The 122,495-nt window shown below is 35.1% G+C and overlaps 1 protein-coding gene and 1 pseudogene across 7 annotated transcripts; one reads left to right on the top strand and one right to left on the bottom strand.

Moving 5' to 3' along the window:
* Positions 1-12,561: 12,561 nt before the first annotated feature.
* On the top strand, positions 12,562-106,489 carry HACE1 (HECT domain and ankyrin repeat containing E3 ubiquitin protein ligase 1). Of its 7 annotated transcripts, XR_012496697.1 has the most exons (25): positions 12,562-12,903; positions 19,188-19,242; positions 20,072-20,161; positions 20,712-20,816; positions 26,702-26,777; positions 32,019-32,150; positions 43,148-43,230; positions 51,649-51,745; positions 52,585-52,686; positions 53,317-53,423; positions 58,398-58,644; positions 64,310-64,644; positions 65,764-65,832; positions 66,082-66,169; positions 72,770-72,881; positions 72,977-73,074; positions 73,259-73,346; positions 76,821-76,970; positions 77,489-77,685; positions 86,213-86,344; positions 91,789-91,887; positions 92,161-92,231; positions 101,595-101,708; positions 103,263-103,327; positions 104,714-106,489. XR_012496697.1 is itself a non-coding variant. In XM_074333343.1 (24 exons), exons 1-24 carry the CDS (start codon positions 12,828-12,830, stop codon positions 103,270-103,272), a joined length of 2,733 nt encoding a protein of 910 aa, XP_074189444.1. In that variant the 5' UTR covers positions 12,562-12,827; the 3' UTR covers positions 103,273-106,489. The 7 variants fall into 7 exon arrangements, 6 of the variants coding, with proteins under 6 accessions (XP_074189444.1, XP_019590563.1, XP_019590562.1 ...); XM_074333343.1 differs by having other exon boundaries at positions 103,263-106,489; XM_019735004.2 differs by lacking the exons at positions 103,263-103,327; positions 104,714-106,489 and adding an exon at positions 102,247-103,236 and having other exon boundaries at positions 58,398-58,548.
* A 6,823-nt stretch (positions 106,490-113,312) lies between these two features.
* LOC109449064 (piezo-type mechanosensitive ion channel component 1) lies at positions 113,313-114,559 on the bottom strand (annotated as a pseudogene).
* Positions 114,560-122,495: the final 7,936 nt, after the last annotated feature.

The raw sequence follows: 122,495 nt of genomic DNA, 5'->3' as shown, positions 1-122,495 counted from the left end.
ATTGTGTTGAGATTCAGAGAGAGAGAAAAACTAAATATTCTGTATAGATTTTTTAGGAACATGAAAAGGAATCACCCTTCTCCAATTAAGTTAGTGTTCAGCTAAGAAAGTACTGCTATGCATCAAAGATTTGCTACATTCAAATTCTAAACCTAAATGTATCCACATTTTAAGCAATTGTGAAGGAACCATCTTTATTGTTTTTCTGCCTGGATTTCCATATGAAGTCAAGCCCTGCCTTTGTGACTGCTGTAGGTATACTCAGTCATAGATTTAATTTGAAGAAACAGTGCCCAAAGTGTTGAAATGGAGGGGTTAAACTGAAACTGTGGGGTTAGGTAGGAAATAGGTTAGGGCACAGAAGTCAACGGTTAATTAGGTAAAGCTGAAGTTAAATAAGGACTTTGAAACTGTGATATATATCCAGGTACAATAAAGCTGTAAGGAAACTGCTCCTCCCTTGATAACATGAAATCGACTACCTCCAAGGTGGAGAGTGGGAAGGCTGTCCAAGTATTCTTGACCCTGTCTTAAATGCCAGTTTGCATCAAGGGAATGGTGAGGAGGCACAGTGTTCCATGGGAGGGCAGAGGGGACAGCAACTTCTGTTAGATCGGCTCAGTTTACCATTTTCCTAAAAGTAACAAGTGCTAACATACTGAATTCATCGAGAATTCCTAGGAGAGTGGTAGTGCTAAACATGAAGAGTGATTCAGGAGATAAATGCAAATCTGGAAGTACAAAGAAAAGAAGCAAAAAATTTCACAGACCATTTTGGAAGTAAGAAGTAAAGGCTGTGCCAAATAAAGATGTTATGTCCCAGACACAGACTTTTAATGTTGAATAAATAAGTCCACATCCTCTGTATTGGCCAAATTATTTTGCCTCTCTTGGCTCCTACATTTTGGGGGACTGCATCTCACATGCATAGGATTCCTAAGAAAGCAGCCTGTTTAGGTAGATCAACCATACACACTGGTCCAAGAAAGGGCCATCAAGAAAAGCTGCAGATGTGAGACTATGTTTCCCACCATGAAATACAGAATGCAATAATACTGATTTGTTGATACTGCAATTTCCCCTTTTTTGCAAATGATGTAAATGGAGGCTTCCAGAGGTTAAGGAAGTTTTTTTCAAGGTACACGTTTAGTAGGGGTAGACCCAGGAATTCTAATGCTAGTTTGTTTCCCTGTAAGACAAATCCTGTGTCAGTTAGAGCTCAATAAATGCAGGTAATCATTAAAATAAGACTGAAAAGGTTGTTTGAGGACAGACTGTGTCAAGCTTTAAAATAGTATGCTTAAGAGTTTAGACTTTTAATTATGGAGAATGGAGACAGCTGCATAGATTCTGAGGCGAGAAGTGAAATATTTCAAGTTGTTCTTTAGGAAGATAACTCTGACAGAAACCAGCGAGTATTCTCAGGGTGGCTCCTCTTCTCGGGGTCCAGGAACCATCCTATTGTATTAATAAATTCTTTATTTAACATAAGCTAGCTGAAATCCTATTTCTGTCACTTGGCAACTGAAAAAGTCCTGATTAATAAATCTCAGTTTGCAGATGAGGAAACTTGAAACCCGACAGGTTGAGTGACTCAAACTTCTGGCGTCAGTGTTGACAGTAGAATGCCCACGTCTTCAATTCCTAGTCCTAAACCGCTGTACCCTGGGAAATTAGACCTTTGACTTTTTCACTCCACCATTTGTCTTGAAGAAAAGATGAACAAATCAAGTCTTTATGGGTGATTGAAAGTTATTTTATGTAAATTAAACCCACACTGATATGGATGTGGAAAACCATTACTCAGATGACAGATGCATTTATTAAATGTATATAGCATAAGATCAACCCATACTCCAGACTCAGCCTTCATAAGGCTCTGCCAACTCTGAAATCTGATGATTGGAGGTAGAAACACAGCATGTGCACATAAATAGTCAAAAACATGATAACGTGTTCATCAGAAGTCCACTGCACCAAAGTGGAGGAAAGACTGATTTAAACATACGAGTGCCTCAGACTTAGCTTCATGAGAAATGGATGATTTGGATTTAAAATAATTTTCTTCCTCCACGAAAATCTGTTAGAAAGTTTTAAGAACTTTTGAACAAGCTGTTCTCCCTCAAAAGAACTTACTCCTAACACCACTCGCTTTGGAGTCATTTTTAACTCTTACCCATCTAGAACCCAGATTATGCATCCTGTCAATCCACAGCGCTCACATCCATTTTTTCCCTTCACTCCCACCTTAATACAGTGTTTTGTTTCCACTCCCCTGTATAAGTGTAGTGGCCTAGTAACTCATTTAGCTATTGTTACTGTCTTGTACTGCCATCTCATTATGTTGCTTCTCACTGCTTGCAGGATTGGCTTCAAGCTCTTAAGCATGGCACTCAAGGCTAGCTGAAATCTGACTAACACATGTTCGCTTTAATTATCCAATTACTTATAAACCTCAGCTAAATCAGCATTTAATGCTCAACAAGTATGAACTGTTATTATTTGTTGTTAATCAGATTGTCCTGCTGTTTCTATTCCTCGTGTGTTAACTTGACCTCCTTTCGGGCATGAAATCTTCCTTGATGTTACTCCCTCCCTACAATGAAGTGATGCTTCTCTCCCTCACATCCCCATGGTTTTGGGCACAACTTGAAGGACTCTCCACAGTTTTCTATATATTATTGTCATTTTTATACATGTCTTAACACTCTTTCCAAAAGTTGAACACCTGGCAAGTAAAACAAAAAAGTCTTATTCGTTATTGTACTTCTACCTTGCACCTTACAGATACGTATTTGTTTGCATTGATTTTGGGACTAAGTTACTGATGATGGAATGAACTCACCAACATCTTTTATCTAAACCAAACTGAATATTTAAAAAAGGCAGAATTTTATTGAAATGGGGAAACAAAACCCAACAAGCCTCAATACAAATAAAGATTTGTTTAAACCTTTATATTTGTTATAAAGTTTTCAAATATACACAAGTTCAACGATACTAGTTTTCTTGACATTCTTATTTTTTGGTAGGAAACATGATCTTTCATGCTATCTCATGGTCACTAAGGCCATTAAACTTACTACAAAATTCAGAAAACTCTTTCATAGGACTAATCACTGATTTGATTTAATGGTTTTAAAATTCTCCGTTTGAGTCTTGTTTTGGATATTGTCTATCTCTGTATTCTCATGGCTCATTTCAGAAGATGTAGCACTGTTTTTAATGTCAGCATAAGCTATGAAATTTTTGCAACGGGTATAGGAAAGTTTGAAAAATCAAAATTATTTTAGTCATGGCCAAAAGCTCCCACTTTACACAATCACAATTTGTATGATTTATGGAAATCCTGTAATTTACATATCTCCCAAGAGCTAATTCATTTTTAATCCTGAACTTCATGTAGGCTTGAGAAAGTTCTGGTGGCTTGCAATTTATATTCACAAGGACAGATGCAGTTGGCTTGTACTTCCCATGGTTAATATACAAGAGAGATAATTGATATCTATAGTGCTTTGAACTCATACAGTTAGATATGGATTTTTAATGCACATGTCTTCAATATTGGTAGTGTGTTATCCCAGGACTCAAGGAAATAGAAAAAAATATTTTACTGCAGTTAGATTTTTCCAGGACTAATTCTGTCCCATATATTAAACTTAAAATGTTGTCAGGAAAGGAGAACATCTTCCACCCTATCCTCATATTATTTCATCTTAGTCTTAGTGAAGAAGCCTCTTGCTTTGATGGAATAAACGCTTATTAACTTTGTGTGATAAGAGATGTTAGAATGTCTTTCTATTCCAGGGCCATATCATGTTTCCCGAGAGTACTGTAGCACAAACATCTTCCATTTACTGAGTTGTTTGTCTTTTTACGTGGTAGAAGTTTGTCATATACAAATTCTTTATGAGACATGTGCATTGTGAATATTTTTTCCCCATGGAGAATTTGCCTATTCATGTTCATAATGGTATCTTTTGATGAGCATAAGTTTTCATTTTGAAAGCTAACATCAATTTTTTTTTTAAAGATTTTATTGGGGAAGGGGAACAGGACTTTATTGGGGAACAGTGTGTACTCCCAGGCCTTTTTTTCAAGTCAAGTTGTTATCCTTTCAATCCCAGTTGTGGAGGGTGCTGTTCAGCTTCAAGTTGTTGTCCTTTCAATCTTAGTTGTGGAGGGTGCCATTCAGCTTCAAGTTGTTGTCCTTTCAGTCTTAGTTGTGGAGGGCGCAGCTCAGCTCCAGGTCCAGTTGCCGTTTCTAGTTGCAGGGGGCACAGCCCACCATCCCTTGTGGGAGTCGAACCGGCAACCTTGTGGTTGAGAGGACGCACTTCAACCAACTGAGCCATCCGGGAGCTCAGCGACAGCTCAGCTCAAGGGGCCATGTTCAATTTTAGTTGCAGGGGGCGCTGCCCACCATCCCTTGCGGGAGTCGAGGAATTGAACTGGCAACCTTGTGGTTGAGAGCCCACTGGCCCATGTGGGAATCAAACCGGCAGCCTTCGGAGTTAGGAGCATGGAGCTCTAACTGCCTGAGCCACGGGGCCGACCTCTAACATCAATTTTTGTTTTTGTTTTTATGCTTTTTTTTTTTTGCTTTCTGTGTCCTATATAAGAAGTCTTTGCCTTCTCCTAGGTCACAAAAATAGTCTCCTACATTTTCTTCCAGAAGCTTTGTAGTTTTAGCTCTTATGTTCAGATTTATGATTTTTCCCAAATTAATTTGCGTGTGATGTGATGTAGGGGGTGTGGTTCTTTTTTTCTCCAAGTGAATATTAATGATACCAATACTATTTTCACTGATTAAGACATACTATAATGTTGAAGAGAAGTGATGAAAACAAACATTCCTGCCTTATTTCTGATCTTAGCAGGAAAACAATAGATATTTTGCCATAAATATGATATTAGAAAGAGAGGGAGACAGAGAGTGCTTGAGTTCTGGAGGCTTCCGCAGAAGAGTGAGGAAGCTTCTTTCCTGCAGATTCTCAGTAACTTCTCGTTTTTCATTGGTCTAAATTCTGAACTATCAACTATAAATAGTGGCCTGGGATGAGATTACACCTGAGCTACATGCCCCTAGTGTCAGGGGTAGAATCAGTACATGGGCTATGCAGAAGTATGGACACCAGAATGAAATTAGGAGTTATAGTTATAAGTGTTAAGGAAAGAGAAAAAGATGGTAGGGATCCTATAGAATAAGAGAGGCTTTAGAAACATATCAACAAAATGTGATATGTGAGCGTTTTTGGATTCTGATTCAAATAATCTAATTGTTACAATTTTCTAAGACAATTGAGAAAAATTTGAACATTCTCTGGATCTTTGACAATATCAGTGTATTTTTGCAAATCCTTTATGTATCATAATACTATCATAATGATTTTCTGGAGTCCTTATCTTATAGAGATACATAAGTAATGTTTACAAGTAAAATGCTATGATGTTTGAGTTTACATTAGAGTAATCCAGTGTGAGGGTAGGGGAGTAACTGGGAATATTGACAAAACAAGATTGGTTGGATGATGAATATTTTGGGCTTTCATTTGCTATTTTCCGTACTTATGTAGAAAATTTCCTTCATAAAATTAAAAAAAAAAAAATCCTCCACCTGAAAAAAAAGAAATAGGTATTGTTATCAAGCCCACTCTACTAATACTTTTCATATATATCATTGTTTCTGATTGTTTAAAATTACTTATTTTGTTTACTTTCACAGTTTTCAATAAGGAGTGAATTCACAGAGGTGAAAATTAGAAAGATCTAAAAGAGTGTACGGTGCTAAGTCTCCCTCTCATGGCTGGTGCTTGTCACGTAGTTTTCCATCCTCAAAGCTCCCCTCCCGTCTTATACAGGAAACAATGCTTTCCTTTTCTCATATGTATCATTAGTAGTGGCTGCAAAATATTGCTCTATGTAAACATAGCACAATTTATGGGAAAATTTTCTTATTTTTGGACATTTAAGCAGTTCTTATTTATTTATTTACAAAGCTTCCTGTGCGTTAGATCTTACATAATCGATTATTTATTAATATGGACCAAATGTTTGTGTCCCTCCAAAATGCATATGTTGAAATCCTAACTCTCAATGTGATGGTATTAGGAGATGGGGGTCTTTTGGGGGTAATTAAGTCATAAGGGTAGAACCCTCATAAATGGGATTAGTGTCCTTGTAAAAGAGACCCCAGAGAACTCTCTAGCTCTCTTTCTGTCATGTGAGGATACAGCAAGAAGATAGCTGTCTACAACCCGAAAGAGAGTCCTCACCAGAACCCAACCATGCTGGTACCCTGATATTTGACTTCCAGTCTCCAGAACTGTGAGAAATAAGTGTTTGTTATTTAAATCATCTGGTCTATGGTATTTGGGTTATAGCAACCCAAATGGACTAAGCTATTCCTCTTTCTCTAGAATATTAGTTTCAACCAGGGCCTTTAAAACATCCTCCATTATCTGATTACTTAAAAAAACAAAACAAAAAACCTTCTTTGGACCCCACATTCCATTTACCAGGTACCTCTCTCTTACTCTTCTTTCCTGCACGGCCTGATCCAACACATCAATATTCTACCGGGACAGACTACCTTTACCACTCAGATTTATCCAGTTTCCATTGAGCTTTCTAGCTCCCTCTCTGGGAGGTTAACCTGCAGGGACCAATCTTGGGCAAGTTAACTCTCCTTTTCCACTTTATAATCTCAATGTAGACTTTAAACACCATCTATACACTGATATCTCCAAGAATATATCTTTAGCCCAGAATAGCTATATATGTCAAATTATCTACCTGATATCTCCACTTCAGTAACTCAAAGGTACTCCAAACTCTCCATGACATCATCTCCTCCAACCTTGTTCTATTCCAGTGTTTTCTGTTCCTGGGAATGATACCATCATACATGCAATTGCATGAGACACCTTTCTCTTTCTCATTTCCCATATTAATCCATCATCAGGTATTACTGATTTTATCACTAAAACATTTCTCAATCCATCCAGTTCTCTCTACTTAAAGAGTCACCATGCTCGTGCAAAAGAAAATTGCCTCTCACCTTGAATAACTAGTAGCCCACTAATTGAAGTAGGAATATTTTTCTGTGAGTCCCCAAGTGGTGTAAATGATGTTGGATCTGCAGGCAGTTTCTGGGTGTGGGCCGGGATTGTGTCTCATGAGACCAAAGAACCGACATATGGACCAGGGAGAGGCAAAAAGTTTTAAAAAGAGGATAGTTTGTTAGAGACAGGAGAAGAGGTTGCAGCTCCCAAGTGGGAGGGGTTCCTGAATAAGGGTGCCCAGTGACTGAGGCAAAAGCTCTTAGTTCATACCTTCCCTTGCCTGCTTTGCTTGCTTCATCTATTAGGTTTGTCCTGTTTGCTCATCCTGAAGGGATTAACAACTAACCCATTCCTTCTATCAGATCTGCTCCTTTGTCTGGCCAGAAGGGATTTGAGATTATCTATTAACCTCAAGGCATATTCTCATGTCCCTGTTCTGGAGTGAAGGAGACGTTCCAGGACTTGGAGTTTCAGGATTTGGCTGTTTTTCTGTTTATTCCACCAGGGACCTTCCTGTCTACCTAGCAACATGCTAACTATCCTGTCTCATAATAGAGTCTCTCCTTATCGACTCTACCATCAATCTAATTCATTTTTCATACTTTAGGTGGAGAGAAATTTTTCCCTTCCGAAGACATAGCTGATCACATCACTCTCACCAGTTTAACATTCGTTAGTGCTTCTCCACTCTTATGCTGAAGGCACTACCATGGTCTTCAGAGCTCTGCAGGGCTGCTTCCCCTCGTCTCATCTTACAGTGTACTCCGGTTGACTCCTTGACTTTCAGTGACAAAGCTGAAAGACCACTTTCTTTAGATTCCTTTAGCATTCTATGCACCACAGGATCTTTGCAAATTCCATTTTCTCCATTCAGAACATTCCTCACCACTCCCTCTCCTTTACCTAGAGAGCCCTGCTCACCTTTCAGTTCTTAACCTGTCTGTTTCTTGGGAAAGCCTTTCTAGATGTTCTTAGTCTTTCACACAATGTTTTGTTTTTCCTCTTTCTTTCAGAGCACTTATCTCTTTTTGTTATTATATTATTCATGAATAATTATTTGAAAACTATTAAGAAATATCTCTGTCCTTCCATAGACAGTATGCTGGTACATTTTTCTTTTTTTTTTTATAAGATTTTTATTGGGGAAGGGGAACAGGACTTTATTGGGGAACAGTGTGCACTTCCAGGTCTTTTCCCAAGTCAAGTTGTTGTCCTTTCAATCGTAGTTGTGGAGGGCGCAGCTCAGCTCCAGGTCCAGTTGCCATTGTTAGTTGCAGGGGAGAGCAGCCCACCATCCCTTGTGGGAGTCAAGGAATTGAACTGGCAACCTTGTGGTTGAGAGCCAACTGGCCTGTGTGGGAATTGGACCTGCAGCCTTTGGAGTTAGGAGCATAGAGCATAGAGCTCCAACTGCCTGAGCCACTGGGCTGGCCTGGTACTTTTGTTTATTGGTATAATGCCTGGATCATGGAAGGTATTTAATACACACATCTGAAAGAATAAATTAATGTATATTATTTATCAGTCTTTGTCTTTATTTCAGATTATTTCTTTGGGCTATATTCCCAGTGATGAAATGAATGGATCAAAAGGTGCTCAACTAGTTTTAAATAGCTTTCAGTACATAGGCAATTAGATGTATTAATACATGATGAAACATTCTCCCCAAAAGAGTTCATTAATCATTCAAAAATAATCTGGGAAAAGTTTTAAGTGGTAATTTTAATGACTTTTTTATTTGGCCCTCTCTTGTTTCAGCACTTTTATATGTGACTTAAATCTCTAAAGAGGGGGAGTTCATCAAATCTGCATATGATATACATTACAGAAGGATACCAAGAACCTAATTAGTAGATGCAGGATCCAAAAAAGATCTTTGCAGGTTTATAACAATGTCTTCAGTATTAGAAGATGAAATCCAACAGGGCAAATACAGAATCCCACACTTTAATTTTAAAAATTCTGTTGTTTGGGTACTGAAAGAGAGAGTGTGGTTTGGTGAGATCCGTGGCTGTCTCCCTTGGCTCAGCTCCACAGTTCCTTTTACTGCCCCGCTGTGTCCCCTGCCTTTCTTGACCCACAGCCTTCTTTGTTTTTCTTTGGTAGCTGCCTCTATCTGCTGCATTCCTTGAGATTCTCACCCAACTCCAGCCTGGCTTCAGTCATGGTATCCTTAGTTGCCTTCTGACTAACACTGTTCTGAAGACTAGCACTACAACCATTTATGTTTTTGTAAATGTAACCTATGTGCTTTTAAAAGAATGTGTATTCCCTCTTTGTTAGGTGGAGTGAAATATTGGACACATGCACATACCCTTGGTGAGGCTTATAGTTGAAATTTTTGAATTTTCTATCTCCTTACCTATCTTTTTCTGCTAGCTCTGTCAGTGTCAGAGAGAAGGGTATTAAAAATCTACCACTGTTGGTGGTGGAATTTATTCCTGTAATTCTGTCAAGTGTAGATTTATTTTTAGTCTATGTTAGGTATAGATTCAGGACTATTATAAACTTCTTGGTGATTGTCTTTGATTCTAGTAATATTTTTTGCTTTAAAGTTTGCTTTGCTGATATTAATGTTGTTTGTGATGGTTAATTTTGTGTGTCCACTTGGGGGATGTTTTTGGATAAGATTAACATTTAGATCAGTGAAATCTGAATAAAGCAGGTTGCCCTCCATAAGTGGTGGGCTTCATTCAATCATTTGAAGGCCTGGATAGAACAGAAAGACCGGCAAGATGGATTTCTTCGGCAGACTGCCTTCAGACTTCATCTGCACCATTTGGTCTCCTGCGTGTCCAGCCTGCCAGCCCACACTGGACAGCCTCCATAATCACATGAGTTAATTGTTTGTTATAAATCTGTTTCTATATAGGTATACATCCTATTGGTTGTTTCTCTGGAGAACCCTGACTAATACACAACAATACCAAATTTTTTGGTTAATATTTATTAGGTAGATCCTTTTTCCCATTTCCTCTTGGAAATGGTGGTCTCCTGGAAATGGTGGTCTCTTGGAAATAGCAAGTATCTTTTTTGTTTTACGTTTTCATACAACCTAAGACCTCTGTCTTTTAATCGTTGCATTTACTCTGTTTATACTTTCTGTGACTATGACCATGGATATATTTAGACTTATTTCTGCCATCTTATTTTTGTGTTTTGTTTTTACAATGATTGGTCTTTGTTCTTGGCTTTTTATTTTTCCTGCTCTCTTCCTGCCTTTTGTTGAAGTGATTGTTTTCTTCTTTTAAATGGAGAAGCTTAAGCTTGGGTATTTCCAATCAAACCAATTTCCAGGGAAGAAAAAAAATTCCAGAATTAGAAAAAAGAAAATTGAAACTACAGAAAAATCTGGAATCTTATAAGTGAAAAACTTAATGCTTTTGATAGTAGAATTTATTGTACGAAATGACCTTTCAAAGCTTTCATCTGATATTCTTGGTGATGGCTTCCACAAGACAAGTGAGAAAATCTTCAATTCTTTCAGAATTATTTAAGAAATATTTAAGAATTCTTTAGCTAATAACCTATGAGGAACTACGGCTTTTTTGTTGTCCTCCTGGGCAGCTTCCCTCTTGGTGTGATAAGCTGCCCTATCCAATGTGGTAGCCACTAGGTACATGTGGCTATTTGATTTAATTACATCTAAATACGTATTTAAAACCCATTTTCATTGGCCACATTTCAAGTACCCAGTGGCTCCATTTGGTTAGTGACTATTATTTTGGATTTAATAGTCAGATTAATTAATCCAAAATACAGATTATAGATTACAGAACAGATTACAGAACATTTATACCATTGCAAAAAGTCCTATTCGGCAGTCCTTGATAAACCTATAGTAATACTGCAGCTTTGTACACCTTGAAACAGAGCTATTTGAGAGACTGCATCATACTACAGAATTTATCATTGACAATCTACAGCAGCATTCTGTAACATTCTTCCAGCATCTCCTGCTTCTGTGGCAAACAGTGGCAAGCATGGGGAGCAATGCCCACCAGGGAGGCTATCGGGGGCTCTTGCCCCTACACACACGCTCCAGGAGCCCACAGGACATTAGAAGTGATTTATACAGAGCAACAGCTTAAGGAGTGGTGGTGATCACAGGGAATGATGTGCTAACTTTTGTACAGCAGTGAAGATCTTGACTTTGTGAATGGAATGGGGAGGCCAAGAAAGGCTGGAGCATTTCCACTTGAAGCCAGGTTGCAAAGGATTGGGCATGGCCCAGATTGTTTCATAGCATTTGGCATTCCTTTGAAGCTTTAACCTCTCCACCTTGTTGCCAGACTGGTTAGGTCTCATCTGAACCAACTGGTTAGGAGGTCTACCCTGAGCCTGCTGCACCACTGGCACAAGTTACTGATAGCTGCAGGTTGGAACTAATTTAGGACGGCACTGGCAAGGCACACCCATGCCTGCCACTGTCTGCCCCTGCACAGACTGGGTTGGCTGGTGAGACTTGCTTTCTTCCTCTGGGCTAGCTGACGTTATCAACACACCTATGCCCATTCATTCCTGGAGCAACTTTGCCTCTGAGGAAGGAGAAGCTGGGAATGTGCAAGCTCTTTGCTTCTCTCTCACCCTGGCACTGTCTTGGTACTGGTTATAGCCAAGAAGAGAAAACTCCCGCCTTAACTTTTCTTTGTCAGTGGTGTTAGCCAAGCTCATATTTACCTGCATGGATTAATTCTTTCATGTCTCAGCTGCCTCTCAGCTGTTCAAATTTCTGTTTTGACTTTGCCTTGTGCTCAGCTTCTGTGTAGAGCTGGTAAGTATGATTCTGACCCACCCCCCCAACTGAGTTTCTTATAATTAATTTCTTCCATACTTTGTTGGCATTGTCAAGTTTTTTTTGCAACTTACAAGTCAGAGTTTTTGGATTTCCCACTGGGATCTGTCATCACCTTGACACTTCAGCATTGTACCAAATAAACTAAAATATTCATCATCCATAGCTTCCCCAATGTTTAACTTGGTGTCAGGTGCTGTGATAAGTGCACAAGATAGAGTGGTGTTCTTGCCCTCATGACGTCACCCAGCAGGGGAGACAAATGATTAAGCTATGGTTAAATTACTTGCACGGAAGAAAAATGTGTGTTCTGCTTTTGCTTGACTTTATTATTCTTTAAATTTTACATATGAAAATAGTATATTTCAACAGTTTATGTATGTAAAAAACAAATATACCAAAACTGGGATGGTGGATTTATTTTAATAAAACTTGTGCAAATCCCCAATCTGCTGTACAGGGCAGTGAATTAATGGCAGCTGAAGGAAGCGGCTCCCGTACAACTTTGGAGACCAAGAGGAGGGGGCGTGGGGACACCCAGGAAGTTTCTCCAGGAACTTGGGGGTATGCCCAGGCTTGGCATTGCTTCCCGCACGCACCGCGCTTCCCAGTCTTAAGCGTGGCGGGAGCGCCGAGTCCCGGGCGCACCCAGCGTGGCTCCGCCCCGATTGCCCCCATCCGCAGGCTCAGAACTACTGTTCCCAGAAGGCCGTGCGAGTCCAGCAGGGAAGCGGCGGTGGCGGCAGGAAGGGCTCGCGCGGCGGTGGCGACGGGTGTCCCCCTCGGTGGTCGGTCCGGCAGCCCCCGAGACCCGGACGGAGGACCCGGCCCCGAGCTGTCCCCGCAACCCTGGGCGGTGGCCAGGGCGAGCTGGCGCCTCCGCCCGCAAGACGGGCCGGGGCGGGATGTAGGGCGCTGGGCTCAGAGGCCGCCGGCGCGGCTGGGGGAGAACGGAGGGCGCGCCGAGGATGGAGAGAGCGATGGAGCAGCTCAACCGCCTGACGCGCTCGCTGCGCCGCGCTCGTACCGTGGAGCTGCCCGACGGTGAGCAGGATAGCGGGGCAGGGGACGCCGGCGCCCGGAGGCGAGGGGGACCCGGGGCGGGGCTCGGGCCGTGGCGAGGTCGGGTTGGAAAACTGACTGAAAGCTGAGAAAACGCCCGCATTTACTTTCCTGGGATGGAAGGGGTCGGACTGGGACCCCCCACCACTTTCCGCCTGCCGCTCCGGCCCGGGCAGGTGGGAATTTGCGGGAGGGGCCCGGACAGTGCGGCTGCTGCTGGTGGAAGAAGCAGAACAGACAGAAGTTTCTCCCGACTGTCAATTAGGGGTTTTGGCGAAGGGGCAGAAATACCAGCCGGATGACGGAGACCCGGATTCAGGAAACATTACAGTTGTGGGCCATTTTACAGTCGCTGCTTGCTGGGGATAGAGATGCGCCCAGGATAGTACTATTTACTGTAAACTGCAGAGGGGACGGGGGATTAAGCAGTCTTCTTTTTTTAAAAGGTAGCACACTATTGTATTTTGACAATAAACAGATAAATAAGAGTGTCAGATATCAAACTTGTACTCTTAAAATTGTGTGTACATATTTACACTTTTTAAAAATATGCATGCGTGCCTTCATTATTTATTCGTCAGACCTAAGTGGGGGCTCGGGAGCTTCTACAGAGGAAAAAGGCGCGATCCCTGTAGTTCCGGAATTTTTAGTTCAGTGTGCTAGGTAGGGTTCCTTCAGGACAGGTAAAACACTAGTAATAGAAGAGGTGAAGGAAGAAAGCCGTTTTGTTTGCACCCTCATGAATTCAGACGTTTTAGTGGCAGTGGGAGATGGCAGTCTGTCTCCAAGAGGCTTTTGTTTATGTATGCCCAAATGAGAGAAAGGTTAAGGGGTTAAAGCTGGTAATTTTTTAAAATGAATTTATTAGTCTTATTTTTTTCAGAACTTGCCTTGAATTGCTGCTGGAGAGGGGATTTGTAGGTTAGGGAAGAGAGTCATCAAAGAAATGTGGGATTGGGGACTTTAGGGATAACTTTCCTGAAAAAATTTTCCCTGGTCTCTACTTATGATTCAGAACAGGGATGATTTGTGGTGACTGTTTATCAAAAATAATTTTATATTTGATACTTTGCTAGTTTGAAGTAGTTGACTGAAAGTAACCTAAATACTATATATATATAGTATTTATATAAAATTTATATATATATAAATTTTAGTGATTATGTATCCAGCTTCAACTTTTTCTTTCTGTTTTCACCTTCCACCTTTGAGTCCATTTCTTTATTTTATTTTATTTTTTTTATTGGGGAATATTGGGAAACTGTGTTTTTCCAGGGTGTCAAGTTGTTTTTTCAATTTAGTTATGGGGGGTGGGGCAGCTCAGCTCCAAGTCAAGTGGTTGTTTTCACTCTAGTTGTGGAGGGCGCCAGCTTACTGGCACATCTGGTACTTGAACTGGTGACCTTGGTGTTATGAGCCCTGTGCTCTAACCAACTGAGCCAACTGGCCGCCCAACCAGCAGCTGAGCTCCAATCTCTAGCCATTGTGGGAATCAAACTGGCAACCTTGGTGTTATGAACACCGCACTCTAACCACGGTCACCCACTGGTGGCTCAGCTCCAAGCTCAAGCCATTGTTTTCAATCTAGTTGTGGAGGGTGCAGTTCACTGGCCCATGTGGGAATCGAACCAACAACCTTGTTAAGAGCTCTCACTCTAATCAACTGAGCCATCCAGCCGCCCCGAGTCCATTTCTTGAATACTGCGCTCATCTTCCATGGTCAAATTATTGGTATAGGTTGATGTAGAAGACTGCATATGTAGGTTCATTGATAGCAATTTGTATCGCTTAGTTTAATTTCTAATGGTTTTTACATAAATGTGATTTAGAAGACTGATGATTCTTCCTGGTTTTAAAAGTAGTAATATATTTTCACTGTAGAAAATTTTGAAAAGAAAGTAAAAAAAAATCTGTTTTTCCACCACCCAGTAATAAACAATGTTAATATTTTCATTTCCTTCCATTATTTCTTTGTTTACCAAAATAAGATCATATTGTATATCATATTTTATTTTGCTTTTAGAAAACATCACTTTTTTTGTATCTTTAAATATGCTTTATGACTTTGTAGGTTTTTATAGGATATATATAACAGATATTGAATCTTTAATTTTTGTTTTTATAATAGATTTTATGAGGAGCAGCTTAGTAGTTTTTAAAGTCATACTCTGCCTCTATAAATACTTCTTTAGAATTTAATATGTAAAAGAACAAAAAAGATCTAATTATATTAACTTTTTTAAGGTTTTGAGTATCCACCTCTCAACTTACTCTTTGGAAGTTTCTACCAGTAGTCTGAGAGTCCCTGGAAACTAGAGAAGCTGAAATAAAACTATTTCCCATGTTGCTAGGCAAAAGTGACATCTTGCGTACATTTTTTTTCTTTGATTATAATGAGTTTGCTCATCTTGTTCCTTTATCTTTGTCCCTAAGTTCTGATGAATCTTTTTGAATTCTTTGAGATTGGCTCTTTTTCAAGTGTTGTGTGAGTGTGTGTGTGTGTGTGTGTGTGTGTGTCTGTGTCTATGTGTCTGTGTGTGTGTGTGTCTGTGTATGTATGTATGTATGTATACAACATTCTAATTATAAAAATCCAGATTATTGTTCTTGCATTTTAAAGGCTGATCAGAAGTTAGGAGATCTCTCTAAATTTAGGAAATAATCAGATACTTTCTGTGTTAGAATTCAGTGATTAAGCATCTAATTGGAACGAATTATTAAGGTTGGAAAATTTTAATCATCCTTTAAAATTAACTTCGTTGCATAGAATTAAACTGTGGATACTTGATTTACTGAGTTGAATACTGGGGAGGACATGTTTATATTTCCTTGGGATGATGAAAACCTGAGCATTGCCATTAACTTCCAGGGGCCAGGTTGTTGAGTCATCCTAGGCAGGGCTGACATAGGAATCTTCCTTATGAGAGAGGAAGTGAGGGGAAATTACTTTAGGATGTGGATTCTCAGTGGACTTTAAAAGGTTGGCTTACGAGTATACTGTTCACTTATGTGGAAAAAGTCTTAACCTGCATTACAGTGAATATATTTTGTTTAATAAAATAGAACTTGAGCTTATTTTAGTACATATTTGAATAGTGATTAGGATAATTATATATTTTTTAAAAAATTACTCCCATTTGATGGTTTGAGGAGAAATTGTATAAAATATAATAAATGTGAGCTTCCTGTTTTTTTAAGGTTTTCCTTTTAGTTGTTGAGTTCTGAAACTTCATCAATAAAAATTGGCAATATATCTCATAAAGTGAAAGATTAAACTTTTCTTATCACTCTGAAAACTTTAATTATATACCTAGTTCTCAAGGTGTCTTCATGAGAGTAGAGAAGGAAGCACCTGAAAACAAATTTTATTCTGTTCTTAGTATAGTATTTCCTGGACAGTCTCCTTCTAGCACCACAGTTGTGGTGACATTTGTTTCTTCATATGTTTTGGTGTATGTGAGCTCTATTTTCATAAGGTTAGATGTGACTTAAAAAATAAGATCTACATCTAAATTTTATCTAAGTAAACACCCTGTAAATAAAACCCATGTGAACTTTATGATGCTCACGCATGCTCACTTAAAATTACATACCATCTTGATATGTAAGTTTTAACTCACAAATAAAGGTATTTCCTGTTCATGACTTTATTTATTATGGAGTGACTTAATTGAAATTGTCATGGTTTAGAGGTTCAGATTTTATTGGGACATGTATTATATGAGACATAAAGAATGTCGCCATGCCCCGGGGCCTTAGTGTTGTTCAATGCCTGATGGTGATTCACTGGTAGTGAATGAGAACAATTTAGTAGTTGCAGTTACCACTTTTAAAAAACTAAATAGAATAAAAAAATTAGAATGTATTGCATATTTGAAGAATGAGTGTTGTATTTTAGACCTTTGGTTACTATATATAGTGTATACTGGGTGCACTGTAAGATTTTTATTGTGAGGTCTTTGGAATCATCCAGGTTTGGATTCCAGCCACTTAATGCCACCATCACCCAGCTTGTTACTTAATGCTTCAGTTTTCTCATTTGTAAAATGGGGATGGATAATAATAGTGCCTACATCATAAGGTAGTTCTGAGGGTAAAAGAAGTGAGGCATGTATAGTGTTTAGAATAATGCCTTTAAGATAATAGCTTAAAACATTGTGGCAGTTAATTAATAGGATTCTTTGGTATTTTATTTTTATACTGAAAGAGTTATTGGGTCTGCACACTGAACTTGCGAATGTGGATTAGGACTATATTGCTCTTCATGTATATACTCCCAAATAGTAAAATAACAACAACAACAAAAAATGTGAAGAAATAGCAATAACTTTTTTCCTTCTCTCCTCTAAATACTTCAGTATATATTTCTAAATATATAAGTTTTTTCAAACATAAATGCAATACCATTATTAGAGCTAACACAATTAACAATAATGTTTTTATTATCAAATACCCAGTCCATATTGTTTCCCTTCTCAAAAATACTTCTTAATAGTTGATTTGTTTGAGTTAGTATCCAAAGTACATGCATTGTATTTGGTTGATTCATTTCTTAAGACTCCTTTAATGATAACGATTCCCCCTCCTTTTTCTTTTTTTTTTTTTAGCTTTTTAAAGTAATTTTAGACTTAACATACAAACTACATAAATAGTGCAGAGTTCCCATACACCCTTCACCTGTCTTCCCCTAATGTTCACATCTTGTACAACCATAGTACAGTTATCTAAACTAAGGAATTAACATTGGTATAATACTATTAACTACATTACAGACTTTATTAGAATTTCACAAGTTTTCTCATTAATATCATTTTTCTTTTTTAGGATCCAAACCAGGATACCGTGTTGCATTTAGTTGTCAGGTTTCACATCCATAGCCTCCCCCCAAACTGTGATAATTCTTCAGTTATTCCTTGTCTTTAATGGCCTTGAGACTTTAAGAGTACTAATCAGATGTTGTGTGGGATTCCCCTTAATTTGAGTTTGTCTGATGTTTTCTCATGGTTAGATTCAAGTTATGCATTTTTTGGCAAGAGTATTACAAAAGTGATGTGCCCTTCTCAGTGCGTTATATCAGGAGCTGCATGATATCAATACGTATACTGTGTTTCCCCGAAAAGAAGACCTAACCAGAAAATAAGCCCTAGCATGATTTTTCAGGACGACGTCCCCTGAACATAAGCTCCAATGTGTCTTTTGGAGCAAAAATTAATATAAGACCTAGTCTTATTTTTAGGGAAACACAGTGTTAGTTTTGGTGAAGTTACCACTTATCACTTAATTAAGGTGGTATCTGTTAGGTTCTCCACTATAAATTTACTGTTTTTCCTTTGTAATTAATATTTTGGGGAGATACTTGGATATTATACAACTAGTATCTTTCTCTTCAAACTTTAATTTTAGCTTCAGTAATAACATTTTAAGGGATAAATGGGAGTTATCAGAGTTACTTCTCTGTAAATAACTTATTAAAAAACATAACATCTAAAATGCATTGAATTGAGAAATGACCATTAGTAATGAATAAAAATAAATTCAAACACTAGCTGAAATTTATCTAAGTATAATATGGCATCATGGATGTTGTTGACTTTTAACCTTTTCTTTGGGATTATATTTCTGTGACTTTATTCTATAAAAGATATAAATGAAACTGAATAGTTTAAACCAATAAGTAAGACTTTATTGCTGTCAGTAAGACTAAAAGCTTCAAAAATAATTTCTTTTGTTATAATGTTGGCAGAAAGCAAGTACTATGTATGTTTAATGTTTTAAAAATTATTTGGCATATATATCTTTAATATCCTCATATATTTAAAATTCCCCCAAAGTACGTGTATGATAGAATATTAAGTCAATAAACACTTTATTGGAAGTAAAAGAAATTTGTTAAAGCTACAGAAAATATTAGGTCTCTAATATTTTTCCCTTAAATCCAGAAGTCAATAAACACTTCATTGGAAGTAAAAGAAATTTGTTAAAGCTACAGAAAATATTAGGTCTCTAATATTTTTCCCTTAAATCCAGAAGCTAAGCACTTTTGTGGTGATGGAGAGGGGACAAGCATTACACGGGATAAGAAATTCTGCATTATTGCAAGTTTTGCAATACCTCTGGTATTCTGCACTATCCTTAACCTTTTTTCACCTCTTCTTCTCATTTTTTATGTGGAGTTACGACAACTCTAAAATAGTCTTAAGTTTTATCCTTTGGAAAAAGTACGAGATAAATTGTTTTTCTGTTTTTTTTGTTTGTTTTTTACTCAGATAATGAAACTGCTGTTTATACATTAATGCCAATGGTTATGGCTGATCAACACAGGTAAGTGGCTATTTCACGAATTTGTACTTTTTTGAGAAGTATAAATTTACCTAAAATTTTAGGTAAATACACACATGCACACACACAGGCTTTGGACACAGATGTTGTCCTGAGGCAAGTTATTTAACCTCCATTATAATTTTCTGCCTGTGAATTAAGAAACAAGATTTTCTAAGATCTTGTAAAATCTATGTAAAATTCTATGGTACGAGATTTCCTAAATGAATAGGCAGATATTAAGTCAAGTACTTGTTTGCTCATGTAAGATACAGTTATTTGACGGTGGGATGAGGTGTTGACACTAATAGCAGACGGTTCTGCTGTGGTTAGCATTGGGTAGTTTAGTGTAATGAGAAGAAAGTGAAGACAAACTATATTTTGAAACAATAAACTTGTATTTGTATAATGTGTAAATGATTTTTTTGCTTTAAACTTCCTATCTGATACAATTAAAATATGTTTTTGTCTCTGATTTTTCTTATTTTGCCAAAATTCATATAGATGGGCCAAGCTTTCTGCAAGTGGAGAGGCCAGCCGTATTCTCGTTGTTTCTCAAGAATCTAGGGGAAGCTGAAGGCAACTTAGGTGTCCTCAGAGCAGGTGACATAGAGCACAGACAAGGAAACCTTCAGCACTAATTATAGGACAGGGCAGTTGGTTTCTGGATGATACTATGCTGGCTGCCATGCTACACTTCGAGAATAATGCCTGTTTTTTTGGTTTATGTGGGACAGAATCTTTTGAATAATTAGTAAGAGTAATTAAAGAACTGTAGCTATGATGTTTTTTAAAATTTTTTAATTACCAACTTTAATTTTCTTTGGCATAGGTCTGTTTCTGAACTACTATCAAATTCAAAGTTTGATGTTAATTATGCGTTTGGACGTGTGAAAAGAAGCTTGCTTCACATTGCAGCAAAGTAAGACTAAAGATATTTTGGATTAAACTCTGGTCCAGGGTAATGATCAGTAAGCTTTGAATCAGTGTTGGTCTACAGTAGTTATGAAGAGAGATGAGGACAGACAGCTGAGTGGTTCTTTATTCTCTTTAAGGTGTAGTGTGCTATGCTTGCATTCTTTCTCTAAATAAATTGTTAACCCTGGGATTAGACTCAAGTCTCATAACTACTGTCTTAGCTTGTTTTAGATCAGAGGAGAGTAGGTTAGGCAAGGGAATTGTCTTTCCTGGATGTGCTTAAGAGGGTACATTCACTGAAATTTTTCTTTTATCCAACCAATATGAGAATTTATATGCTAACCGCACATGAAGTCATTAGCTTTATATTTTAAAATAGAGGATATATATTATTTGTGACAGGATATGTATTTGTGACAGAGTTAAGTAAAATTTTAGTTTAATGTGGACCTCAAAAATAATGTGTCTAATAGAGCTTTTTGTTTTTTAATTAAGCTGTATCAACTTTTGAATGTTTGTTGAATGTGTCTGAACTGTTTTTAATATTATTTTAGTTGTGGATCAGTGGAATGCTTGGTTCTGCTGTTAAAGAAAGGAGCAAATCCTAACTATCAAGATATTTCAGGCTGTACGCCCCTTCATTTGGCAGCTAGAAATGGGTAAATATTATGTTTTCTTAAGTAGATTAAGTTGTATTATCAATATTCAAGGTACTCTACATAGATGTGATATTTTTTTTTGCCTAGTATTTACCTTGAGAAGAGGGTCTTGGGTCATTATATTCAATTTTTAAATAACTATTATGTTTAATAATTTATTAAATTGTTTACTGATATTTTTCTTTCTGAAAATGTGTTTGTCAAAGTTCATTTTTACTTGTGATATTTTATTTTCTGAAAAGTATAATTTTCACCTTTTTGTTTTAGTGTCCTTTTTCCTGCTAGTCTTTTGCCACATCTAACTCCATGTCTTATTTTCCAAATTGCTTGTTTAGTTAATTTTATTAATGGAATTAAAAACAGAATAAATATACCCAGTTTATTTGTAGTAATTATTTGAGAATGAGCTGTATTAGAGTAAGCTTTCTAGGTAAGGGTAGCTTACTCTTTTCAGTGCCAAAACTAGTTTTCATTTTAATTATGACAGTTTCTCAATAAATAATGTGCTTACTAGCCCTCCTTTTATTTTTTTATTAAATAAAAATTTTCCCATATGAAAGTATTTCTAATGTGTGAATATATTTTTGCCTTTTCCTGGTAACCCTGGTCGTCATCATGAACATCCTTATGTTATTGTATGCTATTTTAAATCCTACTAGATTTTTTTATAGGGGTTTTTTTTTTTGTCCTTTTTTTAAAGAATTTCAGGGGTGACCGGTTATCTCAGTTGCTTAGAGCGTGGTGCTGATAACACCAAGGTTGCCGGTTCGATCCCCACAGGGGCCACTGTGAGCTGCACTCTGCTTAAAAAAAAAAAAAAGAATTTCAGATGTCACATTTCTGTCTGCGTCTACCACTGTTTTTCACTTAACATTCTGTTGGATTGACAGACAAAAATGGTTGGAATATGTTTAAAATGAAAATAAATAGTTTTTGATTCAGGACTTGAGGAACTTATAAACATTTTTCAAATGCTATAAAACTTCCTTATGAAGGTATATCTCTGTGTCTCTTCTTTTGATTACTCTTAAAAATATTTTAGTTTCCTATTTTGAACTGGGATTCTAAGTAGTTGACATAGCTGTCTAAGTGAGATGAGTATGGGACTAAAATTGTCTAAAATTGTCAATCTCAGGCCACATTTTTGCATACAAGGATTACAGTGAAATCAAAAAGACAAGAACCTTAGTGATGTCTTGTTGGACAAGGAAAGGCATAGTGTTGACCTTATCTGCTCTGTCCCATTTCCTGAGTTAGCATGGGAAACAGTTTAATTGCCCATTGTTCTAATAGGTAATAGTGTGCTGATTAAACAGTTGTTTTTAATATTAATAATAATTGGTCACATCAGCTACGTTGTAGGGTATCACACCCAAGGTCATAGAGTAAATCACTCATTAACTTGGTGAATTAATTTCAGACCTAGATACTTCATCCCAAGTGTTGGTAGGATAGTGACAAAGGTCTGAAAAAGTTACATATCGAAAAATATCTGAGTACTCTTCCTTAACAACTGGAAATGAAAGGACAGATTGGTACACAGCAGGAATAAAATGTCTACTGCCTTTGTAGTAGGAAGACTTAGTCATTTAGGAGACTATTGCTTCTTTTTCCTCAGTTTTGTTGAGGTTTAATTGACAAAATAGTAAGATTTTAAAGTGTACATTGTAATGATTTGATATACTATATATTGTGAAAGGATTCCTCCTATTTAGTTAATGAGCCTATCCATCACCATCACCTCATGTTTTTCTTTTTTTTTCTGGTGATAACATTTAAGTTGGAGACTTAACATTTTAAAGATGAAGAAATATGAGAGCTTTTGCATGATTCACATGGCAAGTCAGTGAAGAGAAAAGGAATAAGAGGAGTTCATAACACTAACAACATCAGTTTGGATGCCTTTCAATACTTAACTTTCAATACTTTAGTTTTGATTATTTATTGAACGGGTGCCTTGTATAGCTTAGAGGTACTCAATAAATGTTTGCTTCTCATGTTTTCAGAAATAGCTGTTTACTTCAATTTCTTCATGAGTTCATATTTGTGTAGACTAAAGTATTAAGTCGTAGGGGAATTTTGCCACGTTTGCTGGTCCATCTGTTTTTTGGGGGTTAGGTTTTTGTTTTGTTCCCTCAGCTATCATTGTCAGATGGCCTGTTTTAACATTTCTCTTTACCCATTAGTGCTGGGTGCATTAGTACTAAATTGCCGTCCTTTCCAGTAGAAGATCCATTAAGCTGCCACAGAGCACTTGGATGACTGGTCCCTGTGTCATTTGGGTTACCATAAGCTTCCTAAAATTGTTGAAAAATCAGGGCAGAAAAATAGTTGCTTTCTGTCTAGGAGGATTCTGTATTCACGATTGTATGAGAATGTTAAAGGGAAGACTTCAAAATTATTGTGTATCCTTAGGTTTCATATTGGTCAGATTTGAAACATGATTTTTTCTTAATTTTTTGGACTAGATAGTGAGCTCATAAAGGGCAGAGCTCGTTTGTTAGTTAATATTTTAAGTCCAATTTTTAGCAAAATAGGTGCTCACTTAGTGGGTTGTTTTGACTTACTCAGGTTCTGGAAAAATAGCAATAATGATTGTTAAGAAAAAGAGGATATAGTTCTCTCTTATTGCCTTGTACCTTTTACTGTTCATTTTTGGGAGGGGGAACATTATGGTTGTTGCTTTTCTTTACCAACCCTTACCCTTAACATTTCTTTGGGACTATGTTACTGGCCCATTTCCACCTATGTGCTTGTTTTGGCATCAGACTGATGGTCCACAACAGGCTTCTGAGGAGGTTTTGGAAATCTAGCAATATGGATACAGGCATGCACAGACACACTTCAAACCATATATTTATTTTAATAGGACTAGTCTGTTGTCTCATAATTATTGAAGATTTATTTTCTAAGATTTTCAAAACAGTGTGTTAGATGAAAGAACTTCGTAAATGTTCGAACTTACAAGTTTACTCAGAGCTTTATTTTCTTTCATTACTTTGATTATAATGCTGATTTTAAATGATGTTTAACTTCATTTCAGATACAAAAGTCAAAGCAAGAAAAGTAATTTGTTTTCTTATAAAAGATTTATTCAGTCAATAAAAATTTTAGCTATTGACTTATAGATAATTAATAATTAATAAAGTTTTATTGAAAGTACCTATGCTTAGTATTGAATTTATTAAAGAAATATATAATCCATGACATGAAAAACTTATGGTCTAATTGAGTAAATAGTAATATATGAGTATACACATACGTATTAATACTATATGTACTAAATACTCTATATACCATGTAGTATATATGCAGATACTGTCCTCGTATATTTTATATCAATGCTATATATGCATAATACATATATGTACAGTACTATATTATATTAATAAACATACCGTGTTCTCTGAAAATAAGGCGTAGCCAGACAATCAGCTCTAATGCGTCTTTTGGAGCAAAAATTAATATAAGACCCGGTATTATATTATATTATTATATAAAGTATATTATATAATTTGTATTATTATATTATTATATTATATTATATTATATTATATTATATTATATTATACTTGGTCTTATAGTAAAATGAGACCGGGTCTTTCATTAATTTTTGCTCCAAAAGACACATTAGAGCTGATTGGCTAGGTCTTATTTTTTGGGGGAAACATGGTACTATACATAATAAACTATTACATATACACTCTATGTTATATATATATAACTATTTACTCAACTAGATCACCAACTTTCATGCCATGGATGATATCATAGTTTCTTAATCAAAGCATATATGTGTAAAATGGATATTACGTACATGTATGTATACATACACACATATGTATTGTGCATATCACTTTGTTTCCACATGAATTTTCATTTCATTATTTAATGAAGGGGAAATTGAGATGAATACTGAATAGTGACTAGTAATGGATCAGGCAAAGAGGAAACGTGAGCAGAATGAAATGGATAGGCAATTCAAAAGGGGGTAAAGGACTTGGATAGACATTTCTCCAAAGAAAATATACAAATGGCCACTAAGAACATGAAAAGGTGCTCAATATTACTAATCATTAGAAAAATGCAAATCAAAACTATTAATGAGATACCCACTCATTAAAAAAACAGAAAATAACAAGTGTTGGAGAGGATGTAGAGAAATTAGAACCCCCTGTGCACTGTTGGTGGGAATGTAAAATGGTACAGATGCTCTGCAAAGCAGTTTGGTGGTTCCTCAAAAAATTAAAAATAGGGGCCAGCCTGGTGGCTCAGGCGGTTAGAGCTCCGTGCTCCTAACTCTGAAGGCTGCCGGTTCGATTCCCACATGGGCCAGTGGGCTCTCAACCACAAGGTTGCAGTTCAATCCCTCGAGTCCCGCAAGGGATGGTGGGCAGCGCCCCTTGCAACTAAAATTGAACAAAGCACCTTGAGCTGGGCTGCCGCTGAGCTCCCGGATGGCTCAGTTGGTTGGAGCGTGTCCTCTCAACCACAAGGTTGCCGGTTCAGCTCCCGCAAGGGATGGTGGGCTGTGCCCCCTGCAACTAGCAACGGCAACTGGACCTGGAGCTGAGCTGCGCCCTCCACATCCAAGACTGAAAGAACAACAACTTGAAGCTGAACAGAACCCTCCACAACTAAGATTGAAAGGACAACAACTTGACTTGGAGAAAAGTCCTGGAAGTGCACACTGTTTCCCAATAAAGTCCTGTTCCCCTTCCCCAATAAAAAAATCTTTAAAAAAAAAAAAAAATTGAGCAGAACATTAAAAAAAAAAATTAAAAATAGAATTACCATATGATCCAACTATCCCACTTCTGGGGATGTGCTAAGTAAAATTGAGAGCAGGGTTTCGAAGAAATGTTTGTATACCCATATTCATAGCAGCATTATTCACAGTAACTAAAATGAAAGCTATCTAAGTATCCATTGATGGATGGATGGATAAGGAAAATGTGGTACACACACGCACACACGCACACACACACACACACACACAGTGGAATATTACTCAGCCTTAAAACGGAAGAAAATTCTGACATATGCTACAACATGGATAAACCTTGAGGACATTATGCTAAGTGAAATAAGCCAGTCAAAAAAAGACAAACAACTGTTTGATTCTACCTTTATGAAGTACTTAGATAAGCCCAAATTATAGAAACAGAAAGTAGCATGGTAGTTGCTAGGGGCTATGGGTGCCAGAGAGAATGGGGAATTACTGATCAATGGGCTTCAGTTTTGCAAGATGAAGAGATCTCGAGGTGGATGGTGGTGATGGTTGCACAAGAATATGAATATACTTAATGCCACTGAACTGTGTACTTAAAAAGAGTTAAAATGATAAATTTTGTGTTATGTGTATTTTACCACAGTAAAGATAATTAAAAAAAAGTGAAGTAGGTAGGGGGATGCATATATATATATATATATATGCATTTTATTAATTTTGTGGTTATGTTTTTATAATTTATCTTAGTATTAACTTTTAAATATTTCATAATCAAGAATGTATAATATTACATTCAGACATTCTTTTGCTGTACCTAGTCCCCTTTTGTTAGACTTATATTTTTTGTCTTGTATTTGTAATAAAGATTACTATTCCTAATATTCAGTCAATACTAGATATTTCAGCATATTGAGTGACGAATTTGTCCCAGTGACATGAAAATCTCATTGTGCTTTTTCATTATCTTATCTTTGAGTTATAGAAACAATTTGTATTTTATTTCAGATGTTATAGGGTTTATTTAAATATTGCAGGAATGGACTGATACTTACCATCAACTAGTGTTGAACGTAGTTAATACTTCATTAAAATAATTGTCATTTCTTTATTTTTCTAGCGTCAGTTATTTGTGACTGTCTTTTTCTCTTTTCAGGCAGAAGAAATGCATGAGTAAATTATTAGAATACAGTGCTGATGTCAACATTTGTAATAATGAAGGCCTTACGGCAGTAAGTGCTAAGTATTTTATGTGAGATTTTTAAAATACTTTTTAGAAAATAATATTGAAGGTGATAGTAATGCAAAATGTAGTACAAGTGTTTTTACAGGTTAGTTCTTTGTGGTAATTAAGAAGATGTGGAATGATGTGAGATACAGTCCTTAGGTATGTTTGTTAAGAGAAATTTTGGTTCACCATGTTTCTCCTTTTCCCCTCTTTTTAAGTTTCTGCCCTTTCTTTGTTTTTAAGTCTAATTCCCCTAGCTTTTGTCACTGACTTTCAAGGGAGTTCTTAGGAACATCTCTGCTAATGTGTCATTATAGGAGAGCTGTTTTTCATTCTGTCCTTTTGAATTCTTTTAATATGCACATTGTGGGAAAATTGGATGGGAAAATTGGATGGGTAGGCATAAAAGGAAAAAAAAAGGTAACAAGGGAATGATCAGTTACCTGTATTCCTTGCACTCAGAGTTAATTACTGTCAATATTTTGGCCTATAGCCTTTCAGACTTGTTAGGTCTTACTTAGTATTTTTATTCATTTTGCCGTGTCACTTACTTTTAAAAAACAAATTACTATGTTTTTGATCCACATAGATATTATAGAGAGGTATGTGATATTTCTGAAGAGATTGAAGTCCAAAAATTTTAATCAAGTTGTTATTATTCAATGGTGCATTATTTGTTTTAGAAGTAGAGATAAAATAGAATTATGTGATTATTGGAAATTGTTTTGAAGTCGTGACAGAAGATATTAAGTTTTATTTATTAAAGTTTACTTATCTATATATGAGGTGATGGATGTATTATTAATAATTAACTGGATGGTGGGAATCCTTTCACAGTGTATAATCACATCATCATGTTATATACTTCAAATATTTTATAATTTTATTTGTCAGTTATACTCAGTAAAAAATTTTTTTTTACCTCCCTTTGGTAGTATTTGTAGATTTTAAATCTTTTAATTTATGAATGAAGAAGAACATTGAGTATTTTCATACCATGACAGTTTTCAAGACCTTTCTGGTTAAAAATTTTTGCTTGGGGGGCTGGAGGGTGGAGCATAAAAAAAAAGTTTCCCTAAGATTTTAATTATTCTAAGAATGACTTATTAAAGAAGAAGCTCAATCATGATTATATGGAATCCACAATTCCTGTGATAATCCAGATGTTGTTGCAGATTAACAATATAACACCATCTCTGTAAAGGAAAACTGTATTTTGAATATCTACAGGATGCTTAGTGATATGATAGGTACCACAGAGGTTTATAAAACGATGGAATTGACACAGATCTATCCTTAGGGCACTATCTAGTATAAGCAAGGTAAGATGTCCAAAATTCACATAATCTGTTTAATCACCGAAGTTTTTATCTGCTAATTTCTTCTCCTCACTTCTGAACTTTAATGGAAGTGGAGAGAAATTTTTTTTAAATCAAATTTTTATTTAAAAAATTACTCATGCATATATTTAAAGAGTCATTTGATTCCATAAGGCTTCTTATGGCAAAACAGCGTCTGCTGTCTTTCTGCCTGGAATAGACCTTGGTGTTCTCTCGTGTGGCCCTCATTGGTGTGGTGTACCTCCTCTTGGAAACCATCCTGGCCGCCACGCGTGTTCCTGCCTAGTCCCAGACCACTGTGGTGGAATGAACTCCATAGTACAGCTCATTGACCCCATCAGCTGACAGAAGCTGGGATGGCAAAAATATGCTGCTGCAGAATTGAATAGTTGCCACATACATGGGGGAAGAAAGGCCAAGGGCTCCTGAGGAGGAATAAACCTTCAGCCAGGAGCCAAGAGCCCCAGGATTTTTTGTACAAAAGGAGAGAATTGTTGACGACATGCTTTCCTGGCTGGTTTCCTTCACAAAGGACCCTTCATGTTTCTTCATTTATTCTTTCAACAGGAATTTCGTAAATACCTACTATGTGCTTGATCCTGAAGATTTTCTCCTTTTTTTCAAAAAGTTTTATAATTTGACGCTTGAACAAATGACATATCTATGATCTATTTTGAACTAATATTTATATAAGATGTGACACTTAAATCGAGGTTCATTTTTTTTTTTTTGCCTATGAAGTCCAGTTACTCTAGCATTGTTTGTTGAAAAGGCTATTCATCCTGCATGAAATTGGGTTTGCATCTTTCTCAAAAAATCTGTTGGGCATATTTGTATGGGTTTATTTCAGGGTCCTCAGTTCTGTTCTATTGATCTATGTGTCTGTCCCTTTGCCAGTACCACACTCTCTTGATTATTGTAGCTATATATCAGGCAGAGTAATTTTTCCCACTTTATTTTTCTTTGTAAAGATTGTGTTAGCTATTCTGGTTCCTTTGCCTTTCCATATAAATTTTAGAATAAACTTGTCTATGACAAAAAACCTTGCTGGGTTTTTATTGGAACTGCATTAAACCTATAGGTCAGTTTGGGGAGAATTGACATCTTTACTGTGTTTAGTCTTCCAATCTATTAGCACAATATGTCTCTTCATTTATTTAGGTCTTAGATTTCTTTCATTAGCATTCCGTACTGTTCAGCATACAGACTTTGTGCATATGTTAAGTGTATAAGCTAAGTATTTCATTTTCTTTGGAGCAGTTATAAATGGCATTGTGTTTTTAATTTTGATTTCTGCATGTTCACTGATAGTATGTAGAAATGCAGTTGCTTTTTAGGAATTGATTATGTGTCTTGTGACTTTGCTGAATTCACTGGTTCTAGGAGTGTTTTGTAGATTCCTTGGGATTTTTTGTAATCTGCAAATAGAAGATAGTTTTATCTTTTCCTTTCTAATCTGTATGTCTTTTATTTTTGTTTCTTGCCTTATTGCAGCTTAAAATTTTTTTTTAAGTTTTCTAAGTACTTAATTATTAATCCATACCAAACTTTCCCTGAGCTTGTAAATATCCTCATATTCAGTACCTTTCATCTTGATTCATTTTAAAGGAGTCTCTCATGAAGAAGAGCCTCTGTCTTTCTACGCCAGATTGGTTGATTTTTAGGCCGCTTCACAGTTGTTTGGGATGTCTTTTCACCATCATTCTGGAGATTCCTTTGGCCTTTCACTTGTTTTGGGTTCTTTGTTATATAGGTTCTGTTTTTCACAGCTATTCTGTCAGTTTGGGGGAGCACATTTTCAAGTAGTTAATTGGGAAAGGGTGCACAGGAGGTAAATTTGTTGACACTTTGCATGACTGATTATTACTTGGGTCTTTCAGTCTGTCTGATTATGTAATTGATAATTTAGCTGACAGTAAAATTCTAGGCTAGACGTTGTTTTCCCTTAGGATTTTAAAAGCATTGCTTCTGGCTTTCAGTTTTGAAGTTTGGTGCCATTTTGATTCTGATTCTTTTTAGGAAACTTGTTTTTCTCTTTCTAGAAACGTATAAAATTTGTTTTGTTCTTAGAGTTCTAAATTTCATGATTATATGTCTTGTTTTGTATTAATTTTATCCCTTTGGCTGGGTAATACTGAGGTTCTGTCAACCTGGAAATTCATGCAGTGGGAGCTCATGAGAAATTTTCATAAATTACTTCTTTAGTGATTTCCATTCCTCTGTTTTTGAATTCTGTTATTTGAATGTTGGACCTGTTTGAGCTACTCTTTTGATTTTCTTACCTTTTCTCTTGTTTCTCCATTTCTTTGTCTTTTTTGTGCTTTCTGGGAGACCTCAATATTCTAAATCTTCTTTTGAGTTTACATGTCTCTAAACACAGTATTAATTTCTGAGAGTTTTTTTTTTTCTTGTTTTTTTTTTTGAACTATTTTGTTGTTGTTGTTGTTGTGTTGTTGTTTTAATAGTATCCTGTTCTTGTTTCAAGGTTGCAGTCAGTATATTTTCTCTCTCAGAGTATTAAATACAGTTTTTTTGGGAACTTTTCTTCTTGAATATTCATGGTCCCTTTTTTCCTCTACTTTTTGCTTTATTTATTTATTTATTTATTTATTTATTTTTATTTGGTCTCAAATTAGATGCATTTGTCAAATGTTTGATAGGACAACAGGAAAAAGTTCTTAGAAAGAGTGAGGTTTGTACACTGTTGGCTTCAGTATAGGGGGATCTTCTTGGGTATTTGCCTTTAGGATCCTTCCAGATGTCAGTTTCTTTGGCATTTACTCTTGAGCTGGTTAGATTCCTCAGAGAAAGCTCTTCTACCAGGAGAATGCTGGCGTTCTTGATGCTGGGTAGAGGAGAATGCTTTGGGATTTCAATATTCAGTGTGTAAACTTGCACTTTATCTGTTTTTTCAGTGTGATACTCTTGCATCAGTGTGCCTGGTGTCTCTTATCTAGACATCTCTATTTTCAAGCCTCTTGTGTCCTGTCAGACTGGGGAGGGGCATTTATTCGCCATGCAGAGTTGGGAAGGGATGGGGATCTGTGGGTCTAAATCTTATGAAATAAACTTTCAACTGATGTGGTTTTAGTCCTGTATTTGCCCCTGCTTCAAGAGGTGCAGGGTGCTTACTACTGATTTTGTAGCTTTTTGGGAGTACTGTGATCTGAATCACCTTCCTCTTTGGCTTTTTCTGCTTCTGGTTTAGGATTTAGCTTTTGTTTCTGACAAGTCAAAAGCTTCCAGCTTCCAAAATTCGTTGCTATTGTATTCTTTATCTTAGTGGGTCTGTCCTTTAAGAAAAAGTGCTCTTTACTGTTATTTCAGTGGTGTTTGGGGAAGTTCCATGGCATATTTTTTAATAGAAAAAAGTAAAATGAAAATCCATGGATAGCATAGTCCAAAGTTTTAACATTGACTGTCTTTGAGCAGTAGATTTATACGTGCTTTATATTTTTATCCTTCCTATATATTTTATTGTTTAGATATGATGCCTGTGTTACTTGTAAAATACAGGATACATGCATGATTTGTAAAGATTAAGACATGTACTGTTACTTTTTAACTGATGTTTACTTCTGGGGAAGGAAAAATATCCATTGCCTTTTCTCTAGAGAGAAGCTATGCATAGAGTCCAGAGTCATCTAAGAAGCAGAATATTTGATTATTCTAAGTCTATACTTAACTACTTTTAACCATGAAGTGCTTGATTTTGGTGTAACCTACACCTTGATGCGTATTTTTCCCCATATAAAAATATAGGGAAAAAGTATAAAGGCTAAATATTAATTTTGGTCTTTACTGTGCGTATCATACCCACAGTTGAGAAATAATCACATTATTTATCTGCTGTTTTTATATGAAACACTCTTGCATAAATGCTAAGTAACTGAATGGCTGCACAGATACACTGGCTGGCTGTGAACGGGCGGACGGAATTGCTCCACGACCTTGTGCAGCACGTCAGTGACGTCGATGTGGAGGACGCCATGGGGCAGACGGCGCTGCACGTGGCCTGCCAGAACGGTCACAAGACGGTAAGCTTCGCGGGGAGAGCTCCCAGTTGCATGTCTTTATTGAAAGCTTTGTATCCATGAAACGTTTTTCATTGTGAATAACTGGGAACGTAAAGTGTCATAGCAAATTCTTACAACATGTTCTATATCATACACACTTCTGATTACTGTATTTTATGTGGATAAAAGGAATAGAAAAACAGTGCTTTTAAATCTGTTCAAAATATTTATAATTTGGAATTCAATTTTATTTTTGATTCATAGATTGTAATAGCTGAATGTATTAAAATTTTAAATGTACGTTCTCAGTTTTATCAAATTTTTCATATTTTATTTTTTACTATTAAGCTTCTATTGGGATTAGATAGTAAAAAAAATGAGCACTGACATTGCTAAAATAGTTCAACTTGGGTTATCGTATTTGTCTACTGTCTTGGAATATGATACAAGGACTAGAGTGACAGTTGTTTTCTTTCTGATGTTTGATTTCTAAAATCATGCATCTGTTTTATAGCAATACTTTCCTGTTATTCCTATGTACAAACGTTTGGCTTTTAAAATTGTTAGTAGTTTTCTGTCTCATTAGGAGACTTTGCTGCCTTATATGGTTATTAGCTTAAGATTTTAGATGAATTTGTGCTTTGCAATAATTTGCTATCCTGGTTATTTTTAGGGTGTTTTTTTCCACCCACATTTAATGTTATTGATGATAGAATGTTATTTATTTACTTGCTAACAGTAACAAAATACAGCCAAAAACAAAAAAAATCACCACCAACACTACAAAGATACAAGTCTGTTTATTTTTTATTTTTTTAAAAATTTTATTGGGGAATATTGGGGAACAGTGTGTTTCTCCAGGGCCCATCAGCTCCAAATAGTTGTCCTTCAATCTAGTTGTGCAGGGCGCAGCTCACTGGCCCATGTGGGAATTGAACCACCAACCCTGTTAGGAGCTCACGCTCTAACCAACTGAGCCATCTGGCAGCCCCATGTATTTTTTTATACACTGTTTTACCTTTTTTGTTGGAAGAATTCCCAGTGGAATTCTGAATTTCCATCTCTGCAAACACATTTCTCCCAACTTGGGTTCAGGATGTGGGATCCTACATGTGTAGACACTTTATAATGACCTCAGTTCACAGAATATTTCACTTCTTTAAGATAGTGAGGCCATGGTTGACAGTCTTATATGAGTACTAAGAGCTGGATAAAAGGAGGAATAAAGGATTTTTTTTTTCTCCTGAACTTTCTTCTGAACACCAGTATTCATTTTTATTTTTTTGTCTTTTATCATCTGAAAACTAGCCCAGTATTTTGAATGAGTGTTCTTTCCCATTAGTTTTCACTTTCTCAGAATTAACATTATTAAATTTAAAAAATGTTCCATGTGGAAAAAAATTATCTGAAATGTGCTAATCTTGAATGGCCCAGGTTTTTAAGCAACTCTTACATATTACAGAGTGAATTGTGCTTGTAGCTCTCATAGGACCAGAAAAGCATCTACTTCAATATAAACACTGTCTGCTATTAACAGATAAGTGGAGTGTCATTTACTAAGATTGCAAACCTTACTTGTTGCCCAGGAACTTGTGCAGGAAAAAACTGGAGTTCAGATTAGAAATGAGGTACAAAAGCTAATTTTTAGCTGCCGTGAATCAGTGAAGAAGCAAGAATTACTAAGAAGACCTTGGCTCAAAACATGAGCATTGCAGGCTGCATTAGAAATTTAGAATTGCCTTCTGAAATTATTGAAGAGTAGTTAGTGTAAGTATAATATATTCCATATGGTGTGCAACCCAAAGCAGGTGTGGTAAAGTAAGGGAGAATTCCTCATAGTTAAATGCCTTTGAAGAATTGTATTCTCAGAAGATTTAAAGGGAGCCTGACTTCACTGTGGTGATGAATTTCACAGGGTGAGATTTTGCAGATATAGTAAAAGAGGAAGTGTACAAAAGCCATGTTAACTTGTGGTTTATGGTATTGGTGAATGAATTTCATTTTGTCATAGTTGATCAGTTATAGTTATCTGCAAGGATCATATACAGATAATGTTGAAAACTATTTTATGAATCACTGTTTTCATCTTTAATCCTTTTTCAATTAGGGCAAGAAGGAATCTTGAAAAATTAGTCTATCTCCTAGCCTCCAGGAGGCATTATACGTCTAAAAAAATCTGTGGATAGTTATGCTGATATTACCTATATTTCATAATTACTCGTATATTTTTGGGATGTGCTCAAATCTCAGTAGGCAAACATATCTTTTTGTCTTGAGTTTGATGTGATTTACTGGGCTATGAGATACAGAAAGTTATTACACGATAGGGATTATTGATTTTTTTAAACACTTTGTATATCTTTCCATAAGTTGAATACTGAGTCTAAAATGCATTGTCAGGTTTCATAGTGACTTATTTTAGTGGCAAGTGAAAATAGCCTTTTCATTAATGTCTCAAAGTAGTCAGTTCTTGCATAAATTTATTAAAAGGTATTCAATACTTGTATCCATGTAGACATAGGTTTTGAGATTGTTTTATTTTTAAGCTTAAAAGTTTGCATATTATGTTTTATAAAACGAAATACAAAACTTTAAAGGGGAAAGAAACTCCATGTAAAAACACTTTTAAAGCATATCATTTCTTTGCAAATTGAAGGGGCAGATGTGATAAAAAAATCTTCTGAAATTTACCTTCTAATCTCATTTCAGGAGTACATGAAAAGATTTTGAGTAATTGGCAAAGAGTTCTAAAGCTTTATAGAACTTATAATTGAATACTATATTGCTTTAATGACAAGAAATGCTTTTCAGATTTACGTTACTTTTTTAAAGATAAAAAATTTAGAAGATTCATTCATTTTTGTCATACCGAAGAAATCAAGTAATCTTTGCCATGACTTCATATAGGTGCATCTGTTTCATTAGAGGTAAACCGAGATAAAGGTCTCATCATCCTTTTGTTGGAAGGAAGCAGTGTGGGCAATTGAAGAGTGCATTCTGACCTTTTTTTGTCCTTGCAACATAATAGCATTATGATTTTAAACAACTTCTATTACTATTTATAAATGATCAGATGAAAGAAACAATCGTAACAACTCCTTAATAATGTAATTCTTTATAACTTTCCTTAGGTCAGCAGTTATTAGCTGTACACTACCAGAATTATGGTTAGTCTTTGGATATTGATTTTAACAAATCACTTCAGAGTTTGATTATTCAGCTAGCTTATTATATAGTCTCTGGCAACTTTTCTTTCCCTGCTCTTATCGACCTCCTAAGGTATATTGTGTCTACTGATTACATAATTAAGGAAAGTATTGTGGACTCTTTGGAAGACACTTAAGAGCAACAATAGTATTGGTACTATTACTACCATTATTAACATGATGATGTGATTCTGCAAGAAAAGCATAGAGAGCAGCATCTGGATCCTTAATTCATTTATTCTTGTGCAGTAAGCTAGGTCCCGTGTGTTGTTTGAGTTTTAATCTTGTTTTTAGAAAGAGTAGTAAAACTTAATATTATTGTACGTAGGTATAATTGATTCCAATTTTTTGGCCATAAATTGAACTTACTTTATGGCTAACTTTTTTCTTTGTCATTAGTTAGGATTTATTAATGTGTTGAATTACCACAAATAGTTGCTTACTGTTTTTCTGGAATAACTTGAATTTAGAAACCTTAGAGAGCTGTCAAATGGTTCAATCTCAATTTATGTAAGTTAGAGTACATAGCAGGATTAGTTTATGGACGAATTTCAATTCATTTATAAAATAAATCTATTTTTGTCAGAATAAACTTTATATTGCTAAGTTTATATAGCTGAATATGAAGCTTCACAACCATATAAAATGATGGTTGAGCCCTGCTTAGAGCAAATTTAAGCTCCTGAATCTTAAAAGCAGTTGTTTGATAGAACCAAACTGCATTTTTTACTGAAATTGTAGGCTTATTAAGGAACAGTGCTTCCCTGTGTTCAGCTTCCAAGTATTGATTGTTGGTACCTTTAGCCATTTTCCAACTTTCATCCAGAGATTATAGGACAGCCATGGTTAATGGAAAGCTTTTGCAAAAACATTAATTGGATTCGGCTCTGAGACACACAGGTAGATAGACTAACATTTCATAATGTATTTTTAGATTCAGAGTAGTTTTATGTATTCTAATGTTCAAATTCTCTTTTATCACTCCTGGGAAATATAAGCAAATAGTAGAAAGTTGTCCTGTTCTCTGATTTTTCTAGCACACCTGGACAATACTGATTTTTTGCTAGATACTACCTAAGAGTTTAAAGTTTCTATAGGTTTAGGTGGACAAATTTTTAGAGAAGACCTATAAAACCAGTCACTGAGTAGTGAGTTGGCCATTTTTTTTTTTTTTTTTTTTTAGTGCATAAGCTACTTACGCATTTCTGTTAAGTCATGTCATCAGAATTTTTTTTAATGTTCAGGATTTTTTTAATTTATTGGGATAACATTGGTTAATAACCAGAATTATTTTTAAACAAAAGATAAAACAAATATGCTTGTTTTTTTTGTTGTTTGGTCTTTTAGCAAATAATACCAGTCAGATTTTTACTTGTAGTTTTAATATTGAATATCTATTCCTTTTTACTTTGCTCAGTGCTGTTTAGACTTGACATTGATAAAATAGAGCTGCCTTGGATTTCTTACCTTGTAATTTAGCAGTGTATTGGACACAGGTGGTCTTTGTTAGTCATTGCCTTCAATTAAATGACTTTTGTGATTGACCCAAACATTAGTTTTGCACATTAGTTTTCTACTCAGGATATTGTTTTATCACTTGAAAGGTCACGAAGTCTGTTGAAAATGTGTTGTTTCTTCTTAAGTATTTTTTGAAGGCCATATGAAAATCCCCTTTCAATGCTTTTCCTTCAAGGTTCCTAACCATCAGTTTCTTAGTGTATGTGGTGAAAGACACCCATTGTTGATTATCTAGGAACAGGAGAATAGTTTTCTATTTTTTTTTTTTTTTAAGGGGAGAGGATTGGACAGGGAATTTGAAATTCTGAATTATTTTAAAAGCATATTTTGGTGATCTAAATTAGGCATATAAAATGATTTCAATTCAGTGTAGTTAAAATTGTGTGTTAAACCATAACTTGAAAAATATGGTAGCTAGCAGTCACAAGTATTTATGTTGGTATATTTTTACATGTTTACATTAAATTGTAAACTGCTGAGCTTAATATTTGCAAATGAGACGTCATAACATTTTGAAAACAGAAGAGCTTAGGACCACTGTAAATCACAATTGTGTTTTTTTGGACTTAGTGGCTTGTAGTCTGTTAAGCAGACACAGTGCAGTTTTCACAGAAGTATTTGTACGCAGGGGTTTAGGGGTGAGAAATTTGCTAAAACAAATTGAATTCAAATCTGTCTTAGAGAATGCTATCAATTTTTCTGGGTAGGTTTAATTACCATTTACATAATTTAATTCTTTTGTCTCTTGGTCTTCCTTTTCCATTAGAATGTAAGCTTCATGAGGGCTGATATTTTTTGTCTATTTTGTTTATCGATGTAACTCCAGCATTTAGAGTAGTCCCTAGCACATAATAGACCTTGAAATTTTTGTTGAAAGGTGGAATGGACTAGTGAAATGCAGTATCATTTCGGCCTGTTTTTTCCTGCTATTTTGTTTCCATTTCTGAGTGTCACTTTTTTCTTTTGTACCTTTAATTGTAGTGTATATTGATAGTGCTGATTCTTATAAAAGGTCATATCTGATTTGTTTGTATCTATTGTTGGAAATCTTTGCTTTGGGGATTCCTTAGGGACTTTAGTAGTTGCATCCAGAATGTATTCTCTCAAGTTATGTTGTTGCCTTATACTTCTGTATAGTTTAAAATCTTCAAGCAGTATTGTTTCTTGAAGAGCTTTTACGTATTTATTTCAATTTAATAAATAATTTCATCCACCTGAGTTTTACTGGTTTCAAAGTTACTTTATTGTGTGTGTGTGTGTGTGTGTGTGTGTGTGTGTAATTAGACATAGACTGGAAAATTTTTTTAAATAACTGTGATTAAGGTTCTCTGTGACTTTCTTGTTCTTTCTCCCATTATGCCATTTCATTGATAATTGAATTCTGTATTACACTTTCTCCTCCTGTTTCAGAGCTTTTACAAAAAGAAATCTGCAAAAATTTTTTAATCATCAAGATCGATGATGACTTTTCACTCATTTCAGTGTTGCAAGGCAATTTTTTATTCTTCACAGTCAAATCCCTTTATGTATTTTTTATCTTTACTCTGAGGGAAATGGGTTTTTCCTCCCTGTTTGTCTTCAGGCAACATTGAAAACTTTTTTTTTTTTTAATCTATTTTTTTTTTTTTTTTTTTTTTTTAAGTATTGTATTTTGAGGGCCTTAATTGGGATAATTCTGTTAAAACAGGAAAGTAGAAATCTTTATAATGGAAAAGAAAATGCTGGAATGAGCTATATCCACTTTCTTAAGTGTTTTTCTCTCTTAAGAACAGAAACGTATTTTTTTTAGAGAAAATATGTTTTTTAGTAGCGTATTTTGAGGGCCTTAATTGGGATAATTCTGTTAAAACAGGAAAGCAGAAAGATTTATAATGGAAAAGAAAATGCTGGAATGAGCTATATCCACTTTCTTAAGTGTTTTTCTCTGTTAAGAACAGAAACTATTTCTACTGTCTTTGTAGAATATTTCCTGTAGACAAGGATATGATGACAGTTCATATTGTAAATCATGCTTTCTTGCTGTTATTTGTTCCAAGTTTGTCTCACCACTTTGTTGAAGAGAACAGTAGAGGAATATGTTAGTCTAAGGGCTAAATTGTTTATATACTATAAGCTCTACAGTATAAATAAAAATAGAGAAGTACTGTAAAAAGTATAGAAATGACATTATTTAAAAACTAAACACAAATAGATGTCTAAGTGCTTGAGCTTGACTCTCAAATACTTATTTAATAGGAATTATTAAATCATTTATGATTAATGCAGCTTATGAAGACTATATTCCAAATTAGCCATAATACATTTAGTAAACTAAATTCAGAAAAATTAGAATTCCTACTTTTAGGTAAATATCAGTGCTTATAAATGTGGGCTTAGGTTTTAGTCTCTGCTTCTCTGTTTATTTGTGTTGGAGTGCACATTACTCTTTGAGACTGGGTTTCCTGCTTGTACAAAATGGAGAGAATATCAACTTCCTCATAGGATGTATTAAATAAAATGATAAATGCTTATTAGTACAGTGTCCAGGAATATGTTAAGGTTATTCATATTATTATATCATTATATAGTTTTAACAACTTTTGCTTATAGTTTTATATAGTATTTACATAGTATTTATATAGCATTACAGTTTTAATAATTTTTATGAATGCATAGTATGTTATTTTGTTTCAGCTTCTGTCTCTGGATTGCTGGGTTTTAATTGCATATTAACATATATTTTTGATAATTTGCTTTCATCTCTCCTGAGCCTTTTGAAAGATAGTTTATTGACTATAATTTCTGTAAGGTAGTGAACATTATTGCTGCTGTCCATCTATTTGGTACCATACATAGTTTCTAAATCAAAAATCAAAAAGGGGAAAGTCATGATTAAAAGGCTCAAATAGGCCTTATGTTATAGTGACCTAAATGCTTATTTTTCTTATATTTGAAAGCTGTACTTGACCACTTGTGCTCAGTTTAAATAAATTATATAGCTGATAATAAAATTTTATGTAACAATATATAATTTATGTTATAAATTATATAACGTTACCTATATTACATAGATTTCAGAATTTCTCTTGAGATAGAAGTAAATTCAAATACAAAACATTAATACTATATCTTAAAATTTTCATTTTTATGAAAATGTTTTTAATAAAAAAATGATAGTCCCTTAAACTCTCATTCTTTGTCAAGTGATGATCACCAGGCAGCGGTTTTCAACATTTTTAGCTTTCCTTCTGGTATGTATTTCCAAATAATATGTTTCTACTGCTCTTTCTCAATTCATGACTTTTAGATATCACCAAATCATTGTTCATTATGTTGAGTGAGGATTTAAGTTAAGTCCTCTTCCCAGGCCCTCTCCTTCAATTTCTAAAATTATATCACAAACTTTGGTTAGACAATATCAGTTGTATATGTGTGTATATATATGTGTACATATATATATATATACACACATATATATATAGTTAGGTAAATATTGTTTACTGCTGAGTCAAGTAGTGAACTGTAATAACATTTCCTATCTAGGGTGACTTTTTCTTAAAATTAATAATTGGCTTTGCTCAGTTTTCTTTTTATGAATCAGTAATTCTTATATGTTCTTACAAAATAAGATCTGAGAGATATCTCAGTACTGTTTTCTACAAAGGCAAATTCATTAGATAATGTCAGTTTCATTCTTTTTCTGTAAACCTGGGAATTTCTTAGTCTTTCCTATGTTTGAGCTCCAATATTCTGCATTCCACATCTTCTATTTTATTGTATTCTCTTGTTTTAGAGGAGGATATCCTCCACTAGCTTCTCGAGAAAAGGTACATTGGAGGTAATTATTTTTTGAAATCTCACATAGCTAAGCATTTGTTGTTGTTGTTTAAAACCATGTTTAAATGATAGTATGGCTAGGTATAGAATTCTACATTGGCAGTCATATACCTCACAATTCTAAAGGCATTTTATCTTTTAGATTCCAGTGTTACTGTTGAGAAGTTTAATATCAGTCCTATTTCTGTTTATCTCTGCAATCTTATATCCCCAGTATTGTAAAATTTCACTTTGATGTCCCTTGTTGAAGGTCTTTTAATTTATTAAACTGGGTAGGTGTTAAGCCTTTTCAATCTGGCAGCTCATGCCCTTCAGTACTGGGGAATTTTTTGGTATTTCTTGATTATTTCCCTTGGGTCTCCCACCTTTTTTTTTCTTGATTCTCAACTTCTACAGGATGTCATCATGGATTGATCTATTAATTTTCACATTTTTTTCTATTTTATTTTTGTTTTACTTCCTTTGTAGTTTTTCAACATTGCCTTTCTAAACTTCAATTGAATTTTTATTTCTTTCACATTTAAAATTTTTTCTTTTTTCTCTGAGAGTATCTGTTACTTTTCTAATTTTTGTTATTGTATTTTTTGGTTCCCTTTTTTGTCTTTATTATTCTGACTTCCTTTTTCTATTAGTTTATTTTTTTATTTTTGCTTTTCATGTTACAGGCCTACTTCAAGTTGTCTCTTAAATATTGTCTGTCCATTCGTGCATAGTGGTGAGGCACTACAATGTTAGCTGAAAGCATTGTGTACATGGACAGAGTTTGTTGACTGGCCTTATAGTATGCCAGTGTTTCTCAATCTTGGCACTATTGATATTTTGGGCCTGAAAATTCTTTGTTGTGCAGGCTGTCTGTAGATTGTAGGATGTTTAGACTTATCACTGACCTCTACCCACTAGCTGCCAATTGCACTCCACCTTCCCTGTCACGAAAATCAAAAAAATATTTTAGTATTACCAAATGCCCCTTAGGGGACAATTGCGCAATTTCACTGGTGACTCTGTAACACCAGTAGCTGTAGAATTCTTTGGTGCCAGTCTCGAGAGGAAACTTTTAGTCTCCTGCTTGAGTTTTTAAGTCTGGCTACTGGATTTCTGGGAGTCTGGTGGAATATGGAAGCTGGAGGTTTTCACTTAATTAGTTGTTTTCAGCATGGCTCCTTATCCCTGCTCTTACATGTATTTCTTGTTGCCAGTCCAGAACCTCCCTATTCATTTTATCCAAAGAATAAACCTCTCTACTTCTGAGACAGTATAGGGAGGAATAGTAGCTAACAGTATGGGATGGGGAGGAAGGGTCCTGGGGGACGGTCCAATTGTTTCTTTTATAGGCTTTCAACTACTACTCCTGTTTTTAACTTTATGTAACTATTCCCATCTTCCATGGTAGTTGGTACTTCCAGGTCCTGTATTTTGTGTATGTGTCCTATAGTGAGAATTGGTGGTTTATTGTTGGGATCCCCATTTGCAGGAACTTAAACTTTAGCTTTCTTTGATCTGCTAAGTCAGGTACTGTTCCTCTGCTTGCTTGCCATTTTCCCAAAACTTGACTTATTTAGTATGCTGTTGTATTCTTTTTTGTTCTTCCTTGTGGATTTTTATAGCCTTATTATTTTATTTACATTGCATTAGGTTTTTAGAGCAGCAACAAGGATGAACACGTGTCCAATACAGAAGTAATATTAAACTGTCTAATTCCAAAAGCTTTTAAGTTTTTATGCATTTTCTTCCTTTTTGCAGAAGAAACTCAAATGAGGATCATAGGAATAAAAACAGAAAAGATTCTCTTTTTTAAGGTTTTCGGCGAGCCTTGCTCAATCCCTAATCATCAGATATGTATTTTTAAGATATTAAGATTTATATTAGATTACTTTTTGTTAGTATTAGATGATTGCAGAACTAAAGCTTAGGGGACAGAATATATATGAATGACTATCAGAAAAACAGTCAGGATTGACCACTGTTAATAGCAAAATGACTCTTAGCTTGTTAACATTTTTGTGTTTTAAATATTGTGCTTTTTGACTTTGCGAGAGTTACAGCTTTGGTAGCTATTTTTTAAGAGGCAAAAAATTCTTGTTTATAAATTCAGGCATTTAGAGCAGCACTGTCCAATTTACTAGCCACATGAGGCTGTTTAACTTAAATTAATTATAAAATAAAATTAAAAATTCACTCTCTTAGTTTTACTAGACAAATTTGAAGTCCTTAGTAGCTACATGTGTCAGCTTTCTGGAGTCTTCCCAGGTTAATACAATTTATATTCCATTGATAATACCACATATATTGTGCAGTGTCTGTGAGGCTCAGAGAGCTTACCAAAAGTTGGATTTGTTCAGCCATCATAATTGTCGTGTTCCTACTTGTTCTTCTTTAAAGCTTCAAGGTGTGGCAAGAACTTTCCTTATTTAAATTAAAATGATGATAATTGTGTCTTTGACTTTTCTGGCTTTACATTTAATTGTTTTCTACCCTCAGACAGTGCAGTGCTTGCTGGACAGTGGTGCTGATATTAACAGGCCAAACGTATCAGGAGCCACTCCATTGTACTTTGCTTGCAGGTATGGTACTTTGTATTTCCAGATGCTCTCATTAAAGAATGCTGTATCGTCTGCTGTATTTCCAAACACAAACACTTCTGTGTATTTTCCTACAAATATTATGCTCTATTTTAAGATGAAGTATAACACTATGGTTCTGTTACTTAACTGCATGAGAAAAGTATTTTCGTGTCAGTGTTTTTATATGGTATAAGTGGGAGTTTTTCATTTACTCCATTATTGAATTTTAGACTAATTATTAAGTAATAAGAGAAGACATAATCAGTACTTCCTATATTCTTTATTAAGTACCAGGTCAGTTCCAGTAGGATAAGCTGTTTAAAGTATGTGTTAGTCCAGAGCCATGTCTTTGCTTTCTCTGGATGTAACTTTAAAAAAAAAATTCTTGAATCATTCTTGTTAGATATTAAGTTATGCATTAAATTATTTTTGTACTCTGTCTTGGTTCATTTCCTTGAAGCATATATTTTGTTCATTGATTCATTTATGTAGTAAGCAAACATTTAGTTAGTACTCACTGTGTGCCATGCATTGTTATAGACATTAGTGATACTGGAATGTATATACCCTAGTCCTTAAGGAGGTAGCAATATTATGGTTATACACATATACCCCCTCCTCCCATATACACACTGTATATATGTGTGTGTGTGTGTGTGTATATGTGTGTGTGTGTGTGTGTATATGTGTGTATATGTATATATATATATATACATATATATGTATATATAAAATAAAGTACGTATATATATAATGTAAATGTAGTTTGCAGTTAGGAGTAGTTCATAATACACTAGTGATTATTTTCTTTGGTTTAGAATATATGAATTGTTATGTTTATTTATGATGAAATTTATTGGGTGACAATGGTTAGTAAAATTACATAGGTCTCAAGTGTACATTTCTGTACTACATCATCTGTATATCACATTGTATACTCACCACCCAGAGTCCTTCTATAATCATATGTTTGACCCCCTTTATCCTCTTGTACAATCCCCCTTCCCCACTTCCCCTCTGGTAACCATTAAACTGTTGTCTGTGTCTATGAGTTTTTGTTTATTTGTTTGTCTTGTTCCTTTGTTGCTTTCAGCTTAATATCCCACATATTAGTTAGGTCATATGGTTCTCAACTTTTTCTGTCTGACTTATTTCACATAGCACAATAATCTCAAGATCCGTCCATGTTGTCACAAATGGCACTATTTCTTCTTTTCTTATGGCAGAGTAGTATTCCATTGTGTATATATACCACATCTTCTGTATCCAGTCATGTATTGAAGGACGCTTTGGTTGTTTCCATGTCTTGGCCACTGTAAATAAAGCTTCAATGAACATCGGAGCACATATATCTTTACTGATAAATGTTTTCAGATTTTTTTGGGAGGAGAGGGATTGTTGGGTCATATAGTAATTCTATTCTTAATTTTTTGAGGAACCACCACACTGCCTTCCATAGAGGCTGCACTAATCTACATTTTTACCAACAAGGTATGGGGCTTCCTTTTTCTCCACAGCCTCTCCAATACTTGTTATTATTTGTGTTGTTGATGATAGCCATTCTAACGGGTGTGAGGTGATATCTTATTGTGATTTTGATTTGCATTTCTTCTAATAGCTAGTGAAGTTAAGCATTTTTTTCATACATCTGTTGGCCATTTGTATGTCTCCTTGGGAGAAGTTTCTGTTCATGTCTTCTGCCCATTTTTAAATTGAATTGTTTGTCTTTTTGTTGTTGAGTTGTATTTTGTAATATTTATTTAAGTCCTTAAATTCAAATATAGAGCTCTCCAGAAAGCTGTTCTTTTCTTTTCCTTTTTCCTGTTTTATAACATTTTATTAGAGATTTGTTTTAGACTGAAAGACCTGCTTTTCTTCTTGTTTAGATTCTCTTTAGGGTCTGTGATGTTGCTTTGATAAGACTGATTCAAATCATTATTGAACAACTTTGAGTTAGAATATAAGGACTTAAAACCAATTCCTTCCATCGTATTCTGAATTTATGAATGATATCACTGTTTGATTCTCTGATATCATATCCTATCTTGAGGGGTTATCTCTAGATCAGAGCTTTCTTTGAAGCTTCAAATTTGAATGTCCACCGGACTGATTTACATCATCACTTGCAAGTCTCACAGAATCTCAGATGTTATCATGTCCAAAATAGAGCTGATTTTCCTTTTGAAACCTCCTCTAGTTTTTCTCATTTCAGTCATTGGACTCCTTATATTTCCAGTTGATCAAAGCAGAAAGTACCGTATTGTGCTGTGTATAATGAGCTCCTGTGTATAGTGTGCACCTACGTTTTTGGCCCAGACTTTCAGGGAAAAAAAAATCTTTTAATTTTTTAATGCAAATTTTTATTTGTTTACATTTAGGTACTTAGTTTTTGTGTTATAAGGAATTTTAGCTTTTTTTTTTTAACATATTATGGTACAAGAAATTTTATGTAACAAGTAATTACAGAACACAATGAACAGATACCAGGTACAAGAAATTTTATGTACCGGTAATAAATTTTCAATATTTATGCATCATAGAAGGCCAAGAACTCATCGTAAGTTCAACAAAACTGATTATCGTATTCAAGGGTATTATTTTGCATACAGATATTGTTATTGATTTCTAGAGTTATACTTTTAACTCATAAGCGTAAATAAAAAAATTAAAAACATTTATATAGATACGGAATTAGTACTACCCATGTATAATGCACATCCTTATTTTTCCCTCACAAATTTGGGCAAAAAAGTGCACATTATATACAGCAAAATATGGTAGATTATTGATTTTTATTTCTTTCTCTTTCTCTGACCCTCAATTTGGAATTTATTAGTAAGTTCTATAAATTCCACCTTTAGAATATATTCTGACTCTCTTCTCTGCAGCTCACTGAAACCACCTTGGTTAAAGTTGTTACCCCTTGTCTAGAATACTGCAGTAGTCTCTTAACTAGTCTTCTGATTCCTCTATGTTTCCCTCCCATCTGTTCTTTCCTCAGCAGCCAGAGTAATCTTTTAACTTCTGTCACTTTGTGTTTAAACCCCATATTTAAAACTTTTCAGTGCCTCTTTGTTGCATTTCAAATAAAATATAAACTCTACCTTCATGTGTGAGACCAGCGTGGTCTGACCCCTGCTTGGTTCACTGTGCTTCACCCATGTTGGTTCCCTTTGAGTTCCTAAACGCAGCAACTCTTTCCAGTGGGCTTTCCCTATGTGCTCTTTTTGCCTGAAAGGCTTTTTATGTGATTGACTCCTTCACGTTACTGCTTAACTGTTCCTTTTTAGGAAGGCAGTTCCTGACTAGCCTAGGTAGGCCGCTCCCCAAATTTTCCATCACAGAATTTATGATCATTTCCTTCATAGTACTTTGTATTTTGTAATTGTTTATTTCCTTGTTTACAGCGTGTCTCCACTACTAGACCGAAAGCTCAATGAAAGCAAGAATTTTTGTTTATTTTATTCACCACTTTATAGTCAATGTGTAGTACAGTGCTTAAATACTTACTAAATGTTTTTTTATTGAATCACTGTAATTACATCTTTGAAAAATATGTAAAACAATGCTATATATAATGGTAAAATATAAGTAAGTATATTAGTATTGTACAGAACTGGGATATTTATATAATTAGTCTGAGCATAGGGCTATGGTAGAATAATTTTTTTAGAAGTACTTAACTGCTAGTATTGTATTGCCATCATTAAGTTTTAATCTAACAAACATTGGATCTCTTTGAACAAAGATGGTTAAGCAAATCTGGTTAAAATAGAAACTGGAAAATAAATTCATTATTGTGGCAGGATGATAGATATGGAACATGGTTCATTTGTAGGCAAACTTTTAATTGCACTTGTGTTATCTAGATATAGGTATATGTTAAAAATATAAATTATTCCCTATGTATGGTCTGTGATAAGTGAAAGGGAAAGGAATATGGGAAATAGGACAGATTGAACCTGCAGACAAATTATAGGGCTCTGAGATTAAAAAGCTAAGCTTAATGTAAGTTTTTATTTGTTGAGAGATATTGCTAGATATATTATCATATATCTTAAGTAAAGATCAACTATCAGAACTATTTTTTAAAATTTTGAATTAAACTCAAAAGGTATTGAGATATGTAGGAGAAAGAGCCTAGCAAGATTTTGGAGGCAGAGTTCAAATCCCAGCCCCAAAGCTATACAAGTTGTCAAGTTTCTTGAATTCTGAAGCATTGTTTCCTTCTTTGTGAAATGGAAATGCTGATATCTGCCTTGTGGGACTATAGTGAGAATTAAATGAGATGGCTTGTATAAAACATCCTGCAGAGTATTTTGCCCCTAGTACTTGGTAAGTAGCTCACTAGCACACTTTTCCACTCCCCAGTGAGCTCAAAGTTGTATTGTCCTCATTCAGTTTCATTTCATGTTATACAGAGTTGTCTTTCTAAGAAATACGAATTTTCTCCCACTATGCATACCTTTTTTGTTTTTCTTCGTATTACTTCTGTTCTAATTCTGAGCACTATTTAATAATGTAGTATTTCTGTGAGTCATTTTTAGACTGATTTTGACGTAAAATTACAGGAACTTGTTCTGAGCCACTTTTTTTCCTCTAAGTATTTTGCATAAAATATTATAATTAACTAACTTTCTTTCATGAGTATTATAGGCACACATTGATTCCCCCCTATCTTTAGGCACCTTTGTTTTTAGGACTTCTATATGGTCTCTACAGATGTTTCAAGTCCTTAAATTATTAGATTGGTTTTATACTCAGTCATAATGCTTTCCATTCCCTTAACTGAGTTCTTCAAATAAAGTTTTGGATGTGTAATGATTTTCAAGTATTTTCTGTATCTGTAGATTCTATTAGGAAAAGCAAAGTTTTAGCTGGGATTATGTAGATAGAGTAAATTAATAAGATGTTTATGGAATTTTAGAGATTTGTGATAAAGCGAGAAATAGGTGAGATTCTACACATAGACTTGTAGCTACCACCAAGCAACTCCTTTCAATTAGTGAACTAAAAAAGTAGCCACGTAAAGCAGTCCATAGACTCAAAATTGTAAACTTTTAGGACAGGAAAGAACCATTAGAAAATATGGTCTCTGTTTCATAATCAGTTCGAAGAAATATGGCAATATATGTATTATATGCACTTTAGCCAAGTTTTCAAATCATATTGCTGAAAGAACCTAAAAAGTTAAGAGACTGAAAGAAAGTGCTTAAGAAATCAGTACTATTAAGTGCTTTAGAAGGTTTCTTATTAGTTAAATCTTTGCCAACTTCTTAGTTTCCAGAAAATACATTGGCACTTCCTTGAAGGGAGTATTATCTTAATTAATATTTAAAAGTAAGTTGAATTGTAAAGAAAAATTATTCATTGAGCAAATTTTTGCAGTTATCTGAACTGAAAAATCTTTTATGCAACACTGAGCAGTCTGTTGTAGCGTAGTCTAATCTCTTGCCGTGTTACAGTGTGGTACTTGAGGCCCTAATTGGGTTATGCAGATTCTGTATATTATTAGCTATTGTTTCTTGCTTTTAATATATTTTTGAAATGAAGTGTCACCTGATCATAGATGTTATTTTAATGTAGTTTTAGAAATTACCCCATCTTTCTAAAAATGTCATAGTGGTATTGTTTTTCTTCATGCTAATTATCTCCTTTGCTATATATATGGTACAAAATTATTTTGAGACTTTTTAAAACTGTATTTATTGAATAACATCCCATTTTTACATGGTGATCTTGTCTGGTCATACTGTGTGATCCCCATCATATTGTTCTCATAGTATATATACATCCCCTTGTACATTACATCATATTTTCTTGAGTAATAAATTGTTTACTGTTTGAGAGTAAACTCTGTATATTCATGTTGGTTGGAATAGAATGATACGGATAAAGGATTTTGGAATCAGATTGATCTAGATTTAGATTCTGCTCTACCTTGTAACTGTTGACCTTAAGCTACTCCGTTATACTCTTGAGATATTGGTTTCTCAACTGGAAAATGGAGTGAATGCTTTTTTTAAATAACAATGTAAGGATTAAATCAGACTTTATACAAAGACCTGAACATTATGCTTGTTATCTAATAGATTCTAAATAAATTACGATTCAGATCTCCGTTATTTATTCTGTAGTGCCACACTTTCTTAAATGCTTGTCAAGTGAATGGTATCTAATGCTTGTCAAGTGAATGGTATCTAATGCTAAAACCTGTAATATAATTCAATAATTGTATTGAATACATACTATAAGCCACTACCAGTGCTATGAAATAAGTTCTGTTGTCAAGAAGTTTACGATTTGGGCCGTCCCGGTGGCTCAGGTGGTTAGAGCTCCATACTCCTAACTCCGAAGGCTACCGGTTTGATGCCCACATGGGCCAATGGGCTCTCAACCACAGTTGAGAGCCCACTCACTCCTTGAGTCCCGCAAGGGATGGTGGGCTCCACCCCCTGCAACTAAGATTGAACATGGCACCTTGAGCTGAGCTGCCTCCCGGATGGTTCAGTTGGTTGGAGCACGGGCTCTCAACCACAAGGTTGCCAGTTCAATTCCTCGAGTCCCGCAAGGGATGGTGGGCAGCGACCCCCCACAACTAAGATTGAACACAGCACCTTGAGCTGAGCTGCCGCTGAGCTCCCAGATGGCTCAGTTGGTGGAAGCACGTCCTCTCAACCGCAAGGTTGTCAGTTCAACTCCCACAAGGGATGGTGGGCTGTGCCCCCTGCAACTAGCAACGGCAACTGGACCTGGAGCTGAGCTGTGCCCTCCACAACTAAGACTGAAAGGACAACAACTTGAAGCTGAATGGCACCCTGCACAACTAAGATTGAAAGGACAACAACTTGACTTGGAAAAAAAAGTCCTGGAAGTACACACTGTTCCCCAATAAAGTCCTGTCCCCCTTCCCCAATAAAATCTTTAAAAAAAAAATACGTTTACGATTTAATTGGAAAAATTGGATATGTAGATATTAAATACCTTGTTTCTCCTTTTTCTGGAGTAAATTAGATATTTTTCTTAAGTTAGTTTTGGCCTATTGATATTTGTATTAAGGAAGATAATCAGTATTACAATAAAGTATCAAGAGAGTGAGGTAACTGATTATATGCCACCAGATATATAGTAGGATCCTTTTTTTTTTAAAATTTGTTTTTAACTTTTGTTTATTTTAAGTGTGTTTTTCCAGGACCCATCAGCTCCAAGTCAAGTAGTTGTTTCAATCTAGTTGTGGAGGGTGCAGCTCACAGTGGCCCATGTGGGGATCGAACTGGCAACCTTGTTGTTAAGAGCACCACGCTCTAATCAGCTGAGCTAACCAGCTGCCCCAGGATCCTATATTTTAAGTTTAATTCCAATTGGTTATAAGTTATGCTTTATGCAGTGTCATTTTATAGAAAATAATAGGGTTTTTTTTTGTTTTTTTCGAAGTTTCAGGGAAATCTGTGTAGTCTTTCTCTTTGTGAAATGACATACCTTTTTAGGAAATGGTATTATGGAAAGAGTATTGGTCTACAAGACCAGAGATCTGAGTTCTAGTTTCACGTGTGCTTGAGATAGTAGCTTTTCTCATCTACAAAATAAAATATTTGATCAGATAGTCTTCCAAACTATATGACTTCCTTAGCTGTTTTGTAAAATTAGGTTTAAACTTGAATGCCCTGGATTGTAAATTTATTTTTTATTGCCTGTATCTAGGATCAGATTAGTTCATTGAGTAACAAGACCCAGGGTCTAGTGGTCGCTACCCCCAAAGTAACTTCCTTTAGCTGAAAGAATGGTAGTTAACTAATTTTACTTGTATTAGACAGTAAATTGGAGAGTAAATTGGAGAGAATGGGGCATGTGGATAAAAGAGTTGTCCATTCTAGCTCAGATTGAATAGTTATCAGCAGAAGCCAAACTGAGTGAGTTGATAAAACAAAGATGGGATAACTAGAGAGTATTTTTAGCTAGTTAACTCTCCCCTTCCCCCCATTCTCTCAACTTTGATGTTTCTTTTCTCCTTCCTTTTTATTTTTTCACCAAGTATAAAAATGCCATAAAATGTACCCTTGTGTATTGAGGTTCTTTTAGATGTATGTGATAGGAAGAAGGTCAGGTTAGAGTTGAGAAGAAAGTGATTGGAAGAAAAAAATAAAGCATAAACTTGAGTAGCAGCTACTTATCCCCAAATATTATGATTTATTGTAGATAATGTGTCCTATGTTAAATTCTGATAATTAATAGGACATAGTGAAAGTATGACTTAACATTGGGAAAAGTTTTCCTGATTGTTGAGGATATAGTTCAGATCGTCCTCTCAATTTTTTGAAATTGTTAATTCTCTGTTTACTCATATTAACTGTCCCTAATTCATAGAGAAAGACTAATTTAAAAGGATTATATTTTTAACTTGGTTCTATTTCTATATAGTCATGGTCAGAGAGACACAGCACAGATTCTTCTATTACGAGGAGCCAAATATCTGCCAGATAAAAATGGAGTAACCCCTCTGGATTTATGTGTACAGGTATGTTGTTAATATATATTCTTAGCTCCCTGCTTTATAATAGAAACTGAGACTGGTAAACTCACTTTTTTTCTCAAATTAGAGGGTGGTACAAAATTTTTTTTGTGAAGAATATGATCTTTATAAGGAACTATGATATAAAAAATATATGTTGACTTTATCCCAGTTTCTGACACAAGACCTTCTCAGACTCTTGGAATCTGCAGAGTGATAATATCTTTTTGTGTTGAATGAGATGCCTAGTGGCTGAACGGCCCTAGGTAGCTGCAGCATGGCGGCTGGTTGCCAAAAGAGCCAACCATGTGATTAGAGGGCAGCCTGTTCGACTTCACTCCCAGGTAGCTGGCACTGGAGCATCAGTACAATCACCAGTGACCAATAATTTACTCAATCATGGCTATATAATGGAACTTCCCAAAAATCACTAAACACGGGGGTTCTCGGAGAGATTCTGGGTTGGTGAACACATCAAAGTGCTGAGAGGGCGGCATGCCCAGAAAGTATGGAAGCTCAGTGTCCTTCCCACATACCTTGGCCTATGAATCTGCCATTTGGCTGTTCCCAAGTTGTCGCCTGTATAATGAACAGATAATAGTAAAGTGTTTCTCTGAGTTCTGTGAGCTCTTCTAGCAAATTATCAAACTCAAGGAGAGGTGTGGGAACTCCTTAATTATAGCTGGTTCATCAGAAGTTTGGGTGGCCTGAACTTTGTAATTGGCTTCTGAAGTGGGGGCAGTCTTGTGGGAGTAACCTAACCTGTGGGGTCTACAAGTTTTCCTTTAGGAACTTTGTTTTTAAATCTAGATAATTTTAAATATATATATATATATGTTTTTTAGGGTGGATATGGAGAGACCTGTGAAGTATTAATTCAGTATCATCCTAGGCTTTTCCAGACGATTATTCAAATGACACAGAGTGAAGATCTCCGAGAAAACATGGTAATGTAATTGTGTAAATGTAATCTTGTAAATGAACAAGCTTTATTCATGCTTAGTGTGTATATGGCAGTGTACAAATGTGCTTTGTAATTTTATTATAAACATGTTAATATTTATAATAATATGTGAATTTACTTGTCTGCATTGTAGGATAAGTATGAATTATATAACAATTAATAAACCTTGTGCTAATATTTGGCCCTATGAATCTTCTGTCCTCTGAGTCTTTGCTATCTCCTTAAGATAATTAGAATATTCCCCATAGGTAGAGGAAAAGAATCTAAGGAGGAATATTATATTATGATTGGTAATCACTAGTTTACTGAGCTTTGTATTTAGAATAGGTTTACTCTTTGAAAATTTGCAGAATTTAATTTTCTCTTAAATTGTAGAATTAAATTTCTGTAAACTTGGTGATTTCTGTTCTATTTATATTTTTTATTGCTTTTTTACTGGGTGATTTGAACAAAGATTTTATGTCACCTCTACGTACATGCAATGCAAAATGTAAAGGACTTCATTGCAGCTAATTGGCTTTGGGATACTTGTTAAACTAATAGGTACTTAATTTCTTGATAAAGTTTAATGGATTATTATATAATCACATTTTTTTATTTGTGAAAATTTTAGTTACGGCAAGTTCTAGAACATTTGTCTCAGCAAAGTGAAAGCCAATACCTAAAGATTTTAACAAGCCTTGCTGAAGTTGCCACAACAAATGGTCATAAACTGCTTAGGTAAGTGTTTCAAAATATAAACAGATCAATAGGTAGCAGTATCTGTCAGCTTTGTCTCCTTTTAAGCTTTCTGGGAACAGTTTATTTTGTTGGATGCCTTTTGTCAGTGATAAGATGTTCTCAGAATTTGCTGACACATCGTTTGTTTTTTAAAGGACCAGGCAGTCAATTTTTATCGAGGAGACTTTAGTTTCTAAAGAGACTAAAACTAGAGACTTACTTAAATGGATTTGGGCATGTGTGTCTAGAATTTTATAAAATGATTGTAAGTCATGTAAATAAAATATGCATAAAGAAGAATCAAGAAAGTAGTTTAGGAATCTTGATCATTAATTATAAAACTGGGTATAAGCTACTTTTCAACCCCTCGGTATATCTCATGATTCCTTACAAAGTTTTCTCCCTGAACTGTCCCCCTCATTTCAGTTCTTTATTCTTTCCAAAAGATTCTGTGTTTTTAATGGCTCATCACTAAGCCCATGGAATTAATGCCTTTATAATACTTGCGTTTATATATGTATTACATTTTCCTGCAACTACACTTCTTTGTATGTGATAAGCTACCTCAATTAGGAATAAAGAGCCATTTAGAAATGGTTAATGTGTATTTTGTGGCTTACACATTTGGCCTACTTCTAATTTGGATGCTTTCCCCTTTGTAGTTTTTCTTTTCATCTATATTCTTTTTATTTATTTATTTATTTATTTATTTATTTTTATTAAATTTATTGGGGTGACAATTGTTAGTAAAATTACATAGATTTCAGGTGTACAATTCTGTATTACATCATCTATAAATCCCATTGGGTCATGGAAGAACCTGTATTCTTAATACACTGGCAGTCTTAAGAATAGGTCATGTTCTTCTCTTATCTCTGTTAGTTCCAACTGGACTTTCTTCCTCCGATCTCCATGCTGCTTCTATAAATCAACTACATTATCAAATCCATCATGTTAGCCCTTTATTTCTGTCTTCCTTCAGACTTTTCATATACTTTAGACCAGAATCACGTTTTATACTATTTACTTAGAAGAATCTTTGCTAGACCCCTTATATATCATGCTACCGAGGTCACCTTCTCGTGTTCTTTTAGCCATGAAGTCTTTCTTCAGCAGTTTCACTCAATACCATTTGCTAATTTTTAAAATTATTCTCTTTCTGCCTTTGAAATCCTTTAGACTGTCTCTAAGAGTCATTGAATTCCAGCTTTATGTAATGCCCTTCTTTTATTTAGTCATTTCCATTAATCTAAGATTTAGACACACTACTAAGTAAAAGCATGGTCTCTGGAGTCAGCCAGACTCGTGTAAATCCAGACATCACCATTTACTGGGTGACCTCAGCAAGTAACTTTGTAGAGTTTCCTTTCATCATCCACCCATCATCCATCTAATTCTTATTTCTGAGTGCTTACTATCCACCAGGCCACCTGCTAGGTGATCATGATTAATACAGACAAAAATCTCTCCCTGTGTTTAATTTACAGTCTAGTCAGGATTTTATTTCCTTCTTGGAAAATGGCAGTAAATATCTTAAGAAATTGGTGTAAGAAAGAAATAAAGCTTGGTGCTTTAAAGCATAGTGTCTGGCATGTAGCAAAGGAGATGATGATAATGATATAAATGAAAAACGTTGCAGTAATGATGATTATTATTTTAAATACCGCCTAATACCTTTAACCAGTTTTTCTACATTAGAAGACTTACTTGCTTTTTCTACTTAAACTTTGTAATCTTTTAATTTTTCACAGTTATCAGAAAGCATTTATGTTTTTATGTATGTGCATTTTAATTTTAAGTTCACCTTTAACACTTATTAAGCAGGCACTAGCTAAGGAACATTCAAATACATTATTTCATTTAAGCCTCATAGTAAGTTTGTGATTTAGGTATTATCTCCATTTTACGTATGAGAAAATTAAAGTTCAATGATTTGCCAAGCTAATACATAGAGGAACCGGGATTCATTTCCTCACTTAAAAAAAAAAAAAAAAATGTATGTCCTGGGTTCCAGATTACCTCTTAAAAATTACAGGGAGATTAGTGGAACAGGTGAAACGGTAAGAAAAAGGGATCCATGGCCAGCACAAGTTTTAAAGCTACTTTGCTAACCTAACTGTACTGCCTCACCACTTACAATGTTGCTTCTCAGATGCTTTATAGAAGCTTTTATTATGGTCATTTTGGGCCTGCAAATACCAAATACCTTTTGGGATCAGTAGTGACTATTGGTTATTGTGTTAGAATTTATTGTATTGCTGTTAGGGGAAAACCCGGTCCTCCTCCTGTGTTTCTCCTTTACTTACACTACTACCACACTCACAGCACTTCTGACACCAGATGTGTGGGCTTTTATTCCCTACACCAAGCAATTCTGCGACACCAACTAGGTGTCCTACAATTTTAATCACTTCTTACACTATTGTATCTAGTACCTAGAGATAGCGTCAGATCCTATAGGTTAAGGGTTCAGTCCCACAGGACTGTACCTCCACTTCAGATCGCAAGTAGTACGTTCCCAGGTTACCCACAACTTCTGTGTGACTTGATTGCAGATTGGAAGTTCTGATAACCTTCACCCCCTTGAATTCGATTATTTCCTAGAACAGCTCACAGAACTCAGAGCTACCGAGGTAGATTCTTAAGAGGCTCTCAAATACAAATCATTCTCCTCGCCAATATATGTTTAATAGTATTTTTGTAGATTGTCTTTCTTTTGTTCATTTACTTGTGAATCATTTTGTTTCTTAAACCACAATGTGATCTAATTTGGGCCATTTTAATAGAAATTTTAATTAAGAAAATGATTCAAATATGTATTAATTAGTGACAATTAAGATGTTATTTAGCATACTTTTGGAAAAATGAATAGCCTTTTGTCTGATTCTGGAAATATTTGTTAAATAATATATTTACTGAGGGCCGTTTTGCACATAATATGTTTCATTAAGTGAGTTATCTTGCTTTTTATATATTTATGATTGAAGGTGAAGATAGCTATCAGTGTACAAATGAACAGATCACAGCTATTTGCTAAGTAAGAAACTGAATGAAAGTATACTCTCATATAAAAACCACAGATGGTAGGTACATTGTTAGGGCTTTGAATTATGAACCATCATTTTTAAACTTTTATATTGGGAACCTGATGGCTTGGATGAAATTATTTTATGATCAACTTGGGAAGTATATGATCAAGTTTGGATTTCATAATATTTTTGTATAATACAAAAGAGATATTTCACTGGTTGGAAAGTGAAAAATGACATTTTTAGACCAACCAATGAACTTGGAAGAAGTTTAAACTGCATAAAGTTATATAAAATTATTAGACTATGTTAATAGAGGGATTATTATTAGACAGATTGCATTCTGTAAGACAATACTTCTTAACTTAAGATATCTCTTGATCAGGTACTTAAAACAAATACATATATATGGTACTTTTGCAGAGGAAAATCAAATCACACCTTTCTCATGGGGAAGAATTTGAGCCTCATTGTAGTTAACTTTTCCAAGAGCTGCAACATAATAAAAGAAGGAAACAGAAACCAGACTACCTTTCTATTTTGTTAATCTCAACAATCTTATAATATAAAATTAGAAACATTTTGTAAAGAAAAATATGTAAAAATCAGTGCAAGCCAAACTAATGATTCTGTAAAATTTGACTCAAAGTTACTAAGAGTTTTGTTATTATGTGGTAGCTGTCCCAGTCAATGTCCATTATGTTTTGCTAATACCTGTAACTGATAGTTCGTTTTTATTGACTATTTTTAACAATTTAATCATTCTTAGAATGAGAAAACAACATGAATATTGAAGTGAAAATGTCAGGAAATTTTGGTTCACATGTCATCAGGCACTTATAAAACCGAAATACTTAGAAGTAGGCATTTGCTATTTCCATATTACTAATCCTTATTTTTTCAATGTTAGAAAAGATACTTAAAAATATCTTAATGGAAGATTTTAATGAACTTGATTTTAATACACTTAAGGGAAGATAGGGTAAGTTTTGATAATTAAATTTATGCAAAGACATTCATACCATTCTGCCCAAAAGTTTGTTCAGCCCTTTACTCTGCTTTTATGCAGCCATTGTAATACAGTCTAACTGATGTTAGAGTTTTTGAAATAAAGTTACCCCTTAAACAGCAATTTAAAAAAAAACGATGTAACATTAGATTCAATATAAATTTAGCCTGTCTCCTAGAGTTTCTCTGTCGAAGAGTAATTCATGATGATGAACAATCCCCAGGCACTATGGGATTTTGTAGGGTGTTGTGATTTGTCAAAGGAAGTTTATATTGTATTTAGTATGGTTTAGTGTTAACTGGATTTGAGTCTTCTTTTTTTGTAATGGGGTATTTCCTATATTTATGTAGAGTCATAAGGCAACCCGTTCTATAGAGAACCACCCTGATACAGATAGTAACTTTAAGGTTATTCAATTTGTGAATGTTCTGTATAAGACAATTGGTGGTTATTCTGGGGTGGGGAGGGGAAGTGGGGTTATGGATAGAACAGTACAGAGTTCAACCTCTGCAATTGAGTTGAGGATTGACCTAAAAACATAAGGCCAACATTTCTACCATTGCTTCTCTGTGAAGTGTTCCCAGAGTTCTAAAGAATCAACTTAATTTAGAACTGTACTTTTGGAAGTGAAAATTTGAGATTGCTTTGAAGTTGGTATCTCAAGAAACCAACTATTCTACAGTGGTGCTTTTCTTCATGTTTTATGCTTTGATCATTCATTGTAGTCTGGTGACTTAAAAATTAATCATTTATTCATATGCAATCCAAGTAATATATATTTGGTAACTTCCTATTAAACAAAATATTCCATCCTCTATCATAATAGGAAAGGAATTTTACTCATGAAACAGGTGGTCAGTTGATGAAAATGTTTTAAAGTATTTTAAGATGTAATTTGTTTTATTTCATCTAATCTGTTCATATTTTTATTTTTAGCCTATCTAGTAATTATGATGCTCAAATGAAGAGCCTTTTAAGGATTGTGAGGATATTTTGTCATGTCTTTCGAATTGGTCCATCCTCTCCCAGTAATGGAATCGATATGGGCTACAACGGGAATAAAACTCCAAGAAGCCAGGTGTTCAAGGTCAGAAAAGTATATGACGTTGTTAGGAAGATAGACGTAAAAGAGATGAATTTGACAAAGCATGCATTCATTAATCAGAAACCTCATACACAGAACGTAAGTTTGGTTCATACCTGTAACACTTTTTAAGTTAGGCACACCTTTCTCCTTTCATCTCTGTCTAATCAACAGCAAGTTTTAATTGGTGAGCCTTTATATTTTTCTTACAAGTAAAGTTTTAATTCCATTAGTCTTTTTTTCTAGGGGTAAGGATATTCAGTGTTTAAATCTAATTAAATTTACTTTTTCATTGGATTCTAGATTTTTTAATGTGGCAATATACAGCCATAATGCTTTTCTAAAAAAAAAAAAATTATTTCTGATTTGAAGGAAAGAAAATAATTCAGTTTTTTTTAAATTTAGATTTTGTTATCATGTATGTGTTATGTGTGTGTCCACATATATGTTTTTAAAAATATGATTACTTTCAGTTACTGGTCTTACCATCAGTTAATTTCTGGGATCATTTCAAGGAAGAATCATTGAGATACATATTTTCTTGAAATATTTTGTATTGCTTCAGTTGCATCTCCTATACAAGCATGTTTGTGGATAGCGCCCTTGGAAGAATGATTCCATACAAAACCCAAGGCAGTGTTGCTACCCGTGGTAAATTATAATTTAATGAAGTAAACAAAGTGAACAAGGCTGTAATTGCTATTGTTAATGTTTTTTCATGGCATTATATTTTCAGATAACTCAGATTTTGGACAAATGTGTAATAACTTTTTCCATGCTATTTTTTTAAAAGGTAATTTATCTTAGGAGATTTTCCTAGCATAAAATTTGCTTTGGGGTTCATGAAGACGCATAGTTATTTAAACAGTTTTTTTAGTATAAATATGGATTATCTGTCCAAAAAGAGACAAAACCCCTTTTATGTGCCACTTCCTATAAAACTCGTTAGGTTTGATACCTTTACTGTCTGTAAAAATTTGAAGTTAAATTAATGAACTATGCTAAATGGTTCTTACATGGAAAATTTTTGGCAGACACAAATAAATGGTTTGCAAGCATTTTGACACTAGTAGATTCTTTAATACCTAGAGAGGTTATGATAGCTTTTTAGGAAGGTATGTATAAGTATCTGTGTATCTGTTCTGCTTCACTCTCTTCTTTTTTTAATCAGTGTAGGAAAGAGTTTTCAGCTGTGACTTTTTTCCTTTTTTTCTTTTCTTTTTTCTTCCCCTATTGTGCCACCTCCTGGAAGAAGGAAGTTATGCATCTTCTTGTAATTCAGATTTTGGCTTTTCACATGCTGCTTCCTTGAACACTAGTTAGGAATGATAACTATCTTTGTAAAATTCTAATCTAAATTATTGATCCAGTGTTTTGTCAGCGCTGTTTTAAGTCAGTTTTGCTGCTCAAGCATTCACATTACATGAAGTTGTTCTTAATGTGTTCTGCTGTAGCTCATGCTATTACGTAGTTACTGAATCTACCCGATTTGATTTTCTACTCATTCTTTCTATTCATCTATAATGATGAATAGAAAAATCAAATCAGGTAGAGATATAGTCACCATTATCTATATTCACTATTGTCTGATTTTTTTTTAATTAAAATTTGAATCTGCCACTTTTTGCTGATAGCAAAAAATAAGTATGTGCTAAATAGCCTCTCTATAGGCATTTAATGCTTGATTTAAATGTTAGTTTTCTACCTACCGAGTCAATACAGATATAACTGAGTAAAAAAAAAATCACTCTTTTTTTTTTTTTAAAGCTATGTTATGGAATCCAGATTCTGTTTTGATTGTCATATATCAACTATAAATGTAAAAAATTATTTCTACTTTATTTCATTTATTAGTGTCTTTATTTCTTTTTTTAAGGTATTAGTTTTTGCATCAGTGACAACTGCTTTTGCCTCTGACCATTTACTTTCTCTTAAATTTTGATTTGTCACATTGTTAGAACATTTTATAAAATTCAGCTAAAATTTTTTTTAAGTGACAGTGTTACTCTTTAGGAATTTATTAGTCTCTTTCCATCTAATTTTATGAATTAGGTGGGGATTCTTTGGAGGATGACAAAATTTTCTACCCTTCTACTTAAAAGGATAAAAATAGAAATTACATTGTCATGTATGTATATAAGGTTTTCAGTTCATTATGGGGTGATTCAAGTTGTAAAAACCTTAAACATTTGCTGAGTTGCTATAATGTTAGACTGGAAATACCATTTTAATTTTTACCACATTTTTTTCCAAGGTAGCAATTGATCCCCACTTTCCATTTCGTTAACAAGATACTCTAACATGTCACTTTATTAAGATTAACTAATGAGTTTTCCATTAATATGAGTGGGTTTATAGGTCATGTGTTTTTAGTAGGTGAAATTATTTAGCATCCTGTTAGTTTTCTGATTTATCTTAGAAGTCCTTTAAATTAATCTTAATACTTAGCCATTTTTTCCATGTTAAGAGATTTTTATCTAGTGCCTTTGGAGCATTGGAAAGAGGAGGTAGTTCTGGTTATTGAAGCAGGGTGAGCCTGGGGAAGACAGTTTCAGCTTCCTGAACTTGGATATGCTCTTTTTTGTGAGTAATAAGCTGTGACTGTTAACAGTTTCATAGAGGTATAAATGGGAAAATTTGGAAGCCAAGGAAGATTGAGAAACTTTTAACTTTAAGATCTTATCCTTTTGGTTGTGGCATTTGACATTATCAAGTTGAAAATAGATTAACAGGATTTCAAGATACTACTAATGAATTTAAGTTAGTAATGCTTTCCTGTTAAATTTGTATCTCACTTTGGTCCATGGATGTTGAAAAACTTTTTAACTGTTCGATACATTTTGGATTATGTATTATAGCTTTGAAATACAGCTTGAAATGTTTTGAAAATTATATATGAAGGAGAATGTAATTCTGTGGTGAAGATCACTCAGTAATATGAAATGAAGCAATATTTTCACAGCCAGCAAAGAAGCCAGCTAATATTTTCCATAGTCATCAACTTGTTTTTCAGCAACAATTGATGTATACAGTGTTTTGTATCTTATCTAATGTTGTTATCGTTATTTAAATGTAGGAAGCATCATAGCTATGGTTGGCAATGATTTATTTTTAATTTTAAAAGTGTATTATAATCCTTTATGTCTGTGGCTGCTACCACAGTTAGAAATTAAAGGTATGTTCACAGTATTCTTTTTGCTGTTGAGGAATGAATTTTCTGAACAAATCTTCAAAGGGACAATTTCCTAGGTAAAAAATACCTCCAGGATGAGATTTAGTTTTAGTACATGTGTGAATGAAGAAAAGGTGGGAAAAAGAGAAGGGTCTAAGATAACTTAACCATTTCTCTTTTTTTTCTTCTCTTTTAATTCTTTGCTGTGTTCCTTTATTGAAAACTCTTTCTAGGTTTTCAGTATTTTTATTGTCACTATAATTTTTACACAGATCTGTTTTTAATATTGTTTCTGGATTATTAAAAATTCGCCTTTAATTTTTGCACATTGCCAGTATTTGAAAACAGGATTGCTGTAGGTTCAGGCTCAGTGCTGTCATCTGTAGGAGTAGCAGGTATCATTTTGTGCCTTAGGCTCATCTCTATACAGTGTGTTGATTTTCTAGGTTTTAGCCCTAATTTAGAGGCAATTTACTCTTTTTGTTTCAAGCACTTTTACATCACCACCACCCGTTCTTTCTTCCTTGGAAGTTCATTTTCTATGTAAAACTAAATAGTTTTGGTGACATAAAAAGTTATTTTTCATCTCTGACAGTAGGCTTAATGTATTGCTCATGAAGAGAAACTATAGACTCAGATTTGGATCATGATTAGAATTAAGACATTTTCAGTGAAGGTACCATGTCAGTGTTTATGGCAGCCAGTTCTTTTGACCTTTTGAGCAGCTCATGGACCCTGAATCTTCCAGCTGCTGTCTGTGCCTAATCATGAAAAAGCCCTCCTGTGGGTGAGAGGGGTGCTAAATTCAACCTCAGGAAGGGTATAATTAGTTTCTCCCTTTGCTTACCTGTTTACCTAATACTTACTAACTAAATATTTGTTGAATGAGTGAATTAGATTTTATTGATGGTGGTAGGTTTTTTTTTTTTTTCTTTCCACTTTTGTTTTCTGCTTTTTGGTTTAATGTTTAAGTGAAGACTTAGGGGTGATTTAATTGTTTTCAAATTCAGTTAAGTCAAATATTCTCAAAAAGAATGTTCTGGAAACCTGAAGAAGGCTGAAGATATATCAGAGGGATTTGTTAGATAACAATTGGAAGCAATTTTCTGGCAGAACAGGTTATTTAAACATTTTCTAAGGTTCCAAATATGGTTGTGGAATCTCCATAGTGGTCTTTGAAAGTAAGTTTATTTCTTTGATTTGAAGTATTTTAAGGGTGGGTCTCTCCAAAGTACATGTCCTCGTTTGTAGCATTTTGTGATCATACAAGAATCAAAAAGTAAGATTAACTTTTACATTCATTTATAGGAAATTTTATCATTCTCAATAGGAATATTTAAAGTAGTGTAGGAAGGAAGGACCATTTAACCTTAACCCCCATTATTAACCTTTATTTGGGATTAAAAATGTTCTGACGGTTCTTTCCCCCCCAGCTTAATTGAGATGTAATTGACATGTAATATTGTGTAAATTTAAGGTACACAATGTGATTGTTTGATACACATATATATTGCTAAATGTTTACCACAATAAGGTTAGTTAATGCATCCTTCACCTCACATAATTACCATTTTGTTATTGTTATGGTGAGAACATTAAAGCTTTACTCTCCTAGCAACTTGCAATTATGATACAGTATTGATAACTATAGTAACTATAGTCATGTTGCTGTACATTAGATTCCAGGTAGCAGGTCTTTTAATAGTAGTTATTTTCTGCTTGTATTAAAAACCACTAATTATTAGAGACAACGTATATTTTTCATCTTCTCTAGTACTTAGTCCTGTTGTAGCATTTGTGATCACAGAATATTTAAAAAATAAAATTTTGTTTTCTGTTAATTTACAAAAGACATTTTACTATTCTCCAAAGGAATATTTTAAATAGTGTAGAAATAAGAAATAATTTACTTTGTCCCCACATTTTTTTTCTTAAGCTATTACTCTTTATTTGGATTCAAGAACTTGGTAGTCAGTATTTGTTACTGTTTCTTAGAGATGGATTGTGTGTGTGTGTGTGTGTGTGTGTGTGTGTGTATGTGTAAGTATATGTATGTGTATTATGTGTGTATATAAATATGTCATTTTAAAATTTGTCATACATTTTCAAAATTCTAGGAATTAGATGTGAAGAAAAGAGCACAGTAAACTAAACTGTTTATTAGGCTGTTAAGGGATTCTCATTTTTTTTTTAATTGAAAAAATTTATAATCGAAAATTGTTGACACATTATAATACAGTAAAGGTTAAGGGGATTGTATATATAAAAGTAATGTGTGCTCTTAAAACTAAGTATTTGAAAATGTTTACAAGAAGAAAGATTGTTTATACCTTTTTTGTTAGGTTTTAGTTTTCCCTTTTTAGTCCAAGGACTAAATAAATGCAAATTAAATTTTTTCTATAGATGAAGAAATTGTCATTTATAGGACATTCATGTTTTTGTTACTTAACCTATAGGCATTGCGGTCACATTAACTTTGCAAAATAGAAGTATCTATAGTAAATTTTCTTTTATAATATTTGTTTGGCTGTGTGGATTTTTATCCTGGAGTTTCAGAATGATATTTAAAAAACACTTTTCTTTTTCTCTTAGCCTCTTGAATTGCTTTGGCACTCATTAGATGAATGGCTAGTTTTAATAGCTACAGAACTGATGAAAAACAAAAAGGACTCAACGGATATCACTTCTATTTTACTAAAACAAAAAGGCCAAGATCAAGATGGTACTTCCATTCCTCCATTTGAACCTCCAGGACCTGGGAGCTATGAAAATCTATCCACTGGCACCAGGGAATCTAAACCAGATGCTCTAGGAGGGAAACAGGAAGCCAGTGCAGACTGTCAGGATGTTATTTCTATGACAGCTAATCGGCTAAGTGCTGTCATTCAAGCTTTTTACATGTGCTGTTCTTGTCAGATGCCTCCAGGGTAAGAGGGTTTCTGCTTTGTTTTGTGTGCAGGTCTCAGCCTATCAATAACCAATCTTGTGGCTGGACTAGCCCTTGTGGTTCTTATTATAATTCCAAGGCGCCCTTCAGCAATAACCATCAGGAAACTTTGAAAAAAAAAAAAAGGTTTATTACTTACAAGGTCTGGAAATTACATGGCACACCTGGGGCCACACAGCGAGGTCGCAAGGAGAGAGCAAGAGTGAGAGAGCGCGGGCCCACTAGAGAGCTAGCGCACCATGGGTGTGCCTATGGGCCTGGAGTTCTGCTTTTTGGGGGGTTGAGAATGTGGGGGGCCTAGGGTTTCTGGGGCTCACTCTTTGTTGGTGAATTTAAAACATAAGAGCGGGAATTTAAAGCATGGGAAGAGAAAAAACAAGTAGGCCAAGTTGTCAGTTATTGAAATCAACCAAGATCTCTCAAACAAAGGAGCCTCAGTGGGGAGAGGTGGCCTGGCTCTTTATCTAGTTGTGTGGCTGGCAATGTGTTTATTAAAAATAGCCATCTTTGAAGTGTATGCCTCTTTGAAGTGGAACCCTTGGCAACCAAAACTTAAGTCAGGCGCTTGCATTACAAAAAAGAGAAAACCTAACTGTCAACACTTACACTATATGCTTATTATTTCCCTGATAGATGAAGAAATGCTGTGATTGTTTTGTAATTTCTGTAACAACAAAATGATTTGTTTATTTTAGGTTCTTTTCTGATCTTTTTTATGATACTCATTGGACTGATCTAGAATTAGTCCAAAATATTTGAGTTTTAAACATTGTGTAAGTTACTAACATGTAGAATGGTGAATCCCATTGTCATATAGGATCCCTTCATTATGTATTCAGAATGCATAGAATAGCGATGCTTAACATTTCAAGGTTTTTAAGGTCACTCGTTTATATATCATCTGTTAATGAAAACATATATATTTTTTCATCTTACAGATTGACTAGGCAAGCCTCAATTTCTCGAGTTTATAAAGACGCTCCACCCTCCCCCTTTTTCTTGTCTAGAAGCCAGTCCAGTTCAATATATAGTTATCAAAGTTGCTGTATCACCAACTTTTGTTTATGTGTTCTGATTGTTTTTCTTCTTCCCCCCATAGAATGACTTCACCCCGTTTCATTGAATTTGTCTGCAAACATGATGAAGTTTTAAAATGCTTTGTTAACAGGTAAGGCTGTTTCAGATTCATGGACTGTCCTTACAGCCTTTTCTCTCTTATAGTTTTCATCTCAAGACAAAAAAAAATGTTACTTCTATTAAACTCTGAAAAAAATGCGCACTGACAAGTGAAAGTATAGTATGTGTGGATTAATATATGTTACTCTTCTGTTTCAGTATTTATGTATGTGAATCTGCATTTCACTTAATTCCACTCATCCTTCCTGTCCATGTAAACAAAATATGTATTTTTTTTTAGAAATCCCAAAATTATATTTGACCACTTTCACTTCCTCCTTGAATGTCCGGAGTTGATGTCAAGATTCATGCATATCATAAAAGCACAGGTAGAAATTTCTCTTAATCTTATTTTTAGTTTGTCTCATGAAAATTAATTTTTTAAAATTTGAGTACTGTGTAATGAAGTAATTATTGTACTTGAGACCTCCTGCTATAAGAGGAGTGAAAGTACCTTATTCTTTAGTATGTGGGGTTACATTAGTATGTTACTTTAATGTGAGGAGTAATTTTTTTCTTCAAGAAATGTGTATTGAGGGCCTACTATGTGCACAGATTTGTTCAAAGACAATAGAAGATGTTGCCACATTTCCTGAAATGAGTTTCATGGAACACGAGTCCTATAAGGCTCATAGTCCTTGAGAAAAGGATTTTATCCCCAAATACATTTGGGAAATATAACATATGCCCTTTTGGAGGTTTATAAAGTTTATCAGCAGCTTGTTAAAGTCTTTGAGAAGCCCTTTGGTAAAAATAGTGATTTAACTTTGTTAACCCTCCAAACTTATTTGACCTGAGAACCTTTCCCCTGCCAGGGTTCCTTCCATATACCGTGTTTTGTGAAACATGTTAGGCAAAGCTTGTTTTCGTACTTAACAACTATGTGACTTTGGGCACATTTCCAACATCTTTGAGCCTTGGTTTCTTCATCTGTAAAATAGATGATGATACCAACTTCATAGAATTATTTTGAAGAATCAGTTTTAAATACTGACATATACATACATACATATACCAATAAATGGTAGTTGTTTTGGAGATAGAAAACATATATCCTTTCTCCAAGAGACTCTTACTTAATCTGACTTAATCTGTCTAGCAAGGGGGATAACATGCACCAATAAAGTAGTAATTACAGTATTACCTGGTTCTTCAGGAGTTTAAGGGATTAAGAGCTTGTTTCTGGCTGCTATAGTCAAGGGAAATTTCAAAGAGATAGTGGATTTTAAACTGGACCTTGGAAAACATGCAAAATTTTGATGGGAGTAAATGGGGAAGATGACCATTCTAACCAAGATATGGACCAGGGCATGTAGGTGGAAAAGTGTATAAAACTACAGTGGTTGAAGCAGAAATTTTGTATAAGTGAAGAATGAAATATAATTCTGGAAAGGTAGATTGAGGTCGTACTGTGTTGAGCATTGATTTCCAGATTAAAGGATCTTCTTTGGTAGGCTGTCAGGAGTCACTCATAACTGCTTCAGGAGAATGACATGATCCTGGCAAATTTTTAGGAAATAATTTGTCCGAAAGGTAGGATAGACCAGAGGCTATGATTTGGTTAGTAGTCATAAGATAAATACTATAGGTGTTTTTAAATGTCTTTAGGGACATTAACCTTTCAGAAGTTAAAGAAAGCTAAGAATTAATTCTTACAAAACTATACACACATATATAGGTATCCTTAGACATCTGTTTAATGATGATAATGTAAAGGAGAAGGTAGAATGTAATAACTTACATTTATTCAGTGCTAACTTTAGGTGAGGTACTATTCATTTGCTTTACATGCATTATTTTCATAACAATCATGTGAGATGGGTACTCTTAACTGAAGCTGAAGAGGTCAAGTAAGTTGTTGAAGTTGTACAGCGACTAAGTGGGAGAACCAGAATTTAAAATCTATCTGGTTCTTAAGTTCATTTTCTTACTCTATACTATGTGACTCCATTCTAGGGAAATGAGATTATAGGTGAAACAAACTTAATTTTTGAAAGAGGTAGTTTGCTATTTTGTAATACTATCTCTGCTTTTCACTTCCTTCTCCCCCTTCTCTTCCTGAACAATTCAGTCTGCATTAGCTATCTACCTTTTTGACCCACAGAGGGGATTTTGTTGCCTGACCAGGGTGAGGAAGGTGTCCACATGTATCTTGGTGTTGCAGTGTGGAGTTTTGGAGCTTGAGCGTCATAAGGAGGTATCTGTGTAGAAAGGGGCTCAGCATGGAGTATGTGGGTTGAAGTGACATATGGAGCATGTCCAATGGAGGGGGTGGTGATAGTCGCTCAGAGTAGTTTGACAGAGCCCAAGTGAGATGGAGGGTATCTATGCACTGTAGGCTTCATGTTAGCGATAGGATATTGGTTATATACAGGTTGCTCAAATAAGGAAGTATAGTAAAGATTATGGGAGCTTAGTTTCTCGCTGTTGGAGAAAGGAGTTACAAAATGGAGGAAAATAGAATGAACCATGTGCCTCTGGATTGGAATTGGAGATAGCAGTGTTTGCTAACTATATAGCAAACTTATAGTTTTTAATGTGGCTAGATAGATGTAACAAACCTGGCACCCAGTTCTTGGCCTCTATATATCATTATCAATGAAGCATGACTCATTGGAGAAATGGCTAATTCCAGGGCTGGGTCAGGGAAAGTACAGATGAGCCTGGAACTTCTTATTGTGCAAGAAAGTTGTTTAGAGAATGATGGGTTTGTGTTAAAGATGACTCATCACCAGCTGTAATGGATTCCATGGGCTAAATCTGGAACAATTTGAGCATCAAAATAAATGATGGCAAAATATTATAAATAAAGTCAGAACCCATGAGTCTGTATTGAAAAAAATTAATCAATAAATGGAAAGTTTGATGTGTGGGCTATTTTTACTGTCTCAAAGTATCTCCCCATGGAATACTTACTAATTACAAAGATTAAAAAGGAACATTACTGTGGACAAGTTTGGCAGTGATGAAAGCAGACATGTAAGTATTCCAGCTGATAGGATGCCCTGAGAAGAACATGGTATAACTTCTTTGACATTCCTGCCAAAGATGCACACCTGAATTTAATCATAAGAAAATGTCAGGCGAATTCCAGTTGGGACATTCTACAAAATAACTGACCTGCATTCTTGAAAAGTATTGAGGTCATGAAAATTAAGAAAACACTGAAGAACTCTACCAGAATGAAAGAGACAGGACAACTAAATGCAATTCATGAGTTATTGTTCTATAAAGGACATTACTAGGAAACTGGCAAAACTTAAAATTGGGTTTAAGGATTAGCTATATAGTAATGTGTCTGTTAATTTTCTGATTTTGATGGTTGTTATTTGGTTGTGTAGGAGAATTCTCTTGTTTGTAGGAAATACACACTGAAGTATTTAGGGGTGACTGACCATGATGCTGGCAATGTACATCAGGAAAAAAATTACTTTGTATTCTATTTTACTTAGAAATTTTCTGTAACTTGGAGGCTGTTCCAAAAAAGTGAAAATAAAAACTGTTTCTGCTAAGGGGTTGAATTCTTGTTCTGTTGGTAGTTTTCAGGTGCCTGTAGTTAGAGGGAGAAACATTTTGTATTGCTATACAGATACTATTAAGAGGAGCTTCTGTAAATCAGTTCTGGTTTGTGAATTATTTTATGGAGATGCAGGTACTCAGAAAGTTTACATACAAAAATGTGCCCTTTGTCTTTGTAGTTTTGTGTATATATGTGTGGATTTTTTTTTTTTTTTTTTTTTTTAAAGATTTTATTGGGGGAAGGGGAACAGGACTTTATTGGGGAACAATGGTCAAATTGTTGTCCTTTCAGTCTTAGTTGTGGAGGGTTCTGTTCAGCTTCAAGTTGTTGTTCTTTCGAACCGGCAACCTTGTGGTTGAGAGGACAGGCTCCAACCAACTGAGCCATCCGGGAGCTCAGCGGCAGCTCAGCTCAAGGTGCCGTGTTCAATTTTAGTTGCAGGGGGCAGAGCCCACCATCCCTTGCGGGACTCGAGGAATTGAACTGGCAACCTTGTGGTTGAGAGCCCGCGCTCCAACCAACAACTGAGCCATCCGGGAGGCAGCTCAGCTCAAGGTGCCGTGTTCAATCTTAGTTGCAGGGGGCAGAGCCCACCATCCCTTGCGGGACTCGAGGAATTGAACTGGCAACCTTGTGGTTGAGAGCCCACTGGCCCATGTGGGAATCGAACCGGCAGCCTTCGGAGTTAGGAGCACGGAGCTCTAACCGCCTGAGCCACCAGGCCGGCCCCCTGTGTGGATGTTTTGATCTTACAAATACTTTATTAGCTTTTGAAGGTAGCATTTTGTACCTTCTAATGTTTCATTTGAATTACTTTAAAAAAATTGCAATTTGCTTTTATTTTTTGGTTCACATTTTGTAGGTAGAGTTTAATATTTAATCTTATAATGGCAAGTAAGTTTACTGTCAATTTTAAATGCTTACAATAATTTTAACATTGTTACGAGTGATAATAAGAACAGCACCTCTTTATTGAGTATTGGGTGTTGAGTATTTACACTAGTTAACCTCTTGGTGTTGCATTTTTCTCTTCTGTGAAATGGTAGTAAGAGTCCCTTTTCCTCATAGTATTGTGAGGATTACATGTCAAAATGCATCTAAAGTGCTTAAAACAGTAGCTGGCTTAGAGGTGCTTTAATAAGTGTTAGCTAATTTATGATTATCATTATTATGTTCTATATTTGCATGTTTCATTTAATCCTCACAATTAGCCCTTGAAGGGAGGTATCATTTTCCCAAACCTAGCAGTGACAAAGCCAGGATTTTAAATTATGTTTATCAAACTTCAAAGCCCATACTTAAATAATTACTTCTGTATAATTTTTTTCCTCTTTTACCAAAGTTTCAGAAATAATAAGCATTAATATTTCAAGCACTTTACATTCTAGTCTGTTTACTTAAAATGAAATACTCAATTTATATGCCCAGTGGTGAATATGATAATGGCAGTGCTTTATTCAAAATATGGAAGACTATTAGAAGTATGGACAAAATTATATGTTTAACTTTTTAAACGGTAACATTTACTGAAAGCATATAGTAAAAGGCAGAAGTTAATCTCTCACCAGTTATCTTTATGATAATAATGTTTTTATTGAGAATTAATAAAAAGTAATGTTTAAGTCTGTTGAAGTAAAACTAATATTTAGTTTAGCTCAGATGAAGAAGTTTACTAGTGTCCTAAAAACTGCCTGAAAGATAACCTCTTTGTGGTGTTGGATATTGATCACATTTATCTCCTGTAACTTGGCATTTGTGATAATTGCACCACCCTGGTTCTCCTTTGACTTTTCTAGCTGTGTGTATCATTTGCTAAGCAAATGCTCAGTCCTGACCTGTGATTATAAACTGCTCTGTTCTTCGTGTTTGTTACCTATATCTTTAATCTCTTCAACAAGGGACCTTACTTGTCTTCAGCTTCATCTTTGTTCATGGCTATTTCCAGTGTCTCAGCTGCAGTACAATCCAGTATTTATTTCTAAGTCCTTAGTAGTTACATCCCAAATAACGTTAAATTCGGACTATATAAAACCTCATTCATTATCTTCCCACCAGTATCTCCTAGGATTGGGGTAGATTGTCAGGGGAGGGTTTTCCCCTTCTAAGCTATTTCTTTTATTAAGGTCTATCCCTAGAAATCTTATATTTCATCTTTATTCAAAGGAGTAATGTTTTTCAGATTTACTTTGTTATTCCTCTTTCCTACCATGACCAGGACCTTATCACTCAATACTTATTATTTCAGCTGCTGCCTAGATGGGCTCCCTTTATACTGTGCTACTTCATTTTAATGATTGCATTTACCATGTGATTCCTCTGACTAAATATCCCCAATGACCCCTTTATCTCTTACTTGATTTTCGGGGTCCATAATTAAGTCTTCGATTTACGTGCGCAAACTTACTTCCTTCAGCATGTGAAAGGGAGAACTCTGGTTATGCCAGAGCCTTCACTGCATTTTCCAGGGAGACACAGTTTCTCCTTCTCTCCCTTAGCTTGCTGTGCTCTTATTCCTCCTTGAGCAAGTCCTTCCCAGCTTTAAGTCCTAGTTCAAACCATGACCTCATGAAGCCTTCGTACTCCATTAATCTGCATAATCTCTAAATTCTTAATGCACTTCACTGTTTGCACCTGTTTAGAACTTAATATTATATACATATTGTGTTGTTCTAATGTTAGTATCATCTCTTTAACTGTATGAAATGGTTTCTAGCAGTGAAATTGAGATTTTTACAGCTCTTTTGTTACCTTCAGTGTTGGCACAAATGAAGTACTTAATAATACTTCTTGATTAGTCATAAAAAATTGCAACTTCCTTGTAGTTGCATATCTGGCAAATGAACAAAAGGTAGAGAGACTTTCTTCCCGTTTAAGAGATCTTACTCTTTTATTTTTAGGGTAGAGGAAGGGAAGGAAGAAGGAAAGAAAAAAGGATGACAAATTCTTTTCTGGTTGCTGCATATAGTCAAAGGATAGATAGAAGAATAAAGTTAGGTATAAAAGATTTTCATGAAAAATTAAATGAAGCATGCAACATAATTTTTCTGGGTTTGGAAATTCATTTTTGTAAGCCTTGTTGGGTTTAAAAGAAATCGAAAGTAAATGTTTTCAGTTACATATCTGATATCTGATAGTAAGTTCTTAGGTATAACCTAATTTATCAAGTCTTTTCTGTTGAAAATATGGGGAATTTTTAAAAATACACTTTAGATAATCAAACTATTTCAGCTAAACTCTGCCTTTTTGTGAATAGTTGTTGAAATATCAGGACGTTATCTAGAACTACTTATAAATAAAGGTCTAAGAATGATTATTTGTAGAAAGGGCATTTAGCATGCTAGTTAAGTAAATTTAATCGGTAGGTGACTGAAATAGTGCTAACATATTTTACTGTTATTTGTTGGGGTAGCCGTTTAAAGATCGCTGTGAATGGTTCTATGAACATTTGCATTCAGGACAACCAGATTCAGACATGGTGCACAGGCCAGTGAATGAAAATGATATCCTGCTGGTTCACAGAGGTATGTTTAATGGAGAAACGGATGTGTATGTGAGGCACAAAATACCAATTATTGTAAATTTTAATATGCAAAATTAACCAATGCTACATATTTAGATTCTATTTTTAGGAGTAGCTGTGAAGTTGTGTCAAAAGCAAATTGTGCAAAACTAAAGCAAGGAATTGCTGTACGGTTCCATGGAGAAGAAGGCATGGTGGGTGTAAAAATAAGTGCTGTGATGATCATTGTGTATAACAGATTGCAATGCACTTGAATAAAATAGAATACTTAATTGATAGTGGAAGAAAGTTAATATGATTTTAATTTTATTATTTAGAAAAAAATTTCCCCGTATTATATATTTCTGTTGATACTTAATTTTATTTTCTTGAACTCAGGGTCAAGGTGTTGTGCGCGAGTGGTTTGATATTCTGTCTAATGAGATAGTCAATCCTGATTATGCGTTGTTTACCCAGTCAGCTGATGGTAAGTTGTATAGTCTAGATGACTTTTCTGTGACTTGTCATATTTTCAGACTATTTCAGTGCATTTTATTCTTTGATTCCCATAGTAGCCTGTGGGATAGGTAGGGATATTCTCATTCCATAGAAGAGAAAATCGAAATTCAGAGTTTTTGTCTATGTTAACATAGTTAATGAGTGGTGGGCTCATGCGTGGAACCTGACTCAGTCTAGCATTCTTTCCTCTAAACAGTTGGTTCTCAAATGCTTGTCCCATGTACTAGTGCTGGCCTCAAGGACGTTTTCATCAGCCCTTTGTAAACTAAAACTAAATTTATTCCCTTTAAGGATTGTCCTATAGTTGACTTTTTTGAGTTAAAATTTCCTGCTGTGAAATAGTGATAGTAGATGGACTTAAAAAAAAAATACAAGTCCTCATTTGGAAAAATTAAAATTTGGTAACCCTTTTTTGAGTTTCCAAGTCTTAAAGTATATTGGTCATAAAAACAAAATCTAGAAATCGTGGTGTTAAATCTTATCATCTATGTATAGTAACTTAGTTTTCAGTCCTTTTAAGAGATCAAGACCTGACAAGTAGAAAGCTCTTATTTAACCATATAATACAGATGAAAAAACTCTTTGTTGAAATGGTGTTTGTAATCTAAAGAATTATAGTTTGATACTGTAGGCTAAATGGAAATGGTTAATACTGCCTTGTTTGTGTGAGGTATACGTGAGAGTTCTGTAACTTAATAAAGCCATACCCAAGTGAAGGTGGGATTTCAGTTTTCATATGCTTTGCACAGTTGCCTTTATTTCCTGAAAAATTTTTTTCCAAGTGTTTCAATTCTGTTGTAAGCATATAGTGCCTCATTAATTGTAGTTCCTGATTGCATCCAACTAAAGGAGCAGCAAATCTCCATTGAATAAGAAGGGTGACTTTAAGAGAGGCAAGGGATGTGGGCTGGGCTCCTCAGGTACACCTGGTGTATTCAAAATTATTTAGAGATATGGTTTAACTCTGTAACTTTTGATTGTTTGCTCTGAGGTGAATTTGTTGAATTTGAAAAGGTTGATGAGGCACTAAGTTTAGTTATTTAGGCCTAATCTTTGATATAAGAGGTTAGCATTAAAACATTGCATTTTAAGATTTATTTATTTTCTTTATGGCCCCTTCTGAGTCTATTTAGTTACATACCTGAAAAAGAGATTTGGTGTGGAATCATTAGTTGAGGTACTTATTCATACTACAAATTTATAGCAGAACATATATTGAAGAACATAGTCTATAACGATTATGATTTGTCCTTTTCTTTAGCCATATGAGTGTTCTCTTTGGGATCATAGTATTGATAAATTAAAATTTAGATGAAATTCTTCTTTTATTTAGTTGATATGAAGAGAATTACATTTAAGAGTTAAAAAATTCCTAAATGTGGGAAATGTTTGAATAGATCTAATGTCTATAATAATTTCTTTAAAACTTGCTTCTAATTAAATTAAAAGGTGTTTACTCTAGAGAAGTAATGTAGTATAGTGGCTGAGTTTGGCCTTTGGTCTTACACTGGACGTGAATCCTGCCTCTGCCCCGTTTTTGCTATGATCTTGGGCCAGTAAATGTAACTTTCTGCACCTCGGTTTCCTTATTTGAAATGGTGATCACCTATTTTTTTGTAATATAGTGAGAAATCATTTAGTTGTTGTATAAAAATGCTTAGTCCAGTACCTGGCACATAGAAAGCAGAAATAACTATTAGATGGTATTATTCTGTGAAAATGATATTTCCTTGTGCAATAAGATTTTTCTGAAGTGATGAAAATACCCGGGAGTGTCACAGTTACATTTATTTTGAACTTGAAACATAAACTTTATATTTTGTTTTAACTAGTCTTCAAATTAAAAACTATTATTTGTTTCCTGAAGATTTTTCCCCATTTGTTTCCCATTTTTTTTCTTTTGATTTCTCTTTATCTATTCTTTTAATAACCCAGACTGCCCAGAAAGTACTTAGAGAAGGAATTATAACACACACCTAGGGGAGGAAAGTTGAGTCATCAAAAATCTTTGCTGGTTCATCAGTAACCCTAAACATCACTAATTTAATAGGTAAAAAATATTTGTGATTATTCTCAGAATATTATATTTTTTGAAATTATGGTTACATTTGTCTTTGAAGTCTTTCTTTATCTCACAGAACTTTGCTTTGACTCTTACATTATGACTGGGAATGATTCTCAAAGGTGTACTTAGCAGTAAATGACTAGCTGGCTTCATCTGTGTCTTTTAAGTCATTCAGCCATAAGCTTCCAAATTTATACCTTATATCAAAGTAAACTGGCCACAAAACTTAGTCTAGTGTCAACTCTGATAAATCAAAGACAAATGAAGCATAAAGTGAATTATTTGAATTATTGTGAAAATATGTATACTAAATGACCAAACATCTCACTTTTCAATACTTTTCCATTTTTCCTTTATTTTTCTTTCATGCTCTTTCATTAGGTGTATCAGTTCTTCTTTCTTTAAGCCCAGGTGCCTAGTAGAGTAGTAAATAGCATGAGCTCAGTAAATATTTGTTGAATGATGAGAGAATTTATAATCTGAGTTAGGGATCAGCACAGAAAAACAAGGAAGGAGGGTTATTTAAAGTTGAGCTCTTGGTATTAGAATTTTCCATTGCACTAGATTTTTTCTTTTGCGACTTTTTCTTTCTACCATTTTAACCATTGTAGAGTATATAATTCAGTGGCACTAAGTACATTCACAGTCTTGTGTAACCATCACCGCTATCTATTTCCAGACCTTTTTCATATAAGTGGAATCATACTCCATTGCTGTACATTTTGACAGTAATCGGTAACTATTGCCCTTGCCATTTTTACTTTTATACCTCAGTGGTACTTATTTAACCTTGATTATTTGTCATGAGGATGAAATGGCTGACTTGTGGTCTTCGGTAATTTTCTGATAATTGTTAAAAGGCAGCAAATTCACTGATTAAGTCTATCACTTAAAAGCAGTTTAAAATGTTTAGTTATTCTCTTGTAGTACTATATTCATTACAGAGCAAAAAGTAGTGAATATCTACTGCTTTGGGCCTATATAGATGAATGAGACAATGTCTGCCCTAATTCGCAGCCTAGTGGTTATTCCCCTTAGGAAAACTGTGTGTGTGTGTGTGTGTGTTGTGTGAGTGATCTTTTAATATATTATTTTCAGGATCTCTGTGACACATCTTCCAACTACTTTTACTTAAAAGTATTCTAAAATCTTCTCTCTGCATAGAGACTTACTGTGGTATGTGTGTATGAATTAATGATTATCTTTTGTATTTCCAAGTCCACTGCCTATTATATATTCAACAAAGAGTATTCCTGAGGAAGTTTACATATAATGTAAACTTAGCTAAAGTTTTGTTGAACTGATTTATCTGCTTTGAAATGATATTTTTCTGCATATAAGTTCTTAAAAATAAATTATTTTGTATTTATTTAATAGGAACAACTTTTCAGCCTAATAGCAACTCCTATGTAAATCCTGATCACTTGAACTATTTCCGATTTGCTGGACAGATCTTGGGATTGGCTTTGAACCATAGACAACTGGTCAACATTTATTTCACAAGATCATTCTACAAGCACATTCTTGGTGTGGTTCTATTGTTCTTTCCATATGCATTTATTTAAAGTGTTTTTCCTATAGTCTTTAGGGAAAACTAAGTAGATAGATAAGGGGGGGGGCAGTGTGGATGAGATAGTTTTTATTTCTTTTGGAGACTGCCTATGTGTGTAAGGCATTTGGAGACCTGAGGGAAAGAAAAAACACCCTACTTTTTCCTAAAAAAAAAAAATTTTTTTTTTTTTATCTTAGTGTGTTTATGTTTATGTTAAGAATGCATTTTAATATGAATATGCTTAAGAGAATTGGAATTTTTGAAATTTATAATTATTCCCTGAATAGCTACTTCAAAGAAAAATGTGGAAGAAACATAAGCTTCAGTTAACAGATCTTTAAATTCAGGAGTTAGCATCCATTTAAATTATGCTGTGGATTGGGTTATATTTTGCAGTTTTGCAGAGTATCTGCAGAGGGCAGTATTTTACCATTAAACAGAGAAGGAAAGCAGAAATATTTAGAATATAACTGCTATATGTTTGCATTTTTAGGTATTCCTGTAAATTACCAAGATGTGGCATCTATTGATCCCGAATATGCCAAAAATTTGCAGTGGATTTTAGATAATGATATTAGTGATCTGGGTCTAGAACTAACTTTTTCTGTTGAGACTGATGTGTTTGGAGCAATGGAAGAGGTGCCTCTGAAACCTGGGGGCGGAAGTATTCTTGTGACACAAAATAACAAAGTGAGTATCTGAATTTTTACCTTAGCCATTGTTTGTAACTTGGCCCTGCTAGTTTCCTAATTACTCTGAAGTCTCCTGTCACTAGCTAAAAAAATCTTTTACTGTTAGAGTTTGATAACATTTTGTAAAAGAAAATATTTAAGTTAACTAAACTATCAAACATCAAACTTTGAAATTAGAATGGATCATTTCAATATTGTGTTAGATATGCTGAGGCAGTTCCTGAAGCAACCTAGAGCACGATTCAGTTGATTGTATAAATTGGGCATCTACTTATTAAATAGTTTGATTAGAAATAAAGCTTACATGAAGATCATGTTTGCACTGATCACTATTTCATGTTTTAAAAGTAAGATATTAAAGAGTTTCAATAGAGAAAAGAAGAATTCCCAGTGTTTATAAACTTTGCACATGCTTTTAGGATACAATAAATCTGTCACTGAACTTGGTATTTTTTTAACTTTATAACTTATTTTTATATATTATTATAGCTCCTGTTTGTGCATATTATTTTTAAATCTTGGCGTATGTTTTAAATTACACTGTTGAAAATCATGTTAGTCTAACATATAATACAGTTTTATTTTATATTTTGATATATAGGAAGTTGGGAGTCAGAATATCTGGTTTTAAGATTCCAGTTCTGTCTCTTACCAGTAGCAGCTTATGGTTAAACAAGACCTTTTTTCTTTCCTGTAGTTATTTATACATCCAAGATAGCTTCAGAATCAACTATAAAAAATAAAGTTCATTGAACCATTTTGTATACTAGAGATTTAGTAAAATGTAGATTTTTTTTTTAAAGGCCAAAAGACTTGGCCAAGTTTTAACTATACTCTTTGAGTCTCAGTTTTCTTTTCTGTAAAATTGGGATAATGCCTCCCATACAGAATTGTTACTGGCATTTTGTAAACTGAAGAGCACAATACAAGTTAGTTAATTGGATGGTTTTCTATAAAAATAGGTTTTCGTTTCAGATATACAGAGGATGTGCCAAAAAAATGTATACACATTTTAAAATGTGTATACGTTTTTTTGTGGCACCCCTGGTATACAGGGAATTGGAGACCTTTATTAAGCTACATAATTTTACTTTTTGAAACTTAGCTACTACATATAAAAAAACATGAAGTTTAATTTTTGAACATAAAATCAGGAGCTGAGTAATTTTGCACATTTATGCTTAGAAATTTTTTAGTCTACTCACTCATTTTACACATGAAGACACTGAAGCCTAAAGCTGGGGCCAGAACCCAGGTCTCCTACTTTCATGTCTAATGTTCTTCATATTGTTTGCAAAATTAATCATGTCGAGGAAGCGCTTACTTGACTTGTAATACAATGAGTCAGGTGAAGCTCTAGAAGATTAAAATAGTAAAATGCTTAAATTTTTTAAATCTGAGTTTGCTAGTGAATGAAAATATTTTTTTAAATCTTCTAATTATTAGATTGTCCACCTTGTAGTGCATTTGTTACTTTATTTTACACTGGAGACCCACTCTCAATTAAGGATAATAAAGTCATAGAATCTTTATTATAAATAAGTGATTGCTTCTCATGAGAGAACTCTTCAAACATGAGTCCTGTCTGTGAATACTGTATCTGATGAGTGAATTTGTCACTCCTCTCATATACATTTTATATGAGAAAGTGGTCTTTTCCCATTAACAGTGGGTCTTTACTGATTAACAGTTACGTGACAGATAGCTGTTTATACTTCTTTCTCCTAAAAACCTTCCCTCCCACTATGACATGATATTTGTTTAGATTTTTTTAATTCATATTTTATTACTTCTTTTGCATTTGTGTCTTTTATTGAAATCCAGAAAGAAGGAAGATATTGAAAAAATAATAACAAATAATATATTCACATTGAAGGTATACCCCTCATCTTGAGTCTAGTCTGAGGCTGGAATACTATTGCAGTATTAAATAACTTGAAACTTTTGTTTGTAAGTTTAATACATTTTTATTTAACTACATGAACTAATTCCCTGGTTGATTGATTACAGGCTTCTTTCTTAATGATTATATTTGGTAATAGAGGTAAAAGCAGGATCTCAATCATTAATATGTTAATTCTTCTCAACTTTCATTTTTCTGGTATAAACATTTCTCACAATGATTGAGCCTCTTCATTTTCTAATATTGCCAGTAAGAGTCAAGTATAATTTTATGTCTAATTGTTGATGCTTAAACGTTTAATGCTTATTCAATAAGCTACCTGATTAATTTTTAAATATTAAAAGTCTTTAGAAAACATACCTACATCTCACTTTAAAATTATTAAAAAGTATTCAATTTACAAATAAAATTTTCAAACCATGTTCTTTAGAGGTATTGTTTTTTAACATACATTTCTGTCGTGAACTTTTCTGTTACTGTAGGGTCTTTATAGGTATAAAGTTATAATTGTCATGTTTGGAGTTCAACTTCAAAATTTATAAGCACATTGAAGCTTAAATGACTTTCCAAGCTTGTTAGTGAGAGAAGGTCTATGTAAGCTGATCTCCACATGGGGGAGTCATTTATTCCTAAATTTTATTGAAAGGCTTTGATAATTATAGAGTGAAACCAAATAGGTGAAAATATCTTTGTTTAAAAAGCAATACATTAAAAAATGCAAGTAATGTATGCCAGAAGACTATCAGTTCCACATTTAAACTATAATGCTGTTTTAATTTTGTATCTGTCAATGATTTATTTTGAAATCTAAAGGGGGAAAAAACCCCATCTTTCACTTTTGAAAATGGCTGAATTACCAGGAGCTGACCATTTACATTTAAATGTATTTTCATCTTTCGTTTTTTAAGTTTTGCTTTTATATTTTTACTTTCAGTTTTAAATTCTTAATAAAAAGCTGAAATCGTAGAACCATAAAATCTTGAGTTAAAAGTGACACCTGTTCTAACTGTTAGAACTAAAGAGTAAGCTATATGGATTTTAAATGTTAACAACACTTTTACAATACTAATCATAAAGTTCATTCAGGCTGGGAGGGGGAAAAAGTAGGGTAGGGTAGGACAGGATATCAGAATGGAGGAGCTGGCATGGAAGTTGAATTACAGAGAAGAAACTTGAACTGGTCAGACAGGAGTAAGGAAGGGGAGAAGGAAGTGTCCTGGGCTTACAGGAAGGCACCAAGTTGACCAAGCATGTGTCTGGGGAACCACAGATAGGTGAGAGATGTAGATCTTAGCTTTGCAAAGTGAGTGGAAAAAAAGGTCAGGGTGATAGACGGGGGCCAAATTCTGAAAGGCTTTGCCTTCACAATTAGGAATTTGAAAATTATTCTGAAGGCTATGGGGATGATTGTAGATGCTATAGAGGAGAGTGACATGATCGAACTTCTGTTTTTTAAGAAAAAGAAACTCAACTTGGAGTGTGAAAAATGGATTGAAATGGGGCAGTACTGGAGTCAGGGTAACTGATAGGTGGTTGTGGCATTGGTCTGTGGAGTGTGCATGAGGGATTTTATAAGTCAGTGGCAGTGAGGATGGAGAAAGTGAGATAGCTTTCAAGGATATATAATTTATAGAACTCGGTAATTAATTGTTTGGGAAGGTGAAAAGTAACTACTCAAGGATGACTGCCACTTACATGGATTGGCCCCCAGAATGACTAGTGGTGTTGCCATCCTCCTTTTTATCAACCTCATGACTATCAGTTCTAGTTTCTAGTGATAATAAAAGCTATTGCCTATTGAGTAATTTGTATATATTTCATGTATTTGAGATGTGTTCTTTGTGCATTTCTCATTTACTATAACAGCCTTTTGAGATAGTTATTTCCATTTATTGAATGTGGAAACAACTTTAATATTAAAAGCATCTGACATTTATTAGGTGCTTATAATGTGTTAGGCACTGCTCAAAGTGCTTTATATTAACTTACATTGAAACAATCCTATGAAGTGTAGATACCCTTTTCTATGGGTCAGAAAACTGAAGCATAAAGGGTTTAAGTAGCTTTCTTCCAGATCACATGGTTAATAAGTATTGAAGCTAGCATTTGAACCCAGGCAGACTATAAATTCCAAACTTGAGCTTGTAACTATGACACTATATTTCTTTAGAAGTTAACCGTCTAAGGGTTCAGAATTAGTAAGTGGTATACCCTCAGTTTAAATCAAGGTCTTTATGATTGTATAACTGATGGGCCTCTCATTTACTAAGTCAGTGAATATGAACAAGGTAGCAAATACAAATTTAGCATGTTTTCCTCTACTTAGTTTTTATATGGTTAATACCTTTATATTTTATTGCTAGTTTCACTTGATTTATTTCACACACAAACACATTTGATGCACATATAAGCACAAAATAAAGGCTTGTGTGTATATATATTACTGACTTAAAGTGAATTCATTATTTCTGTCTTCATAAAAGTATACTGTGAGAGATTTTTTTATTACTCTGAAAACTTTTAAAACAGTTCAGGTCTGAGATTCTCCATGTTGAATATATGTGTGTATTATTAAATTGGGTTTTAAATGATCTTTAATAGCTTCCTGTCAACAAGGAGAACATACTTTTCCTTGCATTTTAGTTAGTATTTAGTTAGTATCTAAAAATTCACCCAATCTATGAAATGGTAACCTGAAGCATCTCTATTTTCAATGACTAAATTTTTTTTCAAGATAGCTGAAGTAATAGGATTTTTACCAGACTATCAGTCTTTGTATTAGGTTGGTGCAAAAGTAATTGTGGTTTAAAAGGTTAAAAATAATTGCAAAAACTGCAATTACTTTTGCACCAACCTAATAACTAATTTGTGACCTTAAAAATAAGAATATACTGGTAAAGAAAAATGATTGAAAAACATTACATTGTAAGAACATGCCTCTCCTTTTTCTTATATCTACTTATTCCTACAAAAGAAACCAGATATTTTGAGTTCTAGGTGGAGAAATTTTCAGTGTGAACTCCTATATACCAGAGCAACAATAATCAAGTAGATAAAACCAGGAAAGAGCTTATATTACCAAAGGATTTCTATTCAGTGAATTGAATTATGCCAATAATAATGCCATTTAAACTGTTAATTGCTAAAAAAAAAATAACTGGCAGACAGTTTTACAAATGTGGCCACACTTATCGGTCTGTTTAGAGGGGAGGAAGAAGAGCATCTTGTTTTCACTATTAAAAGTTGACTATTTAAATAAGTATGACTATTATTTAAATAAATATTATTTAGATATTTTTTCTAGAAATAAAAAGATATTCAAGAAGAAAAGTAGCTTCAAAAAATACGTCAAGTTTCAACATCACCACTACCCCTAATAAGCAGACGTAATGTAGGTCCAAAGCCTGAAAATAAGTTAGGATTTTAAGGAACATTTCTGAGAGGTGATGTTATTCATTCCACACATTCAGAAACTAGGAGACCATTAAACAGAATGTTTCTGTAACTAGATATGTAATTTACCTAGAACATAATGTCCGAAAGTTACATCTTAATCTTAGTGTTATTTTTCCCATTGCAGTTATTTTTTGCTTACCTAAGTTATATCAGTTATCAGACTCAGAGGTTGAACTAGAAGAAAGTTGCTAGGGCTTTTTGTTGTTCTTATCTCCATGCTGAGGCTTTCTAAGTTGAAAACTTTCTGTGTTAACACAAGTACTTACTCAGATTCTTCTATATGGTTAACTCTCCAGTTTAAGTCTATGGCATCTGGTATTATTGTATGCCCTTAAAGAATTAATAACAAAATTCAGGTGGGAGCAAATATTCCATCTGTTGGGGATAAAAGATCCCCCGGCCCCCAAGTTATATCATCCGTTTTAATACCTGAGAACAAAATGACACTTTAGGTTTGGTTTATATTTAGTGTTTAATTGTGCAACTCTTTATGCCAGTGTTTTGTAGACTGATTGTTGTCTACATGTCCACTGTTTTCCTTAAGACATGAAAGATATTTGATGTGGTTATGAGAGGGCATAAAATGTGGAGATGAGTCATGTGGCTGCCATCATAGGAAGTGGGAATGCAGCCAATGTTTCTATAGCATGGGATGAACAGTCAAAATGTTAGTGGATAATAACAGTGGATATTCATAGTAATAATTGTATCATCATGAAAATGTTAATGTGTGTTATTCTGTTTTAAGGATGTGCTGTTTAAGGAGGCAGAGTGTCATATTTTAGAAGCAGTTAGATGTAGATTTTTTTCTGTTTTCTGTAGATTTTAACTGTTAAACACAGTTATCTTTCAACTATCTGGAAAACTTATTTTACTACACTCAGGAGTATTTGTAATGGCTAGGATGTTATTGTTTTACTGAGAAATAATTTAGAACAAGATCTGTTCACATTTAAATTAACTTAGTATGGAGTCTGGTATCTGAAGGACCTAATTTTCACAAAAATTGATATCCAATAACTATGGGCCAGAGTTGCAGAAATAAATGTAAAATATAACTAATATTAGTTGGAATAGAAGGGAACATGTGAAGAAAGTTTAGTATACTTCTGAAAATTAATTTCTAAAATAGAGTGTATGCAGAAATAATAGGAATTGATAAAGAATGTACGATTTTTATAAATATGGAATGTAATGGCAAATTAAAATAGTTCAAGTGTACTAGAGCAATTCACAAATCTTTTTCTTTCAGTATTCATAATTTATTAAGGTCTTGAGCAATGACTATTGAATGGTACTTTGAGAGGATAAAAGTAAAACCTCTTGGGAAAAAGCTGTTCTTGTTAAGTGGAAAGATGGGGTCTCATACAGCACCTTAAACATTTGATTGATGAATGAATGAATGGAGCAGAAAAATTGTCGTATGTTTAGTAAGCAATTTTAGAGCAGACATAAATTAAAAGATAATTAGGTGCTAATGCTGAAATCACTGGTGGTTATCATTTAGAAGTGTGTTATTCTTTATTATTTCTTGATTGGACCCTGAAATTTTAGTTTTATATCTCTGTTTGATTGTTTGGCATACATTTCTGTCTCCCTCTCTCTAGTAACTACCTGTATGTAACTTGTGGTAACATTAATTCCTATGTAGTGGGGAAAAACCTTTGGGTGATAGGGAGTGGGATTTGGGTAAGAATAGATTAAATAGTAGAGATGGCAGCTTTCCCTGTTCCAGATTGTACAAGGAGCCACATGGGGTTTTGGGAAAGCTGTAAGAAATTCACCGTGACACTTCTGTAGCTCTGAGACGTATGGAGAATTCATAACCAGTAATCATAAACAGTAATCATAAACAGTCATATATAACTTGCTGGTTCCGTGCCTGTGGGTTTCTTTTGGGGGGGGGGTGCTGAGGAACAGAGCATCAGATTAGTGCCAAAATAATAATAATAAGTAAAGGATAAAGGAAAGGTCTTAAACAGGCTTTCTCCCCTTTGTGTTTAGAACATTTGTTCCTGGCACGTGAGAACTATCATTGATTTTAACTCACAAAGTTTTACTTAAATGTAATTTAAAATATATAAATGATAGCAATTGATAGAGTTTATCTATCTATCTATCATCTATCTATCATCTATCTATCTATCTATCTATCTATCTATCTATCTATCTATCTATCTATAGATATGATAATTCATTCTGGTCTGAGCCAAAATAACATTTTTTATTACCAGTGAAATTTTAAGTGACACTGTTCCATGATGGCGATGATGTATTTTTAAGTAAAATGTGTGAAAATAGCTTGCCTTAACTCAGAATCAAATCGGCTGTGCTTAAATGGGCTATTTCATCAAGTTCTAAGTGTGTATTAAATGAATTTGTTGAATGTATGTATTTATCACATATTTGTTGACCACTTACAAAGTGACCGCCACTGTTTTAGGAGCTGAGGATATATGCTGGTAAACCAGACAGAACCCCAGCCTGCAGAGAGATTACCTCCTAATGCGACATTTTGGTCAGAGACACCAGGAAGTATAAAGACACTGCGACAAGCTTGTGTTGAGGGAATAGAGTGAGTGAACAAAGGGGAGCGTGGAAGGAAATGAGAGAGAGAACAAGGCAGAGGCTAGGTCATTTAGGACTTTATAGACTAGGAAAGGAATTTGGATTTTACTTTAAGTGTCATGGAAAGTCATTGTAGGGTTTTGAGGAGGAGAGCTCTGCGATCTGAATTATATATAAAATTATATATAAAACATATATTAAAACAAATCACTCTGTGATGTGGAGAAGAAGCAGTCCAGAGGCAAGATATAAACAGGGACACCAGATGTTGCCATAATCCAGGTGAGAGATGGTGATGGTTTGGACAAGGGTGCTGAAAGTGGAGGTGGTGAGACAAAGCCAGATTGAGAATATTTTTTGGAAGTAGATCTGATAGCACTTGCTGTTACAGGGTTTGAGAGAAATCATGGGTGATTGATTACTAGGATTTTGGCCCAAACAGTTTAGTGAAGGATAGAGTACTAGTTTGCTGAGATGTCTGAATATTGGTGCTAAATTAATTCTAAACCTTTACCTCTTAAATGAGAAATAATTGTATCAGTATTATCTTAAGTATGTGGAATTTTAAAAAGTCATCAGAAATTTTTTTTTTTAATAGGCGGAGTATGTCCAGCTTGTTACTGAACTTCGAATGACAAGAGCCATTCAGCCTCAGATCAATGCGTTTTTACAGGGCTTTCATATGTTCATTCCACCTTCCCTCATACAACTTTTTGATGAATATGAATTGGTAAGGGAAAACATCAGTTCTTTTCTTGTTATGCAACCATATAAAACTCCAATTGATGTAATTCAGAAATAATTTTGGAGTACTATGATGAATGGAATAATGTATAATGAGACACGTGGTTTAATGTTCATGCTTAGAGATTTGTTAAAAGGTTTGTGATTGGGTTTCACTTAAGCTCAGTAAGCAGATTAGCAGTTCCTTAATGTGAAATGGAGTGTGGTGATGATAAACAAAAATGGAATATTATTTCCAAAGTGTTATACATGGGAGATATTGAAGGCCAGTCTTCCCAGAAGCAATATTCGCATTATTCTGAATTTTTTATTTGGCCATATGAGGTAAAGGATCCTGATACTTGTACTTCCAAAAAGAAGAATTAATTAAGAGTATTTGTCTTGTTGTGTTTGTGTTACCTTCTCCAGCTTATTTCATCATATATATAATTTTATAATTTTCCACTTTAAACCTCTGTAGAGTCTACTCTCCTTGCTGATCCCTAGTCTCTAATGAATGTTTTGTTATGCTCCTTTAATTTGCCTGCCTTTTACTGTTACCTAATGAAATTTGTAATTCTATATTATTTGTGTCTGCATTTCCCCCCATTTTTTTTTTCTCTTTTATTTTTGGTAATAAATTATTTTCAAATTTTTTGAGTTTCTAACTCCTTAATAAAACACAGTGTTTTAAATAGAGTACAGCTATTTTCTTATTTTAAAAAGTATAATTTGCAATAATTTTAGATCAATGGAGAAGTATGTTTTGGTTTTCATTCTCATAAAATTAGTTTTACCCTATGCTTTTCATTTTAATATATGAATAAGTACATTGGTATGTACCTTTGATTTTATATGTATACTGGTATTTCAATACATCACTTATAGTGTATCTTAGCACAGTAGTGGACAGAATTTGCTAATTAATTTTTAAGTACTTGGTGACTTAGTTTCATTAAGTACCAGTTTTGAGTTTTTTTGGGTGTGCTTTTAGGTTTATGATTAATGGTTTTGTTTAGCATAGACTTGTCTAATTTTTACACAACCATAAAAGTTATTTTTAGTATTTAAAAATGGAGGAATACTTGTGAACTGTTAACAGAGAACTACATTATTTCTTGAGCTATGGTGTAATAAACGAAAAGCAACAACATAAATAATTGAGAAAAGCTTTGCCACGTAATTTGCTGAAACTGGTAATAAGCTCTATGAAACTTTTTATTGACTTACAATATACATAGAGAAAAAGTACATGCATCATAAATGTATAGCTCGATGAATTTTCACAAGCTGACTATGCCCATGAAACCAGCACCCAGATCAGGAAATTATCCTAGATGTCCCTCTCATGCCCTCGTCCACTCACTGTCCCTCCTCATGGGTAACCACTCTCCTGACTTCTAATGTCATAGGTTAGGTTGCATGGTTTTGAACTTGATATAAATGGAATAATCACCTAGAATATATCTGATTTCTTTAGCTCAGCTTTTTTGTGAGAATCGTACATGCAGTTGCAGTTTGTTCATTTTCATTACTGAATAGTATTTCATTGTGTCAGTATACTTTTTTGTCTTTTCTATTCTTGCACATTTGGTGGGTACTTTTTAGTTTTTAGGCCATTTGAAATAGTGCTGCTACAAACACTCTAGGACATGTATTTAGGAGAACGTACATAGGTATTCTGTAGGTCCTATACCTTGGAGTAGAATTGCTGGCATATATGGTGTACATTTATTCCATTAGAGTAGATACTAGCAAATAGTTTTCTAAAGTGGTATGTCAGTTTATATTCTCACCAACAAGTAGTATGCGAGTCCTGGGTGTTCCCATTCCCCGTAAGCATTTGATGTTTTCTGTCTTTTCATTTTTATCATTCTGGTGGATCAGTAGGTGGTATTTCATTGTGATTTTAATTTGCATTTCCCTGGTTATTAACGAAGTTGAGTGTGTTTTATATGTGTATTAGCCATTTGTGTACTCTGTTTTTGAAGTGTTTAAATAATATGTCATTTTTTCTATTGTGTTTTTTGGGTTTTTTGCTAACTGATTTGTAGGATTCTTTATTCTTTATGGGAGTCTTTGTTAAATATGTGTTTGTGAACATCTACTCTGGTGTCTTTTAGTGAATTTAGTTTTTTTTAACATGGTTCAGTTTGTTACTTGTTTTTTTCTTCTTTTGTTTTTTTATTGGATGGAGCTTTTTGTGTTTTGTTTAAGAAACTATTTCTTATTCCATGGTCATAAAGATATTTTTCTATATTTTGTTCTAAAAGTATTATTCCTTTGTCTTTCACATTCAGGTCTGCTACTGGTACGTTTTTAATTGTGGTTCTTATATTAGAAATTAGGTCAGGATTCCTAGACTGTCTTAGACTTCGGCTTTATTTTACTTAGTTGAGCTGGTTCAGATGGTGGGATTATTTGCGAGGAGCAGTGTTGTAGATATGACCCTGATTTATGCAGTGATGATAATTTTATTATTAAACACTTAGTAGTTGCCAAATGCTTTATGTGTATTAACTTTTAAAATCTTCACAACGAACCTCTGAGGTGTTATTATTCCCGTTTTACACTTGAGGAACATTAGGCCAAGGAAGGTGCGGAACTTGCCCACGTTCCTGGAGACTGTGTTGTAGCCGATCTGTGAACCCATGTTCTCTGACCCAGAACCAGTGTCTCTGCATCAATGTCACCAAACTGCCTTTCAGTGGCATGAATTCTAAGTGGGACTTGGTTTTAGAACTTTTTGTGTGACTTTGTGTCTTTCATGGGAAAACTGGGTGCTACACTGGGATAGGAAGTTTTTTTTTAAAAAGTTGGTGCAGACAGCTAAGCTTTGATATGCATCTGAGGTAAAGGATGCAGGCTAGATTCTAGAGTTTTAGTGAGAAAAGAGTATCTAGGAGCGTTAGTGTCCTGAACTGGAGGTGTATTCATCCACAGGACAGATGCAGTCCCAAGTCAGGAGATGATTAGCAGATCAAAAATGGTGACAACACTGTTATAATACATCTATAATAATATTGCAGTTGAGGGGTTCCTACCATGTGTCTGAGGGACTGTCCTTCTTTTATACCATGTTGTTTATGAATGTATCTGTGGTACCAAGATATTAAAACATTGAGCCATGTGACTACTAGGTCAGCATGACTCAGTTTCTACCCAAGAGTATGGGTTACATAGTGTGTTGCACCCAGTTCCAACAGAGTAATTCAGTTATTTTGTTATATTTTAAAAATAATTATTAATGAGGACTTAAAATCTTTTTAGCATATGTACTTGCTATTATGGAATTCCCCTTTCATCTGTTTGTTTTCAGTTAATTAAATAACTTTTTTTTTCGCTCAGGTGTTAAATAGGATAATAAAGATCTTTCATACTCTTTATAAAAAGTTATGGTATTCATGAAATAGTTCAAATTTCTTGAGAGAATATAGCCTCGGTCATTTTTATTCATAATTATTAACAAAGCATTCTTAACAATGAAAGCATCCATTATTATTAACAATAATATTTTAAGATTATTAAAAGCTTATCTTCAGTTGAGCAGGGAAGAAGATTAAACTCATAGATTGTAAGAAACGTGTAAAATGCATTCTCACTCAGATCCATACCAGGGTCCTGCCACAAAACAGAATTTCCCCAGATGGTTCAAATAAAAAAGCTTTTTTACAAAGGGATTATTCCGGAGGTGTGGACAGTGTTAAGAATAACAAGATTTGGTGAGGCATCCAGAGACTAGCAACAGTAGAAAGCCTTTATCACCCCTAGAATTGAAAAGGCAGGTGGAAGAATTATTGTAAGGAGCCCTGTGATGAGGAGACATGGCTACTGAAAAGATGTGCTGAAGCAGGGAGGGAGCAGAAAATACTCTCATCTCCACACTTTCGCCTGTTCTCAGTGATGGGCCCAACCTGAAGCCAACAGGCAAGAGCTCCATTGTGCTAGAAGCAGCCTCCGAGGGCACAGAACAGTGTAAAGAAAGGTGGAAAATGTGGTAAATGGACACCAACCAGAACACCTTTGTCTAGTACAAGTATTTTACAAGTATTATGACAAGGAGAGCAAAAGCACTAGCCATTCTTAAACTTTTTGGTCTTAGGACACCCTTACAAAAAAAGCCTTTTTGTTTATGTGAGTTACATTAATTGATATTTAGTGTGTTTGAAATGAAAACAGAAAATGTAAAGTATATTATTAATTCATATAAAAGTAATTCATTACATATTAACATAAATAACATTTTTTGAATGGAAACTGCATTTTCCAGAATAAAACAAAAATAGTGAGGAGTGGCATTGTACATTTTTGCAAGTTGCTTTATTATCTGGCTTAGAAGTCAACTGGGTTCTCATATCTGCTTCTGCACATTATCTGTTTTGGTATTTTTTTTTTTTGGTCGAACTATGTCGAGAAAATAGTCTCAGATAAGTTGGAAAAGGGAGAATCTTGCAGATCCTTGAGTAGATCTCAGAAATCCACAAGAGTTCTCAGACACTGCCTTATATTAACCTTCATTAATCTTCTAACACACTTCATGTTAGTCAGGTATGTATTACAAATAGTTGCTGTAGGAAACATGATTTTGAACCGCATTATATCTGTATTTCTGTAATAACAAACCCTGCTATTCTGGCTTATCAGTGTTTCAGTTAAGTGTAGGCTAGTTATGACCTCACCTGACTGTGTAAACACATCCAGCTGTGAGAAATGGACTGATTTAGAGATGTGGACAAGCTCTTTTTCATATTCTCTTTCCTCTTGGAAAACAATGGTAAATACTTTTGCCATTTTTTATTTCATTTTTAGTTATTTGATTGCTGTTTTGTTTGTTTGATGATCTCACTGGAAAAAAGAAGGCTACCAAAAGTTACTAGGGAAATTGCATTTTTTTCTTATCCAGGGGAAAGTTGACTTTAAAGGATCCAAATTATTCCAGAATTGAGTTCTTCAAAGGCCTGAATCTGTTTTTTTTTAAAATATTGTTATTACCTTCCCCCCCTCCCCAATGATTAGGGTTTCTTGATGATCTTTTCTTTTGCTTAACCCAGGATTTATTCAGGTCTTTGTTACCACTTTCATATTGAAAGTATGGTCTCTACAGAATTTAACAAATTTATAAAATAAAAATAAACAAAGATAATGTTCATAAAATTGTTGCACATATAAACTGTTGTTGCATGTGCATTTATATATAAACATAATTATTGTCTCTTATGTTTTAATTGTATCAATGTAGAGACATCTCCACATCTCACAGTATTTGAGATTATCAGTGTCAAGGGTTCTCTCCCATGCAGCACTTATTATTGATGACATGCAGAAGCTGTCAGAAAAATAAATCAGTTTTACATGGAATTAGTTTCTAATTATGGCAAATTTACTATTTAAATGTAATAGGTTTCTTTTCCCCCAAAGAAGATTAATGAAATATTTTCTTCTTCCCCAAAGGAGTTACTGCTTTCTGGCATGCCAGAAATTGATGTGAGTGATTGGATAAAAAATACAGAATACACAAGTGGCTATGAAAGAGAAGATCCAGTTATTCAGGTAAAATTTCTCTAGAGCTTAGAATGAAGTTAAGTTTTGCCATTTAATTTTGTAAGCTTTTCAGCACTATTGGATGAAAACCTACATTAATTAACAAAGTAAAGTTTTACCCTAAATTCTCCTCATGGGAATTGCATATGAAAGCTTTGTACAAAATCGTTTTTGATAAATGAGTTTCTTATAATAAAATACGCTTTATGAATGCTGCATATTTTTCTGGTATTAAGTCTACAATTACTCTGAAATATGAACTAAGTTTTTTTTTGTTGTTAGTGGTTCTGGGAAGTTGTGGAAGATATTACACCAGAGGAGAGAGTTCTTCTCCTGCAATTTGTTACTGGCAGGTAAAAAGTGTTTTTATGATAATGTGGAAAGAATTCAATGAATGTCATTTCTAATGGCTTAAAGATAAACAACCAAAATGAATTATTATCCTGAATTGGCAGTTTCTCACCTCGTTTTCCACTTTTTTGGTATTAAACAAAGATTTATTCAAGCATTTAAGATAAAACATCCGAGTATATAGTAGTTCTCAATAAATGTTTATTTAATGTATAAAAAAATAAATTGTGTTCCAAAGAGGACTATCAGCATATATATTGTATTTTATAATTTGGTAATCTTTTTATTCTGTGAATAAGGCAATGATAGTAGCCAAATTTTTAATAGTTGTGTGTTGCTGGACAAAATACACGCACATAAAACACATGTAATACCCAAACACAGCAATTTTTCTCTAATTCTTATCAGACTTTATTTTAAATTCTCAAGATTCAAATGGCCTGAAAAATAATTTGTGATACCAAATTTCTTTGAGAAATCTACTTTTGCAACCAATTAAATATCATAATTAGAAAACTGGATGATTTTAACCTCTTTTAAGTTATATTTCTGAAAGATGTAAAAAAAAGTTAAGGTTTTCATTCTTGATAACTTAGAATTTCATCTGTGTCCTTCTGTTTATGAAAATATAGCTCAATTGTTTCATTATAAATTTACATGGTTCTCCTGGGAAAGTTGGAACACAGAAAGAATAAGAAAACCACCCCTGCCAACAATAACTACTATAAACAATTTGATGTTATTTACTTCTGTTTTTACTTCTGTAAAGATATAATACATATATCTATACAAAATATATGTATTTATATATATACACACATATATATATAATTTAAAGTCCACTATTGTCTAATTTAAAAGTAGTATTAATATATAACGATTATAGAAAATTTGGAAAATGGATAATATAGATAGAACAAAATGAAAATCTTATTAAATAACTCTGCTATACAGAGGTAACACTTCCAACATTTTGCTTTATTTTCTTAGTTTTTTAACTGTATAATTAGAAAAATATTTGGAGTCACACTATACATCTCATTTTAAAGAATAAATAAAACATGACTATTCACAGATTGTAGATTAAAGATATGAAAGAAAATGTTAAGTTTTTGGGTTTTGGGTTATTTTTTTCCTTTGTGGCAAGAAATACGAGTAATTTAATAAAAATAATTTGAGTACTTTAATAAAAATAATTTAAAATTCTGTTTTCTATGTAGGAAGGTTAGAAAATTCAGATTTTTAAAAAAATCACTGTTAATCTCAATCACTGAAGATAATCACAGTTAACACCTTGGTTATTCTAGAATATTTCTTATATATAAATTTTTACTTTTTAAAAACATTCCTGTTTTATTAAAAGTTGTTCTATTTATAGATCTAATTTTTTTAAATCACTGCCTATTCTTCAATTTATGGACCTCCTTTAATTGATATTGTCCTTTATTGCAAAATTTTACTGTTTATGAATAATGCTGAACAAATAAGGAATTCTTGTGCTTGCATATTTGCAGGCCAATATCCTATTTATTTATATAGGATAAATTGTTAGAAGGGAAATTTTGGATACAAAAGTATATACATTTTACAACCATGGTACATATTGTTCATTTACCCTTCAGAAAAATATCAGCAGGGAATAGGAGGGCCTGTTCCTTTTATTCTGTTAATACAAATGTAATCATTTTTATTTTCATATAACTTCTTACTTTTATATGTGGTGTGAATTGCCAGTCTTTATTTTTTTATGCATTCTGTCAGTTTCGAAAATTCAATTTTAAGTGTGTTTTTAATCATTTTTATTTTATTTTTCAATTACAGTTGACATACCATATTATATTAGTTTCAGGTGTACAATATAGTGATTAGCCATTTATATAACTAACAAAGTGATCACCTCGATAAGTCTAGTACCCATCTGACACCATACATAGTTATTACAATATTATTGACAATATTCCCTATGCTGTACCTTACATCCCCATGACTGTATTCATAACTGGCAATTTGCACATATTAATCCCTTCCCCTTTTTCACCTACCTCCCCAACCCACCTTCCATTCTGAAAATCATTAAAATAGTCTCTGTATCTATGAGGTTTTTTTTGTGTTTTGTTTATTTTGTTTAGATTTTACGTATCAGTGAAATGATACGGCATTTGTCTTTGTCTGACTTACTCCATTCAGCACAATGCTGTCTAGGTCCATGTATTTTGTTGCAGATGGCAAGATTTCATTCTTTTTTATGGCCGAGTAATATTCCATTGTAAATATGTACCACCTCTTCTTTTATCCATTCATCCATTGATGGACACCCAGATTGCCCCATATTTTGGCTGTAGTAAATAATGCTGCAGTGAACATACAGACACACATGTACCTTCAAAGAAGTGTTTTGGGTTTCTTTGGATAAATACCCAGAAGTAGGATTACTGGGTCCTTCTTTGTCTCTTGTTATATCATTTGTTTTAAAATCTATTTTGTCTGGTATAAGTATTGCTACTCCAGATTTTTCTGTTGTTTCCATTTTCATGAAATATCTTTCTCCATTCCTTCGCTTGCAGTCTGTGTGTGTGTTTTGCTCTGAAGTGAGTCTTTTGTAGGCAGCATATATAAGGTCTTGTTTTATCCACTTACCCACCCTTTTATTGGAGCATTTAATCCATTTACATTTAAAGTAATTGTTGATAGATGTCTAGTTATTGCCATTTATTATTCATATATATGTGTATATACATATACATATACATACATACATATATATATATATATATATATATATATATATATATATATATTTTTTTTTTTTTTTTTTTTCCCATAAAGTAGTCCCGCTAACATTTCTTGTAATACTAGTTTTGTGTTGTTGAACTCCTGTCGCATTTTCTTGTCTGGGAAGCTCTTTATCTGTCCTTCAATTCTAAATGATAGCTTTGCTGGGTAGAGTAATCTAGGTTGTAGGTCCTTTTCATCGCTTTCAGTATTTTGTGCCAGTGCCTTCTGGCCTGCAAAGTTTCTGTTGAGAAATCAGCTGACAGTCTTATGGGAGCTTCCTTGTGGGTAACTAACTGCTTTTCAGATTCTCTCTTTGTCTTTAATTTTTGCATTTTAATTATGATGTGTTTTGGTATAGGCCTCTTTGGGTTCTTCTTGTTTGGTACTCTCTGTGCTTCCTGGGCTTGTATGTCTATTTCCTTCACCAGGTTAGGGAACTTTTCTGTCATTATTTCTTCAAGTACATTTTTAGTTCCTTGCTCTTGCACCCCTATGATGCAAATATTGTTATGCTTGATGTTGTCCCAGAGGCCCCTTAAACTATCTTCATTTTTTTTATTATTATTTTTTTTTGCTGTTCTGATTGGGTGTTTTCTGCTACTTTATCTTCTAAACTGCTGTTTGATCCTCTGCTTCATCCAATGTGTTGATTCCCTTTAATGTAGTCTTCATTTCAGTTATTGTATTCTTCATTTCTATCTGGTTCTTTTTTATGTTTCTGTCTCCATTTTTATGTTTTCTATCTCCTTTTTGAAGCTCTCTCTGAGATCATTGAACAGCCTTATAACTAGTGTTCTGAATCTATGTCTAGTAGATTGCCTGTCTCTATTCTGTTTAGTTCTTTTTCTGGAGTTTTGTTCTTTTCATTTATTTGGGACATGTTTCTTTGTCTCCTCATTTTCGCTGCCTCTCTGTGTTTGTTTCTGTGTATTAGGTAGGCTGCTATGTTTCCTGGTCTTAGTAGAGTGGCCTTATGTAGTAGGTGACCTGTGGGGCCTAATGGCACAGTCTCACTAGTCACCTGAGCCTTGTGCTCTAGATGTGTCCATTGTGTGGGTTGTGTGTGCCCTCCTGCTGTCGTTGAGCCTTTATTGCTGATTGCATATCAATGGAGGGATCGCCCCTCCGGCTGATTGGTTGTGAGAACTGGCTGTGACAACACTGGAGGAGCTGTGGTGCAGGAGCTGACCCTATGGAGCAGGATTCACTTTATCATGTCTCTGTTGCCTGTCCAGTCTGCCCTTTGGTTGTGTCATTTTCAGCGGTGACCAGGTGATGTTCCTGTTCGGTCTGAAGTTGCTACTGGGCTTGCTAGCTCCAGGACCTCTGGGGAGTGGCCCTGCCACAGGCCAAGTTCAGCTTCATCCTGTGCCCTGCACAGGGCCACCTAGCATGAGCCACAAAGCAGTCTGCAGAAGGCTGCCACCACGCTGCTGTGCTTGGAGGTGCTTCAAGAGGCAAAGCAATGAACTGTGGCCTGTTGCCATTAGTGCTGGGCTTGGGGCTGCTCAGCAAAAGGCATGGGGCATGCCAAGGCCATATGTTGCTTGTTTGGATTTTGTGAACCATTGAGAGATTTTAGGAAAGTCTGACCATGAGCCAAGACAGTCCGTTTGTATGGAAGAGCCATGAGCAACTTGGGTGTCCCTGGAGGTTGGCTGGGGTTGGATCTTGGAATCAGCAGGGTGGGGTGAAGAGTGTTAACCAGGTTGATGGAGACTTAGATATGGTGCCTGTGTCTACACACTGTGGGGAGGGAGAGCTCATCAAAGAAGCAATGGATTCTGGCAGCATTTCTTTCTGGGAGAAAGCTGCCCTTCCAGCCTGTGCCCTGATGCCAGACAATTCAGTTTCTCCCCATATGGCTCTTGCACCTTTGCAGTTGCTGCCCCAGTACTGGAGCGCAGAACAAGTAAGTCCATCAATGGGTAAGTCCATGTGCAGGCCCTTTAAGAGAAACATCTTGGACTCCATCCGCTCTCTGTCTTGTTCAGCCACAATCTCCAGTGTTTTTCGTAGCAAGAAGTTGTGAGGACTTCTCTCTCTGGCACTGAAACCCTGGGCTGGGGAATCTGGTGTGGGGCTGGGACTTCTTGCTCCTCCAGGAGGCTTTCCACAGCTGAGCTGTCCCTCCTGATTTTTAACCACAACACGGGTGTGGGACCAGCTCTGTCCTCATCTCTGCTTCTCCTATCATTCTTGAGGTGGGTTCTTTTGTATATCCTTAGTTATAGAACTTCTGTTCAGTTAGACTTTAGACAATTCTCAATGACGGGTTCTGTAGTTTAGTTGTAATTTTGATGTAGTCGTGAGAGAGGAGGCAAGCGTAGCATTTACCTACGTTGACATCTTGACCGGAAATGGGTCTTAAGTGCTCTTTATATTAGGTACGTTAAATAGTTTTCTCAGTTTATCACTTGCCTTTTAACTTTATTAAGTTAAATGTGGAGATTTTCATGTAATTTAAATTATAAATTTAATTTATAAAATTTATAAAAGTTTTAAATTATGTTGCAAGTTGATTGTCAGTACTTTCCTTTATAGTTTTTACCAATCCTTTGTTATATTCAAGATTTCAAATATATGTTTATCTACATTTTTTTTGTAAATTTTTTTATAGGGTCCTTTTATACATTCCAGTTTTAAACCAACTGGAGTTTTTTTGGTTTATGTTGTGAAGTTGGTAGGACTCTTATTATTTTTCTAAGTGGTTTATATCTAAACACCATTTATTGAATTATTATACCCCCACTCCACAATTTGGTCAGTGTCTTTACAATGCAGAAAACAATTACTCAAGTTCTTTGGTGCTAAAAAAATGTCTGTTAAATGGCACTCATAGGATGAAAAATCACTTGGATTAGTAATACACAGTGCCCCTCGTGTCAGTAGTAGAATCATTGTTAGCAGTGCTGAAAAGAACTCTGCTTGTTATTTAACTGGTCATGAAGTACAGCATGTGAATCTGTTTAAGCTGAAGTGAAGGATGTGGGTAAAGAGTATAAGCCAAGGAATCTGAGGGGAACAACACAGCTAAGCTTTACCTTCATATTGAAGAATTCACCTTTCAACACTTAGTCTACGTAGAGTCCTTGTTTTGATTCAAACAGTAAGTCTTAATTTCTTTTAAACCTTAACTTTCCTTAGACCTGCAGTTAGTATAGGTATAGCATATGCCATTCTAAATCTAAAGTATGTATTTTTTTCCTTTAGTCCTTTTTTCATAATTCTAATTATCCATTTGTTTATATTTATACTAAAATGTCTTTCTCCATATCCATAGTATAACTTAGTGCAAACTTAACTGAAAAGTTAAATGTGTTCAATTGTAGAATAAGTATAAAACGTAGTTTTTAAATATTTTTATGGTAGTGACATTATTTTCTTAGTCTTTAAGACTGTCTTAAATGTCTTACTCTTTTGTTTCATTGTCTTGTAAGAAAAGTGAAATCATCAGACTTGATGATTTCCCTGTGTATAAAGTAAATGTAGCTTTACATATCCACATATTCAACCAACAGCGGATTGAAAATATTTGAAAAAAACGTTACGTTGTTGCTGATGTGTTCTATGTAGTTAAGCCTTTGATGGTTGGCTGGTTGTGTCTGTACTGAATGTGTATAGACTTTTTTCCTTGTCATTATTCCTTAAACAATACAGTAGAACAACTATTTATGTAGTATTTACATTGTATTAGGTATTATGAGTAATCCAGAGATGATTAAAATATACTAGAGGACATGCATAGGTTATATGCAAATAATACACCAATTTAAATAAGGGACTTGAGCATCAGTGGATTTTGGTATCCTCAGGTGTCCTGGAACCAATCCCCTGCAGATACCAAGGGACAAGTCATTTTTATTCACTGTAATTTTACATTGTATAACCCAGGTGTCATAATATTCAGCCAAACTATTTTATTTTTCTCATACATACTTAAGCTTGATGAGCCATGATCTTCGCATAAGATCCTCTGATTATTCAAGTATGCAACACAGTTATATTTGCTTTTAGTTTAGAAGAAGAGGAGTAAGTTTTTAGGGATTGCTTGTGAATATCAGTTTATAGAATAATTTCAATTTAGATATTAAAATTGGGAAATCTTTGATTTTTTAAGCTTATTTTTAAAATTTAGTTATATGAAAGACATTACATTGATCATCCTAATATTGAAATACTGTGCAATAATTTGTGTAGGAATCAGTGTCAAGGCTCATTTTCTCTTCTTGTCCTGATCAAGTGGTACGTACACTTGTTTTAAAATTCTGCCTCTATAGGAAATTGAGAACAACTTGGCCTTTTATCTCTTTTCATTTTTGGTTGCCTTAGTTAATACTTTAGGCAAAGGTTAATATGCACAGATTAACTAAAGTTGAATTTTATTTCAGTTTACAGACATATTCAGGCCTTCTTCAGGTATTCTTTTGCCCTAAGTAGGAATTGTTGATGCATTAGTGTTTTATTAGCAAGATTCAGGCATACTGCTAAGAACATGGATATACAAATATCTCTTTGTCTCTGCTTTCAGTTCTTTTGCATAATACTTTCCAATACTTTTTATTCTCTGTTTTGGGGGATTTGGGTGTTTTTATGTTTGGTTTTTAAATTTATTTTAATAATAGTCATGCTAATGTATATGAAGTGGTTATCTCATTGTGGTTTTGATTTGTATTTCACTAGTGATGGCGACTAAGCATCTTTTCAAAAATGGTTTTGGATCATTTGTGTATCTGTGGAGAAATGTCTGTTCAAGTCCTTTATTATTTTTTAATTGGGTTTTTGTTGCTGTTGTTGAGTTGTAGGAGTTCTGTATAATTTTTGGATATCAATTCCGTATAAGATTTATGATTTGAAAATATTTCCACCCATTTTGTGTTACCTCTTTTACTCTGTTCCTGGTATCCTTTGGCATATAACTTTTTAATTTTGATGAAGCCAAATTTATCTTTTGTTGCCTGTGCTTTTGGTATCATACCTAAGAAATCATTGCCAAATCCAGTATCATAAAGCATTTCCCCCATATTTTCTTCGAAGAATTTTGTAGTTTTTAGCTCTGAAGTTTAGGTCTTTGATTCATTTGAAGTTAATTTTTGTAATTGGTCTTAGGTAAGGGTCCAACTTCAACACAATTTGTTGAAAAGACTGTCTTTTCCCCATTGAATGTTGTTAGCACTCTTGTCAAAAATCATTTGGCCATATATGTGAGGGTTTATTTTGGGGTTCTCTATTCCACTCCATTGGTTTGTATGTCTATCTTTAATGCCAGTGCCACACTGTTTTGATTGCTGTTGCTTTGTAGTTTAAGTTTTGAAATCAGAAACTATGAGACCTCTGACCTTTTTCTTCTTTTTTAAGATTGTTTTGGTTATTAAAGTTTCAATAGTTTTTTTGTTTTGTTTTGTTTTAATTTTTTATTGGGGAGTATTGCGGAACAGTGTGTTTTTCCAGAGCCCATCAGCTCCAAGTCATTGTCCTTCAATCTAGTTGTGAAGGGCGCAGCTTAGCTCCAAGTCCAGTGGCCATTTTCAATCTTAGTTGCAGGGGGCACAGCCTACCATCCCGTGGGGGGAATTGAACCGCCAAATTTGTTGTTGAGAGCTTGCGCTCTAACTGACAGCCATCCGGCCACCCCTCAATAGTTTTTTTAAGTGAACTGAATTATGCTTTGTACGATGAATCATGCTAGAAAACATTTTTAGTATTAGACTGTCTACTGCCTTTGAGTATGCATTTAATACCTGTACATTAAATATTTGTCATCATTGTAATTTACCCCAGAAGCACTATAGCATCTCATTTTAAAAACAACATAATACATTCCAGGGTCAGTTTATTTAATAATGATATATATGCGAAGGCTAATTTGAAATATTAATTTTCTTTCAAATGTAAACAATAGCATTTCAGAAGTTGTAATTACATTCTCTATAGCTGTGTACCCAAGATTAATTTTTCTATTGGTATTTATGTATTAAGTGTTAGCCTTCTTGTGGTCTCATTATGTTAGGTGACATTTAAGAAAAAAATACATCTGATACTGTGAATCTCTGGAAAGGAAAATGTAAAGAATTTTCTAGTTTTTCCACTCTGAGAAACAAATCAAGATCCCTCTAGATACTTTAATTATTTGGATTACATGCAAAAGCCTCTGTTGCTATAATTAAGCAAACATTCATTTATTCAGCAAATATTTAATGAACATCTACTTGATGCCATTTTGCTAGCCCCAGGACGCAAATACAACTATGACGTATTTGGGCCCTCAAATCAGTCCCAGTTTAGTAGGGAGACACGTGAAAGAAAATAATTGTACATGTAGTATGTTAAATGCAATAGTACAGATATGTGCTGTGGCCATTTAAAAGCTTAGTATAGCTTATAGAAATGTGGAAGGGTGTCTACGGAAGCTTGCTAACTGGCCACAGAGCAACTTTTAGTAACTAGTTAAGAATTTTGCAGATTCAAAAATGTTACCTTGTCAGTAACCTAGAATTGAATATATCCTTACCCTAACTTAGAATTTGCAATATATCTATCACAAAGGTTTTCCTTTCATGATTACAACTTACTAAGATATGAACTATTAGTTCCAGGGTACCACATGGTGGATTTGCTAATATCATGGGTGGAAGTGGATTGCAAAACTTTACAATTGCTGCTGTGCCATATACGCCAAATCTTCTACCGACTTCAAGCACATGGTATGTTAAATTGTTTTACATAAATGCATTTTCAATTGTTTTGATTAATTTTGAATGATCAGAAGTCTACTGTATTGCTACGTTGAAAGGAAAACTTCAATAGAGATCTCTGTCAGCGTTTTGGAATCACTGGTAAATAAGTAGCTAGTAGTTCCTTACCTCCCCCTTTTTTGGTAGGGAATATGTTTGAGGAAACTATAATTTAATTGAATATAGTTTAACTATCACTAAAGTTAAGCTGTCATAGTATCACTGAGTTATACCATCATTTCAAACTAAATAGCCCTATTGCTTATTTATTTTTGGCTGAAAGGAACCTATTTTCTTCCACTACATTTGCATGCTAAAGGAAACTGCAATACAGCAGTTTTGTTTTGTTTTTTTTACTTTTCAAATACTACTTCAGGGTTTTCCAATTTGAATGCAAATTTCAGAGGGTGGTCTTATGTTAATTTTGTGTAGTGTTTTCACTGCTAGACAAAACAATCAGAAACTTCATAGAATTCCTATTTAATAGTGGTGCATTTTTCTTTTAAAGCATCAACATGCTCAAGTTACCTGAATACCCAAGTAAAGAAATACTCAAGGACAGACTTCTAGTGGCACTACATTGTGGCAGCTATGGTTACACAATGGCATAATGAAGTCTGGAGAACTCATCTGACTACTGATGCACAAATCAGAGTGGCAGAAGTAATTTAGGAAACTGTCAACAGAAAAGCAGCCTAAATGCCGCCGATAGGCAGGGCAGATGTTTAAAATTCATAAAGGATCAGGTTTTCTTTTCCCACCCCTTTTTCCTTTTTGTGTTTTCTCAGTTTGTGATACAATTAGAAAATATAAAATCACAGTAGTCTTCGTTTTAAAAAATGCTAATTGAAAGTATTAGAAAATGACTTTATTGATATTTCTTTAATCTTATCCAAGATTGTGTTAAGGTAAAATTTTATTAATACATTCCTCCTCTACTATGTAACTGTCTTGTTGAAAGAATGTTTTCTCTTTATTTTACTATATATTAAAATATATTAGAGCATCCAGCCTGGTATGTTCTATTGCATGTAAAGTGCCACTTATATTTTGGAAAACTATTGTATAGAATGGATTAGTTGAGATTGTGTATAAAGCCACAAATATGTATTTTCTCATTTGAATGTATATTGCAATGATGTTTTTTAGCTTTTTAATATTTTAATATGTAATGTAAAATTTAGACTGATGTGACTAACATCTAAATTTATATACTAAAGCTTACACTATATTGTATGATTTATTTGCATCTTTCAGTGGTCAGTTTTCCATACATATAGGGTCTCAAAGGTTTTCTTATGCCTAATTTTAATTTATATTTTAGGTAAAATTAAAATACAATATTTTACCATATTTTTAAATTACGTTTGTTTTATCTGTGAGTTCTGATGACACATATAAAGAAGTAATCCGATGTGCAGATTACAATTTAAATATGTAATTTCTCTTAAATTTGTTTTTTAGGATTAAAATGTTTAGTTCCAGTGAAATATACTAATACAGAGTGTTGGTTTTAACTTTTAGGGTGATCTAAATCAGTTTTTATTTTGAAAAGACATACTTGAGTAGTTACAGCATGCCTTTTAAAGGTAAGTAGGAACATGTACATATTGAGAAATGCTAATGGAGGAATTTGTAATGTTTAGGTCCTTGTATCTGGAAACTGAAAGTAGCACATCCATGGATATGCATCTCCATGCATATTTTCTAATATGAGCAGCTGGTATATTTGTCACTGACAAATGTAGACAATATATATGTCGTATAGACAAATACGTATTATGTATATATGTACCGTGTTTCACCAAAAATAAGACCTAGCCAGGCAATCAGCTCTAATGCATCTTTTGGAGCAAAAATTAATATAACACCCGGTCTTATTTCACTATAAGTCCGGGTCTTATGTAATATAATATAACATAAGACCAGGTCTTATATTAATTTTTTCTCCAAAAGACTCATTAGAGCTGATTGTCTGGCTAGGTCTTATTTTCAGCGAAACATGGTAGTATGTATATGGACATACAAATTGAAAATTTTGCTAAGTTATAAAGCTTTTCTATTACATGTTTTTAGGTCCTCTTTTGTTGCTGTTTTCTTTTTTTAATATTAAGAAAATATCTCTCCACAGATTACATTAAAAACTAGGAATTCTTTAAAAATTACTATTATCTCTTACAAGATTCATATGCTTTTTTTTATAGTAAATGAAGTTAATTTTTTAAATTTTGGTTTTCAAAATTTAATTGTACAAGAGGTCATTTGCCTTCTGTCTTTTCAAATAAGTAACTGACTTCTTTAATACCACATTGCTTATAATTTTAGTGTTTACAAACATTAATTTCTGTTTATAATTATACATTTTTTTGTCAGATTGGTCCTTTTGCAAATATTTATGTAGAAGAGATAAAACATTAAAAATCTCGTGGTATTTTATCCATGAATTTGAATATTTTTTTATATAGATCTAGCAGTTTTAGGATTTATTCTTATACATTGTTTTTAGTTTTTAAACTATAAAAATATAGTTAATATAAAAAGATTTTATGTGGATTAAAACAATATTTAAACTGGAGGCAGTAAGTCTTTTAAATTTACTCTACTTCCACAATTTCTTCTGCAAATAGATGGATATATTGAATGGAAGGTAGTATAAAAAAATGACTAAAGATTTTCTTTCCATTTGGGTAAAAGAAGATTGCACTAATAGGAAAATAACTCAAGTCTTAAAAAGTGTGGTAGTTCCATATAAGGAAGAAAACAGAAACACAGCACTCTAAAGGAATAGAAATGTAAATCAAGGGAGCATATTGTAGGAAACTGATCAATGAAAACATCTGGCAAGAGTTGTTATTCAAATAGTTTGAGTGGTTAGTGACCATGTAGTTAATAAAACCTATCTTATAGTTCATCCAAAAACAAAATGTAATGTATTCTAAGGAAATCCCAGCTTTAAAACACTATGTTGAATACAGCCTATTGCCATGGATGTCGCATGGGGAAGAATGAAAGTTGTAAAGCATAGGTCACAAGTTGGAGGTCCAACGATGATTCCCTGTTGGAGGAGGTAATCGAGAAGACCTCGCCACCAGCTGGCCTGAGAAGTGGACCTGGGCAGTCAGAAGCTCCTCTCCCCTTCCCCTTTCCTTGGAATGTACATTTTGCCCACCATTGCCACAGTGAGATCCATTGTCAAGGACATAGTCTTGAGAGAATGTGTTAAGACGATCTGTAAGGTATATGTGACTGAGCCCTGGTAAGGCCGCTATATAAACTTCCAGGATTTGGCAGGTGGGTATGAAGATCTACTCATCTTGCAGCCGCCCAAGACAAGCTAGTAAGTAAGTTCACTTGCTTGTTAAAGCTGGCACCTACCAATCTGGAGTGGTCTTCCTCTTCCTTGGGTCTCTCCTTGCCCTCTGTGTGTAGAATCTGGTTTCAGATTTCACCGGGGAAGCTCCCCAGGTTTCGTACTAATATTCCCACTCAGACATGTGTTTTGTTATACCAATTTTAAAATTTTAATGAGTTATCAACATTAAAAAAAATCTAGAGACTTCATGCAGATGTCCAGATTTTTGGCTTTTAGGCAATCTGACAACATTGAGCACAGATTCCTAGAAGGCATTATTAGGAGGCTGGACTTGAGTAGAAGCTGCTGCTTTCAGTGACCTAATGTGCTCTCCAGTTTAACATTTTCTTACCCCAGCCTGCTTCACTAATTTACCTTCTTGGCTATTGACAGCATGGGAGTTTGCTTTAAAAAAAAAATCTGTGTTGATTAGAAATGTTCCCCTTGAGTATTAATTGGTGCATATTCTTTAGAAGGCAATTTGGCAATACCAGATATTTTAAAATGTACACATACTACTTGAGTCAACAGTTCTAAGAATTTATCTTAAGGATATACTTGTTCATGTACATAAAGATATTTGTACAAGAATGTCACTGAAGCCTTGTTTGTTACAGAGAAAATTGGAAATAAGTTAAATGTCTCTCAGTGAGGGGTTACTAACAAATTGTGTTACATCCATACAATAGAATATTAATTAGTATTTATAAAGAATGAAGGGTCTATACATACTGATATGTAAATATTTCTAAGTTGGTAAGTGAAAATAAGGTGTATAGAACAGCAACTTGTGTGTAAATACAATATACACACAATGGTTACATTCAAGAAAAGTTTTGGGGCCAGAGACTATGCCTGTATCTGGGATAAAGATTTGAAACCATTGTAAAATGGGATAAAGACCTTTTCAATATATAACCTTTTTTTCCTGTTTGTCTAAATCTCAACGCTGTGTTATTTTCTATTAATATATGATAGATACATTAAAAGAAACATCCATTATCTTTAATCAAGGGAAACAAGTATCAGCAATAGGTTTAATTGAATCTATAAAATGCAGTAACCATGGTGATAAGCAGTATTTTCATAATCACAACTTATTTTATAATGTGTTTTTTTAAATAAGTCTTACAATTAAACTCTTTTGCAAACAAAGTGAAAAAGAAAGGAATGCTCCCTTGCCTGTAAAGCTCTATTTCCACATTGCCTGATAATTAGCACTGTTTATAGCTCTCTAAAATTCTACTTGTAGAGATTTATTTGAATTTACACTTTCTCCCCCATTTACTTTTTATTTTAAATAACAAAAGTGGTATTTATTTAATATGGAAAAATCTGCTAAGCATGGATTTGTGTACTAGCTAGAAAAAAAGCAATAAATTATAATTCTTCCCAACAATAGTGTTTTCTTCTAGTTTTTCTCAATGCATATTTTTTTCCATGGTTGAGTTCATAAAGAACATAGCATTTAGTATCTTCTTTATTTATTCAGCATTATCTTTTAAACATTTTCCATGTTATTACAGCTTATTTGTGAACTTTTTTTCAAATGGTGGCATAGTATTCTATTGTATCAATGTATCATAATTTCCTTGACCATGTCTCTAAAATTTTTAACACTTAGATTTCTAATACTTTGCTTTTATAAATAACATGTGGTTTCTTTCAGCACTACAGTCTAGGAGTGGCCACATTTTCTGGGTTATTTATCAAAATGTTTATCAGTTGCTCCATGGTTGCGGAATTACTGTTGGAAGCCTCAAGAAAGGGCTGTTGGAACGCAGAACCTTTGGTAGGTAGGACCAGATAGGATTGTTCCAGCAGCACAATTAGGGCTGTGTGCACTCTCAAAGTGTAAAAGGATAAGAAAATTAGATAGAAACGTGTAACAAAACTAAATTAGTTTTAATAATTGCTTACTTTCAGTCTTTTTCCCCCGAGAACAGGAGGAAACTCGTCTTTTATATGGCATAAGCCCCATTCTCAGGACCCCAAACTCAAGCATTTGTTTCCATTATATTATAGTTTAGCTATATCAAGGGTTATTTATGCTCTTATGGGTTAAACTGGAAACCCCTAGCCTCCATTTATAAAGTTTCCCTACTTACAAGCTTTTGAAGTGCAATCTTTTTGTCCATTGGAGAATGTATTTATAATACCTGTCTCTAATGAGTGGGTATTCAGCTAATATTAAAAAAAAATATTTTTTGGTTATTTTTACCACAGTTTAGGTGTATCAATGTATATTAGGAGTCATTTTTTTTTTTCATGAGAAACATCATGCTTCTCTGTTCCTGTGTACTTCCATAGTTGTTAGTCAACAAAATTTACTTCTAAGGTTAACAATAGTAACAGAAATCCCAATTTTATAGTTTTGTTTAAGCTATTTTAATGTGGACACATTTCTATTAGAAGGTCCTTTGTGAAATTCCTAGGTCCTGGTTACCTGCTTGTTAGTCTGGTGCAATTTGGCACAAATTTATTTATAATCAGTCCTTTCATTTTGCAGATCAGAAAATTGGAGACCATTGAGGTGGTAACTGCTTGAGGTTTCAGGGCTACTTAACCAAACTAGAATTTAGAACCTAGGTTTTCTGATTCTTACTCCACTAGGTTTTCTTTTACTCCATGCTGTCTTTATGACATAACTGCATTATAAAAAGACTCTTTTAGAAAAACACCTGCAGCCTATTAACAGTCATGTAGGATAAGCCTTTTGGGAAACTATAACTTAATAAGCTGATAGTTAAGAGTGATTAATAGGACTATATTTCTTCTTACCCACTGTGCGACAATAAGCTAGGGCGGGTATTTTACCATCTCAAGATGAAAAAGAACAGATGTATTGTCAGATCATAGATCATGGATAGTCATTAACTTTTATTATCTTTATAAAAATGTTCAATTTTAAGCATACTTGGTGCTTGGAAATACGTTGTTCATGTAATGTTGCAAAACCATTAAAACCACAAACTGAAAACACAATGACTATTACTGTATACATGTGTGAGTGAATCAAGTTTCCTTGAATGCAATAGAAGAAGGTAGTCCTAGGTGGGTGCTGGGTATACAATTAGTAGAGAAAACTTCAATTCAACAAATTCCTCTTAAATGCCTCTTATGTATTCAATACTGGTTTAGGGACTGTGACCCATCCCTACTCTCAAAGGAAATAAAATTCATTTGGTTAGAGGGAAGACATATTTGAAATAGGTTTTAAGATTGTGCAGTGTAGCATATGATTAAGTGTAAAAACCAACAGAAAAGCCTACAGAAAAGCTACAGAAATGTATTAGTGTAGGGGAAGAAGCGTTTAATATAAACTGAGTGTCCAAGACAGCTTCAAATATTCGGCCTAACTGGATTATTAAATTGCTCTCTAGAATGGAGACTAATACATTGATCAGCCTGTTGATTGAACAAATAAGTGAAAAGATTTTTTTAAAAAACTTACAGTTAAATAAGACTAATGTGTGGCAGTCATTGAGTTGTTCTCAAATTTTTAATTAGTGAATTATTAGCTTGCTTAGTTCTAGGTCCTTGAGAACTCTGATCTGGTAGTTTCCATGATTTGGAGACTGTTGTGCTCATATGCCAATCATATTGAAAGGTGGCTCTCCATTTTTCTTAGAAGAGTGTCAATATCTGATTCTTTCTGAAAAGCTTATTGTAGGAGTGGGGAGGGTGCTTAAATTGGTGTCTGTACAGTATTCTCTTTTCCTAATATCTAGGAATAGAGAAAAAAAGTAAAATGGATATTTGCATTCAAATTCCAAAATTCTGTATGCAGTGGCCTATGTGACATCTTCACTTGGATGTTTATTAAAAATCTCAAACCATAAATATGTCCAGAGAGGATTTCTTGTTTCCCCATTGTCCCCCGCCACCTGCCATCTGTCACCCTATCCTAATCTTTCCTATTTCAGTAGATGGGCACTACGGTCTAGCTACAAATCAAGAAGTCATCCTTTATTCCCTTTCTCTGATCTTCTACATTCAGGCCATCACCAACTCTTGCTGAGTTTACCTGTCTAATATATCTTAGTCAACTCCTGTTTCCCTGTCCAAGTTGCCATCTTCAGTTTGTTGGACTACAGTGGTTTAACACAAAAGAACGAAATAAAGCATAATGGTTGGAGTACAGACTTACACGGCCTGTGTTTGAATACTGGAAAGTATTGCCTGTTGTCAGGAGCTCAGTTGGGCTGGGAGAGAGTTGAGCTGTCAGGTATGTTAGCTGTTGGAGTACCTGATTAACAAACCAAAAATGAAAGAGTTAACCTTTTAATCACCTATGGCAGTGGTATAAGGGGGAGTCTCAAATGAGAAAGCATCCCCCCACCTTTTCCTTTTCCCCATGGAAGGGTGCACTTATCCCGAGTCAGGTGTAGCAGCACAGACGTGGGGATTATCTGTGTTAAGGAAGCCCTAAAAGCTCCAGCAGTTCTATGTACCCTATGGTTGAAGAGAGTGAAGGGGGAGTGGAAAAGTCTTGAGTGGGAAAGTTTTCCACAGTTCCTTCTCCCCTTATAAAGAAGCAGCCTACGCACTTGAAGAAGATCTCTGCTCAAGGCCTTAGATAAAAAGACTAAGGAATGAAGGTGTCAGGGCTAGAAATATGCAAAGAGCGTGACTGGCGATGAGCGTGACTGGTGAGGGGAGCTTGGGTTGACTGCAACTGCCTTCAGAGACTGCAGTGCTTCGCTTGTGCACCGAGTCTGGTGTGTGTGTGTGTGTGGCGGGAGCGTGGGCAGCCGTCCCCCTGGAGGCCGCCAAGTACAGCCTTTGTAATTGCTTCTGGAGAGATCTGAAAATTCACACGGGTTTTTAACTAGGAGCCGGACTCCAGCTGTATGACCTTGGGTACATCTCTTAACCCCTCTGCATGCTACAATTTATAAACAAGATGTAAAATTGTAAGAATTACATATTGCGTCTCCTATTGCTGCTGTAACAAATTATCACAAACTTCGTGGCTTTAAACCACACATTTATTATCTTAACAGTTCTGGATGTCAACAGTATTGGAATAAGAGAAAAATCATATGGTTACATCAATAAGCTCATAAAATTCAAAATTTTAAAGAACTACTTTGATAAAGACAATATACCAAAAATTCTACAGCAAATAACCATATTTGTGGGAAATTTGCTCTTCAAGATCTGCCCCAAGACAAGAATACTCACTATCACTATTAATGTTTGATATAACACTGAAAGTTTGGCCAGTGCTATGATGTAAGGAAAAGAAGAAATCAGCACTGGAAAGAAAAACAAAATTGCAACTATTTGCAGATACTCTGATTACGTACATAAGAAATAAGTGGATTGAACAAAACTATTAGAGCTAATGGGAGATAAGAAGGATAGCATTAGTCTTTATTGGCATTAACCAATCAGAAAATTTAATTGGAAATTAGATACTACCTGCAATTGCTGCTAAAACTATCAGCTCACGTCTCTGGATCCACACTTTCATGTAATTTTAGGCATTTCCGTTTTTCTTCCTTCCTTGCCAGCTTATTAGCATTTTAAAAAATATTTTTTCCTTTTAATTTTATGCATCAATTTTGGGTGTTCTCAGTCAGATTATCTAGGCTGCAATACTGCCTGAAATGGAAATATTCATTATTGCTTTTAAGTCAGAAATGCTAGTAAAATTGCTAATAATTCAGGAAGTCTCCAAATTCATCATTACTGCCACCGAATAATCACACACAAGTTGGAGAATCATTTTGCCTAGATTGGAATCTTGGTTCTAACATTTGCTAGCTGTGTGGTCACAGGTAAGTTTATCAACCCCCCATTGCCACGGTTTACTCTCAGAACAACAGTACCTATTTCATTGTGTTGTGATGAGAATTTAATAAATACACATAAAGCACTTAGAATGGTGGAAAATACTGTGTTCAGTATACATTAGCTATTATTAATACTGTTCTTGAAAGCTTACCTTCTAGCCAATCTAGTCTTTTTATTGTCCTTTGATTAATATGAGTGGGTGCTATTATTTCTCTTAAAGCTCTCCTCCAATTTGTAATAAGAGGTCTTTCTCCAAGAACTCTTGTTCGATCTCTAAGGGAGAATTTTCAGCCTTGCCCTCCACCAGACCCACTCATTATTGCTGCCTCCCCATCTGCTCTCTGTTTCCTTATCTAAAGTGTGGTCGAGTTCTCTGTGAGGTGTTCTCTGACACTGCTGCCCTACTCAGGGATGGGACTCTGAATACTGCTACCTCACCTTACCCCACCTACCCTAGGAATCCTAACACTAGAACAAAAGCTTCAATAACAACATTTGCAGCATTGGGAAGATCGCAAAAACTGAAGCCATCAAATCTGGGTTTGAGTCTCAGTTCTGTAATTTACTAATGATGTAAATGATGCTACCATCTCTACTCACCTCTCCCAGTGTTGCGATAATTAAACAAAATAAAGTACTGAAAGATTTGGGTTATTGTGAAGCCCTAAATTGGTATGGGCATTATTAAGAGGTTGGGTGGGAACCCTCATTTAAAAGATAAGAGGTGATTAAAAAATAACAAACCTTTATTTACATTTGTAGGAATCAAGCACACTGTTGATAAATGCTTGTGAGGACACTGGGTTTATGCAACATGAAGTCTAGTTGATGTGACATCATTAAACATGAATTGGCATCACCACACACAACAGTGTGCTCCTCTGCCAGACCAAATGCGGTGATTATTAACTTATGCACCAGAGGCTAGAGTGTGTGTGTCAACACAGAGTTCAGCTGTATGTACTTATTCCTCTAAGTACTTGTGACATACTATGTCAAGAGTTCAGCGGCTGAATTTCATATAGGGCAGTGTGATTCATCAGGATTATTAGGGTCCTCCTGGAATAACTTCCCTGAGTTGATTGCCTTTGACAGATCAGTTTGCTTAGATTAAAAAGCAATTGCTGCTGTCTAGTCAAATTTAAACACTTTGGCTAGAAGAAGCTGAACTCTAACTCTGTCCAGTCTATAGAAACACTTGATGTGAAAATTACATCGCATGCCGTGAAAACTGAGTTAGCAATACTTGGAGGTATGGTTTTGTAATAACATGAAGGAGTGTTTGTGCCAAACAAAAAGTGACGCCAGGCATATGTGAGAGAGGGAAGAGTATGTTGCTTTTAACTGCAACTTTATCTGTGCCCAGTGTCCTGCTCAGTCTATAACTGTTTGTGGTATCACTCTGCTCCACATTCATATAGCATTGACCACCATTAGAACTGGAGGAGAAAGGTTCGCTTTCTGGGCTGGACAATGCAGTGTTTTGGGACATAGGTATCTCCCTCTTCCCTCTTTCTGAATGGGCCCAGGAATTTAATAGAAGAAACAAAAGCCATCAAGGGGACTGAAACAGAAGTGTGCTAAAATTGAAATCACCTTTTAAAAAACAAATATCTGATTTAAGTGAAATTTAAGTCTAATGCCTAATATTACATTCCTAGCCGGCATGAGCTAACGTGGAGGCTGAGCTGACATTAGGCAGACACACAACCTGCCTCCTGTGGATCAGCAAATACATAGAGTGTTGAACCTAGTATGAGGAAGAGGAAATTCTCATACATACCTCCCGTTCTTCACGGTGTCCTGTGACATTTGGGCTCCTTGATTTCTTTGAACATGGAGGCTGACTGGAATGTTTCAAGGGGAGCAGGTGAGAAGCCAGGCTAGTTTCTCTCTTCTTTCTTTGGAGTATAAGTCCCCTGAGAGTATAATCTTTACATGGACGTAGACTACAGAAAGTATTGGTTATACAGTTTTCATTCTAGTGAATTTTTCTCAAAAAACATTGTTACCGTGTCCACCTATTAGTGTATTTGTTGAGTTTTGCAACCATGATGATCTAAGTTTGGATCATTTTCATCACCCAAAAGAAACCCAGGTATCCGATAGCAGTCTGTCAAGCGGAATGCTGTACCAGTAGTCAGTGCCTGGGGAGGACTCCAAATACATGGAAGACAGCAAAGACCATCACAACGCCAGCCATCAGGAAGAGAAGTCCAAACACTTCTGCCCACCACATCTTGGTATCAGCGTCTCCAAGGAGAAAACAACACGGTTGAGCACTGGATGGAGCCACACTTTTACTCACAGAACAGAAGAGACAGAACAAGGTTAATATTAACTCACATCAGTCACTCATGGGCAGTGGCTGTCCCTGGCAGCTGACACAGGGCAGTTGTCCTACACACACCCCTCTGGTGTCACAGCAGAAGGACTCGGTCCCTTCCACTCTGCAGTCTGAAATACTGAAGGCTGGGGGCAAAGAGACGCAGGTAGAAGCAGGCCAGCAGGTAGCTCAGCCTGAAGATGCTGATGTGGGGGGCTCCCTTGATGCACACCACCCCCCAGCACATGTGAGAAGAGGTAACGAAGGATGGCCACCTTCAGCACGTCAAGGGAGGACCTGCAGTGAATGAAGTTAGGCACAGGGTTGGGCTCCCCGCCCCTCACGCTCCAGGTGGTCAGTGTTGATACCCACCATACACTGCCATTCTTCAGTGCACTTGGTGGAGAACAGCTGCCATGGCTGAGAGGCTCAGAACAGCAGAAGGAAGTCACTGGTGAAGTTGGTGGACTTGGGGGCCTTGAAGAAGTCAGGCAGGTACAGCCACTTGATGAGTGTGGAGTTTATGGGATGGTCTGACTTGAGTGCTAAGGGTAGTCCGTGCACAGAGCAGGGGAGATGCCCAGGTACACCAGGTACTGGGACAGCAGGAAGAGTGCTAGGAAGAGGCAGTAATTGGGCCACAGGGGGGGATGGCCCACAGTGCCAGTGGGTGAGGACGGCCACCAGCCAGCAGCTGTGCAGGATGACTGTTAAGTTCATGAGCCGCCCAGTCATGTTCACAGCCATCAGAAAGCAGATCTCCAACCCCGAATTGTGGAAGAACTTGATGAAGTACTTGAGGTACCTGAGCAGGTTCCCGGTCCAGCTGCTGGCAGTATTGTCAGCGCAAACACAGCCTAGGCGGGCAGTGAGACCAGAGGTGCTGTGGGCAGTGGTGCTCCTGGCACCCGTACACCATGCATGGAACACCGGCAGCAACAGGATCTGTAGATGATTCTGGATGTAGCCTAGGTTCAGGAAGCCCTTCTGCACCATAAACCAGTTTGTGGGGTTGATGGGACACCAGTACAGCAAGGACTGGGTTGATCGCCATCTTCTGCAGGTTGGTGCTGTTGGGGGGCTCTTTGCAGTTGCTGGAGTCCTCAGGGGGCTGAGGATCCTGAGCTAGCAGAGCATCTTACACACGATGATGATGCAGGTCCATAGGGGGGACAGGCCGGGGGCCATGGGCCAGAGGTGCGGGGAGGGCAGCAGGAAGGCCCAGAGCAGGACCAGCAGGAGGGACGTCACCAGCACCACCTTCGGGGCCACTTAGATGGTATACGGGGCCACCAACATGAAGATGTGCAGCTCCAACAGGTGCTGCATAAACACCTGCATGCACAGATAAGGATGTCAGAAGCCTTACCTTGGCCTGGTCTAGCAGCCACTTGGCCAGCAGGCCCCACTTGTAGCGATAGTTTCCAGGGCCTGCATGGCCTGACAGAGGCTAGCTATGCTCAGCCTGTCATCTCTGGGGGCCTCCTCCTGCTGCTAGAGCAGTGTGGTCTTACACCTGTACCTCCTGTGAGCCCAGTGGGGGAGGTAGCACTGGGCAGGGGCAGGGGTGGGACACATGCATCAGGTCGGTGAGCTGCGGGAAGGGCTGGTGGAAGTAGTGCAGCTGCAGGATGTGGGTGTGCCACAAGCAGCCAGGACGAGGATGCTCGAGAGGATGCTCGAGAGGACGCTCGGACACGCTGAATTGCTCCAGGCCATTTCCCCATCTGCTTACCAGCAAAGCGCATCAGACTGTGCCAGCACAGGGGGAAGTCCTGGAACTGGAAGCGGCAGATGGCAGTGAGCACGAGCATGACCAACACCAGCCACCAGAACACCTTGAACGGCTTCCGCCACAGGCCATAGGAGGCACAGCAGGAAGAGGAATGTGGACAGTTTGGTAGACCATGAGGCTGCCAGCGAAGCTGACCACCATGAACATGCCGGCATACGTGTAGACCCAGTATTTGGCATGGACCCATAACCGGAGCAGCATCTGTGTCCACAAGGGCTCCGTGTGTGCCACGTGACCTCCATCAGTGCAGTGGGGGCCTTCACCTTTTTCAGCAGCTTCTCCTTGACAAACTGGCATAGCAGAAAGGAACATGGCACTGAGGTCTAGGCAGGGGGAGTGGGTTTGCTCCAGCCCCAGCTAGCGCAGGCTGATGGGACCCACTGTGGTGGGCAGCTGGGGACGCAGGTCCATGGCCCACATGTAGCGCCAGCCTGCAGAGCAGGAGGAAGGACCATCAGAGCATGCCAGTGGGTGGCATCTGTGCAGAGTGAGGGTCAGAACAACAGCACAGAAGTCAGCCAGCTATGGCAGGTGATGTTCCACACCATCATGGCGACGTGGGCACACACATAGCCCCAGCCCATGATGAGGTGGCCCAGGCCGTGCAGTGGACATGTCTCTCTAGGCTTAGCCAGCCTGGGGTGCAGGGGCCACTGCTGGACAAGACTGTGGCCAGTCAGGTCGTGCACTTGTCGGCCTCTGTGTCAGCACTGTGGGTGTTGGAACAGCTAGCCTTGGGGCCACTTGGTCCACCTTGGTCAGCACAACTTCCTACACCTCCTAGCTCCCGGCTGCCTCTTTTCTCTGTTGTGAAGGAGTGGTGTGTGTGGAGCTTTAGGAGTAATGCTCAGAAGCTGGACCATAAGAGGCCTTCAAGAGGCTGAAGTTCAAGGTCGTAGATCTTGAGCAGATGAACCCGGAGGAAGATGGTGCCTCAGCCCTGTTCGACATGGTGGAGTACTAAGAATCGCTACCCCTCCCCCCACATCATCTCCAAAAACATTGGCACTGCAGGCCAGCAGGCCGCTGTCCAAGACTGGGAGGGTACACCTATCAAATGATAATGTAGTTAATCTTAAAGCAAGCTCAGGGAGGACAGAAACCTCCCACCCGGCAGAAGGGCTCACTTGATCTTGATTTTCAGTATGAATACAGGCAGTGAAAGTGGGGCCTCAGATTCTTCTGACCTTTTGGGTTTTAAGCAAGAGGTGTCAGAAAAGTTACCACAGGGATAACTGGCTTGTGACGGCAAAGCGTTCACGGTGAGTTTGCTTTTTGATCCTTCTGTGTTGGTTCTTACTATCATTGTGAAGCAAAATTCACCAGCCATTGGGCAGTTCACCCACTATTGGGGAACATGAGTTGGGATTAGACTGTGCTGAGACAGGTTACTTTTACCCTACTGACGATGTGTTGTGGCCATGGTAATCATGTTCGGTATAAGAGGAACTGCCCTGTCATCCTAAATAATCACAATTCTGGAATTCACTTTAACTTCAGAGAAATGTTCTTGGTGTCCACTTATGAATTCTGTTTTGTTAATTCTATTTGAATACAAAGTTGAATACCAAACTTACTGCAGTTATATTTTAATATTCAGAATTTTGTTTCTGGAAGGATTTTGGAGATTATGTGGTGCAAGGATTAAGCAGCAGCCACTCAGTGCCAATCAATTATTGCCAGGCTGCAATAAGGACCCAGTGATGCTGGATCTTCCAACTTTTAAAAAAAGCCAGAACTCTGGATATTTATGGGAAATCTCCAAAATTTTATTCTACATGGCAGCAGTGAATTCAAAACTCTTAAAACTCTCTTAAGGTCCAGGACCCTGTTCTTTTAGTTTATTTGCATCTTCCTTTGTCCTCAGCATATCGTCAATTGGTAACAGGTGTCGTTGAAGAGTATAGTTAAAGGGATTCTAGGCGATTGTAGGTCTTGCTAGATTTTAAGACTGATGCAGACAAGAAAAATGATTAGCTTCAGCCTTTTAATATAAATATTGGTTATTTGGAACCAGATGCCTATTAAGAAGTCATGGCAGTGAACTTTCTTCTCTCCTTAAGCTTTCACACTTGATTAACTCGTCATTTATAAAGTTGGATCTTCAAAGACACTTTATGGTAGCCCTGGGTGTTGTCCCTTCTACTCAGCTAGAACTTGATGAAATGCTTTAAAATCAAGCATCTATTCTACTCAGCTCAAGCTTTAAGGATTGATACCTTTTGGAAGTAAGGCTCTCATAAGAAGCATCCCGGACAATTTGACATTCAAAGAGAGTGGCTTGGGAAACTTGCCCATGGAGAATCCCCCCAGCACCATCACTCAAAGCAAAGCTCTCAATGTATTTAAAGCCATACTGGAAGTGACTAAAGATACTGATGTTTTAAAAATGGATAATGGGTGCCATTTTGGGGGAGAGCTAGAGGTAGAGTATTTCTTGTGATCTTTTTCTCCTTGTCTGATTTAGGGATTTAATTTCTCCATTCAGAAAAAGAGCTTGGTTGAACACTCTGCTCTCTGAAGGATTTTGAGCTCTTCCCAGGTGATTGCCATAGTCCTTAGTTTCCTGATACCTTTCTTACTTAATATGTCCTTCCTGAGGAAACTGTCTCATGGCAGAAGAAGGAAGCCTCTGGCCACATCCTGATGTTCTAGTGTGTGGTTGGTCAGTCTTTTTTCAGCTCTCAGAAAAAGGCAAGGTGAAGTAGGTGCCTAACACTTCTCTTTTCTACCTGTAAACAGAATTAGAAGCCTTTCCACCAACACAACTGGATATCTAAAGATGTTTTGCCAAGTAAGGCAATCCTTTTAAAATGGGACCATTTAATGGTGAAAATGAAAATCTTGAACATTCAGCCCAGGAGAATGCCTGAAGCTGGAGAACACTAATAAATGCAGTGTAAGAATCTCTATTGAAAGATAGAAGTGCGTTTGCACCCTTGTTTGTGACTTCTGTTTTATACTCTGTTTAGGTAATACAGATGTTTTCGCCCTTAATGAATAGCAATTGAAGTATACACATTTTATATGCCAATAGGTGGCTACGAGATACTTCTGAAAATCAGTCACTAGCAAGTACATTCATGTGTGAAGCAACATTTTGGCAGAGGAACTTAGCATAAAATTGCAACTGTCCCAAACTGGCTTTCAGGATCACCAATTAATTCCATGTGGAACCCCACCAAACCTTTCGTCATTAAACAGAGCATGGTGTAAATATTTGAAATGTACATCATACTTCATGAAATGGCTGACCTTTCTGATAAAAAGTGAGTCCAGAGGCCATACATATGGTGGTGTTTATGCAAAACACATTGTCAAATTGCAGCATATAGAAAAATAATGACTGTCATTCTCTTTTGCCCCCATTCCTCCCAGGAGCATATTATTGTTTGCTCTCCTGTCAAAATTCAGTTAAATAATAATAACAATAATAATAATAATATAATAAAATGCAAGCCTCATAGTTTTCTAAACATGCCATTCTCAGCTGGTTGCTCTTAAGGAATGTGACCTGCAGCTTCTACTCTGGGATGCTGCAGTTTCTTTCTCACGCATAGAGATATATCTGCTCCATGTGTAAAGGAGGAATTTTTTTTCCAAATGCTGACTTCCCTTTTATCACTTGCTTTTATTTATAAAAAAGAACATGTTGTATTTCTCCCTCTTCTGAATGTAATTTATTCCATTTTAGCTTGCTTTCCAGTTTTGACTAATATTTATTTATTATTTTGAAGGTATTCTCCATAATTATCATTATATTCCTAATTTTAGTTTTGTAAAACTTAAGGTCTGTGACTTAAAATTATTGTTGTTCCTTTATCCATTATAAATATCTTTTATGTGCTTAATCTATTGAAGCTTCAACATACTTAAATTGATGAAGATAGTATGTAGAACAGTGGTTTAAGTCTGCCATGATCATTCGGTTTGAAATATTCTGAATGTGAAGTTGAAGAGGGTATAGTGATTTGATGCACATATCCCTTCAGGCCAAGATCTATAGGTTAGAGTGGGAAAGAGGTGCTGGTATCTATCCATTCATCTCTTTATTGTCTGGAAAACTTTTCCGCCATTCCTTTGTATACAGAGGGTCTCAAGGGTGCCAAGGGCACCTCTGGTCTGTATTTATCAAATCCTACTTATCCTTTAAGCTTCTTGATACAGGTAGCACTAATTACATGTTTTACAAACTCCTTACACTGATGCACAATGAGAAGCTGCTTTCATGCAAGGTTCCTTTAAATATGGGAAGTTTTAAATGGACTGCCTTGGGACGACGCTTTCAACAGCATGTTAGAGAGACTTTCCCCAAATTGCTACTGTCAGAGAACCTAGACCTGCATTAAAGGAGGCAGTACAAAGCAATTGATATCAATGGAAAAAAATGCAAACTTTATTGAAATCACTGTATTGTTCACTGACAAAAAAGGAGACTAATTTTGAAGGCATCTTCCCGTCACTGAACTGCCATTTGGCTGAATTGTCCTGGCCTACTGTGAGTGAATCTCTGCCCATAAAATGAAATCTCTTTGTTGCTTATAGTTATAAGTTTTTGTTCTTTCATAATAAATCTAGCCCAAAGACATTTCTTTACTGTAAATTTGTCTCCACTGAAGTGCTCGTAAATAGTATCTGCGTCCATTACCGGTGGTAGACCAAGTTCAGGCGCCCTATAGAGTAAGCATATGCACTAAGAATCAATATGTGTTTTATTAGCACTAAGAGACTCATTGGATTGATTTTTTTTCTTTTTACCTTTATGGGCACTTGCTATAAAAAGGTAAATTAAAAAGTTAACCATCTGCTACCTTACTTTTCATTTAAAATCTTTTATTTGATTACTCTTTTCAGGTAATGAATGTTTTCTATTTTTCTATTATGGTGGCTAGAGAATGTAGGTGGTTTTAATTTATAGCTTTTATTTATCTAACGGTATTGTCAGAGTCACCATCTTTATGCATCCTATTAGTAGTCTGGAAAATATTTCTTACTACATCGAAACAGAACAAAATTCAATTTAGAAATATAATTTCCTGCCATGGAGACACTTGATAACAGGGGGGAGATTAATGGAGCCCAGTGACAGAAACTTGATTTAAAGCAGGAGATTAATACTGCTTTATCAGCCTACACTGCAAGTGAATTGGCTCTGAAAGAAAAAAAATCTGTTTGAAGTTGCTGAGTTGTCGGCTTATTGGTTGGAAAAAGCTCTCTGGACATTTATTTTGTTATTGCTGAGTATTTGCTGCATGCTTGTCTACTTGACAACATAGGAACAAACCTGCACACAACACCAGACTTGCTTATTTTACAGTAGTAACATGTTTCTTATTATTCCTTTTGATCCCACAGGAAGCTTGAATGCTGTTGAGGTCAGCTTCTGACTTAAGGGGATTACACTCAGTAAATCATGTCAAAATTAACGAATAGAATTGCGCTGACACTCCAGTTTGGTTGGATTTAAGTAGAATGTTTAAATGGTATTTTTAATTGCAAAGCTCCTGCCCTACATTCCATTATAAATACTTCCTTTCTATCCTTTACAGAAGTTATTAATTTCCTTTCCCAACGATAAAAGTATGAATCTTCCAGAAGAATTTAAAGCAAATCTGAAGATTACCTCAATGGGTTGAAATGCCCACTAGATCTGTTCTGAAACAAAATACAGACCTTGGTGAACTGTTAGAATAAGTACCAAAGGTCCCAATTTTGATTTAAAAAAAAAAAATTTATTCTCAGGAAATGAAAGTATTCATATTGCTGGAATTAAATTTTTTGAACTGGTGCTTGAATTATATGAATGTTTAAACTTGGTATTTGTCTAATAAATCCCTCCTGGGAAATAAAAAAAAGAAATAGAATAAGTTCGTCACCCAGTAACTTCACAAAAATGGTTACATATTTTTCAAAAGCTTGAATTTTTAAATTAATAGTTTACAGATGAATTGCTTACTTACCTTATTACTGAGAGAGATGTTTACCATTTTTATTTGTTTTTACTAACTTTGAAATCTTGCAGACATGAACTGAAAAAAGTATTAATTCTATTAAGTTCTATAATAGAAGGTATTTTGCTAGAAGTCAGAATATCTGGGTTGTAGTTTAAGGTTGTTTAACAACTTTGTGTTCCTATGGACATTTTTAAACCACTTTTTTGTTTCCAAGAGAGCTGAAAAGTAATAATAATATCTGCCTTATTATATCACAGGGTTATTGAAAGTGTCAGATGAAATGATTTATGCAAAATGTTTAGGCGTATAAAGGATTAAAGGAGTATAAGCAATTTTACTTAAAACAATATTAGTATGTATAGACTACTTTGAATATATTGCACTTAGGATTTGATTGGAGAAAGATGTATCATTTCACATCTACCTTAATTTTATGTTGATGTAACTAAAATTATCAGTATTTCTTGGATTAATCCACTGCAGGTTGTTTAAATGTTTTTAAATATATGGAGAGTAGTGACCGATAATGCACTTCTTTTTGGAACTAAACACATAGAATAAAGGAAGCAAAAGAAATTTAGAGACAATTTGATTTGCTCATGGTGCGCTTTCAATACATTTATAAAAAGAATGATAATGAATGAATGATAGTGAAGATGGTCAGCCTAGTGGGTGTGAGTTCCAAGGGCTCTGAGCCAGGTGCTTCGTGGGATATTCTGTCACCTATGTGGTCTCTTTAGGCTTTATTAGGCTTCATGGATTCTTTTGTTTGTTTGATGCTTGAAAAAAATATATGCCTGCAAGGAATATTAAACCCTGTTAAAACTTTTCCTGGCTTAAGGCACATACCAAACTCCCAGGTAAAGCATCTTAAGTGTCTAAACATTCACTCAGAGGGGCAAGAGTTGCTTTAGCAATTTAAAATCATGTTCAAGCCATAAGAATTTAGCAGAGAGGACAACCTAAAAGGGTTTTTAATTTCAACGAACATGCATATACTTTTATTCCCTCTTGTTTCACCAATCCAGTGGGACCTTCAGTGAATATGCCCCTTTGACCTTTTCCTAGTCGTCAAATTACCCTCATCCTGCTTTTTCTCTTTTGCACTTCCTTTGCCAAATGGCCTTTCTTTGGTGCTGCAGTTTAAATTGTGCAGTGCTTACTTACTTCAGACATTGCCACTTGGATACATTTTAATCCCTTCCATTCTAATTTTGCTGGGACTTGACCATCAAGGATGTTGACGGTTTGGGAGCCAGTTTGGGTTTTGCATGGGATTCATGGTATCCCAAATTTACAATTTATTTTCCATCCTTGGGAACAAAGTATTTGGAGATCTTTCTTCTCTTTTGTTTTTCTTTTTAAAATCCCTTTTCTCTGTGCTGCGAGTGACATTTGGGAGTAGGAAAGCCAAGCATGAAGATTACTGACTGCCATACCTCAGCTGCTGTTATGAGTCAGAGTTGGCAAATCACACTCGGGAGACATAGACAGATAGGCTTTTGTCTAATAACTACTCTTACTGAGC

The sequence above is a fragment of the Rhinolophus sinicus genome, linkage group LG05 (assembly GCF_036562045.2).
Source record: "Rhinolophus sinicus isolate RSC01 linkage group LG05, ASM3656204v1, whole genome shotgun sequence".
NCBI classification, from domain to species: Eukaryota; Metazoa; Chordata; class Mammalia; order Chiroptera; family Rhinolophidae; genus Rhinolophus; species Rhinolophus sinicus.
Note: the sequence above shows the minus strand (reverse complement) of the source record. Positions and strands in the feature narration are given on the sequence as shown.

Coding starts and splice junctions, on each gene's coding strand:
- HACE1 (XM_019735003.2), top strand. CDS start 12,828: ATGGAGAGAGCGATGGAGCAGCTCAACCGCCTGACGCGCTCGCTGCGC. Junction 20,162..20,711: donor TTGCTTCACATTGCAGCAAA/GTAAGACTAAAG, acceptor ATATTATTTTAG/TTGTGGATCAGTGGAATGCT. Junction 64,645..65,763: donor TCTTGTCAGATGCCTCCAGG/GTAAGAGGGTTT, acceptor TTCCCCCCATAG/AATGACTTCACCCCGTTTCA.